We start from the raw sequence: 119,151 nt of genomic DNA on the forward strand, positions 1-119,151 counted from the left end.
TAATATATAATAAATATAAATATATATTTATTATATATTTAATAAAATAAATATATATTAAACATCTCAATATTTATATATAATATATAATATATAATATTTATATCTATATATTTTATCATATTATAATATATTATAATAAATATATTATATTATATATATAATAAATATATAATACAATATAAATTATAATATATTTATTAACATAAATATATATTAAATATTTAAATATTTAAATATAATATTTTATATTTATAATATTTAATATTTATGTTAAATATTTATATATTTAAATATATATTATAATTATATATTATAATTATAATTATATTTACTCAATTAGGAGCTAAATTTGAGTTTAAAAAAATCGCAAGAATATACATGCATATAGTCCATCAACCATCATTTGATGGTGTCTCTGACATCACGTGATTACTAAAAGACAGTACACTAATGGCCACTGAGCGTGCACAGGCAAATAACGTCTTAGTGTTTTTGGAAAAACAGCTTTGACCAGAACGGACATCACACCCCCCACTCCACTCCAGGTGTCCTGAGATCACACGATCACACTCTGGGAATCCCTGGCCATCTCAAGTCTTCGCATCCCTTAGTGTTAGTGTCTCTTTACTGTTGCCTCTGTATAACTGTAAGGGATTTGATTTAGGTCATACCTGAACGGTTTAGTGGTTTTCCCTACTTTCTTCAATTTAAGTCTGAATTTGGCAATAAGGAGTTCATGATCTGAGCCACAGTCAGCTCCCAGTCTTGTTTTTGCTGATGGTATAGAGCTTCTCCAATAGTTGCAAATATAATCAATCTGATTTCAGTGTTGACCATCTGTTGATGTACATGTATCGTGTCTTCTCCTGTGTTGTTGGAAGAGGGTGTCTGCTATGACCAGTGCAGTCTCTTGGCAAAACTCTGTTAGCCTTTGCCCTGCTTCATTTTGTATTCCAAGGGTAAATTTGCCTGTTACTCCAGGTATCTCTCAACTTCCTACTTTGGCATTCCACTCCCCTATGATGAAAAGGACATCTTTTTTTTGGGGGGGGGGTGTTGGTTCTAGAAGGTCTTGTAGTTCTTCATACGACTTTTCAACTACAGCTTCTTCAGCATTACTGGTTGGGGCTTAGCCTTGGATTACCATGATAATGAATGGTTTGCCTTGGAAATGGACAGAGACCATTCTGTCATTTTTGAGACTGCACCCAAGTACTGCAGCTCTGACCCTTTTGTTGACTATGAGGGCTACTCCATTTCCTCTAAGGGATTCTTGCCCACAGTAGTAGATATAATGGTCATCTGAATTAAATTCGCCCGTTCCAGTCCATTTTAGTTCACTGATTCCTAAAATGTCAGGGTTCACTCTTGCCATCTCCTGTTTGACCACTTCCAATTTGCCTTGATTCATGGACCTAACATTCCAGGTTCCTCAGCAATATTGTTCTTCACAGCATCGGACTTTACTTCCATCACCAGTCACATCAACAACTGGGCATTGTTTTCACTTTGCTTCCGTCTCTTCATTCTTTCTGGAATTATTGCTCCCCTCTTCTCAGTAGCATATTGGGCTCTTACAAACCTGGGGAGTTCATCTTTCAGTGTCCTATCTTTTTGCCTTTTCATACTGTTCATGGGGTTCTCAAGGCAAAAATATTGAAGTGGTTTGCCATTCCCTTCTCCAGTGAACCACATTTTGTCAGAACTCTCCACCATGACCCGTCTGTCTTGGGTGGCCCTACATGGCATAGCTCATAGTTTCATTGAGTTACACAAGGCTGTAGTCCATGATCAGTTTGATTAGTTTTCTGTGATTGTGGTTTTCATTCTGTCTGCCCTCATGGATAAGGACAAGAGGCTTATGGAAGTGACAAATAGATTCAAGGGGTTAGATCTGATAGAGTGCCTGAAGAACTATGGACAGAGGTTCGTGACATTGTACAGGAGGCGGTGATCAAGACCATCCCCAAGAAAAAGAAATGCAAAAAGGCAAAATGGTTGTTTGAAGAGGCCTTACAAATAGTTGAGAAAAGAAGAGAAGCTAAAGGCAAAGGAGAAAAGGAAAGATATGCCCATTTGAATGCAGAGTTACAAAAATAGCACGGGGAGATAAGAAAGTCTTCCTCAATGATCAATGCAAATAAATAGAGGAAACCAATAGAATGGGAAAGACTAGAGATCTCAAGAAAATTAGACGTACCAAAGGAACATTTCATGCAAACATGAGCACAATAATGGACAGAGATGGTATGGACCTAACAGAAGCAGAAGATATTAAGAAGAGGTAGCAAGAATACACAGAACTATACAGAAAAGATCTTTATGACCCAGATAACCACGATGGTGTGATCACTCACCTAGAGCCAGATATCCTGGAATACAAAGTCAAGTGGGCCTTAGGAGGCAGCACAACAAATAAAGCCAGTGGAGGTGATGGAATTCCAGCTGAGCTATTTCAAATCCTAAAAGATGATGCTGTTAAAGCACTATACTCAATATGCCAGCAAATTTGGAAAACCCAGCAGTAGGCAGGACTGGCAAAGGTCAGTTTTCATTCCAATCCCAAAGAAAGGCAATGTCAAAGAATGTTCAAACTGCCACACAATTGCACTCATCTCACACTAGCTGGCAAAGTAATTCTAAAAATTCTCCAAGCCAGGCATCAACAGTACATGAACTGTGAATTTCCAGATGTTCAAGCTGGATTTAGAAAAGGCAGAGGAACCAGAGATCTAATGGCCAACATCTATAGGACCATCGAAAAAGTAAGAGAATTCCAGAAAAACATCTACTTCTGCTTTATTAACTACCCCCAAAGCCTTTGACTGTGTGGAAAATTCTTCAAGAGATGGGAATACCAGACTAACTTACCTGCCTCCTGAGAAATCTGTGTGCAGGTCATGAAGCAACAGTTAGAGCCCGACATGAAAGAACAGACTAGTTCCAAATCTGGAAGGAAGTATGTCAAGGCTGTATATTGTCACTCTGCTTATTTAACTATATGCAGAGTACGGCATGCGAAATGTCGGGCTGGATGAAGCTGAAGCTGGAATCAAGATTGCTGGGAGAAACATCAATAACCTCAGATACGCAGATAACCCCACCCTTATGGCAGAAAGCAAAGAACTAAAGAGCCTCTTGATGAAAGTGAAAGAGGAGGGTGAAAAAGTTGGCTTAAAACTCAACATTCAAAAAACTAAGATCATGGCATCCAGTCCCATCACTTCATGGCAAATAGATGGGGAAACAATGGAAACAGTGAGAGACTATTTTGGGGGGTCCCAATATCACTGCAGATGGTGACTGCAGGCTTGAAATTAAAGGATGCTTTCTCCTTGGAAGAAAAGCTATGATAAGCACAGCATATTAAAAAGCAAAGATATGGAGAAGGAAATGGCAACCCACTCCAGTGTTCTTGCCTGAAGAATCCCAGGGATGGGGGACCCTGGTTGGCTGCTGTCTCTGGGATCGCACAGAGTCGGACACAACTGAAGCGACTTAGCAGTAGTAGCAGCAGCAGCAACCCACTCCAATATTCCGGTCTAGAGAATTCCATGGATTGTGTAGTCCATGGGGTCACAAAGAGTCAAACACTTTTGAGCAACTTTCACTTTTATGTAAATGCAACATTTTTTTGTCTTTTTAAAATTCTGTTTAGCATTTTGTTAAAAAGTAAGAACAATCAAGACTTGCAATTTAGAGAGTTCCCTGGCAGTCCAGTGGTTAGGACTCAGCACTTTCACTGCCACGGCCCAGGCTCAATCCCTGGTCAGGAAACTCAGATCTCATGAACAGAACACTACCAAGCAAAAAAAAAAAGATTTGTAATTTCACGTTAATTTTCCACTTGGGTGGTAATTCCAGTCATCAAATCTGTTGTCCTTATGAATCTCCTAAGATCTTCAAAAGAAGACAGAAGATCTGGAAACTATTTTCAATACTTGTGAAAGCCTGTCCTGTCAGAAGTCATACCTATATTGAGGCTTCAAAAACTAATAAATATCTTGTTTTTAAATATTCAATACAAACTATAGTAATTAAGGTAATCTAGATAAGTACTAAATTTGCTGATGGAAGAGTTGATTTGCAATTGTCTGCTTTGTCTAAATCCACTAAAAGGACCAATAATAAAAATGATGGATGGTAAAAGAACTGGGGGAAAAAAAAAAAAAGCAAAGATATTACTTGTCAACAAAGGTCCATCTAGCCAAAGTTATGGTTTTTCCAGTAGTCATGTATGGATGTGAGAGTTGGACTATAAAGAAAGCTGAGCCCAAAGAACTGATGCTTTTGAACTGTGGTATTGGAGAAGACTCTTGAGAGTCCCTTGGACTGCAAGGAGATCAAACCAGTCCATACTAAAGGAGATCACTCCGGACTATTCATTGGAAGGACTGATACTGAAACTGAAACTCCAATAGTTCGGCCACCTAAGGTGAAGAACTGACTCATTAGAAACGACCCTGATGCTGGGAAAGATTGAATGCAGGAGGAGAAGAGGACGACAGAGGATGAGATGGCTGGATGGCATCACCCACTCGATGGACATGAGTTTGAGCAAGCTCTGGGAGTGGGTTATACACAGGGAAGCCTGGCCTGCTGCAGTCCATGGAGTCGCAGAGTAGGACACGACAGAGCGACTGAACTGAACTGAGTGCTGCCTCACCCCTGCCCCTCCTGCTCCCCTCCCTCTCGCCCCTCCTCCCTCGGTCCGCTGCTAGGAGACACAAGCCACTTTCAAGACTTGGCACGCGACCGTCGCAGACTGTAAACCTGCGCGCGCACCTAGCTTCCGACTTCCCGGCGTGCCCCGCGCCTGCGGCGTAAATGCGCGCCGGCGCAGCGACCCACCTGACCCGCGGCGTAGCCAAGGCGGGAGTCTGTGAGTGCATGGGTCTCGGGCTCCCTGGTCCTGGGGGTTCTGCCCGCGTGTGTCTTGGGCAGCCCCGGGCTGGCCCCCACCCCCGCTCTCGTCCTGCAGCAGGGAAGAAAGCCAGTGTGGGAGGGACGGTCCCAGCCCGAGCCTTCCGAGACGCTGGAGTCCTTACGACCCGTTCTTGCTGTGCTCCGGCCTCGCTGCTAAACTTTGGTGGGCCCCGGGATCTAGACCCCAGCTGTTGAGAAAAGAAACGTTTGCAAACATGTCCCGGATCGAAAAGATGAGCATTCAGGGCGTGCGGAGTTTTGGAATAGAGGATAAAGATAAACAAATTATCACTTTCTTCAGTCCCCTTACAATTTTGGTTGGACCCAATGGGGCGGGGAAAACGGTAAGTCCTCTGAGGAGCCGCCTTCAGTTTATGGGTCGCCACGTGTTACAGATCTGGAGTAGAGTGTCTGCAGAGTTCGGAACTCTAGTTTAGGGTGAGAGGAGTCAGTATGACTCAGCTCCTGAGGCCCCAGGGTACACCTGGGTCGTCAGCTGACTTCCGTGCCCAGGAGCGTGGCTTGGTGTGGACTGCTGCCCAGTGGACAGGGTTTTCTTGAGAATCCCGAGAGGCCGGGAGCTAACTGCGTGAGCTTACGGAGCTCACAGCCCCACAGGAATTTTTTTTTTTTTGCCTGTATTCATGTTTTCTTAATTCTCTTTATTCTCATGGCATAGCATTCATTTCCTGGTAGTTGTCCCCGTTCGGGATTTTTGTTGTTGTTGCTGTTATAAAATGTAAATGTGTGACTTTAAGAAAACTGACTATCCCGACTAAGCATAATGACTAACTAAATAACAGTTTTAAAATGAAACCTCCATTGGGGCTTGGTTAAATTGGGAAACTGTTTTGCTGTTGGGATGCTCTTACCTAGTTCAAATAAAGGTTAGAGCACAGCATATATACTGTGACTTTTTAAAACCCTGGAAATATTTAGAAATTTGAATTGAGCCCTGGAATAGTATGCAATTTTGAAAGAAGTGTAGCCAAGAGGCTCTCTGGTCTGAAAGGGTGGTTTGAGAAAAACAAGGTGATATCATAGTAACAGGGAGAAGAGGAAGTGAAAAGCATAGAGAAAGACAAGGTTTGGTGTTGAGAGTTGAATGCCAAACTCTTGTCTGTTTGTTTATGTAAGAATATTATTTACAGATGCTTTTTTATGTACCTAAGCACTATATTAAGTGTTACTGATAGGTTACTTTAGTGTTTATGAGCCCTAGCTGCTTGAATACACTTTTTTTTTTTTTTTTTGCTTCCCCATTTATTAGTTGTGTGACTGGGCAAAAGTGACCTAAATGTTCTTTGCCTTAGTTTTCTCATTTATAAAATAGATGTTAAAAATAGTTTCTATCGCCTAGGGTTAATGTGAGAATTAAATGCTTAATGTATGTAAAAGTGGTTAGTACAGTACCTGTCACATAATAAGGTTGATACTAGCCATTTGTTTCAGCTTAAAAAAAAAATTCAGCCTTATTGGAGTATAATGGCATATACATTGTAGGCTATTTAAAGTATACATCATGGTGATTTGACAAACATGTGTTCCCCAAAAGGTTTCTCTTATTCTAGTTAACACATCTATCACCTTGAACCAGAAAGCTCAGCTTCTCTGTACAACGTTGCCAAGTTAAATCCCGGAGACAGTTTTGGGTGACATAGAAAAGGGTAGCTTTATTGCTTTGCCACGGAAAGGGGGACACAGTGGGCTTCATGCCCTCCAAACCATGTGTCCCCAACTGGGGAATATAGTGACAGGTTTTATAGTAACAGCCTGATTAGCTCGTGGCCGTTCTAATGATGGTGAGGTAAGTAGGAGTCGACATCATCAACCCTCAGGTGTAATTACTCTGGGGTCTGCAGGTCCTGGGCAGCATCCCACCTGGAGGGGGTTTCGGTGTCTGCAGAGTAGCTCAAAGATATTGTGATATTGTGTGTATCTGTTGTTAGGGAAACAGGACCTTGCCCCAAGGCTGCTCTTGACTGTCTCTTTCTGGTCTCATCCCCTCCCTCCCCTAAATAACTTTATTGCTTGAATCTGCCCTTTGGAACTCAGGGAAGGTCTTGGAGGGTGAATGAAGGCTGCTTCCTATAATCAAAGAAATGGGGAACACAGAAAGTCCTTGTGCCCAGGAGCCACACAGGGCCCTGCAGGATATCAGCCTCACATATTTACCCTTTGGGTGTGTGTGTGTGTGTGTGTGTGTGTGTGTGTGTGTGTACATTTAAGTTTCACTCTCAATAAATTTCATTTATACAATATAGTGTAATCAGCTATGGTGAGCTGTTTAAGCCATTGTTATTAAAAACTTAGTTTCATTTTAATTAGAAATAGAAAATTTTCCTTCCAAAATAATAATAATTATTATTCAGTATACCTTCTTAATTATATAGCTTTTCTATATTTATATGTCAGGTTTTATAATATCAAAATTTATCTAATCATATATTTTATAGTCGTTTATCTTTTACAAATATTTATAATGAATTAACATTTTATGGTTAAATTCTGCAGTTTTCTAATAAGTAAATAATATAATTTTCTATTTCTTTAGACCATCATTGAATGTCTAAAATATATTTGTACTGGAGATTTTCCTCCTGGAACTAAAGGAAATACATTTGTTCATGACCCCAAGGTAATGATGCCAGTGAAACATTTTTTTTCTTTTGTTTTTTAATTTTATTGACATATAGTTGATTGTGTTAATTTGTGTTAATTGTGTGAATTTCGGCATAGCAAAGTGATTCAGTTATATATATTCTTTTTCATATTCTTTTCCATCATGGTTTATTACAGGATATTGAATATAGCTCTCTGTGCTATAGAGTTGGACCTTGTACTGTATCCATTCTAAATGTAATAATTTGCATCTGCTAACTCCGAACTCCCAGTCCACCCCTCCTCCTCCCCTCGTCTCCTTGACAACCGCAAGTCTGTTCTCTGTGTCTGTGAGTCTGTTTCTGTTTTGTATGTGTGTGCTCAGTTACATTCAACTCTTTGCAACCCCCTGGACTGCAGCTTCCCAGGCTCCTCTGTCCATGGGATTTTCCAGGCAAAACTACTGGAGTGGGTTGCCATTTCCTACTCCAGAAACTTTTTTTTTAAATAAAATTTTTATAATGATAAAAGTGATAGCTCATTGTAGAAAACTTGGCAGTGGAAAAATCTGAGATATGGAAGTCACTCACGTACAGTCAGTGAGTGATAGCCATTGTTGACATTTTCATGTGTTTCTTCTCCTTTTCGTACTGTCTTAAGTAGCTGAAGTCATACTCTTAATTTTGTATTCTGAGCTTTTTTCCCATCTAACATTATCATCAAGTCCTGTGTTATTAAAAACTATATTAAATTCTTAGTCTGGGTGTTTGGTACATGGGTACTTTTAATTTTATTAATTTATTTACTTTCAGTTCAGTTCGGTTCAGTCGCTCAGTCGTGTCCGACTCTTTGCGACCCCATGAATCGCAGCACGCCAGGCCTCCCTGTCCATCACCAACTCCCAGAGTTCACTCAGACTCACGTCCATCGAGTCCGTGATGCCATCCAGCCATCTCATCCTCTGTCGTCCTCTTCTCCTCCTGCCCCCAATCCCTCCCAGCATCAGAGTCTTTTCCAATGAGTCAACTCTTCGCATGAGGTGGCCAAAGTACTGGAGTTTCAGCTTTAGCATCATTCCTTCCAAAGAAATCCCAGGGCTGATCTTCAGAATGGACTGGTTGGATCTCCTTGCAATTACTTTACAATACTGTAGTGGTTTTTGCCATACATTGACATAAGTCAGCCATGGCTGCACATGTGTTCCCCATCCAGAACCCCTCGCCCACCTCCCTCCCAATCCCATCCCTGAGAGTCATCCTAGTGAACCAGCCCTGAGTGCCCTGTCTTATGCATTGAACCTGGACCGGTGATCTGCTTCACATTTCAACACTGCTCCCTCGAATCATCCCACCCTCGCCTTCTCCCACAGAGTCCAAAAGACTGTTCTTTACATCTGTGTCTCTCTTGCTGTCTTGTATATAGGGTCATCATTACCATCTTTCTAAATTCCATATATATGGGTTAGTATACTATATTGGTGTTTTTCTTTCTGACTTACTTCACTTGGTGTAATAGGTTCCAGTTTCATCCACCTCTTTAGAACTGATTCAAATGCATTCTTCCAGCAAATTTGGAAAACTCAGCAGTGGCCGTAGGACTGGGAAAGGTCGGTTTTCATTCCAATTCCAAAGAAAGGAAATGCCAAAGAATGCTCAAACTACCGCACAGTTGCACTCATCTCACATGCTAATAAAGTAATGCTCAAAATTCTCCAAGCCAGGCTTCAGCAATACGTGAACCATGAACTCCCTGATGTTCAAGCTGGTTTTAGAAAAGGCAGAGGAACCAGAGATCAAATTGCCAACATCCACTGGATCATGGAAAAAGCAAGAGAATTCCAGAAAGACATCTATTTCTGCTTTATTGACTATGCCAAAGCCTTTGACTGTGTGGATCACAATAAACTGTGGAAAATTCTGAAAGAGATGGGAATACCAGACCACCTAACCTGCCTCTTGAGAAATCTGTATGCAGGCCATGAAGCAACAGTTAGAACTGGACATGGAACAACAGACTGGTTCCAAATAGGAAAAGGAGTACGTCAAGGCTATATATTGTCACCCTGCTTATTTAACTTATATGCAGAGTACATCATGAGAAACACTGGACTGGAAGAGACACAAGCTGGAATCAAGATTGCTGGGAGAAATATCAATAACCTGAGATATGCAGATGACACCACTCTTATGGCAGAAAGTGAAGAGGAGCTAAAAAGCCTCTTGATGAAAGTGAAAGAGGAGAGTGAAAAAGTTGGCTTAAAGCTCAACATTCAGAAAACAAAGATTATGGCATCTGGTCCCATCACTTCATGGGAAATAGATGGCGAAACAGTGGAAACAGTGTCAGACTTTATTTTTTGGGGCTCCAAAATCACTGCAGATGTTGATTGCAGCCTTGAAATTAAAAGACGCTTACTCCTTGGAAGGAAAGTTAGGACCAACCTAGATAGTATATTCAAAAGCAGAGACATTACTTTGCCGACTAAGGTCCATCTAGTCAAGGCTGTGGTTTTTCCTGTGGTCATGTATGGATGTGAGAGTTGGACTGTGAAGAAGGCTGAGTGCTGAAGAATTGATGCTTTTGAACTGTGGTGTTGGAGAAGACTCTTGAGAATCCCTTGGAGTGCAAGGAGATCCAATCAGTCCATTCTGAAGGAGATCAACCCTGGGATTTCTTTGGAAGGAATGATGCTAAAGTTGAAACTCCAGTACTTTGGTCACCTCATGCGAAGAGTTGACTCATTGGAAAAGACTCTGATGCTGGGAGGGATTGGGGGCAGGAGGAGAAGGCGACGACAGAGGATGAGATGGCTGGATGGCATCACCGACTCGATGGACGTGAGTCTGAGTGAACTCTGGGAGATGGTGATGGACAGGGAGGCCTGGCGTGCTGCGATTCATGGGGTCGCAAAGAGCTGAACACGACTGAGCGACTGAACTGAACTGCATAGTCTATTGTGTAGAGGTACATGGTGCTTTTTTAATCTTTGTACTTCTTTGTCTGAAATATTTTCTACTTAAAACATTTTATGAGCATTTTTAATGATTGCATCATTTTCTTATATTTAGCCTTGCTTTAATTTTTTATTAAAATGTACCATGATGAAAGTCTGTGTATGAATCTTTGAATTATGGTGTTTATGTGTGTGTTTAGGACATAGACTTTTCTATATACATTTTGGTTTATAGTTTTTCCTTTTTTATATTGCAGTATAGTTGATTCACAATATTGCATTAGTTTTAGGTATGCAGAAAAGTGATTCAGTTATATGCATATATTTTTTAAGATTATTTTCCATTATAGGTTATTACAAGATATAGAATATTGTTGCCTGTGTTAAATCACTCTTGCTTATCTTATATATATTACTGTGTATCTGCTAATCCCAAACTCCTGATTTATCTCTCTTCCTGAAGTAAGTTTTACTTTGGTGTATGTGTAGTGAGGTCCTGTGCCTCTCATTACCCCTACTTCCCAAGAGTTTGTTGTGTATTTCTTCCAGGCTTTTTTGTGTGTTTATGGAAAAAAACCCTCTGTGTGTATATAAATATACTCACATAAATATTTTAATAAATCAATAGAATTTTATTTTGACTATTCTACAAATCAAGTGTTTATTTTGTGATATTTTTGTTGCTGTTTTTTTAGTTGCTAAGTCATGTCCACCTCTTGTGGCCCCATGAACTGTAGCCCTCCAGGCTCCTCTGTCCATGGGATTTCCCAGACAAGAATACTGGTGTGGGTTGCCTTCTCCCAGGGATCTTCCCAGCCCAGGAAACAAACCAGTGTCTCTTGCATCGGCAGATGGATTCTTTACCACTGCGCCACCTGAAGATATGTTAAGATATATATACTTTTGTTCATTATTTTTAATTACTTAATAGTATTCCATTGAGTTTATATTCTCTAGCTTATTTAACTGATGCACTGTTGATAGTCTTTTAAATTGTTTCCACTTTTATATGGCTAAAGATAACTCTGATTATGAAAGTGATCTTGGGCAGTCTTGGCCTGCAGTGGCTTGAAGCAGGATTTTGGCTCCCTGGCCAGAGACTGAAGTCAGGCTGCGATAGAGCACCGAATCCTAGACTCTAGACCATCAGGGCCAGTGGGCAGTGACAAGGCCCTGGCCCACTGGTTTTGTAGAAATGAATTTCCAGAGACAGAAAGTAGTGAAACATGTAAAGTGTTTATTCGAAAGAAAAAGTATGTATTAATAGACTCACATGAGCAGACTCAGAGAGAATCATGCCCTGGAGGTAGTTTGAGTCACTTACATGGGGCATTTCTTCCAGGTTTCCTCTGTCCAGTCATATTACTTTGCCTCATTCTGCGCCTGTATTAGATTTAACTCAAGGTCCTCCCCTGTGTGAGCGCACATTTCTCAGCCAAGGTGGATTCTAGTGAAGAGGCCTGTGGGCAGGCTGACATCATCTACCATGGGGTGGTTCCCCCCTTTTCATTGGTCCCTTAGGAGCCTTTCTGTGCACATGTTGTTGGGAACGTCTCCTTGACCTCAAGAATGAGAAATATGTGGTCTCTATCTGGGCAAGGCTCAGGTCCTCCTCACTTCTGCTATTATTTTCATCTTGGAGTATCTGTCCACAGGGGACAAACTCCAGCTGCTCAGCCTGGGGCCCACCTGTCTCCTGTCTCAAATCCCCCCTGAGAGACGTGAACCCCAAGAAATCTTTATTGGGAGGATAAAGGGCTTTTGGGCTGGCATGGGGCTTGTAAGCCTACCTAGTTGGGGTCACAGAGCTCGCACCCTGTCTCATTAAGGGCCCAGGATGACCTCTGTTGTTACACCAGCAGGATCTGTTCTGAGGAGTGGCTGGCATCTCCGCATCGCCATTATCTTGATATGAAACTAGTGTAATCTGGAAGAGACAAACTTAACAAGTAGATTAAAAAGGCAGGGGCCAAAAACCAGTAAGTGAACTATTATAACCAGGGGCCCACGCAGGAGTAAGAACCAGGTTATATATGGTAGCAGTTTTGATCCTGGTCCATGTAGAGTCAGTACTGGGGTTACCCTGTCAGAAGGGATGGAGCCATTTGGTGTGATCGTACATATTTTTGATGTCTGCTTCTGTTAGCCCAGTGTGATTTGATGTGGGTGTTATAGACTCAGTTGGTTGGACAACCTGACATAAATAGACAAAATAGATCTCATTTATTCTCAGGAAAATAAGCCTGAAACCTAGTTTGGACCTAGTGCTTTGGGGAGACTTGTAGCCAGGTAGCCAGTTGTCTAGTTTAATCTAACTAGGTTTTAACCTTTGATGTGATATTAACATAAATAATATAAGCTGTTGATCATCATACATGTCTCTTCTTTTTGTTATTTTGTAAAGTAATTGTAATATCTAAAAATGTAATAGTTACAAGAGGAGACTTTTAAAAAGTAAGGTTGTAGTTGCCAGCTGTTAGCAGACACTGTTTTGAGAATGGCTGGTGGCATCTCAAGACTGATACTGCTCAGAAAACTTAAGTTCTCAACAATATAAGGACTTATCTGAAATCACACCTCGTACTAAGTATCACTTAGTATTCCCTTGGATGTCTGAAGCATAGTTACTCCATTTTGACTTTTAATTGTGGTTTTCTCCTTAATAGCCAAAGCAAATGCTGCCATTAATGATGTTAGTACCTCTTGAGGTATGAGAAGATGCAAGAATTTGGGCTCCTAAAATCTCCTGAAAATATCTAACTATCTGAAGACCTGTTTTGTCAGTTTTTCCCAGAGCACAGAGTGAGTGCCTCATTACTGATCTCCACCCTCAACCTCTTTTAGGGGGTGTTAAAGGTCAGCAGCTGCAGCGGCTCATGATTTAATCCTTGCTGCCAACCTACAGCGGTAGGTGGCAAGTGCCAGTCTCCAGTTGTTAGGGCCCGTTTATGGTCATAAATTTTATGGTCATAAAAAGGGCTCTTTCATAACCATTTCATCCCATGGTGCTCAGAATACTCATTCATGGGTCTGGTGAAATTTTGTTGCTAGGCTGCTCAATGGGCTATTATTGGACTAGGCCTTATTAACAGTAGCCATAAATCTCTATACCACCTGTATTAATTACTAGGCTCTTACGATCTAGGAAAAGATTCCCTCTTGTAGCTTCTTCTCATGTAAGAGTTCCACTGTTCTAGTCGTTGACCTCGTATAGAACTATATATTTTTGCCGGAGACTCAGTCACACAATGATAAATGCAAGAAATAACAATCTTGTAAAACAGGCTATGTAAAAAAATGACAGCTAGCAGTATTATTAAGATCATGAGTAAGAACTTAAGAATTTGTATTAGATACAACCCAGTATATCCCAGATTGTCTGACTTTGTTTTGTACCAATCCTTATCTTTAAGGGAAATTATTATCCACAAGGGACTCAGCTCGATTTCCTAGTGGTGGTGTTCAGTCACTCAGTCATGTCCGACTCTTTGTGACCCCATGAACTGCAGCATGCCAGGCTTCCCTGTCCTTCACCATCTCCCAGAGCTTGCTCAAACTCATGTCCATTGAGTCGGTGATGCCATCCAACCATCTTATCCTCTGTCGTCCCCTTCTCCTGCCTTCAGTCTTGCCCAGCATCAGAGTCTTTTCCAGTGAGTCAGTTCTTTGCATCAGGTGGCCAAAGTATTGGAGCTTCAGTATCAGTCCTTCCAATGAATATTCAGGGCTAATTTCCTCTAGGATTGACTAGTTTGATCTCCTTGCAGTCCAAGGGACTCTCAAGAGTCTTCTCCAACACCACAGTTCAAAAGCATCAATTCTTCAGCATTTAGCTTTCTTTATGGTCCAGCTCTCACATCCGTACGTGATTACTGGAAAAACCATGACTTTGACTATACAGACCTTTGTTGGCAAAGTAATATCTCTGCTTTTTAGTATGCTGAGTTTGTCATAGCTTTTCTTCCAAGGAGCAAGCATCTTTTAATTTCATGGCTGCAGTCACCATCTGCAGTGATTTTGGAGCCCAGGAAAATGAAGTCTGTCACTGTTTCCATTGTTTCCCCATCTGTTTGCCATGAAGTGATGGGGCCAGATGCCATGATCTTAGTTTTTTGAATGCTGAGTTTTAAACCAGCTTTTTCACTCTCCTCTTCTGCTTTCATCAAGAGGTTCTTTAGTTCCTCTTCGCTTTCTGCCATAATGGTGGTGTCATCTGCATATCTCAAGTTATTGATATTTCTCCTGGGAATCTTGATTCCAGCTTGTGTTTCATCCAGGCCTGCATTTCACATGATATACTCTGCATATAAGTTAAATAAGCAGAGTGACAACATACAGCCTTGACCTACTCTTTTCCCAGTTTTGAACCAGTTCATTGTTCCATGTCTGGTTCTAACTGTTGTTTCTTGATCTGCATACAGGTCTCTCAGGAGGCAGGTAAGGTGGTCTGGTATTCCCATTTCTTTAAGGAATTTTCCAGTTTGTTGTGATCCACACAAAGGCTTTAGTGTAGTCAGTGAAGCAGAAGTAGATGTTTTTCTGGAATTCTCTTGCTTTTTCTATGATCCAGCAGATGTTGGCAGTTTGTCTCTGGTTCCTCTGCCTTTTCTAAGTCCAGCTTGAACATCTAGAAGTTCTTGGTTCATATACTGTGGAAGCCTATCTTGGAGAATCTTGAGCGTTACTTTGCTAGCGTGTGAAATGAGTGCAGTTGTGCCGCATGTTGAACACTCTTTGGCATTGCCCTTCTTTGGGATTGGAATGAAAACTGACCTTTTCCAGTCCTGTGGCCACTGCTGAGTTTTCAAAATTTGCTGGCATATTGAATGCAGCACTTTCACAGCATCATCTTTTAGAATCTGAAATAGCTCAGCTGGAATTCCATCACCTCCACTAGCTTTGTTTGTAGTGATGCTTCCTACAGCCCACTTGACTTTGCACTCCAGGATGTCTGGCTCTAGGTGAATGATCACACCATTGTGGTTATCCAGGTCATTAAGATCTTTTCTATGTACTACTTTTGTGTATTCCTAGTATTACTGATTATCCTTAGTAATTGTTCCAAACAAAGGAATTAATTTTTCTTTAGAAATAGTAAATCATTTACTATATTTACTGAACCTTTTCTACAATGACTGTTTCACACCTTCTCTTAAACTTTAGATGTACTCTCTTCAATTGATGGATGATCTTGCCTTGTGTTTTCTTGAGAAAATAGAAGGAATCATTAAATCTACCGAACTACCCTGCATATATATCTGTACTGTTTCCACCTTTGTAATAAGGGTAAATTGTTTATCATTTGTTTTAAGGTCGATTAAGTCCTCTTGGAACCTAGATCCAATATCAGTCACTTTTGTCAAGTCAGGCATTTTGCCTTCCAGCTGCCTTTGGTCCTGCATTCAGTTTCTCCTTCTTTAGGGTATCATTTATGTCAGCAGATAAACATGTTCTGGTTGCTCCCGTCCACAGACAGACAAACTCTCCCTCTTCTCCAGTTCAGCCTCTGGCTACTACTCTCTGTTGTATTTATACCAAAATTCTTAAGAGTTATGTGTGCTCATTGTTTTCACTTGATTGCTTCCCCTTTTCTCCCCAGCCTACTCTGTTTAGATTTTCTTTTTTGCCCCTCACTAAAACTGCTCTGGTAAGGTCACCAGTAATCTTTATATTGCCAGATAACTTATAAAAAAAAATTTGTTTAGCTGTGCCACGCCTTCGTGGTGGCACTTGGGGTCTTTGATCCTGTGGCATGTGGGATCTTCTCTTTTTTTGGTTGTGACATGCAGAATCTTTGTCTCTATGTCTTTATATCTTGCAGCATGTGGGTTCTAGCTTCCTGGCCAGGGTCCCCTGTGTTGGGAGGGCAGAGTCTTAGCCACTGGACCACCAGGAAAGTCTCAGAATGGTTATTTTCTAGTTCTCAATACTTTCTCTGCAGATTTGATGTATTAATAATTGGTTTTCCTCTTTTTTTAAAACATTGCTCTCTTGGCTTTCATGACACCATAATCTCATACCTCTTTTTTGCTAGGCCATACTTTAGTCTCCGTTAATGAGTCTTCTTTTGCTTGACTCTTCTTGGATGATATTCACTCTCACAGCTTTAAGTATTGGTTGTGTTGCAAGAAGAGCGACCTCTTTCAGGGCCCAAGAGTGGGCTCTTGTCTAACACTCAGAAACGAATTGTTTGAGGAGACATGTGCTGAAAAAGCAAGAGACTTCATTGGGAAGGGGTACTCTGGCAAAGAGCAGCAGAGGAAGGGAACTCAGGAGAACTGCTCTGCCGTGTGACTTGTGGTCTCAGGTCTTATGGTAATACGGTCACTTTCCAGGTTGTCCCTGGCCAGTCATTCTGACTCAGGGTCCTTCCTGGTGCTGTTCTCATTGCTCATCCAGGATAGGTTCCAGTGAGAAGGATTCTGGGAGGTTGGTAGGACGTATGGATTAATGTCTCCTGTCTCCTTTTGATGTTTCGCAAATTCTGGTTGATGGTAGCTTGTTAGTTCCACATTCTTTACCAAGAACTCCTGTTGTAAGATAACCCATGAAGATGGTTACTATAGGGCCTGGCCTTGACAGGCAGTTTGGGTCAGTGGTTCTCTGTACAGTTACATGCTGATGAATTCCCAAATATTATATTTAGTCCTAACTTCTTTCCTAAACTATAGATATATATGTCCAGCTGTTTAAGTATTTAATGGGGATCTCCAGTTTAACATACTGAAAATAGAACTCTTGGTTCCCTGTTCCCCCATTCCTCTCGCATTCTCAAGCCTGTTACTGCCTCAGCAACCTGCAGTTTGATAAATGGTATCATCTGCACATTTGCTTGAAATGTGCAGAAACCTGTTTGTCATTCTTTTAATGATTCCTTTATCTCATCTTGTTTCTAATTCATAAGCAATTCTTCCCTACTCTTCTACAGTATGTGCAGAATATGTCCCTTCATTTCATCTCTGCTGTTTCCCTGGTCCAAGCCACCATCCTTTTCCCTTTGAACTATTCTGATAGTCTGCAAACTTGTTTTCCTGCCTCATTCTTTTCTTTTTCTGGCTATGTCATGTGGGACCTTAGTTCCCCAACCTGGGATTGAACCCATTCCTCCTGCAGTGGACACGTGAAGTCTTAACCACTAGACTCAGAGAAGGCAGTGGCACCCCACTCCAGTACTCTTGCCTGGAAAATCCCATGGACGGAGGAGCCTGGTGGGCTACAGTCCATGGGGTCGCTAAGAGTCAACACTACTGAGCGACTTCACTTTCACTTTTCACTTTCATGCATTGGAGAAGGAAATGGCAACCCACCCCAGTGTTCTTGCCTGGAGAATCCCAGGGACGGGGGAGCCTGGTGGGCTGCCGTCTACGGGGTCGCACAGAGTCGGACACGACTGAAGCGACTTAGCAGCAGCAGCAACCACTAGACTACCAGGGAAGGCCCTCCTGCTTCATTATTGAAATTCTTTTTTATAGAAAAGAAGAATCTCTTTTCTAATAGCAACAAATTATCTCTAAATATTTATTCATTCATTTAACAGGGAGTGGGTCTTTTAAAGTCTGGGGAAAGAAGACTCCAATCAGTGTTAATACTAAGTGCAGAGTCCTTGAGGTAGGATCGTATTTGATGTGTTCAAGGAATCGCAAGGGGAGGAGCAAAATAATCAGGGGAAGACTAGTAGAAAATTAAGTTAGAATAGTTGAAGGGTCTAGATCCTGTAGGATTTGGGGTTCTAATTTAAATAGGAATCCATTAGAAGATTTAAGTAGGAAGAGGACATGATTTGTATTTTAAAGTGATCAGTCTAGCTGCTGAGAGGACTGACTGTAAATGGCGAGGGTAGAAGGGTGAAGACTGATAAAGGGCATTTTGTGGTAATCCAGGTGAGGAATATTGGTGGCTTAATTAAGTGGTAATGGTAGAAATGACATATGACAAATGCTTGGATTTGGGATGTTTTAAAGGTAGAACCAGCCGATTAGCTATTGATTTGGGTAATGGTGTATGAGAAACATAGAAGCATCAAGCAGAACTACAAGTTTTTTGACTTTAGCAAATAGATAAAATAGTAGTAATGAGGAAACTCTGGAAAAGGAGGTTTGAGGGCCTCTGGTTTAAATGTATAAATCGGGATGGGAATTCCTAGGCAGCCCAGTGGTTAGGACTTGGTGCTTTCATTGCTAGGGCCCACCACCCCGCTCCTCCCCTGCCCCGAGTTCAGTCCCTGGTCAGGGAATTAAGATCCTGCAAACCGAGTGGTGCAGTTAAAAAAGAGAGAAAAAAAAAAAAAACCCCACATGTAAATTGGGGATGTTTGTTAGATATCGAAAGGAGATGTCCAGTAGGTAAATAGAAGTATGTCTGAGGGGAGGTTTGAGTTAAAATTAGGAATCATTGATGCATACACTCACATATGTATGGAGTTAGTTTTAAAGCCTGATGGGATCTCCTAGGAAGTGAATATAGAGAAGATCTGAGCCTAGAGCATATTAGCATTTAGAAATAAGAAAGAGGAGGAGCCAGTGAAAGATGCCAAAAAAAAATCAACTAGTAAAGCAGGGAAAATAGAGAATGGTGTCTTAGAAGACAAAAGAATAGGGTCACAAGAAAGAGGAGTCATCAGCTGTGTCAGATATGTGGATAGCTCAGTCAAGAAGCAGATTTGACTATGTGAAGGTCAGTGGTGATCTTGACAAAACCAGTTTTAGTAATCTGAGAAAACAGGAGGTAAGGAAGTAAAACACCTAGAATTGTTTTATGAGTTTTTCTCTAAGTGGAAAGAGATGGGGCAATCACTGAAAAGGTTTGCAGGATCAAGAAGAGTTTTTTTGGCTTCTGTTCCTGTTTTTTCCACATATGTGTGTATTTTCTGGATGTTTCCATGTTGATTGATGCTCTGGTATCTCTGCCAGTCTCATCTGTCACCCACCCCCTTTCCAATTGCTTTCATCTTTCTAGAGCTGTTTTTCTCAGCTATCTGCTTCTGTCCTCTCTGTGGTTCTTCTGGCTGTGGTGGTTTAGCTCTCTTCACTTGCTACCCGCTTTTCGGCTGCTCTCATTTTCCAGTTCTGAGCTCCCACCCACACTTGTTCATCAACCTTTCTCTCCTGAGTCACTCACACCTCCTACTGTGGGTGGAGCCATTCCCCTCACCTGAATTGCCCACATCCCCTCAGTTTTCCCAATATGCTATGTTCTTCTCAACATTTCAGTTTCTCTCACCCTCTTATATCTTCAGCTTCTCTTCTCTTTCTATTTCCCTGTTTTAATTTGACCCTGCACCTAATATTGTTTATCTTAAACAAATGCCTGGGTTTTTCTGGTTTTTCTCAGTAATTTTTCTTACCTGTGTTCAGTTGTTTCTATCTTTTTAGGTACTTTGATTTCCATGTTGCTCTATTTGCCTAACTTCACACCTTTCTCTTCTACTTCTTTCAAACTTTCAGCTACGTGAGTACATCCATTCTTCTTCTACCTAATTTGCATCTCTTCAGTTGACCTGGACCGTCAGAAGCTCAGTGCTCTGTTGTCTGCATCTCATCAAGTTTGTTTTGCTTCTGGCTGATACTGTAAATTTTCTGGATGCTTATTTCCTCAGCAGTTTCTTTATCCCATTTTGTGGCCATATATTGTGTTCCTAAAAGTGGGAGATACTAGAACATTTATAAATTGATATGAATGACACTGGAGAGAGGGGGAAATTGATCTAAGGGAGGGGACAATTATGGAGCAAAATCCTTGAGTAGGCAAGAAGAGATACAATCCATTGCTCAACTGAAGGAGTTACCAAGCGTGCACGTTGTTATCCTTTGTAAAAGGATGGCAGGCAGAGTATACATGGTAACTTTAGTAGTGAGAGAATGAATCGATCCTCTTTTGGTTGTTTCTATAGTCTCAGTGGAAAAAAGAAGTGAAATCATTAGCTGAGAGTGGGAGAGGGAGATGATTGAGGCTAGCAAAATAAAAGGTAGTTTTTATTTCAGAGTAATTTGACTAGGGAAGTGTTAAAGGGTTACGTGACGGTGTCAAGGGGTCACTTGAGGTTTGTGGGTGAAAATTTATAGGGAGAGCAATCATTATGTTTGTGTTTTTTCACTTTTCTTCAGCTGCTCAGTGGCAGACACTGAATGAGTTGGAAAGTTGGATTTAATCAAGGTTGAATGTTTGCCTGGTAAATAAAATGAAGGGAGTAAGAGGCAAGGAATTTACTATATTCTTTTTTTTTCTTTCAACTATGTTCTCAATAGGTTTACTTATTTGATCAGTCCCCTTATATGTAATGAATCTCCTGTTGGTACACCAGAACTCTAACACTCCATACTGGACCAACTCTACCCGCTGTGTACAAAACCTCTTCATCCTGCTTGGCCTGTAATTCCTCATGCTGGCCCCCTCATGTGGATGTTTTCCCATTCCACTTGGGCTCTGACTTTCCATGCTAGGCTACCTCCCATTTTCTTCCCATGAACACCTTGCTTACCTTTCTCAGCCACAAATACTCTTTACCACGAGGCCTCTTGTAGGGTTGCCATCTCTAATCTGGCATCTGAATCGTCCCTGCAGGCTTCCCCCTGCCCATGTGGATTCCCTCCTCAGTGTTGTCAGGCTCTGCATCCCCACATTATGCCTTCCCCTAGGACAGACATCATCGTCCTCCTGAGCTTGGTCATCCCTACTCACAGATGCCCTTTTAGCTTGCTTAAATTGACACCTTTGGACTTTGGAAACCCTGGGCCAAGCTGTCTGTCCATGTGCGTACCCTTGTCAGCCTGCTCAAGCTCATTCAGCCTGCTCCATGCTGAGCTACCATGTTCCCCCACCTCCAGGTAGCATGCGTGTGTACCTTCTTCTGCCCTATCTAATGGTTTTACAACTAGACTGTTTGGAAAGAAAAGGGCTTATTATATTTTTTTCTTTTGGATAGAAATTCTTCTAAAGTGTAATATATGTTTCTCCACCTTAATAAATTCCTGTTTTACTGAGGGAGAGCCACCAGGGAAGCCCCTACTCTTTGAAGAGCGTCAACAACAGCATTGTGCTTGAAATGCTACGAAATACTCCCTCTTTAAATTGTTAATACATTTACTATTTTGATTCTTAACAGGTAGGTGCCAGGAGAAAAAATATGTATTTGGCTAACCAGTCTATTTGTAACTAACCAGGCATATTGTAAACAAGTTAACTCGTTTTCTGGTATGTAGATGTGAAAAATCCTTTAACTGCCATGGATTAAAATCTCAGTAGTTATCCTTGGCTTCCCTCATAACTCAGTAAAGAATCCGCCTGCAGTGCAGGAGACCCAGGTTCGATCCCTGGGTCAGGAAGATCCTGGAGAAGGAAATGGCAACCCACTCCAGTATTCTTGCCTGGAGAATCCCAGGGACAAAGAAACCTAGCAGGTTATAGTCCATGGGGTTGCAAAGAGTCGGACGCAAGTTAGTGACTAAAATAGCTACTTTCCTTGGGATGAAATGATAGGAACAAGTCCCTGGGCAAAGCTGAATATTAATCTTTTGCTACCTCCTCACTAAGATGTCTGTATCTAAATTTCTCCTGGATTACTCTCAGCTTCGTATCTTGCCTCAGTCCAGTCTGTTTACCCTGAAGACAAAATGATTCTACAATGCATTATCTACTGCATGATTTTCCTTTAAAATCATTAAACTCTTTAATGATTTTCCATTGCTTTAAGTCCAAAACTCTTTTAACATGTTTCAGAAAGCTTTTAATTAGTGAAACCGTCTTCTGTCTCTACTTTCCTTTTCTCTTCTTTCTGCAGAAAACTTTCTGAAATTACTTTAGCCATTTAGTGTCTCAGATCTTTTCATCTGCTTACTCCTGCTTAGCTCTGTCAGGTTTCTATTTAAATATTCATTTCCTTTAGAAAACTTTCCCAGTCCTCTCCTAGATAAGTTAGATGCCTCTACTTTGTGCTCTCAGAGCATCTTGTACTTCTCTTATGATGATGCTTAACATTCCTTTTTCTATCCTTTTGTTTAACCCCTCTGTCTTCCATGCACCAAAGGAAAAAACTGTCATTTTTGAACCAAAACAACACATGAAAGCTAATGAATGCCTAATAAATATTTGTTAAGCAATTGATGAATATGAAAGTTAAATTTATTCTAAAAAGTCATTGAAGTATCAACAAAAGTTACTTACGATTTTTTAAAAAAGGCAAACCCTGGGGCTTGTGATTTTGGTTGCAATAGAATAATGAGTATCATACTTGTGCTCCCAAGATGAACAACTTTAAAACTGGAAAAAATACTTGAATCAACTCTTTCAGGCATTGGACAACAGATGCTGGGTTGTAATATCTGAGAAAAGAAAAACATATGTGGTGACTACAAATTTATTCTAGCCTTCTACCTAGGGACACTGCAAACTTCATTGTATAGAATTAGAATCCAACAGAGAGCAGTAGTCACTTGGCAGATGAGACAAAGAAGTTTGGGTTTGCTGAGGTGGTTGTAAATGTGAGGCAAGGTTCAGGGGTGCAATTGCTCTCTAGAGATGGGACCCCAGAAATCTTCATAAGGAACCCATGAGTCTTTTGCCAGATCCTAAGCTGCATGTGTTTTAGAATGAGATTCAGTGAGGACTAGCAGAGAATAGCTACTGGGGTAGAGAAGTGGGATTGTGAACTGAGTAGAGATTCTAGCTTTCCTTCCAAGGAGCAAGTATCTTAATTTCATGGCTGCAGGCACCTTCCATAGTGATGTTGGAGCTCAAGAAAATAAAATCTGTCACTACTTGAACTTTTCCCCCCTTCTGTTTGCCATGAAGTGATGGGACCAGAAGCCATGATCTTAATTTTTTGAATGTTAAGTTTTAAGCCAGCTTTTTCACTCCCCTCTTTGACTTTCATCAAGAGGCTCTTTAGTTCTTCTTTGTTTTCTGCCATTAGAGTGTTATCCTGTGTGTATCTGAGATTGTTGATATTTCTCCTGGCAATCTTGATTCCAGCCTGTGATTCATCCAGCCTGGCATTTTGCATGATGTACTCTGCATATAAGTTAAATAAGCAAGGTAACAATATACAGCCTTGACATACTCTTTTCCCAATTTTGAACCAGTCTGTTCTTCCATGTTTAGTTCTGACTGTTGCTTCTTGACCCGCATAGGTTTCTAAGGAGGCAGGTAAGGTGGTCTGGTATTACCATCTCTTTAAGGAATTTTCCACAGTTTGTTGTGATCCACACAAATACTTTAGCATAGTCAGTGAAACAGAAGTAAATGTTTCTCTGGCATTCCCTTACAAAAAGACCCCAATAAAGAAAAAGGAATACCAGTAGGTTTTTTTTTTTTTCCTCAAGTATAGTTGATTGACATTTTTGTGTTACTTTCAGGTGTACAATGTAGCGATTCAGTACTTTTGCAGATTATACTGCCTTATAGGTTTTTACAAGAAAATGGGTATAACTCCTTGTGCATTCTTGTTGCTCACCTATTTGTATGTAGTGTCTTGTATCTGTTAATCCTTTATCCAGATTTATTCCTTCCCCTCCTCTTTGGTATCCACACGTTTGTTTTCTATATGTCTATTTCTATTTTGCATATACATTCATTTGTATTATTTTTTAGAGGGAACTATTTTTGAATATAATAATACAGATAAATTAAACATAAAAGGATGGAAAATGTACTAAAATATGCCAGCTAATAAAAAGAAAGTTGAATTGGCTATATTAACATCAGACAGTATACTTTAGAACTAGTAATGCTATTGGGGTACGAAGTGATGTTTTATGATGATAGAAGAATCAGTTCATCAAGAGGATATAACAACTCTAGATTTAGAGCTTTGATATGAAAGAGGCAAAAAAAATCTATGGAACTAAAGGAGATACAGAAAAACCTACAATTATAGTTGGAGATCTCAATGCCCCTCTCTGTATAGAAACAGAAAAAGTAGACAAAATAGCCGAAAGCCGTGGAGAACTTTAACACTGTTAGTCAAATTAACCTAATTGACTTTATAGTCCATTCGAACAGTGAATGGTGGAATACACATTCTTTTCTTTATTTTTTTTATTGAAGGATAATTGCTTTATAAAATTTTGTTTTCTGTCAAACCTCAACATGAGTCAGCCATAGGTATACATATATCCCCTCCCTTTTCAACCTCCCTCCCGTCTCCCTCCCCATCCCATCCCTCTAGGTTGATACAGAACCCCTGTTTGAGTTTCCTGAGCCATACAGCAAATTCCTGTTGGCTATCTGTTTTACATATGGTAATGTAAGTTTCCATGTTACTGTTTCATACATCTCACCCTCTCCTCCCCTCTCCCCATGTCCATAAGTCTGTTCTCTATGTCTGTTTCTCCACTGCTGCTGCTGCTAAGTCACTTCAGTCGTGTCCGACTCTGTGCGACCCCATAGACGGCAGCCCACCAGGCTCCCCCGTCCCTGGGATTCTCCAGGCAAGAACACTGGAGTGGGTTGCCATTTCCTTCTCCAATGCATGAAACTGAAAAATGAAAGTGAAGTCACTCAGTCGTGTCCGACTAGTAGCAACCCCATGGACTGCAGCCTACCAGGCTCCTCCGTCCATGGGATTCTCCAGGCAAGAGTACTGGAGTGGGGTGCCATTGCCTTCTCCTGCTGCCCTGTAAATAAATTCTTCAGTACCATTTTTCTCGATTCCGTATATGTGTATTAGAATATGATATTTATCTTTCTCTTTCTGACTCACTTCACTCTGTATAATAGATTCTTGGTTCATCCACCTCATCAGAACTGACTCAGATGTGTTCCTTTTATGGCTGAGTAATATTCCATTGTGAATAGGTACCACACCTTCTTTATCCATTCATCTGTTGATGGACATCTAGGTTGCTTCCATGTTCTAGCTGTTGTAAATAGTGCTACAATGAACATGTGTCTTTTTCAACCCTGGTTTCCTCAGGGTATATGCCTAGGAGTGGGATTGCTGGGTCATACAGTGGTTTTATTCCTAGATTTTAAGAAATCTCCATGCCATCTTCCATAGTGGCTGTATCAATTTACACTCCCACCAACAGTTCAAAAGCATTCCCTTTTCTCCACACCCTCTCCAGCATTTATTGTTTGTAGACTTTTCGGTGATGGCCATTCTGACTGGTGTCAGGTGATATCTCACTGTGGTTTTGATTTGCATTTTTCTGTTGAGTGATATTGTGCATCTTTTCATGTGTTTATTAGCCATCTGTATGTCTTCTTTGGAGAAATGTCTGTTTAGGTCTTTTCCTCACTTTTTAATTGGGTTGTTTGTCTTTCTAGCATTGAGTTGTATGAGCTGCTTGTATATTTTGGAAATTAACCCTTTGTCAGTTGTTTCATGTGTTATTATTTTCTCCCATTCTGAGGATTGTCTTTTCACCTTGCTTATAGTTTCCTTTGCTGTGCAAAAGCTTTTAAGTTTAATCAGATCCCACTTGTTAACTTTTGTTTTTATTTCCCTTACTCTAGGAGGTGGGTCATAGAGGATGTTGCTTTGATTTATGTCAACGAGTGTTCTGCCTATGTTTTCCTCTAAGAGTTTTATAGTTTCTGGTCTTACATTTAGATCTTTAATCCATTTCGAGTTTATCTTTGTGTATGGTGTTAGGAAGTGTTCTAATTTCATTCTTTGACGTGTAGCTGTCCAGTTTTCCCAGCACCATTTATCAAAGGCTGTCTTTGCCCCCTTGTATATTCTTGCCTCCTTTGTCAAGAATAAGGTGCCCATACTTTAGGTGCATGGGTTTATTTCTGGGCTTTCTGTCTTGTTCCATTGGTCTGTATTTCTGTTTTTGTGCCAGTACCATCCTGTCTTGATGACTAGCTTTGTAGTATAATCTGAAGTCAGGAAGGTTGATTCCTCCAGCTCCATTCTTCTTTCTCAAGACTGCTTTGGCTATTTGGAGTCTTTGGTGTTTCCATGTGAATTGTGAAATTTTTTGTTCTAGTTCTGTGAAAAATGCCATTGGTAATTTGAGAGGGATTGCATTGAATCTGTAGATCGCATTTGGCAGTAGAGTCATTTTACAATATTGATTCTTCTACCCAGGAACATGGACTATGTCCATCTGTTTATGTTGTCTTTGATTTCTTTCATCAGTGTCTTATAATCTTCTGTGTACAGTTCTTTTGTCTCCTTAGGTAAGTTTATTCCTACGTATTTAATTCTTTTTGTTGCAGAGGTAAATGGGATTGATTCCTTAATTTATCTTTCTGATTTTTCATTGTTAGTATATAGAAATGCAAGTGCTTTCTGTGTATTGATTTTGTATCCTCAGTTCAGTTCAGTTGCTCAGTCGTGTCCAACTCTTTGTGACCCCATGAATCGCAGTACGCCAGGCCTCCCTGTCCATCACCAACTCCCAGAGTTTACTCAAACTCATGTCCATCGAGTCGGTAATGCCATCCAGCCGTCTCATCCTCTGTCGTCCCCTTCTCCTCCTGCCCCCAGTCCCTCCCAGCATCAGGGTCTTTTCTAATGAGTCAACTCTTTGCATGAGGTGGCCAAAGTACTGGAGTTTCAGCTTTAGCATCAGTCTTTGCAATGAACATCCAGGATTGATCTCCTTTAGAATGGACTGGTTGGATCTCCTTGCAGTCCAAGAGACTCAAGAGTCTTCTTCAGCACCACAGTTCAAAAGCATCAGTTCTTCAGCGCTCAGCTTTCTTCACAGTCCAACTCTCACAACCTTGCTAAATTCTCTGATTAGCTCTAGTATAATTTTCTGATACTATCTTTAAGGTTTTCTATGTACAGTATCATGTCATCTGCACACAGTGAGAGTTTTACTTCTTCTTTTCCAATCTGGATTCCTTTTATTTCTTTTTCTTCTCTGATTGCCGTAGCTAGGACTTCCAGAACTATGTTGAATAATAGTGGCCAAAGTGGACACCCTTGTCTGGTTCCTGATCTTAGGGGAGAGTGCTTTCAGTTTGTCACCATTGAGAATAATGTTTGCTGTAGGCTTATCATATATGGCCTTTACCGTGTTAAGGTAGTTTCCTTCTATGCCCATTTTTTTCCTTCTATGCCCATTTAATCATAAATGAGTGGTGAATTTTGTCAAAGGCTTTTTCTGCATCTATTGAGATTACCGTATGGTTTTTATCTTTTTATTTGTTAATATGGTGTATCACATTGATTGATTTGTGTATATTGAAGAATCCTTGCATTCCTGGAATAAACCCAACTTGATTATGCTGTATGATGTTTTTAATGTGTTGCTGAATTCTGTTTGCTAAAATTTTGTTGAGGATTTTTCATCTATGTTCATCAGTGATATTGGCCTGTAGTTTTCTTTTTGGTGTTGTCTTTGCCTGGTTTTGGTATCAGGGTGATGGTGGCCTTGAAGAATGAGTTCGGAAGTGTTCCTTCTGCAATTTTTTGAAAGAGGTTTAGAAGGATAGGCATTAGCTCTTCTCTAAATGTTCGATAGAATTCTCCTGTGAAGCCGTCTGGTCCCGGGCTTTTGTTTTTTTGGGAGATTTTTTATCACAGCTTCAATTTCAGTGCTTGTAACTGGGTTGTTCATAATTTCTATTTATTCCTGGTTCAGTCTTGAAAGATTGAACTTTTCTAAGAACCTGTCCATTTCTTCCAGGGTATCCATTTTATTGCCATATAATTGTTCTTAATAGTCTCTTATAATCCTTTGTATTTCTGCATTGTCTGTTGTAACCTCTTCTTTTTCATTTCTAATTCTGTTGATTTGATTCTTGTCTTTTTTTCTTGATGAGTCTGGGTAAAGGTTTGTCAATTTTATCTTCTCAAAGAACCAGCTTCTAGTTTTATTAGTCTTTACTATTGTTTCTTTTCTTTTTCATTCATTTCTGCTCAGATCTTTATGATTTCTTTCCTTCTACTAATTTTGGGGGTTTTTTGTTCTTCTTTCTCCAGTTTTAGGTGTAAAGTTAGGTTGTCTATTTGATGTTTTTCTTGTTTCTTGAGGTAGGATTGTATTGCTGTAAACTTCCCTCTTAGGACTGCTTTTGCTGCGTCCCACAGGTTTTCAGTTGTCGTGTTTTCATTGTCATTTGTTTCTAGAAATTTTTTGATTTCCCTTTTGATTTCTTCAGTAACCTGTTGGGTATTTAGAAACACGTTGTTTAATCTCCATGTGTTTGTGTTTCTTACAGTTGTTTTCTTGTAATTGATATCTAGTATCATAGTGTTGTGGTCGGAGAAGATGCTTGATACGATTTCAGTTTTCTTAAATTTACTGAGGTTTGATTTGTGGCCCAAGATCTGGGGTCTATTTGAGAAGAAGGTGTATTTTGCATTTGGATGGAATGTCCTGAAGATATCAATGAGATCCATCTCATCTAATGTATCATTTAAGACTTGTTTCTCCTTATAATTTTCTGTTTTGATGATCTGTCCATTGGTGTGAGTGGGGTGTTAAAGTCTCCTACTATTATTGTGTTACTGTCTATTTCTCCTTTTATGTCTGTTAGTGTTTGTCTTATATATGGAGGTGCTCCTATGTTGGGTGCATAGATATTTACAATTGTTACGTCTTCCTCTTGGATTATTCCCTTGATCGTTATATAGTATCCTTCCTTATCTCTTGTAATCTTTATGTTAAGGTCTATTTTGATATGAGAATTTCTACTCCAGCTTTCTTTTGCTTCCCATCTGCATGGAATATATTTTTCCGTCCTCTTACTTTCAGTATATATATGTCTTTAGGTCTGAAGTGGTTTCTTGTGAAGTGAAGTTGTTCAGCCGTATTCGACTCTTTGCGACTCCATGGACTGTAGCCTACCAGGCTTCTCCATCCATGGAATTTTCCAGGCAAGAGTACTGGAATGGGTTGCCATTTAGACAGTGTATATATGCATCTTGTTTTTGTATCCATTCAGCCAGTTTGTCTTTTCTTTGGAGCATTTAATCTGTTTACATTTAAAGTAATTATTGATATATACATTCCTATTGCCATTATCTTAATTGTTTGGGGTTGATTTTGTAGATCTGTTTTTTAACTCTTGTATTTCTTGACTGTATAAGTCCATTTAACATTTGTTTTAAAGCTGGTTTGGTGGTACTGGATTCTCTTAACTTTCGCTTGTCTGAAAAGCTTCTGATTTCTTCATTAATTTTGTATGAGATCCTTGCCGGGTACAGTAATCTTGGTTGTAGATTTTTCCTTTTCAGTACTTTAAATATATCCTGCCACTCCCTTATCACCTGTTAAGCGTATGAGGTTTCCTTTGTATGTTACTTGTTGGCGTCTCCCTTGTTGTATTTAATATTCTTTGTGTTTAGATTTTGTTAGTTTGATTAGTATGTGTCTTGGGGTGTTTCTCCTTGGGTTTATCCTGTATGGGACTCTTTGTGCCTCTTGGACTTGATTGACTATTTCCTTTTCCATGTTGGGGAAATTTTCAACTATAATCTCTTCAAAAATTTTCTCATACCCTTTCTTCTTCTCTTCTGCTACTGCTACTGCTAAGTCACTTCAGTCGTGTCCGACTCTGTGCGACCCCATAGATGGCAGCCCACCAGGCGTCCCTGTCCCTGGGATTCTCCAAGCAAGAACACTGGAGTGGGTTGCCATTTCTTTCTCCAGTGTATGAAAGTGAAAAGTGAAAGTGAAGTCGCTCAGTTGTGTCCGACTCTTGGTGACCCCATGGACTGCAGCCTACCAGGCTCCTCCATCCATGGGATTTTCCAGGCAAGAGTACTGGAGTGGGGTGTCATTGCTCTTCTTCTGGGACCCCTATAATTAGAATGTTGGTGCATTTGATATTGTCCCAGAGGTCTCTCAGACTATCCTCAATGCTTTTCATTCTTTTTACTTTATTCTGCTCTTCAGGAATTATTTCCAGCATTTTATCTTCCAGGTCACTGATTCATTCTTCTGCTTCAAATATTCTGGTATTGGTTCCTTCTAGAGTTGAGAGTATTTTTAATTTCAGTAATTGTGTTGTCGTTGCATGTTTATTGTTTAATTCTTCTGGGTCTTTGTTAATTGGTTCTTGCATTTTGCTTTCAAGGTTTTTGATCATATTTACTATTATTATTCTGAATTCGTTTTCAGGTAGTTTGCCTGTTTCCTCTTCATTTATTTGGACTTCTGTGTTTCTAGTTTGTTCCTTCATTTATGTAGTATTTCTCTGCCTTTTCATTATTATTATTTTTTAACTTATTGTGCTTGAGGTCTCCTTTTCCCAGGCTTCAAGGTTGAATTCTTTCTTTTGGTTTCTGCCTTCCTAAGGTTGTACCAGTGGTTTGTGTAAGCTTCTTATAGAGTGAGATTTGTGCTGAGTTTTTGTTTGTTTTTCCTCTGATGGGCAAGGCTGAGTGAGGTGGTAATCCTGTCTGCTGATGATTGGGTTTGTATTTTTGTTTTGTTTGTTTAGATGAGGCGTCCTGCACAGGGTGATATTGGTGGTTGGATGATGCTGGGTCTTGTATTCTAGTGGTTTCCTTTATGTGAGTTCTCACTATTTGGGTTTCCCTGTAGCTCAGATGGTAAAGGATCTGCCTGTAATGCAGGAGACCCAGGTTTGATTCCTGGGTCAGGAAGATCCCCTGGAGAAGGGAATGGCAACCCACTCTAGTACTCTTGCCTGGAGAATCCCATGGACAAAGGAGCCTGGCGGGCTACGGTCCACGGAGTCACAAAGGGTCGGACACGACTGAGTGACTGACACTAACACTACTAGGATTAGTTCTCTGGCAGTCTAGGGTCTTAGAGTCAGTGCTCCCACTCCAAAGGCTCAGGGCTTGATCTCTGCCATGTACAGCAGCACTATCCTCACCCACAGCTGATGCTCACAACATCCACTCCTGCTCCTGGTGAGTCTGCAGTGAGTCTACAGGGCTTGCCTAGGGTACACATTATTTTTAATTACTCTAAAACATTCACAAATATTCTGAACTGTAAAACAAGTGTAAATAAGTTGCAAAGGATTGAAGTCATACAGAATGTATTCTCTGACCACTCTAGAATTAAACTAGAAATCAATAAGAAAAAATCTCCAGATACTTGAAAATTAGACAGTACATTTCTCAATAATCCATGGGTCAAAAAAGGAATCATGAAAGTAATTTGAAAAATACTTTAAATAAAATGAAAGCATACCATGTATATATTTGTGGACTGCAGGTGAGTAATGGTTAAAATTTTATAGGATAACATGTTTATATTAGAAAAGAAAAAAATGCCTAGAATTAATGACTTGAGCCTTTATCTTAAGAAACTTGGAAGAGAAGAGCTAATTAAATTCAAAATAAGTGAAAAAGAGAAATTAAATAAAGATAAGAGCAAAATCAGTGATATAGAATACAGAGACAATAGAACCAGTGAAAGCAGAATGTGGTTCTTTTCTTTTTTTAATCAATAGAATGAATAAACCTCTAAGCAAAGTGATAAATAAGACACAAATTACCAATATTAGGAATGAAAGAGACAATATCACTGTGAATCCTACAGACATATAGGTAATAAGGGAGTATTGCTAGGAGGTTTATGCCAGTAAATTCAGCAACTTAGATGAAATGAACAAATTCTTTTAAGAAGATAAACTACCAAAGTTTACTCAAAAAATATACCTACTGAAGAAACTGAAAATCTTCACAACAAGAGTTTCAGGTTCTGATAATTTTACTGGTGAATTGTAAAAATCATTTTAGGAAGAAATAGTGTCAATTCCACACGAACTGTTTTCAGAGAAAAGGCAAAGGAAATATGTCCCAACTCATTTTATGAAGGTGGTTACTGTGTTACCAAAAACTAGACAAAGGCATTACAAGAAAACTAGAGATGAGTAACTCTCACAAATGCAGAGATCCATAACAAAATATTAGCAAGTCAAATTCAGCATTATATACATAAAGATAATATACTATGACAGAGGTCCAGAATTTAGTAATAGGAGGAGAGCATCCACAAACTCCTGATGTGGAGTCAGAGCCCAAGAGAAGAATGTGTTAGTCCATAGTGATATTTTAAAAATGAAAAACAAGGTGGCATTTGCAGGGGGGTGGGTGTGGGGCAGGTGTGAAGGATAAATCCCTTCCTTATAGTAGAATCTTAGCCAATAAATACAGGAGGAATAATGGAGTTAGAAAAGTATTCTTTGAAAGCTATCACAGTAATAATTCATACAAGAAACAATAGAGGTGCTAAAACTGATGAAGGAAAAGCTTGATGAGATATGAGACATTACACAGTCTCAGTGTATCTGTTTCCCAAATATTGACAGCAAAGTAAAAAAATAAATAATATGATGGAGAAGCCTGGCAGATACCACCTGTACCAGGAGATAGAAGGTAACATTCTCTATAATGATACAAATTGAAATAGTGCCCATCTGATCAGATGCAATGTAAGAAATATATCATTACTTCTGTGATACTGCTGTAGAAAAGTGAAGTCGCTGAGTTGTGTCTGACTCTTTGCGACCCCATGGATAGTAGCCCATCAGGCTCCTCAGTCCATGGAATTTTCCTGGCAAGAGTACTGCAGTGGGTTGCCATTTCCTTCTCCAGGGGAACCCAGGTCTCCTGCATTGTGGGCAGATGCTCTACCATCTATCGGAGCCACCAGGGAAGCCCGATATTGCTGTAAAGATGCATAATGTGATTCTAGTCCTGAAGAAATATTAGAAAAATATAAATTTGGGGAGACAGTCTATAAAATAATGTTCAGTAATTTTTAAAATTACCAGTCATGAAAGTCAGGGAAAATCTGAGGAACTGTTCCAGATTGAAAGGAACTAAAGAGACATGATAACGATGTGTAATTTTGAATAATGCATAACATAATGTGTAATTCTGAACTGGATCCTGTTATTGTAAAGGACATATTGGGACAGTTGGCAAAATTAAATGGGAACTGAGGACCATATGGTAATAATGTATTATTCTCAATTTCCTGATTTTTACAGTAAAAAATGCCCTTGTTTTGTAGGAAATACTGGTGTTTGGATGTCAGATCAGCAATTCATTCTCAGGTGGTTTGAGTGGAAAAGTCGTCATATATACTGTATTTCTGTTTTTCTGTAAGCTTGTGATTGTTTTTTAAAATATTAAAAACAAACACTTGGTTCTTAAAAAGATAAAATTCATTTATTTGAAAAATAATGGAGGTAGATAATACAGTTCTGGTAAATTAAACTGTACTTTTCCTCATGCATGTATTTTTTTAATTTACTTAAAATTTTATTCAAATTTATTTATGTGGTTCCGCTGGGTCTTAGTTGTGGCATGCAGGATTTTTTGTTGTGTTGTTGCAACACTCATATTCTTAGCTGTGGCATGTGATCTAGTTCCCTGACCAGGGATCAAACCTGAGCCCCCAGCATTGGGAGTACAGAGTTTTAGCCAGTGGACCAACTAGAGAAGTCCCTTAATTTACTTAAAACATTTTAAATTTCATATTGAGGTATAGTTGATTTCCAATGTTGTGTTAGTTTCAGGTGTATAGCAAAATGATTCTCTTATACAATACATACGCCTTTTTCTTTTTCCCCAGGTTCCTTTCCTGGGTAGATTATTACAGAATATTGATTAGAGGCTCTTATATTACAGTAGGTCCTTGCTGATTGCATATTTTGTATGTGTGTGTGTGTTAGTTGTTCAGTTGTGTCTGACTCTTTGTGACCCCACGAACCTGTAGCCTGCCAGGCTTCTCTGTCCATGGGATTCTCCAGGCAAGAATACTGGAGTGCATTGCCATTCCCTTCTCCAGAGGATCTTCCTGACCTAGGGATCAAACCCTGGTCTCCTGTGTTGCAGGCAAATTCTTTACCATTTGACCTACGGGGAAGTCCTGTATTTTATATATAGTAAGTCTGTTAATCTCAACGTCATAATTATCCCCCACCCCTATCCTTTCCCCATTGGTAACTATAAGTTTGTTTTTGAACTCTGACTCTTTCTGTTTTATAAGTAAGATTTTTTTAGATTTCATATATAAGTGATTCATATTTTTCTGTTTTATAAGTAAGATTTTTTTAGATTTCATATGTGATATCATATTTTTCTGTTTTATAAGTAAGATTTTTTTAGATTTCATATATAAGTGATTCATATTTTTGTTTTATAAGTAAGATTTTTTTAGATTTCATATATAAGTGATTCATATTTTTCTGTTTTATAAGTAAGATTTTTTTAGATTTCATATGTGATATCATATTTTTCTGTTTTATAAGTAAGATTTTTTTAGATTTCATATATGTGATTCATATTTTTGTTTTATAAGTAAGATTTTTTTAGATTTCATATATAAGTGATTCATATTTTTCTGTTTTATAAGTAAGATTTTTTTAGATTTCATATCTAAGTGCCATCGTATTTTTCTTTGTCTCACTTAGCATGATGATCTCTAGGTCCATCCATGTTGCTCCAAATGGCATTATTTCATTCTTTTTTTTTTAATGGCTGATTAATACTCCATTGTGTATATTACCACACCTTCCTTATTGGTTCTGCTGATGGACGTTTAGGTTGCTTCCATGTCATGGCTATTATAAATGGCGCTACAGTGAACACTGGGGTACATGTATCCCTCTGAATCATGGTTTTCTCTGGGTATATGCCCAGGAATGGGATTGGTGTATAATATGGTAGTTCTGTTTTTAGTTTTTTAAGGAACTTCAACACTGCTCTCCATAGTGGCTGTACTAATTTAAATTCCCACCAACAGTGTAGGAGTTTTCCCTTTTCTCTTCACCCTCTCCAGCATTTATTGGTTATAGACTTTTTGATGATGTCCATTCTGACCAGTGTGAGGTGCTACATCCTTGAACTTTTGATTTGCATTTCTCTAATAATTAGCAGTGTTGAGCATCTTTCACATGCCTGTTGGCCATCTGTATGTCTTTTTTGGAGAAATGTCTTTTTAGGTCTTCTGCCCATTTTTTGATGGGGTTGTTTTTCCTGTTGTTGAGTTGTATGAGTTGTTTGTATATTTTGGAAATTAGCCCTTGATCACACTGTTTGCAGATATTTTCTCTCATTCTGTAGGTTGTCTTTTCATTTTGTTTATGGTTTCTTTTGCTATGCAAAAGCTTGTAAGTTTGACTAGGTCCCATTTGTTTTTTTTTTTGCTTTTATTTCTGTTGCCTTGGGAAACTGACCTAAGAAAACATTGGTACGATTTATGTCAGAGAATGTTTTTGCTGATGTTCTCTTCTAGAAGTCTTATGGTGTCATGTCTTATATTTAAGTCTTTAAGCCATTTCGAGTTTATTTTTGTGTATAGTGAGAATGTGTGTTCTAAGTTCATTCCTTTACATGTGCCTCTACAATTTTGCCCACACCACTTGCTGAAGAGATTGTCTTTTTCATGTTGTAAATTCTTGTCTTGTCAATGAATTGACCATAGTTGTGTGGATTTTTCTGTGCTGTCTTATTCCATTCCATTGATCCACGTCTGTTTTTGTGCCAATACCACACTGTTTTGATTATGTAGTTTTGTTGGTGTTGTCTGCTATCTAGGAGGGTTATGCCTCCTGCTTTGTTCTTCAGGATTGCTTTGGCAATACTAGTCTTTAATGGTTCCATATGAATTTTAGAATAACTTATTCTAGTTCTATGAAAAATGTCATGGGTAATTTGATAGGGATTGCCTTAAATCTGTAGATTGCTTTGGGTAGTGTGAACATTTTAATAATAATAGTTCTTCCAGGCCAAGAGCTTGGGGTAGCTTTCCATTTCTCTGCATCATCTTCAGTTTGCCTTTTTTTTTTTCTTAATATATATATTTTATTGAAGTATAGTTGACTTAATGTTTCAGATGCACAGTAAGGTGATTCAGTTATACATATACACAAATGTTAGTTTTGAAATTATTTTCCATTCAGTTCAGTTCAGTCGCTCAGTCGTGTCCGACTCTTTGCGACCCCATGAATTGCAGCATGCCAGGCCTTCCTGTCCATCACCAACTCCCGGAGTTCACTCAGACTCACATCCATCGAGTCGGTGATGCCATCCAGCCATCTCATCCTCTGTCGTCCCCTTCTCCTCCTGCCTCCAATCCCTCCCAGCATCAGTCTTTTCCAATGAGTCAACTCTGCATGAGGTGGCCAAAGTACTGGAGCTTCAGCTTTAGCATCATTCCTTCCAAAGAAATCCCAGGGTTGATCTCCTTCAGAATGGACTGGTTGGATCCCCTTGCAGTCCAAAGGACTCTCAAGAGTCTTCTCCAACACCACAGTTCAAAAGCATCAATTCTTTGGTGCTCAGCCTTCTTCACAGTCCCAACTCTCACATCCATACATGACCACAGGAAAAACCATAGCCTTGACTAGCCGGCCCTTAGTCGGCAAAGTAATGTCTCTGCTTTTGAATATGCTATCTAGGTTGGTCCTAACTTTTCTTCCAAGGAGTAAGCGTCTTTTAATTTCATGGCTGCAGTCACCATCTGCAGTGATTTTGGAGCCCCCCAAAATAAAGTCTGACACTGTTTCCACATCTGTTTCCCATGAAGTGATGGGACTGGATGCCATGATCTTCGTTTTCTGAATGTTATAGGTTATTAAAAAATGTTGACTATAGTGACCTGTGCTATCCACTAAACCTTTGTTGCTTGTTGCATATCTATTTTTTTTTAATTGGAAATCTAGCATTCTATTTGTAAGTCAAACAAGTGGAATAAAAATATCATAAATGTTTTAGTTAGAGAAACAGTCGTAAGTTTTCTAAAATATGTATAATATATATTATTTATATATATACAAAAGCTTTTCTACTATGCTTGATAAAGTTTTGAGAAAGAACATCCAAAAAAAAAAGATGGAGAAATTGGAAAATATAAACTAAATGAGATAGGAGCACTGAATATGTAGTAGAAAAAGTGAAACTAGATAAAAGTAAAAGATCATCATATAGTCCAGTTATGTTTAAATATGGTTGCATATTAGAAATATATCTGGAGCTCTGGCCAAAAAACCCCCAATATCTGGGCATTTGTATTTTTCAAAAAATTCAAAGATGATTCTGATATGCATCTCGATTTTAAAAAGCAATTACAGATTTTTCAACTAAACAGTAGTTTTGATGATACTTAATTCTGTTATTTTTCTGTTGACCAATCACGATGCAGTGGTATTAAGGCAGTAATAGTTACATGATCACAATAGTAAAAGATATTTATCAGTTTTCACAATCAATAGCCAGACCCAAAAAAAAAAAAAAGATAATTACGGTGGCAAGCCATAATGGGAACATGATTAATCAGCAATATAAAATAGTCACATACAGTTTGAGGGGCCACGCAGAGTGGTGTGGTAAGTGGAAGTGCACACATGCACATGTTTCGACCTGCCCAGCCAGTCTGTGTCATTTGGTTGGTGCATTTAATCCATTTACATTTAAGGTAATTATCAATATTATGATCCTTTTACCATTTTCTTAATTGTTTTAGATTTGTTTTCTGTAGGTCTTTTCCTTCTCTTGTTTTCCTGCCTAGAGAAGCTCCTTTTAACTTTTGCTTGTCTGGAAAGACTATAATTTCTCCGTCAAATCTGAATGAGAATCTTGCTGGGTGGAGTATTCTTGGTTGTAGGTTCTTTCCTTTTCATGTCATTCCCTTCTAGCTTGTAGAGTTTCAGTTGAGAGTTCCCTGATGGGAGTTCCCTTGTATGTTATTTGCAGTTTTTTTCCTTACTGCTTTTAATATTTTATTTTTGTCTTTAACTTTTGTCAGTTTGATTACTATGTGCCTTGGTGTGTTCTTCCTTGGGTCTGTCCTGCCTGAGGCTCTGCTTAGGGGACTTGGTTGACTATTTCCTCAGTTTTCAGCTGTTATCTCTTCAAATATTTTCTCAGGTGCTTTCTATCTCTCTTCTTCTGGAACCTCTGTAATGCAAATGTTGATGCACTTAATGTTGTCCCATAGGTCTCTTAGGCTGACTTCATTTCTTTTCGTTCTTTTTTTCCTATATTCTTTTCTGTGGCAGTGACTTCCACCGTTCTGTCCTCTAGGTCATTTGTCTGTTCTTCTGCCTCAGTTATTCTGCTATTGATTCCTTCTAGTATATTATTCATCTCTGTTTGTTCTTTAGTTCTTGTAAGTCATTGGTAAACATTTGCATCTTCTCCATTGTTTTCCCAAGATCCTGGGTCATCTTTACTATCATTCTAAATGCTTTTTCTGGAGGGTTGTCTGTCTCCACTTCATTCAGTTGTTTATCTGGGATTCTATCTTGTCCCTTCATCTGGGACATAACTTTCTGCTTTTTCATCCTGATAAAACTTTCTGTAATGTGGTTTTTGTTTTCACTGTTGTGGGGACTGCGCTTCTTCCTGTTTCTTCTGTCAGTTCTCTGATGGAGGAGGCTGAGAGGCTTGTTTAAGCTTGCTATGGGAGGGACTGGTGGTAGAAAAAAACTGGGTCTTGCCCTGGTGGGCAGGACCTTGCTCAGTAGAGCTTTAATCCACTTGTCTGGTGGGGTTGCACTCAAACCTCCCTCATAGTTGTTTGGCCTGAGGCTACCCAGTCCTGGGGTCTGTGGGCTCTGTGGTAGGGTTAATAGTGGCCTCTAAGAGGGCTTACTCCCAAGGGGGACCTTCTCGGACTGCTGCTGCCAGTGCTCCCTTCCCTACTGTGAGCCCTTGCCTACCCATGCCTCCACAGGAGACCCTCCAACACTAATAGGTAGTTTTGGTTCAGTCTCCTGTGGGGAGACTGTGCTCCTTTCCTCTGGGTCTTGGTGGGCACAAGAGTTTGTGCTCTCCAAGACTGGAGTCTCTGTTTACCCTAGTCCTGTTCAGTTCAGTTCGGTCGCTCAGTCGTGTCTGACTCTGCGACCCCATGAATCGCCACACACCAGGCCTCCCTGTCCATCACCAACTCCCAGAGTTCACTCAGACTCACGTCCATCGAGTCCGTGATGCCATCCAGCCATCTCATCCTCGGTCGTCCCCTTCTTCTCCTGCCCTCAATCCCTCCCAGCATCAGAGTCTTTTCCAATGAGTCAACTCTTCGCATGAGGTGGCCAAAGTACTGGAGTTTCAGCTTTAGCGTCATTCCTTCCAAAGAAATCCCAGGGCTGATCTCCTTTAGAATGGGCTGGTTGGATCTCCTTGCGGTCCAAGGGACTCTCACAAGTCTTCTCCAACACCACAGTTCAAAAGCATCAATTCTTCGGCGCTCAGCCTTCTTCACAGTCCAACTCTCACATCCATACATGACCACAGGAAAAACCATAGCCTTGACTAGACAGCCCTTAGTCGGCAAAGTAATGTCTCTGCTTTTGAATATACTATCTAGGTTGGTCCTAACTTTTCTTCCAAGGAGTAAGCGTCTTTTAATTTCATGGCTGCAGTCACCATCTGCATTGATTTTGGAGCCGAAAAAATAAAGTCTGACACTGTTTCCACTGTTTCCCCATCTGTTTCCCATGAAGTGATGAGACTGGATGCCATGATCTTGGTTTTTTGAATGTTGAGCTTTAAGCCAACTTTTTCACTCTCCGCTTTTCATTTTCATCAAGAGGCTTTTTTAGTTCCTCTTCATTTTCTGCCATAAGGGTGGTGTCATCTGCATATCTGAGGTTATTGATATTTCTCCCGGCAATCTTGATTCCAGCTTGTAGTCCTAGTCCTGTAGGAGTCTAGTAATCAAATTCCACTGGCCTTCAAAGTTAGATTCTCTGGGGATTCCCAGTCCCTTTGTCAGATCCCCAGGCTGTGAAGCCTGATGTGGAGTTCAGAACCTTCACAACAGTGGGAGAACTTCTTTGGTATTATTGTTCTTCAGTTTGTGGGTCACCCACCCAGTAGGTATAGAATTTCATCTTATTGTGATTGCGGCCCTCCTCCTGTCTTCCTGCAGTTTCTTCTTTGTCTTTGGCCGTGGGGTATCCTTTTTTGGTGGGTTCCAGCGACCTCCTGTCAATGGTTATTCAGCAGATAGTTACAGTTTTGCTGCTCTCGAGATGAGCACACGTCCTTCTATTCCACCATCTTGACCAGAACCTCAGTTTTCTTTACTAATTTCCTTTCACTTCTTCAATGAAGCTTATGTCTTAAGTATTTTATTTTTGAGATTGCAATTTTAAAAAGTATTTTCTTTTCCAGTTTTCTTTCTGAGATTTCATTGTTGGTGTAAAGAAATGCAGCCGATTTCTGTCTGTTAATCTTATATCTTGCTGCCTTGCTGGACTCTTTTTCTAGTTCTTCTGTGTGAGTCTTTAGGGTTTTCTATGCTACTGTTATTGCTCAGTCGTATCCAACTCTTTGCAGCCTCATGGAGTGCAGCATGCCAGGCTCCCCTGTCCATCACTATCTCTTGGAGTTTGTTCAGATTCATGGTCACTGAGTTGGTGATGCTATCTAACCATCTCATCCTCTGCCACCCCCTTCTCCTTTGGTCTTCCATCTCTCCCAGCATCAGGGTCTTTTCCAATGAGTCGGCTCTTTGCATCAGGGGACCAAAATATTGGAACCTCAAGCATCAATCCTTCCAATGAATATTCAGGGTTGATTTCCTTCAGGGTTTGATCTCCTTGCATTCCAAGAGAGTCTCAAGAGTCTTCTCCAGCCCCACAATTTGAAAGCATTAATTCTTTAGCACTCAGCCTTCTTTATGGTCCAACTCTCACATCCATACATGATTACTGGAAAAACCATAGCTTTGACTATATGGATCTTTGTCAACAAAGTTATGTCTCTGCTTTTAATACACTGTTTAGGTTTGTTATAGCTTTCCTTCCAAGGATCAAGCCTCTTTTAATTTCATGGGTGCAGTCAACATCCACAGTGATTTTGGAGCCCAGGAATAATAAAATCTGTCATTGCTTCTGCTTTTTCCCCTTCTGTTTGTCATGAAGTGATGGAACCAGATGCCATGATCCTAGTTTTTTGAATGTTGAGTTTTAAGTCCGCTTATCAAGAGGCTCTTTAGTTCTTCTTCACTTTCTGCCATTAGAGTGGTATCATGTGTGTATCTGCGATTGTTGATATATCTCCTGGCAGTCTTGATTCCAGCTTGTGATTCATCCAGCCCTGTATTTCCCATGATGTACTACTCTGCATATGAGTTAAATAAGCAAGGTGACAATATACAGCCTTGTACTCCTTTCCCAATTTTGAACCAGTTCATTGTTCCATGTCTAGTTCTAACTGTTGCTTCTTGACAGGTTTCTCAGGAGTGTACAGGTGTACAGGTTTCTCAGGAGACAGTTAAGGTGGTCTGGTATTCCTATCTCTTTAGGAATTTTCCATAGTTGGTTGTGATCCAGTCAAAAGCTTTAGTGTAGTCAATGAAGTAGGTGTTTTTCTGGAATTCCCTTGCTTTCTCTGTGACCCACTAAATGTTGGTGATCTGATCTCTGGTTTCTCTGCCTTTTCTAAATCCAGTTTGTATATCTGGAAGTTCTCAGTTGATGTACTGAAGAGTCCTAGCTTGAAGGATTTTGAGCATAACCTTTCCAGGATGGGAAAAGGTCAGTTTTCATTCCAGTCCCAGAGAAGGGCAATGCCAAAGTGTTTCCTATATATAATATCATATCATCTGCATACAGTGGCAGTTCTACCTCTTTCCTTCCAATTTGGATACCCCCCTCCCTTTTTCTTGTCTTACTGATAAGCCATGGCTAGGTTTTCCTCTAAGATATTGAATGAAAGAGATGAGAGTGAGCATCCTTGTCTCATTCCAGATGTTAGCAGGAAGACTTTCAGCTTTTCACCACTGAGTATTGTATTAACTGTGGGTTTGTCATGAATAGCTTTTACTGTCTTGAGATGTGTTCCCTCTATATCCAGTCTGGTAAGACTTTTTATCATAAATGGATGTTGCTTTTTGTCAGATGTTTTTCTCTGCATCTATTGAGAAGATCATGTGGTTTTTGTCTTTTCTTTTCTTTGTGTCTTCTATCACGTTGATTGATTTGCTTTTGTTGAACCAACCTTATAAACTTAGGATGAATCCCACTTGATTGTGGTGTGTGCTATTTTTTATGTGTTGTTGGATTCCGTTTGCTAATATTTTGTTGAGAATTTTTGCATCCATATAGACGGCAGCCCACCAGGCTCCCCTGTCCCTGGGATTTTCCAGGCAAGAGTACTGGAGTGGGGTGCCATTGCCTTCTCTGAAACCAAAGATGTTGGTCTGTAATTTTCTTTTTGATGGTGTCTTTGTCTGGTTTCTGTATCAGGGTTGAGAGTGTTTCCTGCTCTTCCATTTGTTGGCAGAGGATCAGTGTAAGTTCTGTATATGTTTGATAGAATTCTCCTGTGAAGCTATCTGTTCCTGGACTTTTGTAGAGTGCTTTTTCGTTTTAAAAATAATTTTATTTATTATTGTTGCTGCTTGGGCTTCTCTCTAGTTGCAGTGAGTGGGGGCTACTCTATGGTTGCAGTGTTGTGGCTCACTAGTTGTGGTGCTCAGCCTTAGTTGCTCCTCAGCGGGTGGCATCTTCCTGGACCAAGGATTGAGCCCGTCTCCTTTATTGGCAGGCAGATTCTTTACCTCTGAGCCACCAAGGAAGCTGTATAGAGTACTTTTTAATAACAGATTCTGTTTTGCTTCTAGTGATTGATCTATTTCTTCTTGATTCAATTTTGGTGGAGTATATGTTCTAGAAACTTGTCCATTTCTTTTAGGTTGTTGAATTTGCCGCCATGTAATTGTTCATAGTATTCCCTTAGGTTTTTTTGTATTTCTGCAGTATCAGTTGTTACATCTCCTTTGTCATTTCTTATTTTGTTGATTTGGATTCTCTATTCTTCCTGATCAGGCTGACCAGAGGTTTGTCAGTCTTGTCTATCCTTTCAAAGAACCAGGTCTTTGTTTTATTGATTTTTTTTTTCCTCATATTTAAAAAAAAATTTGGATTTTACTCTTTTTCTTTCATATCTTTATTATTTCCTTCTTTTGGATGATTTTAGGTTTTCTTTTCCTTTTTTTTCTTCTGATTTCTTAAAGTGGTAGTTTAGGTTGTTTGTTTGAGGTTTTTCTTGGTTTTGAGGAAGGAATGTATCAGTATGGACTTCCCTCTAAGAACCACTTTTGCTGCATTCCAGAGATTTTGCGTGGTTGTGTTTTCATTGTCATTTGTCTCAAGGTATTGTGAAATTTCCTTTTTAATTTCATCATTGACCCATTGGTTTTTTAGTAGCATGCTGTTTAATCTCCAGTAATTGTTTTTTTTTCTCATTTCTTTTTCTGTGGTTGATTCCTAGTCTCATGCTGTTGTGGTCAGAAAAGGTGCTTGAGATGATTTCTGTACTCTTATGTTCTGAAAATATAATTTATGCCTAAATGGTTTATTGTATCATTTAGGATTTTTGTTTCCTTACTGAGTCTGTCTGGAAGATCTGTTCATTGATGAGAGTGTGGTGGATAGTCTCTTATTGTTGTATTCCTGTCAGTTTCTTCCTGTATGTGTGTTAGTATTTGTGTATTTGGATGCTTGTATCTTAGGTGCATATATGTTGTGTGAAATCCTTTTCTTGGATTGACCCTTTTGTCGTTGTATAGTATCTTTCTTTATCTTCTTTATGGCCCCTTTTTAAAAGGAATTGAATCATACGCATTTATTTCTCTTTGGACATGCTGGGTCTTCACTGCTGTGTGGGGGCTTTCTCTGTTTAAGGCGGGCAGCGGCTCCTCTCCAGTTGCGGTGTACTGGCTTCTCATTCAGCGTGAAGAGCCTCTGCTCTAGAGCTGCAGACTCAGCATTTGTAGTGCACATAGGCTTACCTGCCTTGCGGCCTGTGTGGTCTTCCCATTCCAGGGATCAAACCCTTGTCCTCTGCATTGGCGTATGAGTTTTTAACCCGTGGTCTACAAGGCAAGTCCTGCGGCCTTTGTTTTAAATTCTTCTTTGTCTGATACAAGTGTTGTAATCCCTGCTTTTTTGTCATTTCTGTTCACATGAAATATCTTTTTCCATCCTCTCACTTTGAATCTATGTGTGTCCTTTGGCCTGAAGTGGTTATCTTTAGGTATAGTGTAGGCTCTTGTTTTTTTTTTTAATCCAATCTGCCACTCTGTCTTTTGATTAGAGCATTTAGTCCATTGACACTTAAGGTAATTATTGATAGATATGTATTTATTGCCATTTTAAACCGCATTTTCCTCTTGATTTTATGTTTCTTCTTTGTTCCTTTCTTTTTGTTTTTCCTGTTGTGCTTTGATGATTTTTTTTTTTTTATTATACTGATGTTCTTTTGGGGTTTTGTGAATCTATTTTATGTTTTTTGATTTGTGGATACCCTGTTTTTCAAGTATGTCAACCCCTTCCTTATGTATTTCTCTTAGACTGGTAGTCATATAGGCTGAAAGACATTCTAGGAAGAAAACTACATTTTCTCACTTTCCTCCTCCACGTGTTATGATTTTGATGTCCTGTTTGACATCTTCATGTCCATCCTTTTGTTCTTCATTGTGTTATCATCACTTTAATAGAAGTGTTTTTAATTTTTTTATATGTGTAATGATTTAAGTGATTTACATTCCAGTTTTGATTTTCTCTTATAGATTCTTCTTTTCTTTAAAGATTTAGAGAAGATCTTTCAATATTTCTTATAAGATAGGTTTCGTAGTGCTGTGTTCTTTTAGTTTATGCCTGTCTGAGAAATTCTTTATCTCTTCTTCTTTTCTAAATTATAGTCTTGCTGGGTAGAGTATTCTGGGTTGTGAATTTTTCCCTTTCAGGACTTTGAGTATATCTTGCCACTCCCTTCTGGCCTGTAATGTTTCTGTGCAGGGAGGTGATAAACCTGCTGCTGCTGTTGCTGCTAAGTCACTTCAGTCGTGTCCGACTCTGTGTGACCCCAGAGACAGCAGCCTTATGAGGGGTCCTTATAATTAAATCTTTGTTTTTTTCTTTCTGCCTTAAGAATTTTCTCTTTAACTTTTGCCAATTTTATATAATATGTCTTAGTATAGATCTGTTTGGGTTTATCTTATTTGGGACCTCCTGTGCTTCCTGTTGGAGAAGGCAATGGCACCCCACTCCAGTACTCTTGCCTGGAAAATCCCATGGGCGGAGGAGCCTGGAAGGGTGCAGTCCATGGGGTCGTTGAGTCAGACTCGAACAAGTGACTTCACTTTCACTTTTCACTTTCATGCATTGGAGAAGGAAATGGCAACCCACTCCAGTGTTCTTGCCTGGAGAATCCCAGGGACGGGGGAGCCTGGTGGGCTGCCGTCTATGGGGTCGCACAGGGTTGGACACAACTGAAGCGACTTAGCAGCAGCAGCAGTGCTTCCTGTTAGGGCTTCCCAGATGGCTCAGTGGGTAAAGAATCCACCTGCAGTGCAAGAGTCAGAGGAGATGTCAGTTCAGTCTCTGGGTTGGGAAGATCCCCTGGAGGAGAGCATGACAACCCACTCTTGTATTCTTGCCTTGAGAATCCCATGGACAGAGCAGGATATCTGTTTGCTTTTACAGGTTTGGGAAGTTTTCAGCCATGATTACTTCAGATGATTTTAAACCCCCTTCTGGTAGCCATCTTACTGGTGGATTTGCATGCCTTTTACTATCCCACAGGTCTCTTATATTGCTTTCATTTTTTTCATTTGGCTTTCTGTCTGCTGTCCTGATGGAGTGATTTCCATTATTTTATCTTCCAGGTCACTTATTCATTATTCTGCATTGTTTATTATGCTGCTCATTGGTTTTAGCTCAGCTTTCATCTCTGCAAATGAATATTCTAATCGTTCTTGGTTCTTTGTAGTCCTTTATTTCTTTTTAGAGTAGTCTGCATTTCTGTTGATAGCCTTTCTTAATTCCTTCAGTATTTTCATTACCTCCTTTTTGAAGGTGATGTTTATTAAAAGAGGTCTGTTTCATTGTTCTTTTGGGGGATTTCTCTTGGTCTTTTAATTGAGAATGGTTCTTCTGCTTCTTCATTTTACTTACACTTTTCTTACTAAGAGTTTAGGAAAACTAGTTATATACTATGGCCTTGGAGGGCTGTTTATATGTGGGGTTGTCCCTTTGTAGCTTGTCTAGGATTAATACATTTGATATGAGGGCACTTTCTAGTATGGATGCCTAGAGCCTCTTTCTTCAGTGTGTACTGGTTTTTATCCCCTTGATGGGAGTGTGCAGATGCAGGAGCTTATTGCCCAGTCCTGAGGTTCGCAGTGGTGGCCCAGGGGCACCCCTGGGGCATGCGATGGGAACGGAGGTGGCTGTGACTATTCTGGAGTCTGCACAGGCAGCAGCAGGGGGGTGTGACTGCTCTGGGTTCTGGAAGGGAGGTGGTGGGGGATTGTAACCATTCTTGGTGTCTGGAATGGAAGTGGTGGGGGCTGAAGAGCACTAGAAGCCCATGCTGCTGGCAGTGTCCCATCCGCTACTAGTACACACACTGGGGAAAGGGCTGTAATCGGGTCCTACCCCTCTTCTCATTGCACCCCCTAAACAATGGCAGCTAGCCTCTAAGGTCGCCCAGGCTTCCTTTGAGTTGAGCTCAGACTGGCTCACGCTCCAGCCCCACGCTCCCCAGGCTGTTTCTGCAGGGCCAACCGCAGTTCTCTTAGGTTCCGATCTCTGAAGCCCGCCTGTCAGCACTCAGTCCCTTTCCACACCAACAGAAGAGCATCTCAGGCTAGGGAGTGCAGGTTGGCAGCACCGACCATCTGTGCAGTTTTCCCTCTGGCCTGACTGTGCAAACGAGCTGCACATTCTTCTCTGAGACTCAGAAACTCCCCTTATGTCCTGGCCAATCTCCTGCCAGTGAGGGAGGTTCACAGGGTGCAGGAACCTTTCCTCTTTCATGGCTCCCTTCCACAGGTGCAGGTCCCATCCTGATTCCTTTCTTTGTTTCTTTTTGTTCTTTTTTCCTACCCGGGTATGTGGAGATTTTCTTAACCTTTCAGAAGCCTGAGGTCTTCTGCCAGCTTTACAATAGATACTCTGTGAAAATTATTCTACATGTAGATTTATTTTTGATGTTTGTGGGAGAAGGTAAACTTCAAGTCCTACTACTCTTCCATTCTGATCACTCCCCTGTATGTCTTTTTTGGAGAAATGTCTAGTTAGATTTTCTGTCCATTTTCTGATTGGGTGGTTTGTTGATAGTGAGCTATGTGAGCTGTTTGTATATTTTGGAGGTTAATCCCTTGTCAGTCACATTATTTGCAAATATTTTCTCCCATTCTGTGGGATGAATTTTCCTTTTGTTTATGGTTTCCTTTGCTCTGCAAAAGCATCGAAGTTTAATTAGGTTCCATTTGTTTTTGTTTTGATTAGTCTAGGAGGTAGCCCTAAAAACATACTGCTGCGAGTTATGTCAAAGATTGTTCTGCAGCAGTTTTCCTCTAAGAGTATTATAGTATCTGATCATACAGTTAGGTCTTTCCTCCATTTGAGTTCATTTTTGTGCATGGTATTAGAGAATGTTCTAATCTCATTGTTTTACGTGTCACACACCAATTTTCCCAGTACCACTTATTGAAGAGACTGCCTTTTCTCCATCATATATTCTTGCCTCCATTGTTGTAGGTCAATTGACCATTGGTACATGGGTTTATTTCTGATCTTTCTAGCCTGTTCACTTGATCTATAGGTTTGTGTTTGTGTCATTATATACTGTTTTTTTATTACTGTAGCTTTATAGTATAGTCTGAAGTCAGGGAGCTCTGTTTTTCTTTCTCAGTGTTCTTTGGTTATTTGTAGTCCTGCATATAATAATCTCATTTTAAAAAATTTTCGATAAGTAAAATTGCTTGAATATTTTCTTTTCAGAAGTAATATTCTGGTTCTTATTAAGGTAGCATGATTTTCCTCTTTTTACCTTCAAAGGTTGCTCAAGAAACAGATGTTAGAGCCCAGATTCGTCTACAGTTTCGTGATGTCAACGGAGAACTTGTGGCTGTGCAGAGATCTATGCTTTGTACTCAGAAAAGCAAAAAGACAGAATTTAAAACCTTGGAAGGAGTCATTACTAGAACAAAGTAGGTGTTTATTTTATATTTGAATGTCTGATCCTTTTTGTCTTTCGGTCTACAAACCTGTATGTTTTCCTTCTACATTTTAAGTTTATTTTAAGGGAACTTATTAATTATTTTTTTGCTTTTTAAACTATTTCAACACAACTATGCTTACAGAAATACACTCATATAGGTTAATAAAATACACAATTTGGACCAAAAACCTGGTACAAGGTTTGCTTGGGAAAAAAAAAAAAAAAACACCAAAGGATTTGCAGTCTGGTTTTTTAATCTTTTAAAAATGGAACTTATTAATTTTTAAACAGACTTTACCTTTAAACCTGTTTTAGTTTCTTAGCACAACTGAGCAGAAAGTAGAGTTTCATCCTCTACACCTGTACAGCCTTATCACTATCATCATTTAATTTTTTATTTGATACTATTTGTCAGTTAAACAGAGTGATCCCATTAAAGATTTAGTAATAATGGTCCATTCCTTTGAGTAAATTTATGGACAGTTGCTGAATTGAAGGTGCATAATCACTCAAATACAGATTGAATGAGTGAAAAGTGCTAGTAATCATGTCTGTAGGGAAAGATGAGGTAAGCAGATAGGTAGGGAAGCATGTTGTCCCTTTCAGCTGCTGTCATTCTGTTAAGGGCAGGTATCATCTTGAAATGGGTTTGGATGTTGGAATTAGGCTGCCCTGAGTTCAAAGCTTTATCCTTATTGAGCAAATTATTTATCATCTTATCCCTTTCATTTATTAATTTGTTAAACTAATTAAATAATCTGTTAACCAATAATGTGTAGCACCTATTATGTGCTAGAGACGGTGACTTTTAAACACACTCAGGTCTCTCCTGCAAGCTCAGGTTTCATTTCACTTCAGTTACAGTCTGTCTTCATCTTCCCCTTTATGGTCAGTTTTTTCAGAAGAGTTATTGATACTCACTATCTCCATTTCTTCACTTCCTCCTGACTCTTTCTCTTGCCCCATTCTTATATTGAAACAGCCACAACTGTCACAACCTCTGTATTAATTAGAATAATGCTGTTGAGCTTCCCTGGTGGTTCAGAGGGTAAAGAGTCTGCCTGCAATGCAGGAGACCTGGGTTTGATCCCTGGGTCAGGAAGATCCCCTAGAGAAGGAAATGGCAACCCACTCCAGTACTCTTGCCTGGAAAATCCCATGGACAGAGAAACCTGGTAGACTACAGTCCATGGGATCGCAAAGAGTCAGACACGACTCAGGGACTTCACTTCACTTTACCAAATAGACCTTGCAGTGAGTCTCTATTTTTCCGATTTGTAAAATATGGCTTCATTATCACTGTAGATATCTTAGAAAGGTGTTAGGGGTTGAAGTAAAGGACATAAAATGCTTAATGTGTCACTGGGACACATTAGTTTTCTGTGATTGTTACAACAAATCACAAACTTAGTGGCTTAAAACAGTGCAAACTTATCTTATAGTTCTATAGTTTAGAAGTCCAAATCGGATCTCACTGGCTTAAAATCAAAGTGTTGGTAAGGCTTTGTTCCTTTCTGGAAGCCCTAGGGAACATGTGTTTCTTTGCCACTTTCATGTTTCAGGGGCCACCCACATTCCTTGGATCATGAAAGTCTCCAGCAGTGAGCAGAGTTATCGCATCATCCTTATTTCCTCTTCTGCCTCCCTCTCCCACATTTAATCCCCTGTGATTACCTTGGGCCCACCTAGATAATCTCTCTGTTTAAAGTGAGATGGTACAGTGAAATGCTACTAAGCAGTTCAAAAAAAACCAGAATGATCTGTTGATACAGCAGCATGGAAAATCTCAAAGAAATCAGACAAAATAGAATACATACTTATTCCATTTATATAAAACTCTTGAAAATGTAAATCTGTAGTGTTTAAAAAGATCAGTCATTGGCTGAGAGTAGGGGTTGGGGTAGAGGAAGGTCAGAATTATACAGGGACATGAATATGTTGCAGATGATAAATATGTTAATTGTCTTTACGGTTTGTCACGATTATATGCATACTTCAAAAGTAAAAGCCATTGTACAGTTTTAATATGTGAAGTTTATTATGTGTAATTTGAAAATATTTTAAAATGTTGGAAATTGTAATCGAATACACTTAACATCAATTTCCAAAAATAAAGTCAGATGAGGAGCTGTCCACTTAGCCATGTAAACTAATGTATTTACAAATTCCAGGAATTAGAATATAACTGTCCTGGAGGGTCTGTGTACAACTCAGTAAATGGTAGCTGTTAATCACTTCTTGAAAATTTTTTTCTAGACTTCCATTTTATAACACAATATTTTTGCCTCTTTCTCTCCCTTACTCACATCCTACCCAGTCAGTTGTTTGGAGTTCCATAGGCTCTGTCTTGGATCCTCTCCTGTTTTTGCTCTACATTCTCATTCTTTTTCATTTGTATTTGTACATACTTGTCAGGTGAGTGTATGCCACCGCCATTTTGGACTTCTGTTTCCTATTCTGACTACCTAACATATTCATATGTATTTGCAGGTGACTCATACATGAATGTCTCTAGAGTAGACCTCTGTTTCCAGACCCATGTACTGAGCTGTCTCTTTCATTTTCTCCCAGTTCTTCCAAAGAAACCTCAGTTTCAACATATTCAAAACCAAGCTCATGATCCTTTCCCCCTTGGCTCCCCGTTAGAAAGCCTCCTACAACGTCCTGATGTGTCTTTGTCCATTCTGTCCCCCTACAAAACATTTTCAGTACATTCAGTGTAACATTTTCAGAATACATACAAAAATGACAGTAAAGACAGACGTTACCTCTACTGACTGTATACAAGACAGAAGGTTTGAAGGAAAAAGGTCAGTTTACCCTTCTGAAGAAAGGTACTGAGAAATCACTTGGAATCCAAGGCTAGGGATGCTCCTGGCCCCAGGTGTAATGAAATAGGGAACTTATTTAAAAGGCCCTGAGGCAATTCTGTTTTGATTGTTTTGTCATTGTGACCCTAGAACTTAGGTCTGTTGATTAAGAATCTTCCTAGGATTTATTTGGATGGGCATCACTAAGGTTTGCCTTTACAATCCTTTTATTGTGTCTTTTACTAAACAGTCCCTTATCTAATCGACACAGTGTCAATATTTTTTTAAGTACCTTTGCCTGTCAGCTGTGTATCATCATGCTTTATTCTTTTGATCTCTTTTTTTCTGTATTTTAAAATTTTGAGGATGGAAGATAGTTTATTTTCCTTTATGTACTGCCTATAAATGTTTTCCAGCTACATAAAAAAACAATTCTAGCACCTGTTCCCTACCACCCTGTTTTACATACTTTTTCATTTCACTTTTACATACTGAAACATTTGAGAGTTGTACTTTTTAGTATTAGAAGGCCATCCACTGGGGATGGATGAGGGGGATTTTTTTGGCTTTTTTGTAAGTACGGGCACAAAGAATTAATTAAGTAACAGACTAGATACAATTGAATGCCATTTTACATAAATTCTTGATTATCCTTTTCTGCAGGCATGGTGAAAAGGTCAGTCTCAGCTCCAAGTGTGCAGAAATTGACCGAGAGATGATAAGTTCTCTTGGGGTTTCCAAATCTGTGCTAAATAATGTCATTTTCTGTCACCAAGAAGACTCGAATTGGCCTTTAAGTGAAGGAAAGGCTTTGAAGCAAAAGTTTGATGAGATTTTTTCAGCAACAAGGTTTGTAACCTATAATTAGATTTTGTAGTCCATTAAGTTATTGAGCCAGAATTGCAATTTGGATGCTTCTTTTTCTAAACAGAAAGTCAGCAATTATACCACTTATCCATTGGAAACCAGTGGGCATATTTCCTTTCAGTTTTCTTTCTTTGCATCTTTATTCATTTGGTTGACAGAATATATGTAACATTTGTACTTACTGTTATGTCATAAGCATTTTCTGAGTGATTAAAAACTCTGTAAATGTTATCTTAATGACTGCGTAATATCCATTGTTTGAATATACTATAGTATGCTTACCAAGAAATTTGATTTTTATTTAATATCTTCAAAGGTACATAAAAGCCTTGGAAACACTTCGGCAGGTACGGCAGACGCAAGGTCAGAAAGTAAAAGAATGTCAAACAGAACTAAAATATCTAAAGCAAAACAAAGAAAAAGCTTGTGAGATTCGTGATCAGATTACTAGTAAGGAAGCCCAGTTAACATCCTCGAGGGAAATTGTCAAATCCTATGAGAATGAACTTGATCCATTGAAGGTAATTTGATCTCTTGTATGCTAAGGAGAAGGTCACCATTTATCTATCTCTTACCCTAAAAGTACTTATTTTTCTGTGAATGGTATGTGTATTTCTTGAAAAAAGGATCAGAGACTATATGTTAGGGTTCTGTCTTAGGTCTGTGTTCAGTCTGAAGATCTTGCATTTGAGAGTAAACAAATTTGTAGTATCATTAAATGAGTCATGTCACTAGTTTTTAACAGTGTAATGACTCCACCTTACAATTCTGTATTCTTAAGATTAATTTTTAATCATTCATTTATTTACGGGTGCGCCGAGTCTTTGTTGCCGCCTGCAGGCTCTCTAGTTGCTGTGAGTGAGGGCTGCTTTTTGTTGCAGTGCACAGGCTTCTCATTGTGGTCGCTTCTCTTGAGCACAGGCTGTAGGTGCATGGGCTTCAGTAGTTGCAGCATGCCGGTTCAGTAGTTCACCAACTATGGGCTCTAGGGCAGGTAGGCTTCAGTAGTTGTGGCTGTGGGCTTAGTAGTTGCAGCTCTCAGGCCCTGGACCACAGGCTCTGTAGTTGTGGTGGGTGGGCTTAGTTGCTCTGTGGCATGTGGGATTTTCCTGGACCAAAGATTGACTGTGTCCCCTGCATTGGCAGGTGAATTCCCAATCACTCTACCCCCAAGGAAGTCCAAAAGAGATTATTTTTAAATTAACAGGTCTTTCTTTGCAGTTTTTATAATTTGTATGATGTTCTTGACATTGTGCAAAATTTGAAATTGATGTGTAGCATGTTGATATATTTACAAATGAGTGAGATTTCTGAATTCTGTGATTTGTAAGCAAGACTTTAACAGAATCCTATTCATTCATTTCATAAGCATGCATTAAGTGTTTCCAGTGTGTCAGGGTATATACTATGTTTGGAGCTACAGGTGCAGAGAACGACAGTAGTGTCCTTTCCATTTAAGGTATTACTGGTCTAAAAAAACATTTTTTTCAATGGCTTTTTAAAGTAGCAGAGGAAAGTTTAAAATTTTTTAAATTATTGATTTGGTTTTTTTAAAACTCTCTTATAAATACTAGTATAGATATTTGAATTGTAATCTAAAAATAGCTTGGTTTTCTGTCCCAGTGCCTGTTGACATGAATGCATCCTTTAGTGAGTATTTATTGTTTTGTGCGTAGCACTGTGCTAGGTACTCTTGAGGATTGTTGTTGTTGATCAGTCGCTAAGTCATGTCCAACTCTTTTGACCCCATAAACTGCAGCATGCCAGGCTTCTCTGTCCATCACTATCTCCCTAAGTTTGCTCAAGCTCATGTCCGTTGAGTCAGTGATACCATCCAACCATCTCATCCTCTGTCACCCCCTTCTTCTCTTGTCCTCAATTTTTCCCAGCGTCGGGGCTTTTTTTTTCCCATGAGTCAGATCTTTGCATCAGGTGGCCAAAGTATTGGAGTTTCAGTTTCAGCATCAGTCCTTCCAGTGAATATTCAGGGTTGATTTCCTTTAGGATTGACTGATTTAATCTTCGTGACGTTCAAAGGACTCTGAAGAGTCTTCTCCAGCACCACAGTTCGAAAGCATTCATTCTTCAGTGCTTAGCCTTCTTTACAGACCAACTCTCACATGCATACGTGACTACTGGAAAAACTATAGCTTTGACTATACAGACCTTTGTTGGCAAAGTGATGTCTCTGCTTTAAAACACTATCTAGGTTTGGTATAGCTATTCTTCCAAGGAGCAAGTGTCTTTTAATTTCGTGGCTGCAGTCACCATCCGCATTGATTTTGGAGCCCTGTTCTCTTGAGGATAGGGAAGCCAGAGACTTAGACTTTGTTTTTAATGATCTAGTAGTCTAGTTGGAGAAATAAAGAATATATTTTGAAAGATAGTTAGGATTACAAAGAAGTAAAATGAAGACCTGTAGCAATGTGAATGATATAGTTTAAACATAGGTTCTTTAAGAGCTTGAAGATGGTGATTGTGGCATAATTGAGAAACGAAAAGAAAATAGATACATTGGACTTCATGAAAACAAAAAACTTTTGTTCAGCAAACTATACCATCAAGAATGCAAAAAGACCACACACAGAATGGGAGAAAATATTTGCAAGTTACATATGTGACAAGTAACTTTTATCTGTAGTATATGAAGAATCCTTGTTGTTGTCTAGTCGTTAGGTTGTGTCCAACTCTTTTGCAGCCCTTTGGACTGTAGCCCACCAAGCTCCTCTGTCCATATTTCCTAGGCGAGAATACTGGAGTGAGTCATTTCCTTTTCCAAAGGATCTTCCTGACCCAGGGATCAAACCCACACCTCCTACATTGGCAGGCAGACTTCACTGAGCCGCTAGGGAAGCCCCAGCCAAGATAATGGTACTGCTGCTACAGCACAGTGAAAACACTGATGGAAGCCGACAAGTTTCTGAGAAGTAGAAACTCCTCGGTTACAGTAACAGAGGTATTCCTGTTTGTTGCCGTTGAGAATTAATCCAGTTCTTTTTGTTAGACTGCTCAATATATTTTCTGAATACAGTTTTTTCCCCACAATTGATATGAATGATCACATTCATGAAGGACTTTCTGTATGCCCAGTCACTGATCAGAATGCTTTAAAACATATTATACAAGCCCCGTGGTAACCCTGTGAAGTTTTTCAGACAAGAAAAACAGGTATTCATACTGGAAGTAAGGGGTAAACCTAGGATTTAATTCCAGGCCTCTCTGATGCCTAAACCCATACTTTTCTCCTTTGGTCAGATTTATCAAAATATAATTTACTTTTAATAAAATCCACACTTTTGAAATTACTATTTGATGAGTTTGGACAAACGAATACAGCAGTATTACTGCTACTAGTACAGTCAATATATGGAAACTTTCCATCACCCCCAAAAGTTCTTTCAAGTCTGTTTGTAGCCAGTCTGCTACCTCCACTCCCAGCCTTTGGTAGTCACTAATTTGTTTTGTGTTTTGGCCTTTTCCAGAATGCTACATCAGTGGAATCTTGCATTATGTAGCCTTTGTGTCTGACTGTTAGCATAATACTTTAAAATCTATCTATGTTGTTGCATGTTTGAGTAGTTCATTCCTTCTTATTGCTGAGGATATTCCATTTTAAGGATACATTGCAGTTTGTTCATCTGTTCTTTGTTGGTGGACGTTAGGTTGTTAAGCTTTTAGCTATTACAAATAAAACTACTATAAACTTCTGTGTAGAGGTCTTTATTTGGAGATGCATTTTCATTTCTTTTGGGTAACTCCCTCAGAGTGGGTTGTTAGGTTAAATATTAAGTGTGTGTTTTACCTTAGATGCCAAACTATTTTTCAGAGTGTCACTTTGGTAGTCTCATAACAGTGTTTTAAGAGTGTAGTTGTGCTTCATCCTTATCAGGGCTTAATGGTACTATTTTTTATTTTAGCAATCAATAAATGTCTGATTGCTGCTGTTGTTGTTCAGTCGCTTAGTCCTGTCCGACTTTTTGCCACCCCACGGACTGCAGGATGACAGGCTTCCCTGTCCTTCACTATCTCCCATAGGTTGCTCACATTCATGTCCATTGAGTTGGTGATGCCATCCAGCCATCTCATCCTCTGTCGCCCTCATCTCCTTTTGCCCTCAGCCTTTCTCAGCATCAGGGTCTTTTCCAGTGAGTCGGCTCTTCTCCAGTGAGTCAGCTCTTCTCAGGTGACCAAAGTATTGGAGCTTTAACTTCAGCATCAGTCCTTCCAGTTGAATATTCAGGGTTGATTTCCTTTAGGAGTGACTGATTTGATCTTGCTGTCCAAAGGACTTCAAGAGTCTTCTCTAGCCCCACAGTTGAAAAGCATCAATTCTTTGGTGCTCACCCTTCTTTATGGTCCAACTCTCAGGTCCATACATGACTGCTGGAAAACCCATAGCTTTGACTATATGGACTTTGTCAGCAAAATGTCTGCTTTTTAATGTGCTGTCTAGGTTGATCATAGCTTTTCTTTCAAGGAGATTTTTACTTCATCAAAATTAACATTTTCTTATAGCTTTTGCTTTTTGTTTCCTATCTAAGAAATCTTTGCCTGACCCAAGGTCATAAAAATTTTCTTCTTGAAGTTTTATAGTCTGAGTTCTTATATTTAAGTATATTTCAGGTTAATTTTTTAATACGGTATGAGGTGAGGTTGAGATTTACTTCTTTACATAGATGTCCAATCATACATAAGACTATATGTCCTATAGTCTTAATTGTTATACCACCTTGCCTCCCAGTGTCATCTCCCATTTTTAAGTATGGGACTCTATACAAGTCCTCTGAGTCTCCTGCTGTACTTCGCATGTACAGGCACACTTTGCTTTATTGTGCTTTGTAGATAACTGATTTTTTTAAATTGATTTTTTTGTAGTGACTCTATGTCAAGCAAGTGTGTTGGTGTCATTTTTCCAAGAGCATTTGCTCATTTTGGAAGACAGCTGTGCTCACCACTGTATCACCAACGCCATTTGCTCACTTTGTGTCTCTGTGTCACATTTGGTAATTCTTGCGATATTTCAAGCTTGCTCATTGTTATATTATTATGGTATTTTGTAATCAATGATCTTTGGTGTTACTACTGTAATTGTTTTGGGGTGCCACAAACCACACCCATATAAGACAGCAAGTTTTACTGTTGTACTTCATTAAATTTCTCTTTTTAAGACAGCACATTTAATCGATAAATGTTGTATGTGTTCTTACTGCTCTACCAACTGTCGATTCCCCTTTCTTCCTCTTCTTCTGAGACACCCATTATTGAAATTAGACCAGTTATTAACCCTGTAAGGGCCTCTCACATCTTTAAGAGACAGGAAGAGTCACACATCTCTTACTTTAAATCAAAAGCTAGAAATGATTAAGGTCAGTGAGGAAGGCATATCAAAAGCCATCACAGGCCAAAAGCTGGGTCTCATATGTCAAGTGGTTAGCCAGCTTGTGAATGCAAAGGAAAAAGTTGTTGAAGGAAATTAAAAGTGTTACTCCAGTGAACTCATAAATGATAAGAAAGTGAAACAGCACTCCAGTGTTCTTGCCTGGAGAATCCCAGGGATGGCGGAGCCTGGTGGGCTGCCGTCTATGGGGTCGCACAGAGTTGGACACAACTGAAGCGACTTAGCAGCAGCCACATAGCATCCATTCTGCAGCTCATGGATCAAGAAGTCATTTTTCATTTTCGTGTCTTTTTAAGAAATACATTTCATAAGGCTATAGTTGCCCATAGATAGTAATTCCAGTGATGGATCTGGGTAAATTGAAAACCTTCTGGAAAGGATTTACCATTCTAGATGCCATTAAGAATATTCATGATTCATGGGAACAGATCAAAATATGAACATTGTTTTCTTTTAAGACGTAATACTATTGCACACTTCTACATGGTAGTGTAAACATTTGTGTGACTTAGCTTTATTGCAATAATCACTTTATTGCAGTGGTCTGGAACTGAACCCACTTTGCCTAGGTGTCATAATGATTAGAGGGAATATATAGCAGCACTTAGTACAGTGTCTGCAGTATAGCAAGTCTTCAATTGCTGATAGCTATGACTGTTATTGATAATTGTTTTATAATCTCTCATTCAGCTAACATACTAAACACTTGTTACATGTGCTGGGGAAGCATTGGTGAACAAAGTGAATGACGTTTCTATGATAACACATTACCTACTAATACATAAATCATAAGATATGGTATCAGTGAAGTGAAAGTCGCTGAGTCATGTCCAACTCTTTTCGACTCCGTGGACTACACAGTCCATGGACTTCTCCAGGCCAGAATACTAGAATACTGGAGTTGGTAGCCATTCCCTTCTCTAGGGGATCTTCCCAACCCAGGGATCGAACCCAGGTCTCCTGCATTGCAGGCAGATTCTTTACCAGCTGAGCCACCTTAGTATAATTTAGTAAATGACATTGAAGTTGAGGATGTGTTTTGGTACAGATATGAAAGCTTACAGTTGATACCCGTAATGTGTTAGTTTAAAAAGTGTCTTAGAAGAGAAATTGGTCAGCCTTAGAATTGTAGAGGAAAACTCCAGAAGAATATCCCCAGCATCATCCAAGGAGGGAATTTTCTGAGCCAGGTCACCCATATTCCTAGGAGGTGAGGCAGCCAGCTGTTGCTAGAAGCAGGCCACTGAGATCATTTGTCACATTTCACTTGTGATGCAGCATGAGCTTCTAGTCCACTTAATAGTTCTAATTTATTTTTTAATAAATAATTAGCCTTTTAAGGATTAAGTTCTTAAAATGTGGTACTTTACATAATGTGACTCCAGTTACCCAGTGAGTGAATGACTTTTGTGAGAGGTGATAAAGGTAGGGGATGGGCTTTGGAGTTAGAAGGGAGTTTATTTCCTTCTTTTCTTTATGAGCTATAAGGAGTTGCATGAGTTACTTAGTGTCTAAAATCCTCAGTTTCTCTGTGCTCCCTTTATAGCAATGTGACTAAGTGACTGGCCCTGGGACATGTTATTTATCTTCAGTTATTTGCAGTGTAAACTGTAGTAAATTTTACTTATGCAGGATGTTTATTTTCAGAATCGTCTAAAAGAAATTGAACAAAATCTCTCTAAAATAATGAGACTCGACAATGAAATTAAAGCTTTGGAAAGCCGAAAGAAGCAAATGGAAAAAGATAATAGTGAACTGGAACAGAAAATGGAAAAGGTTTGTGGTGGTGGAATTTTGTTCTTCAGAATTTTGAGATTATTGTAATGAACCTCATTTGGTCCCATTTTGTCACTCGTTTCCAAACATAGACATCTTGATGTTTGTGTTACTTCCACATTTATGTTAAAAGGAAGGATATTGAATAAGCTCTGATTCATAGTTTGTACCTCAGTGTGATACCTTGTTATACTTTATTTTGGTTCTACACAGGTTTTTCAAGGGTCTGATGAGCAACTAAATGATTTATATCACAATCACCAGAGAACAGTAAGGGAGAAAGAAAGGAGATTGGTAGACTGTCAGCGTGAACTGGAAAAATTAAATAAAGAATCTAGGCTTCTCAATCAAGAAAAATCGGAACTCCTTGTGGAACAGGGTAGGACAGTGTTTACTTGTTTTTTTTCCTGTATTATAATATTATGCATTTTCTGTATGAACGATGAATCTCTAGGGAATTATGCTGTGTGAAAAAAGTCAGTCTCAAAAGATTATAAATCAGATGTTTCCATTTTATGTGACATTTTGAAACACTAAAATTTTAGAAATCTAGAGTAGATTAATGATTGCCAGGGTTACCCAGTAGGAGGAAGAATGGGAGGAGGGTTAGCATGATGGTGGTTTCATAATTATTTATTTATTTTGGCTGTGCTGGGCCCTCAGGGCTGCACAGGCTTTTCTGTAGCTGCAGAGTGGAGACCACTCCCTAGTTGTGGTGCCTGGCTTCTCATTGAGGTGGCTTCTCACTGTAGAGCATAGGCTCTAGGACATGTGGGCTCAATAGTCGCAGTTCCCGGGCTCTAGAGAACTGGCTCACTAGTTGTGGCACACAGGCTTAGTTGCTTCACAGCATGTGGGGGTCTTCCCAGATCAGGGATCAAACCCATGTCTCCTGCACTGGCAGGCTGATTCTCTACCACTGAGTCACTAGGGAAGCCCCGGTTATGGTTTTAAAAGAAGAGGGGTTCTTGTGGTATTTGAACTGTTGATGTCTTGACTGTCATGGTGAATGTAAGAACAACACAGCTGATAAAATCATAGAAAACTTAAACACACAGATACAGTTTAAACTGGGGAAATAAAAGATTGATGGATTGTATTAGTCTCATTATCCTTAATTTGATATACTATAGTTTCACAGGATCACTAAAAGAGAACATTGTTTTTCTACTTAACAGTTCTGACATCAGATGTGTAGGTTTTTCCACACTAAGCAATTTTCAAGTTATCAGTGGACACCAGGTGTCCTGTAATTTCATTCATTTCTGACATTCCTGGTCCGAAATTAGCACAGACCCCACAGATTAAGGCTCAGTCCCATGAAACTGTCCCTCACTTTACTTCAGATGCCACTCCCAAGGCCTAGGTTGTCTAGCACCTGTACTTCTGACCAACTGGCTGTATAAATCAGGGTTTTCCACAACTCCTTTCTCAGGTTCAGTAATTTTCTGTAACTCTTCCTAGAACTCGGGGAAACACTATTACCAGGTTATTAAGAATAGAGCTCAGGAACAAACAGATGGAAAAGATGCATAGGGCAAGATATGGGAGAGGGACATTGAGCTTCCATGCCTTCTCCACATGTGTGACTTGCCCAGCACCTCAATGGAAGCTCTTTTGAGTGTCATTGCTTAGGGTTTTTATAAGTTGCAGTAGGTAGGCCTGATTGATTAAGTCGTTGGCCATTGGTGATTGAACTCAGACTTCAGCCCCTCCTCAGAAATGAGAGGGGTGGATATTGAAACTTCACATAGTTGGTTCCTCTGATGACCAAGTCCTATCCTCCAAGAGTCACCTCATTAGAATAAACTCAGGTAAAGTTGAAAAGGGCTTACAATGAATAACCAAAGATACTCTTCTCACCCCTATCACTGGGAAATTCTAAGAGTCTTTTGGAGCTGGCTCAGATAGTAAAGCATCTGCCTTCAATGCGGGAGACCCGGGCTCGATCCCTGGGTTGGGAAGATATCCTGGAGAAAGAAATGGCAACCCACTCCAGTACTCTTGCCTGGAGAATCCCACAGATGGAGGAGCCTGGTAGGCTACAGTCCATGGGGTCGCAAAGAGTCAGACACGACTGAGCGACTTCACTCACTAACTCACTAGGTTGGGCATAGCTTTCCTTCCTTCTGAAAGAAGCAAGTGTCTTTTAATTTCATGGCTACAGTCACCATCCACAGTGATTCTGGAGCCGAAGAACAGAAAATCTGTCACTGCTTCCATTTTTTCCCAAATATGGATTTCTTACTGTATCTCAATAATATAGTTACCACTGGGGAAACTGAGCGAAGGATAGAAGAGATCTTGTTCTATTATTTTCTTTTACAATTGCATGTAATGTATAATTATTTCAATTTTTAAAAAAAAATCAACTGATAAAAGAATTAATATGATTATGTTTTTTAAAGGCCGTCTACAGCTACAAGCAGATCGTCATCAGGAACATATGCAAGCTAGAGATTCATTAATTCAGTCTTTGGCAACACAGCTAGAATTGGATGGCTTTGAGCTCGGACCATTCAGTGAAAGACAGATAAAAAATTTTCACAAGCTTGTGAGAGAGAGGCAGGAAAAGGAATCAGAAACTGCCAGCCAACTGTTGGTAAATACTGTTATTTTCTTTTGTTTGTATCACATTATCTGGTTGAATTGTTTTAATTTTTGGGTGGATCTTATTTTGTCATATTTTTGGATTAATGTTATTCATTAAAATTAGCCATGAGGTAAAATTAAAACCTTTATGGACGCAAACTCTGTAAACTTTATAATTGTAAAAGTACAAAGGAAATACAGACCTATGTTTCTTATTTGATTTTAGGTAAAAGTTCTTTTTAAAGTTAATTTTGAAGAAGTTTGCTCATAGTTAATCATCTCTGAATGATACTCATTATATTTTTTATGCTTTTCTGTATTTTCCTCAAATTATATTACTTTTGCATCAAAGAAACTTTTCCTTAGTGATATTTTTTGTGAAAAATTAATGCTTATGCTTCTTGCTATGTATTTAGAATGACTTCACACGAAAAGAGGCTCTGAAACAAAAACAAATAGATGAGATAAGGGATAAGAAAACTGGACTGGGAAGAATAATTGAGCTAAAGTCAGAAATCCTAACTAAGAAGCAGAATGAGCTGAAAAATGTGAAGTACGAATTACAGCAGTTGGAAGGCTCTTCAGACAGGATTCTTGAACTGGACCAGGAGCTCACAAAAGCTGTAAGATACTCTGTGTAATCCAGTAATTTTAAGGTGTAAGATATTTGGAAGTAGTTTATCTTTTGCTAGTCCTAAGATTATGGCATTTTAATAAAAATGTCAACCTTGTCTGTCAGTCTCCTGTAAAATGAATTTATTTGACTGTCTTAATCACCCATCTCTAATCCTGAAACCTGGTGTGCTGAAAATGAGAATCATCTAAGGAAGGTTTAAAAAAAATACTTAAGCCTAGATCTTAAACCTTCCAAATAAAAGTCCCTTGAGAGTGGGATGTGGAAATGTGTGTTCAAAACAGAACTGGGTGATTCTTACAAGTACGTTAGTTGAGAACCACTTGTCTCAGCTTAAAAAAAGTAGTATTTTCCCTCTAGGTTCCACACACTGTAGATATTATGATTAAATATTGATTAGATATATGATTATTGCCATGTTACCACTTTTTCTGTGGTAGAAAGTTCCTTAGCCCACTTCTTCCTTTGGTGAATTTCCAAAATTTCTTCTCCATTCCTAATCTGTTCTCTTCCCTCATGTCTCTGTTAGCAAAATAAGCATCCTAAAACTTGGTAAATCCCCCCTTTAGGTCCCATCTTGAAAATTTAAGTTTTTTTTTTTTTGCTCCCAAACTTAACTGATAGCGTACATTTTTGTCAGTTTAACCCTTGATCACAATATTGGTCTGTTGTGATGGAAAGATACTAGATACTGGTCAGGGACCACATCACATTTTCTGTATGCTAGGCAGTGTGTGGTGAGTTACATACTTCCTTGATAAATGCTTAATTATTCACTGAAGAGTCACTGAACTGTATACTTAGGCATATTTTTCTTAATTTTGCACTAATTTTCATTTTCACTCCTGTTTGACTCTTGTAGATTTATTTACTAAGTCTCTACTCTTATAGTAAGGTAACTTTGTAAGATATTTCTTAAAAAGTTTATTCCTTCTGTTTTTCTGTTGTTGAATAAAATCAAACTAATATTTTGACCATTCTGAGGAGTAGCTGATTTCTAATACACTCTGCCATCATTTTAACCCAAAACGTGTAAACCTGTTCATTTGTTTGAATTATCAATAAGGAGCGTGAGCTAAGCAAGGCTGAGAAAAACAGCAATGTAGAAACTCTAAAAACAGAAGTAATAAGCCTTCAAAATGAGAAAGCAGACCTAGACAGGACCCTGCGTAAGTTGGACCAGGAGATGGAGCAGCTAAACCATCACACAGCAGCACGCACCCAGATGGAGATGCTCAACAAAGACAAAGTATGACCTTCTGTTTATTCTAATTATACTCTCTGATGTTTAAAACAGTTTATCTTGCATTCATAGTTGTTATACTATGAAGTATTTAGTTGGTATTGGCTTTATATTTTAAGGGTTAAGTGAGCTTTATGCTCTATAAAATAGACTTTCAGGCTTAAAAACTGTACTCTAATTACAAAAAATAACAGTACAGAAGTGTTTACACAAACACACACATGTACATTTCTATTAATTTTTACCATGTATCATACAGAACTTTTGATCTTCTCAAGTAAAGAATCTGCCTTCCAGTGCAGGAGGCTCAAGAGACTCAGGTTTGATCCCTGGGTCAGGAAGATCCCCTGGAGAAGGGAATGGCAGTCTATTCCAGTGTTCTTCCAGGGAGACTTCCATGGACAGAGGAGCCTGGCAGGCTAAAGTCCATGGGGTCACAAAAAGTCAGACATGGCTGAGAGATTGAGCGTACACGTGCAGAAGTTTTAATTTTTGTGTCATCAGACCTGTTATTCTTTCCTCTGATACTGTAAGAAATTTTCTAGAGCTCCCTGGTGGCCAGGTATTATTGGCAGTTTCACTGCCATGGTCAGGTTCAGTCCTTGGTGAGGCTACTGAGATATCCCACAAGCTGCATAGCACAGCCAAAATTAAAAAAATTTTTTTTTCTTTTTCTCCTTGCATTTTCAGTTTTATTTTTAAGCCTAGAACTGTAATCAATCTAAAATTTGGTTTTATTCTTTATGTAATGTGGAGATACTGAGTTTTATTTTTAAAATATTTTTTTTTCCCTTTAGGCTGACAAAGATGAACAAATCAGAAAAATAAAATACAGGCATAGTGATGAATTAACTTCGTTGTTAGGATATTTTCCCAACAAAAAACAGCTTGAAGACTGGCTTCATAGTAAATCAAAAGAAATTAACCAGACTAGGGACAGACTTGCCAAGTTGAAGTAAGTAGTTATAACACTTGAAGATGTAATAGAAGTCTCTTATGTCTTGCTTTCATTTTTAATTGTTTTGAAATCGTTTATTATCATTAAATGGTATGTCTTATTAATTGAATTTGATTCTCCTGTATTTTACAAATTAAGTAAAATGGCAACAGTGATTTGAGCTTCTTGTTCCTTAAAAGTCTGCAGAACTAAGAGAAAGAATTAAAATATTCCTGTGTAAAAAGTGAGACTTGAAAATACAAAACTCCTAGAAGGTAATGTGGGGAAAAGTTTCGTTATCTTGAAATTGGCAATGATTTCTTGGTTATGACCCCAAAAGTACAGGCAGCAGAAGCAAAGCTAGACAGTTGGGACTAAATCATACTTAAAAACTGCTAGACAACAGAGGGTAAAGGCAATCCACATAATGGGAGAAAACGTTTGCAAATGATGTGTCTGTTTAGGTCTGGAGGCTGTTGTTCAGTCACTGAAGTCATGTTCAACTCTTTGCAGTCTCATGGACTGCAGCATGCCAGGGTTCCCTGTCCTTCACTATCTCCTGGACTTTGCTCAAACTCATGTCCATGGAGTTGGTGATGCCATCCAACCATGTCATCCTCTGTTGCCCCTCCTCCTGCCCTCAGTCTTTCCCTGCATCAGGGTCTTTTCCAGTGAGTTGCTCTTTGCAGCAGGTGGCCAGAGTATTGGAGCTTCAGTTTCAGCATCAGTCCTTCCAGTGAATATTCAAGGTTGATTTCCTTTAGGACTGACTGGTTTGATCTCCTTGCTGTCCAAGGGACTCTCAAGAGTTTTCTCTAGTGCCGCATTTCAAAAGCATCAGTTCTTCAGCACTCATCCTTCTTTATGGTCCAACTCTCACCCATACATGACTGTTGGAAAAATAAAATGAAATGATGAAAGTCAGTCAGTTGTGTCCGAATCTTTGCAACCCCATGGAGTAGCCTGCCAGACTCCTCTGTCCTTGGAATTCTCCAGGCAGGAATACTAGAGTGGGTAGTCATTCCCTTCTCCAGGGGATCTTCTCAACCCATGAATTAAACCTGGATCTCCTGCACTGCAGGCAGATTGTTTACTGTCTGAGCCACCAGGGAAAAACCAGTTTTGACTATATGGACCCTTGTTGGCAAAGTGATGTCACTGCTTTTTAATACATTGTCTAGGTGACCATACCATCATGATTATCTGGATCATTAAGACCTGTTTTTGTAGTTCTTCTGTGTATTCTAGTCACCTCTTCTGCTTCTGTTAGGACCTTGCTGTTTCTGTCCTTTATTATGCCCACCTTTGCCTGAAATGTTCACTTGGTATCTCTGGTTTCCTTAAAGAAGTCTGTTATTTTTCCCATTCTGTTGTTTCCCTTTATTTATTTGCATTGTTCACCTAAGAAGGCTTTCTTATCTCTCCTTGATACTCTCTAGAACTCTGCATTCAGTTGAAAATATCTTTCCCTTTCTCCTTTGCCTTTCATTTTTCTTTTCTCAGCTATATGTAAGGCCTCCTCAGACAACCATTTTGGCTCCTTGCATTTCTTGTTCGCATTTCTTGTTCTCTGGGATAGTTTTGGTAACCGCTAGTGTTACAAACCTCCATCCATAGTTCTTCAGGGACTCTGTCCACCAGATCTAATCTCTTGAATCTATTTGTCATCTCCACTGTATAATCATAATGGATTTGATTTAGGTCATACCTGAATAGTCTAGTGGTTTTCCCTGCTTTCTAGGATTTTGCAATAAGGAGTTCATGATCTGAGTCACAGTCAGCTCCTTGTGTTGTTTTTGCTGACTGTATAGAGCTTCTCCATCTTCACCTGCAAAGGATGTAATCAATCTGACTTTGGTATTGACCATCTGGTGATGTCCATGTGTATAGTCATCTTTTGTGCTGTTGGAAGATGGTGTTTGCTATGACCAGTGTGTTCTTTAGGCAAAACTCCATTATTTTTTGCCCTGCTTCATTTTGTACTCCAAGGCCAAACTTGCTTGTTACTCCAGGTGTCTCCTGACTTCCTAGTTTTGCATTCCAATCCCCTATGAAGAAAAGGACATCTTTTTTGGTTTTAGTTCTAGAAGGTCTTATGGGTCTTCACAGAACTGTATGACTTCAGTTTCTTTGGCATTAGAGGTTGGGGCACAGACTTGGATTATAGTGATCTTGAATGGTTTGCCTTGGAAACCAAGATCATTCTGTTTCTTTTGAGATTGCACCCAAGTACTGCACTGATGCAAAGAGCTGACTCATTGAAAAAGACCCTGATGCTAGGAAAGATTGAGGGCATGAGGAGAAGGGGGCGACAGAGGATGAGATGGTTGGATGGCATCACCGACTCGATGGACATGAGTGTGAGCAAACTCCGGGAGATGGTGAAGGACAGGGAAGCCTGGCATGCTGCAGTCCATGGAGTTGCAAAGAGTCCGATACGACTAAGCAACTGAACACCAACATCAACTGCATTTTGGACTCTCTTGTTGACTATGAGGGCTGCTCCATTTCTTCTAAGGGATTCTTGCCCACAGTAGTAGATATAACAGTCATCTGAGTTAAATTTGCTCATTCCTATCCGTTTTACTTCACTGTTTCCTAACGTGTCGACGTTCACTCTTGCCATCTCCTGCTTGACCACATCCAGTTTACCTTGATTCATGGCCTAACATTCCAGGTTCCTATGCAGTATTGTTCTTTGCTGCATCAGACTTTATTTTACCACGAGTTACATCCACAACTGAGCATCATTTCCACTTTGACCCAGCCTCTTCATTCTTCCTAGAGCTATTTCTTCACTATTTCCCGGTAGCATATTGGACCCCTACCAACCTGGTGGGCTCATCTTCCAGTGTCATATCTTTTTGCCTTTTCCATGAACAATATGAACAATAAATATAACAGTTAGGGGTTAATATCCAGAATATATAAAGAACTCCTACAATTTGGTAATGAAAAAACAAATATCCAGATTAAAAAATGTCAAAGGACTTGAGCAATTTCTCTAATAGATATACAACTAGCCAACAAGCATATAAAAAGATACTCAGAATCGCTAATCATTAAGGAAATGCAAATCAAAACCATGGTGATATATCACTCCATACCGGTTAGGATGACAGTTATCAAAACAATAGGGAGTACAGTAGTGTGCTATAATAACCTAGAATAGAAAATGAAAGAGTGATATGCATATAACAGAATCACTTTGCTGTGCAGCTAACACTAACACACTGCAAATCAACTATACTTCAATTAAATAAAATAAGTTTTTAAAAAACCCAGAAAACAAGTGTTGAGGATGTTGAGAAATTGGAGCTCTGTGCACTGTTCATGGGAATGTAAAATGGTGCAGTTACCGTAGAAAACCTTGGAGGTTCTTCGAAAATTAGGAAAAGAATAACCAGATGATTAGGCAGTTCCACTTGTGGGTATATATTCAAATGAAAACATGATCTCAAGGAAATATTTGTTAGTCCATGTTCACTGCAGCATTATTCACGATAGCCAACAGGTGGAAGCAACCTGAATGCTTATTGATGGATGAATAGATAAATAAAATTTGATAATGTATGATGGAATATTATTTATCTTTGTAAAAGAAGGAAATTCTTCTGTGTGTTGATGAACCTTGAGGATCTTAAGTGAAGTATACTAGTCACAAAAAGTACTACATGGTTCCACTTACATGAAGTATTCAAAGTTGTCAAACTCTTAGATACAGAAAGTATATATATTGGAGGTTCAGAGTAGCCAGAGGATGAGGGCAGGGTGGGGTGGGGTGTGTTGTTCAGTGGGTGTAGAGTTCAGTTTTGTAAGATGAAAAAGCTTTAGAGATCTGTTACACAAAAATGTGCATACAGTTAACACCACCATGCCGTATAATTTTAAATGGCTAAGGTGTTAAATTTTGTTTTTTCCACAGTTTAAAAACAGTGATCAATTTTTTTTGAAATATCACCTTGAGTGGTATTTAGATAGGAGGGTGAAAAATCCTACACATTTTTGAGGAAGATGGTGAATTTGGCCATGTTAAATTTGTATTTCTTATGGAAATGTCTGTTAGGGAATAAAATATTAGAGTTTGAGGTTTAGTAGATTGGAAGTTGTCGCTTTGCAGATGATATTGGCATCAGTAGTACATGTCAACTTGGAGTTATTCAAAGAGAAGAGAGAGAATTGTAGTCAGATTCCTGGAAAACACCACCATTTAAACTGTTGGCAGGCAGGGGAAGAGGAGCAAGAGAACCAAATGCCCAGGGAGCCAGGGTGAGAGCAAGAGGGGAGTGTTGTCTGGTTTGCCTTGAGAAACTATTCTTCCAAGGAGGATCCCAGATGTATGTGCTGCTGTTAAAATAGTGACCTTAATGAGCATGCTCAATGGCTAGGATGGTGAAAGCATCATCTGCATGTTATTTTTTTCCAAATTTTTGCTACAACTCACAATGGAAAGTATCAAGATGAGGCATGTGTGCACTCATGCATATTTATCTGAAACAGATTTCTTAAAATAGTACCAACACTAACTACACTCAGTCCACTCCAATATATTCTACATAATATGTTCAGTTTTTCAAAATATGCTGAATATGATACGTTAAATTGATTACATGACTTACTTAATGTATCAAAACCTGTAAATCAAAAACCCCTGATTTGTATGGGCATGGAGGCTGGCTAGGGTGATATTTAAGAGTTGAAGTGAAAATTAATTGTACTAGTGAGCAAAGTCTTTGATGAATGAGAGGGAATGAGTGATCAGGTTGTAAAAATTAGTTTGGCCAAGATGTTTGTTTGGTTTTTCCTCTAAGGTGGTTCTGGTAGCACTAGTTGTCTTTAACTTCATTCAGAGCAATTTTGTTAGATTGTAGTATGACAGCTGTCCCGTCAGCATGCTTTTTAAAATAAATAAATAAATAAAACATCCCCAAATTGGTGAATTTTGTGTAGCCATTTTAGTATTGAAGATGAAAGAGAAAAGCAACATTTTCACATATTATGCTTTGTTATTCCAAGAAAAGTAAAAATGCAACTGAAACACAAAAAAAGATTTGTGCCATATATAGAGAAGGTACTCTGGTTGAAAACAGTCAGTGTTATGCCATATGGGATGTAGCTGCCATACTCAAAATATCCACATCAAGCTCTGAAAATCATTTGCATCAGCTTGGTTGTGTTAATTGATTTGATGTTTGGCTTCCACATAAATTGAGTGAAAAAAACCTTCTTGACCATATTTCCACATGCATTTCTCTACTTAAACATAACAAAAAGTTCCATTTTTAAAAGAAATTGTGACAGGCAATGAAGAGTGGATACTCTACAATAATGTGGAATGGAAGAGATTGTGGGTCAAGGAAAGTGAACACCACCAACCACATACCGAAGACCAGTCTTCATCCAAAGAAGTTGATATTGTGTATATGGTGGGATTGGAAGTGAGTCCTCTACTATTAACTCTTTGCAAAAAACCAAACAGTTCCAACAAGTACAGCTGCAAATCAGACCAACTGAAATTCTCTTAATGGAAAAAATTTCAGTTCTTTGGAAGACCATAAAAGGCACCTGGAACAACTAGTTCTTTGCTCAAAACAATAAAGTTTTTGGAAGATGGAATTATGAGTTGCCTAGAAAATGGCAGAAGGTAGTGGAACAAAACAGTGAATACATTGTTCAATAAAGTTCTTGGTGAAAATGAAAAATGTCTTTTATTTTTACTTTAAAACCAAAAGAACCTTTTGGCCAACTCATTGGATGACAGCAACAAAGAGGGAACAAAGGAAAAATGTTTTACTGGAGGAATGGAAGTACAGTTTTGAAAGAGTTCACACAGAGTTAAGTGAATGCTCTCCTTTTTTCTAATCTCCCTCCAGTAGATCTGTGAACATATTCTCCTTGCTAAGGTTCTTAATGCAAGCAGACCAAGCAGAATTCAGTCTTTTCACATTTTTCTGGGAGCAGGTGTCTGGCCAGAGTGAGTCGGTGTACTATAGGAGGAGAGTGCAGGCAGCAGTGGACTGTTGCCGTGACTTCTAAAAAAGAAAAGGCGCCTGGTCACAGCAGACTTTTGTCGTATTTTCTGGCAGAGTTTGTCTTGTATCTGCCTTCACACTTTGAATTCATTTCTCATATTTTAAAATTGTAATCTATTTTCTTATTTTAGCAAGGAACTAGCTTCAGCTGAGCAAAATAAAAACCATATAAATATTGAGCTAAAAAGGAAGGAAGAGCAGTTGTCCAGCTATGAAGATAAACTGTTTGATGTCTGTGGCAGCCAGGATTTTGAAAGTGACTTGGACAGACTTAAAGAAGAAATTGAAAAATCGTCGAAACAACGAGGTAAGTTACCGTCTTTATGTTATCAGGGCATTTTCATGTTTTTGAATTTTTGTTCACAGGTAGCTATTAAGGATGGGAGATTTAAAAACTTGGTGCTGGAGCCCGGTGGCTCAAGTTTCAGTTCTGGTTCTACAACCTACTTGGTTTATAACTTTGGACAGATTATTGAAACTTTTTATACTTCAGATTCATTACCTGAGGACATAATTGCCTCAGGATGTTGGGAAGGAGTAAATGAGATTATAGTGTCTGGCACGTAACAAGCTCTATAAAGTTTTGTTATACTTTTTGTGTTAACCAGAAAATATATAAATCTGAATGTATTGTGCCCTTGAGAAGATTTAAATGTCAGAATTTTTATTTCTTTCATAGTGTGTTTATAAAGCAAGAAGAGTATCATGTATTTACAGAAAAGGATAGAAATATATTAACAAAACCATATTTTATATGCATCTCACTGAGAATATATATATATATATATATCTGTTTTTTAAATAGCCATGTTGGCTGGAGCTACGGCAGTTTATTCCCAGTTCATTACTCAGTTGACGGATGAAAACCAGTCATGTTGCCCTGTCTGTCAGAGAGGTTTTCAGACAGAAGCTGAATTACAAGAAGTCATCAGTGATTTGCAGTCCAAGCTGAGGCTTGCTCCAGATAAGCTCAAGTCGACAGAATCAGAGTTAAAGAAAAAAGAAAAGCGGCGTGATGAAATGCTGGGACTAGTGCCCATGAGGTGAGAATAGCAGTTTCCCGTTACCGTGCCTGCACAGCAGCACTGTAAGAGATACCTGTCTACCTCCTAGCATAGGTTGGGTATTCAGTAAGCAAGAGTTGAATGAATAAAGGTTAAAGTCAGAAATCTAAGCCAGTATGTTCCTCTCCTGTTAATTTATGTGATAAGAAAGAATTGTTTTGTTTCAAAATAAGTTTGTTTCTTAAACTACTCACAGGATGGATACATTTTTTACTCTGTGTGAGTGTGTGTGTGTTTCATTCCTGAGACTTGGGTTGAGGGCAGAAATTTTTAAATCTAAATTTTCAGACTGTTTGCTGATGCGTCACTTTCTAAACGCAGCAGAAGAATTAAAGTACTGGAAAGCCCCCCCTTAAGAGACAAATCTTCAGCTATACTTATGTTTTTCTCATTTCTGGAAAGAATGAATTACAGATGATTTCTATTGTTTATTTTTCCCTCTCTTCTATAAGAAATCCAGATGATGGTCTATTTATACATAAAATCAAGTCAGAGAGTGTGTGAAGATTGCCTTGGTATTTCCCAGAACACAGAGCAAAAAATGGTCACAGAGACCAATAAGACATGACCTTCATGGAGCTGATGATCTTTGTAAGAAAAAAAGCGCTCATAATTAGATGTAGAAAGCTAGACTTGATAAAGAACTTAATTGGTTCAAACAAATGTATTAGTTAGGAAGAAAGAAGCCAGTGGACTACAGAATGAGTAGAATTTTGAGGGAAGGAGGAGGAATGTAAAGCACAGAAAAGTTGGTTTGACTCATTTAAGAGAAGGAAAGGGAAGAGGGAAATTAGACCAGCGTATATAAAGGACGGGGAAGAGTGAGACACGTGCTGCAGTAGAAACATTATCTGGAGTTTGAGAACCTACTTGTAGTGACTGATTCCCATAAGTAGGGAAGACAGAGCTGCATTATGTTCATTCCTAGTTACAGTCTTTTAGGTGATGGGGAGCCATCCTCAGGGATTTATTGAAAAATGTGTTTTAGGAAAATTAATCTAATGTTCAGTTCAGTTCAGTCGCCCAGTCATGTCCGACTCTTTGCGACCCCATGAATCGCAGCACGCCAGGCCTCCCTGTCCGTCACCAACTCCCGGAGTTCACTCAAACTCATGTCCATTGAGTCGGTGATGCCATCCAGCCATCTCATCCTCTGTCGTCCCCTTTTCCTGCCCCCAATCCCTTCCAGCATCAGAGTCTTTTCCAATGAGTCAACTCTTCTCATGAGGTGGCCAAAGTACTGGAGTTTCAGCTTTAGCATCATTCCTTCCAAAGAAATCCCAGGGCTGATCTCCTTCAGAATGGACTGGTTGGATCTCCTTGCAGTCCAAGGGACTCTCAAGAGTCTTCTCCAACACCACAGTTCAAAAGCATCAATTCTTCAGTGTTCAGCTTTCTTCACAGTCCAACTCTCACATCCATACATGACCACTGGAAAAACCATAGCCTTGACTAGACAGACCTTTGTTGGCAAAGTAACGTCTCTGCTTTTGAATGTGCTGTCTAGGTTGGTCATAACTTTCCTTCCAAGGAGTAAGCATCTTTTAATTTCATGGCTGCATTCACCATCTACAATGATTTTGGAGCCCTCAAAAATAAAGTCTGACACTGTTTCCACTGTTTCCCCATCTATTTCCCATAAGTGATGGGACCAGATGCCATGATCTTAGTTTTCTGCATGTTCAGCTTTAAGCCAACTTTTTCACTCTCTTTCACTTTCATCAAGAGGCTTTTTAGTTCCTCTTCACTTTCTGCCATAAGGGTGGTGTCATCTGCATATCTGAGGTTATTGATATTTCTCCCGCAGTCTTGGTTCCAGCTTGCGCTTCTTCCAGCCCAGCGTTTCTCATGACGTACTCTGCATATAAGTTAAATAAGCAGGGTGACAATAGACAGCCTTGATGTACTCCTTTTCCTGTTTGGAACCAGTCCGTTGTTCCATGTCCAGTTCAAACTGTTGCTTCCTGACCTACATATAGGTTTCTCAAGAGGCAGGTCAGGTGTTCTGGTATTCCCATCTCTTTCAGAATTTTCCACAGTTTATTGTGATCCACACAGTCAAAGGCTTTGGCATAGTCAATGAAGCAGAAGTAGATGTTTTTCTGGAACTCTCTTGCTTTGTCGATGATCCAGTGGATGTTGGCAATTTGATCTCTGGTTCCTCTACCTTTTCTAAAACCAGCTTGAACATCTGGAAGTTGTTCACGTAATGCTGAAGCCTAGATTGGAGAATTTGAGCATCACTTTACTAGCGTGTGAGATGAGTGCAATTGTGCGGTAGTTTGAGCATTCTTTGGTATTGCCTTTATTTGGGATTGGAATGAAAACCGACCTTTTCCAGTCCTGTGGCCACTGCTGAGTTTTCCAAATATGCTGGCATATTGAGTGCAGCACTTTCACAGCATCATCTTTCAGGATTTGAAACAGCTCAACTGGAATTCCATCACCTCCACTAGCTTTGTTCATAGTGATGCTTCCTAAGGCCCACTTGACTTCACATTCCAGGATGTCTGGCTCTAGGTGAGTGATCACACCATCATGATTATCTTGGTCATGAAGATCTTTTTGTACAGTTCTTCTGTGTATTCTTGCCACCTGTTCTTAATATCTTCTGCTTTTGTTTGGTCCATACCATTTGTGTCCTTTATTGAGCCCATCTTTGCATGAAATGTTCTCTTGGTATCTCTGATTTTCTTGAAGAGATCTCTAGTCTTTCCCATTCTGTTGTTTTCCTCTATTTCTTTGCATTGATCGCTGAGGAAGGCTTTCTTATCTCTCCTTGCTATTCTTGGGAACTCTGCATTCAGATGCTTGTATCTTTTCTTTTCTCCTTTGCTTTTCAATTCTCTTCTTTTCACAGCTATTTGTAAGGCCTACATTGAATAGATGAAAGTGAGAAAAACTCTAAAAGCGAAAAATGAGGAGGGTATGTTGACTTGGAAAACTGAAGAGGAGTGTGAGGAAAAGGGGAAGGAAAGATGCAGGAAGATGTGCTTTGTGGTAGCCAGCCTGTGAGATGGTCCCCAGCAACCCTTGCCTCCTGGTATTCACATTCTTGCATAGCTGTCCCTCATGTTCCGGGATGGGTTCCAGGATGTGTAACCAGTAGAATACAACAGAAGTGATCACATGTTCCTTCGAGGATCAGATTATAGAAGACACTATAGCTTTCTGCTCTCCTTTTCTTTCTCTTGGATCTGGGGGAAGCCAGCTGCTGTGTTGTGAGCAGCCCTGTGGAGGGACCCACTTGGTGAGGACCTGAGGCTTTCGAACAACCACATGAGTGAGTGTACCATTTGGAAGCAGATTCTCCAGCAGTAATACCTTCAGATGACTGCAGCTCACAGCTTGACCACACCTTCAGTAACACACCCTGAGTCAAAAATACCCAGATAATAGTTAATCCTCCTATCTGTGGTATTAAATAAGTGCTATTGTGTTTTAAGCTGCTAAGTTTTAGGGTGTTGTGTTTTGTAGTGATAGATAATTAATATGATCATCAAGAATAAAAACCAGATCATTAGGGGCTACAGAGAGCATGTCATATGGAGACAAAAGCAATAATTTGAGAATGAAAAGGAATAAGGCAGGATCTTAAAGACATCAAGTGAAAGATAACATTAGAAGTTGGTAGAAAGTACATGTAGTTCTGTGTCAAACTGATAAATTATGAAGAGCAGAAATCAACACTGTATTAATATTTTAGGACCCTTGCCAACACAGCTCCCTTTGTCCGAGTAAGGTACATATCTTAATCATTGTTGTGGCTCCATTATTCTTTGTGTTTTGTAATTTTGGTAACTATCTGCTGAATGAATGAGAACTTTAGTAACTGTAGTTCCATGTGTTTATTGCTGCATAAACAAACCCGCCTCAAAACTTGGTACCTCACAACAGTAATTTATTACGATCTTCCATGGTTCTGTGGGATAATTGAGCTTAAAACTAAGTAGTTCTTATTTGGGGTATTTCATGCAATTGCAGTCACATGTTGGCTGCAGTCATTTCAAGGCTCTGTGGGCCTGGACATGCAATATAGTTCACTCGTATGGCCGGTGATGATGCTGACTGTTGGCTGGGAGCTCATCTGAGGCTCTGCTGGCTTGGGCATTCAGATGGTTCACTCATGTGGTTGGCGATGATGCTGACTGTTGGCCACGGGCTTGCCTGTGCCGTCACACAGACCGCCTTCATGTGGCTTCCACCTGTGTCTTGGGCTTTTGGCAGCATAGTGGCTAGATTACCCCAGGAAGTATTCTAAGAGCAAATGTGTTAAGGCCTGGGCCCAGAAACTGTCATAGTGTTACTTCTGCTGTTTTTTATTGGTCATAGTGTTACTGCTATTTTTTTACAGAGACCACGTCTATGTGTGTGTATGCAAATGTAAAAATGGGGTTAAAATTTAATGGATGCCTGTAGTTCTCCACAAAGATGACCCAGTCAAGTGAATGCTTGATTGTCATTAGGCTATTGTAACTTTGTCACTTTTTAGGTAGCGGGCACATAACTTCTGGTCCATAACATCAGGAAGTAATGTGAGCATGAATTATTCGTAATCTGAATACGTTAATGTTTATTCGGGAAAGTTTTCCATTGCTCTGGTGTAAAAGATTACAGGTCTTTTGTCGCCACAAATTGGTTGGTTGGCATTTCTTGGTCATAGTGTGGACTTTTAAAAAATCATTAAGTAAAAACAGTGTAAAGCTAATTCTTGAGGTTCTAGTTTATTATAAGATTCTCATTAGAAATCAGTTTAATTTATCATACTAATTTGATTTTGATTAAGAATTTAAAGCTTTTCTGAAATAAGCTTAATAGCTTTTTATTTTTCAGATTAAATACAAGTTTTGTTGTTTCCGAGGTATTAACAAAAACAGGTTTGGGGCCAGTACCTGCCACAGGGGTGATAACTCATTAGCTAGAGTAGCAGTGGTAAAGTGGGTTCAACAGCTTTTGTACCATAAACCCATGTAGCATTTGACTGAATGGTTTCCTTCCTTCCTTCCTCTTTTCTTCCATCCTTCATTTTTTTAATGTTTAAAGTTTTTATTTTAAAAGTTTTAAACTTTTAAAACTTTTTATTTTGTAAATTTACACTTAAAGAAAATTTACAAAGATAGTACAGAGAGTTCACATATATCCTTCACCCTGTTTCTCCTGATGTTCACAATTTATGTTACCATAATATGGCTATCAAAGTCAAGAAATTAACTTTGGTATAATTCTATTAAACTACAAACGACATTTGAATTTTAGCAGTCTTTCTGTTAATATCCCTTTTCGATTTCAGGATCCAACTTAGGATCTCCACATTATATGTATTATCCTTGTTATTAATATTTATCCTTAGGCTCCTGTGTGGTCTACCATAGTTCTTCTTTGTCTTTCATAATCTTGACACTTCTGATGAGTATGGTCTGGTAATTTGTAAAATATCCTTCAGTTTGGCAGACAGCATGGTAAAATTGTTGCTATGAAGATCTCTCAGTAGGTACTAAAATCAGTGGACAAAGGTTTGAGGAAAAACAGAATGTTTACATTGTCTTCAGTGCATTTCTCCTAGGTATTTATTGATTACACAGAGAAAAATAGTAACTTTACAGTGGATAAATCTGGCTGACACTGTCTTTACTAAGTAAGAGTAACATGCTGACATCATGTGCCTGTAGAAGGATACAACATCACTTCTATGGTATTCTTAGCAAAAAATATGTAACCTCCATCTCCTTATGAAGAAACATTACATTGCTTATTTTTAATTGTGTTTTCTGTGAAGGCAAAGCATAATTGATTTGAAGGAGAAGGAAATACCAGAATTAAGAAACAAACTGCAGAGTGTGAACAGAGACATACAGCGCCTCAAGAATGACATAGAAGAACAGGAAACACTCTTGGGTGCAATTATACCTGAAGAAGAAAGTGCTAAAGTGTGTCTGACAGATGTTACAATTATGGAGAGGCTCCAGGTACAGTTACTGCAGTTTTACGCAGAATAAAACTTGTTTCATGGTGGTTTGAAAATGACGTGTGAGTGTTTCAGTAGCTAGTTTTCTGGTACAAATTGTGTTTAGAGTTACCTATTCTGAATTTCAGGTAGTTTCAGGGAGTAACTGCTTAACTTACACTTCTGAGTTTAGTTCTTTTTATCCATAAGTTAGGAGAATTATGTTTATTTTTCTTTTTTAGTCTGCTTCCTTTAATTTGCGTCCTCAGTTGGGTCTGACTCATTGTGGCCCCATGGACTGTAGCGCACCAGTTTCCTCTCTCCATGGGAATGTTTTCAGGCAAGAATACTGGAGTGGATTGCCATTTCCTTCTCGACAGGTCTCCTCGACCCAGGGATCAGACCCACGTCTCTTGTGTTTCCTGCATTGGCAGGCAGATTCGTTACCACTGAGCCACCTGGGAAGGTGCCTTTTATTTTCATCATTTAAATTAACTTAAGCATAAAATTAAGAAACAAGAGAGCTCTTCAAGAAAATTAGAGATACCAAGGGAACATTTCATGCAAAGATGGGCACAATAATGGACAGAAATGGTGTGGACCTAACAGAAGCAAAAGATATTAAGAAGACGTGTCAAGAATACACAGAAGAAGTATACAAAAAAGATCTTCGTGACCCAGATAATGAAAATGGTGTAATCACTCACCTAGAGCCAGACATCCTGGAATGTGAAGTCAAGTGGGCCTTAGGAAGCTTCACTAGGAACAAAGCTAGTGGAGGTGATGGAATTCCAGTTGAGCTGTTTCAAATCCTGAAAGATGATGCTGTGAAAGTGCTGCACTCAATATGCGAACAAATTGGGAAAACTCAGCAGTGGCCACAGGACTGTGAAAGGTCAGTTTTCATTCCAGTCCGAAGTAAAGGCAATACCAAAGAATGTTCAAACTGCTGCACAGTTGCACTCATCTCACATGCTAGCAAAGTAATGCTCAAGATTCTCCAAGCCAGGCTTCAACAGTACATGAACTGTGAACTTCCAGATGTTCAAGCTGGATTTAGAAAAGGCAAAGGAAACAGAGATCAAATTGCCAATATCCACTGGATCATCAAAAAAGCAAGAGAGTTCCAGAAAAACATCTACTTCTGCATTATTGATTACACCAAAGCCTATGACTGTGTGGATCACAACAAACTGTGGAAAATTCTGAAAGAGATGGGAATACCAGAACATCTTACCTGCCTTCTGAGAAATCTGTATGCAGGTCAAGAAGCAACAGTTAGAATTGGCCATGGAACAATGGACTGGTTCCAAATTGGGAAAGGAGTACGTCAAGGTTGTATTCTGTCACCCTGTTATTTAACTTAAATGCAGAGTACATCATGTGAAATTCCGGGCTCTATGAAGCACAAGCTGGAATCAAGATTGCCGGGAGAAATATCAATAACCTTAGATAAGCATATGACACCACCCTTATGGCAGAAAGTGAAGAAGAACTAAAGAGCCCCTTGATGAAAGTGAAAGAGGAGAGTGAAAAAGCTGGCTTAAAACTCAACATACAAAAAACCAAGATCGTGGCATCCAGTCTCATCACTTCATGGCTAATAGATGGAAAAGCAGTGAGAGGACTGCAGCCTAAAATAAAAAGACGCTTGCTGCTTGGAAGAAAAGCTATGACCAACCTAGACAGCATATTAAAAAGCAGAGACGTTACATTGCTGACAAAGGTCTGTATAGTCAAAGCTGTGGTTTTTCCAGTAATCATGTATGAATGCGAGAGTTGGACTACAAAGAAAGCTGAGTGCTGAAGAATTGATGGTTTTGAACTGAGGTGTTGGAAAAGACTCTTGAGAGTCCCTTGGACTGCAAGGAGCTCAAACCAGTCAGTCTTAAAGGAAGTCAGTCCTAAATATTCATTGGAAGGACTAATGCTGAAGCCGAAACTCCAGTACTTTGGCCACTTGATGTGAAGAACTGATTCATTGGAAAAGATCCTGATGCTGGGAAAGACTGAAGGCAGGAGGAGAAGGGGACGACAGAGGATGAGATGATTGGATGGCATCACCGACTCAATGGACATGAGTTTGAGCAAGCTCCAGGTATTAGTGATGTACAGGGAAGCCTGGCGTGCTGCAGTCCAGGGAGTCACAAAGAGTTAGATATGACTGAGCAACTGAACTGACTGACTGAAGCATAAAAATTTCATTTTTATCATATTAAAATTTGTTAAAATTATATCTGAGAACAGTTACAAATTAGATTTTTAAAAGTAATTAAAAGCAGTTAATTTGTAAAGATTTTGAATAATGATAATGCCATAAATTTCCTAAAGGAAATAACTTTGATTTATTCTTAAGATGGAACTAAAAGATGTTGAAAGAAAAATTGCACAGCAAGCAGCTAAACTCCAAGGACTAGATTTGGATCGAAGCGTTCAGCAAGTAAACCAGGAAAAACAAGAAAAACAACACAAATTAGATACAGGTAATAGAGTGTGTTTCCTTATAAAGGCTTTAACATTCCAAGCATATGGTTTTTACCATTAATTTGATAACTGTTATGTGGACAAGGAACAGTCTTCCAGTCCACGGTATAGTCACTTTTCTCAAAAGCATCACTTCTCAGTTTCCTTTCTTTACAGAACAGACTTTGAATAATAGGAACTTTTGAATGATTAGTAATAGATGGAAAGTGAAAGTCGCTGAGTCATGTACATCTCTTTGTGACCACGTGGACTATAGAGTCCATGGATTTCTCCAGGCCAGAATACTGGAGTGGGTAGCCTTTCCCTTCTCCAGGGGATCTTCCCAACCCGGGGATTGAACCCAGGTCTCCTGCATTGCAGGCGGATTCTTTTACCAGCTGAGCCACAAGCATAGCCCAAATAATAGATAAGCTTTTCTCTTTCTCAGTCATACATGCCCTGTGAGCTCACCCCTGGCTCTTGGGAGAGCAGACGGGTTTGGGAGCTGGGGAGATTGTTCTGGCATTTTTCTTGCAGTTTGTGGGACCCACAGAAACTCAGCCATTGTGAATGCCACAGACCTGTAAACTGGAAAGATGTTACTTAGAGTATTTTCTGTGCCCTTCCATTAATCACTGTATGGATGTGTTCTCATGCAGTTTCTAGTAAGATAGAATTGAACCGTAAGCTTATACAGGACCAGCAGGAACAGATTCAACACCTAAAAAGCACAGCAAATGAACTTAAATCAGAAAAACTTCAGATATCCACTAATTTACAACGTCGGCAGCAGCTAGAGGAACAGACTGTGGAATTATCCACTGAAGTTCAGTCCTTATACAGAGAAATAAAGGTAAAAACATTCATATGTATTTGTTATTTATAATTAGTTCAGATATATGAAGTGCTCTTTTTGGGACAATGGCCAGAATATGGTTATTGTGAGAATCAAATCAAAATGGTATACAGAACTTGTACTAATAGGAAAAGACTTCTGGGAGGTTTACTGGCCATAAGAAGAAAGAACTGGCTGCCTGGTTAAGTAGTAAACTTCCTATTACTGGGGGTGGTCTGGTGGTGGCTGCTAACTCCGTATAAGGATTCCTACCTATATTGGAGATTTGTCTTATCTAAAAATCCTACATGGATGGCAGACACTGCCTCTCAGATATAGCACTCTTCTTTGATTCCGGATGTAATTTCAGCGTACTTCCCACTACAATCAGCAGGCGCTGAGTTGACACATGGAATGGAAGCTAATTGGCATCCCTCATCTAGTTTAATCAGACCTAAGTAAAAAGTGAAAGTGAGAGTCCGACTCTTGGCGACCCCATGGACTATATGGAATTCTCCAGGCCACAATACTGGAGTGGGTAGCTGTTCCCTTCCCCAGGGGATCTTCCCAACCCCGGGATCGAAGCCAGGTCTCCTGTGTTGCAGGCAGATTCTTTACCAGCTGAACCACCAGGGAAGCCCCAAATCAAACCTAAGACTCAGCCAATTAAATTTTTGAACAGTTTTATAAAAAATAGTCTTATCTAGGTTTATAACTGTGCACATTCAGTAAGAACTAAGTATATTACTGAATCTGTTGTTACTATAAATGTTTCTTAAGTAGTTTTAGATTACAGAATATCAGAGGCTTAGAGTATAAATAGTAGTACTACCTTTTTTATTTTTTTACTGCTTATAAAACACTGTGACATTGAAACTATTGTATCTCATTTTGCATTCAGTGTATCATTTTGATAAATGTGACAAAATTTCCTTGTTATAGAAAAAGAAGTTGAGACTTCCAGATATCCCATGATTTGTCCAAGTTCATACAGTTAGTAGGAGACAGAGTTAATTTGCTGGTATATATCTTATGATATGTAAGACATCTGACTTCCTACCATACCTAACCACTTCCTAATATAAAATATACTGACACTGAACTAATTCTGAATAATTGTTTCTACCTTTATGAATTCACTAGGTACTTTAGGATCTTGTGAGGATCAGGGTTTTGAACAACAGTTATTATGCTATAGAGATGTTGCAAGGCCAAATGATGTGGACTTCTGATTAAAATAGTTTTTTGAAAACCCCTTTCTTTCCAAAATAAGTCAGGACACACCTACATCAGTGTACTAGTGTGGTTTAATTACCATAAAATATCTACTTAGCTTCAGCAAGCTAAGCTTAATGTCAAAAGTTCCTTTATGATCATATTTCCATCTGTGGAAGAAAGAACTGAACTGAAAGCTTTCCTGTTCTTCAGCTACACAGAGCTGATATGGACCCCTACAAACTCAGGGAAATTTACCTAAAGCCACATGTTCATGTAATTGGAAGCACATGGCATAGATTAAGAATCAAGTCAGTGGTCTAAAAAGAACTGATACAAAGGAACTTACAAAGCAGAAGGGGACTCACAGACCCAGAGAAAGAGCTCATGGTCGCCGGGTTGGGGGCGGATGAAGGAAAGGGATGATTAGAGAGTTTGGGGTATGCATGTACACACTACTATATTTAAAATGGATAACCAGCAAGGACCTACTGTGTAGCACAGAGAACTCTGCTCAATGTTATATGGCAGCCTGGATAGGAGAGGAGTTTGGGGGAGAATGGATACAGGTATATGTATGGCTCAGCCCCTTCCCTGTTCATCTGAAACTGTCACAACATTGTTAAGACAAAATTAAAATTTTGAAAAGAAAAAAAGAATCAAATCAGTATAGCATATATGCTTGCTGGACACAGTATAGCTCAGTGGCTAAAGAGTGACTCTGGAGTTGAATGAGATTTGAATCCTGGCTCCTTCGTTTACTGGTTATGGGGACCCTGGACAAATCATTTCTGTGCTCATCTGAAATTTAGCATGAAAATAATGGTACTTTCCTCATAGGGTTGTTGAAAGGAGCAAATGAATGATTTAATCATTTAAAGTATTTTTAAAGCCTGGTACATAGAAAGTGGTTTTATTATGACTATGAAGTCTGAAATAAGATAATGTAATGCTATTATATGAGGTCTTATATATTTTATATCTTTAGGATGCTAAAGAGCAGCTAAGCCCTTTGGAAACAACACTGGAAAAATTTCAGCAGGAGAAAGAAGAATTAATCAACAAAAAAAATACAAGCCACAAAATAGCACAAGATAAAGTAAGATTTCATTTATTATATATTTACCAAAAACACTTTTTTAATTATTATATTAAAAGCACCAAGTTGGACACTGATATTTCACATGAAATTAAAAGCATGATAAAATAACATTTGTGACATAATATTTGTGACATAATCTTTTTAAAATAAGGATTAATTATAAATTATTTTGCTTTTTTTGTATTATTTTGCTTCTTGATTTAAACTATTAATAGAAGTTTGAGAATTGAGAGCTTTTAATCTAATCCCATAGCTAATAAAGGGAGGTCATAAAATTTGATTTGAGATAAAATGTGTCAGTGATGGAAACTGGAACCAGCATTTCTAACTTCCAAGCCCATGTTTCACTGTATGCTACTGTTAAGTTTTTGTTACCTTAATATAAGATATTCCTTGGAAATAAATCTTCCTAAATGCCTACTCCCAATATTTAATAAACATTTTTCTACAGATAAATGAGATCAAAGAGAAGGTTAAAAATATTCACAGTTACATGAAAGACATTGAGAATTATATTCAAGATGGAAAAGATGACTATAAGAAGGTAAGTAAAACTACTTAATTGAATATAATTTAAAATGATTTGTTTATATTTTTATTTTTTGTGCTTAAGAAATTTTCTTTTTTGTAGCAAAAAGAAACTGAACTTAATAAAGTAATAGCTCAAATAAGTGAATGTGAGAAACACAAAGAAAAGATTAATAAGGAAATGGGAATCATGAGACAAGATATTGATACACAGAAGGTAGGTTCTTTTTCTGCTGATGATTTATGGTGGTATTTATACCAGTAACATTCTTACCTTTTTTATTTTTTACTCTTCAATACTTGCATTGAGTAGATATGAAAACAGTAGGGAAAAGCAATTCTTGTGTATATATTTATATAAAAAGTATGTTTCTCTTTTACGTCATTGAGAGACAAAGCAAATTTTCCTGTGGTACTATAAAAAGAGACATATTTTCATTTGTAAAATGCAATTTTAAAAAAGTACACTTGGAAAAAAAATACACTTGGTGTAACGTAAGTTATTGTGATTCTTTTGATCATAACATTTTTTTTCTGATTTTTTTTTTTTATTGAAGTATGGTTGGATTACAATGTTGTGTCAGTTACTGCTGTACAGCAGAGTGACTCAGTTATGTATTATATATACACTCATTTTCACACTCTTTTCCATTATGGTTTATCACAGGATATTGATATAGTTCCCTGTGCTATACAGTAGGACTTTGTTGTCTGTCCATTCTATATACACCAGTTGCATCTGCTAATCCCAACTCCCAGTCCCCAACCTCTCTCACATCCCTCCCCCTTGGCAAACACTAGTCTTCTTTCTGTGTCCATGATTCTGTTTCATGTGTGTGCATGCATGCTCAATTGTGTCTGACTCTTTGTGACCCCATGGAATGTAGCCCACCAGGCTCCTCTGTCCATGGGATTTCTCAGGCAAGAATACTGGAGTGGGTTACCATTTCCTTCTCCAGGGGATTTTCCTGACCCAGGGATTGAACCCGCGTCTCTTGCATCTCCTGCAGTGGCAGGCGGATTCTTTACCACCGTGCCACCATAGGTTCGTTTGTGTCATATTTTAGATTCTCCATATAAATGATACCGTATGGTATTTGTCTTTGTTTTTCTGACTTCATGTAGTGTAATCTTGAGTGGCATCCATGTTGCTGCAAATAGAGTTATTTCGTTCTCTTTAATGGCTGAGTAATACTCCATATGTATGTGCCACAGCTTTATTCATTTGTCAGTGGACATTTAGGTTACTTCCATGTCTTGGCTGTTGTGAATAGTGCTGCTGTGATTGTGGGGACTGCATGTATCTTTTTGAATTATAATTTCATCTGGATGTATGCCCAGGAGTGGAGTTGCTGGTTCATATGGTAATTGTTTTCAATTTTCTGAGGAACTTCCATACTATTTTTCCACAGTGGCTGCACCAATTTATATTCCCACCAACAGTGTAGGAGGGTTCCCTGAGAAAAGCAATTCTAATAACATTGTGATTTCTTCTTTCCTTTTTTGTTTTCAGTAAGAGACTTCCTTGGTAAAAATTTAAACATAAAAACATAAAATTAAAAGTCTCCCTCCCCTGCTGACAATTGTCAGTCTACTTCTCTATATTATTCTTAAATGTTGTAAGTAGACTATACATTGTTTTTCATTTGATTCCTTTATTTGCTTTCTCTATTAAAGAAATTAATTTCTACCGTATAATTAAAATCACATTGAGAAAATAATTTTCAACATGTCTTATATGAACATGATGGTTAATATCTTTAAAAACTATACCGTTTCTCTGTTCTTGCTGTTTTGAACAAAATTTAATGTTTGAATGCTTTAAACACTTGGTTATAAATAATGGTTAAAATCTCTTTAAAGATTAGCCATATCTTAAATATGAGTATCAGTTCAGTTCAGTCGCTCAGTTGTGTCCGACTCTTTGTGACCCAATGAACCGCAGCACGCCAGGCCTCCCTGTCCATTACCAACTCCCAGAGTTTACCCAAACTCATGTTCATTGAGTCAGTGATGCCATCCAACCATCTCATCCTCTGTCGTCCCCTTCTCCTCCTGCCCTCAATCTTTCCCAGCATCAGGGTCTTTTCAAATGAGTCAGCCCTTCGCATCAGGTAGCCAAAGTATTAGAGTTTCAGCTTCAACATCAGTCCTTCCCATATGAGTATCAGTCAGAGGTCAATCGAATCTCTGCCATCTAATAAAGGCTATATAAATTTATGATGCATATATAATAGTTACCATTAGCTTATTATGTGTGTTTTCTATTTAACATCACAATCTGTAAATAAAGTCCATACAAATATACAGAGATAGTTAAGATAATACCAGTCTGTGACCCTTTTCAAGTTGATGGTCTAAATTTAGTAGATCTGACTACATTAGTTTACTTTTATAACCTACCTTGTTCTAGAAGTTGTTTACTAATTATCTACATACAGCAATGCTAAGTAATGAATTAATGAGAAAATGAAACCGTGTAGAAATAAGGATGAGAAGGAGGACAGTGAAGCAGGAGAGTCCTAAGGATATAAAATGTAGGCCGCGAAATCTTACATGCTTGCTGAAGATCTCAGTAGTCTCATGAAAAGAGAAAGTCATAATTAAGATTCCCATTGTTTCAAAACTGAAAACAACCCAGTTTCCTGGACTGAGACCAGAGAAAAATGTCTCTGTAGGCATTCATGAAATTCTTGCCTAGAGAATCCCAGGGACCGGGGGAGCCTCGCGGGCTGCCGTCTATGGGGTCACACAGAGTCAGACACGACTGAAGCGACTTAGTAGTAGTAGTAGTAGGCATTCATGGAAAGAGAGGAAGACACTGTATAGATTAATAGAAACCAGGTCTTCAACAAACTTCATGGGGCTTTTTTTTTTCTGAGGCCTTTTTTTTTTGCAGTGTGTTTCTGTACCTTTATTATCCCTTGAGGAAGGTTCTGTAGAAGGTGGTATGCTTGGAGCCTAAAATAAATGTTAGAGTGTTTTGAGAGCAAAAGTTAGCTATAGGCACCTATCAAAATCACATGGGTTTTTCCCACTCCTAAGTATATAACCAAGAACTTAAAATATATATTTGCATGATGCTGCCACTGCTGCTAAGTCACTTCAGTCATGTCCGACTCTATGCGACCCCATAGACAACACCCCACCAGGCTCCCCCGTCCCTGGGATTCTCCCGGCAAGAACACTGGAGTGGGTTGCCATTTCCTTCTCCAGTGCCTGAAAGGAAAAGTAAAAGTGAAGTCGCTCAGTTGTGTCTGACTCTTAGCAACCCCATGGACTGCAGCCTACCAGGCTCCTCGTCCATGGGATTTTCCAGGCAAGAGTACTAGAGTGGGTTGCCATAGCCCTCTCAAATATATTTGCAGAAAATATGGAAATCAGCCCAAATTGTTATCACCTGATGAATGGATGAACAGAATGTGGTATATTCATATATATTTGCCAGGAGTCTCCAGAGAAACAGAACCAATAAGAGACTGATAAATACAGATAAAGATATAGACAAAGATAGTTATCGTAAGGAATTAACTCAAGTGATTGTGGAGGCTGAGAATTCCCAAGATTTGTGGTTGGCAAGCTGGAGACCCAGGAGAGCTGATGGTGTAGTTCTGGCCTGAGAACTAGGAGAGTTAAAATATTCTCTTGATCCAAGAAGAGCCAAGGTTTCACCTTAAATATGAAGACAAGAAAAAAAGCCACCATCCCAGCTCATACAGTCAGGCAGGATGATTACCCCTTAATCAGCCTTTTTTGCGCTGTTCAGGTCTTTAGTTGACTGGATATGGCCCATCCACATTAGGAAGGGCAGTCTGCTTTATTCCGTCTACCAATTTAAATTTTAATCTCACCCAGAAACACTGTCATAGACAACATAGTGTTTGACCAGTGTCTAGGCACCCTGTGGCGTCAAGCTGACACATAAAATCAACTGTCACAGAATATTAGTGAAGTCATTCAGTCATGTCCGACTCTGTGACCCCATGGATGGTAGCCTACCAGGCTCCTCTGTCCATGGGATTTTCCAGGCAGTCGTACTGGAGTGGGTTGCCATTTCCTTCTCCAGGGGATCTTCCCAACCCAGGGATCGAAACCAGGTCTCCCACCTTGTAGATAGACGCTTTACCGTCTGAGCCACCAGGGAAGTCCTCACGGAATATTACTCAACCATTAAAAGTAAGGAAATAATAGATGCTATAATCTGGACAAACCTTGAAAGCATTATGCTTAAATGAAAGAAGTCAGTCACAAAAGACCATATTGTATGATTCTATTAACATGAAATGTATAGAATAGGCAAATCATAGAGACAGCAGATTAGTGTTGCTTGGGATAAGGGGGAGGGAGAGAAAAGGGAATAGAGAGTGACTACTAATGGGTGTGGAGTTTGGCGGGCAATAAAATGTGCTGGAATTAGCACTTTATGAATACACTGAAACCACTGAATTGAAAAAAGTGGCAAATTTTGTGGTATATGAGTTACATCTCAATTAAAAAGAATAAATCACCTGGGTTATTGAAAATACACATCTGTCTCCATTCCAGATCAATAAATCAGAACCTCTGGGGCATGGGCAGAGGCATGTATATTTTGTTAAAGGTCCTCAGGGGTTCCGATGTGTCAGTTACTGAGTCAGAGCACTGTATAGCTTTCAGGAAATTGCTCTATAAATGGCATTTTCCCCAACTAGACTTTTGGTGAATTTTGGAATGTAGTTTATTCAGCATATTACTCCATCACAAATACCTATAATGCAGCTAATTTTCATGTTTCCTTTAGGTGGCAAACCACATGCATTAACTACTCTCTGAACTGAGTGATTGGGATTACTATCAAACAGTTGAAGAACCTAACAGCATATTTATGTACTTAAGCCCTATTAAATTTACTCCACAGAATTAAAAAATTTGGAAGTTTAATAATCTTCCTCATTTTTCAGATGAAGGAAACTGGAGGTAACCTGACTTGCCAAAGGTCATAAAAGTAATGAGTCAAACCTGACCCTACATTGTCAAATTGCTAGTATAATGGAAAAACAGTTTTATGACTGCATCTCGTTTTCTCTGACACTTTATCTCTTCTTCCTCTGATACTTTATATTTTGAAGACTGTAACTGGAATTTTTACTGCTTAAGAGTACTGGAGTGGGTTGCCATTTCCTTCTCCAGGAGATCTTCCCAACCCAGGGATCGAACCTGGGTCTCCTGCATTGCAGGCAGACGCTTTACCATCTGAGCCACCAGGGAAGACTCAAAGTACAAGGACAGATTTGACCCAAAAAAATTTCACTAGCTTATTGAGCTAAGCATTGTATTTAGTACTTTTTATATATAATAACTATTTTAACATTAAAGTAGTTCTCTTGACAGGTGGTATTATTGTCCCTATGTTACAAGTAAACTGAGGCTCAGAGAATTTAAACTAGTTTGCCCGAAGTCATCCTGTTTGAAAGTTGCAGTGCTGAGATTTGAGCCTAGGTATTTCTGACTTCAAAGCCTTTAACTACTGTGCCGAATACTGTCTTCCTGAATGAAAAAGCAATTAGAAGCTGACCTGGAAGAAATGTCTAGCTTTCTGGTGACCGTGCAGGCTAACAGACCAGGAATGTTATTTCATGCAAAAAATCAGTCTCACCTAAGAATGTGATAGCCCTTCAGAGAATCCTTTCAGGTATTCATTGAAGCAAATTCCATTGTTCTGTTAGATAAAAGCAAGCAATGCCACATTCTTTTGTTCCTAATAAGGAAGAAGTACCGGCATAGTCCCTCATGGAAGAATCTTGGGGAATCATAGCAGCTGTGGTGGCACATTAGGTTGCCTTGGCAACAAAAGGTAGTTTACAACTATATCGTTTTTGTCATCTCTAGCTTATTATGATGCCTTTAATAGATATGTATATATTTACATTATTAGTTGTAGGAAACTGAAAGGAGCCTTAATGAAGTTAAAAAAAAAAAAAACAGCAAAACTCAGAATAGTGATTGATAGATGGGCAGGGTTGGATGTGAACATTAAGCATGTGAGAGAAGTGGCTTCTCTTCTGATCTCCCACTTCCCAAAACCATGGTGACTCTGGTGTCATTACTTTGGCAACAAAACGTTATTATCAAAGATCTACCTCCTCCCCTCAGCCCCACTTCCCTCCACTCTGAGTTTTTCTCAGGTTGCTGTAGAAGGGTCTTCTTTGAAAAGGCCTGACTCCAAACTTAAGGTAAATTTTTTATATTCAGGCTCTTTGGGGCCAAACCACCATTGTTTTGCAGGAAGACTTTTTCTCTCTAAGTTGCAAAGAGTCAACTTATAAATTGTATTCTGTTTGTCTCTTGACAACATAGTCCATTATAATCACCAGGAAAACTACTGAAATAATTGTGTGGTGCTGCTGCCACCAAATGATTTAATGGTTGCTTTTTAAGGACAAAACTACTCAACAAGAACAGCTAAATTTAAAGTTTTTCAGTTCAATTCAGTGGCCAGAAAAAAAGTCATCAAGTATATAGACATACTATTTTTGTGAAACTTCTTACTGCCTTGTCCGCTTGAAGGTGAAGATCTTATCTGACATACCGTATATAATGGTCTTGGCACATGTTAGTAGACAAATACAACTGGGGAAAAAGTGGGGGAGACTTTGATAGTAGTCTTGCTCTCTTGTATCTCTTAGATCAGTGGGCTCCATTGTGAGGTTCTTAGGAAAGATGACCCTATGGAGCCTAGGTATCAAATACTGAAAATCTAGCTGTGCGTTTTCTCTCATCATTTAAATGTCTGTTTTGTGTGTATATGGGCCTTCCAGATTGTCTAGGACTGGCTTCTCCCTCTGCTGAGTTACACATGAGTCTAAGGCAGAATTGGTACTGCCTGTTGCCAGTTACCTGCTATGAATCACATGTTGGTAACTTGATTATTTTTGTTAATGAATTTAATATTTACATTTAGATACAAGAAAGGTGGCTACAGGATAACCTTACTTTAAGAAAAAGAAATGAAGAGCTAAAAGAAGTTGAAGAAGAAAGAAAACAACATTTGAAGGAAATGGGTCAAATGCAGGTTTTACAAATGAAAAAGTGCGTTTTTAAAAATAGTCTTTAGTTTAAATAAAGGTCCATATTATTGACATGTGAAATACATTCAATGCTTTTTTTTTTTTTTTTAAAGAATTTAAACCTGTGCCCAGAGTGTCCTTTCAAACTTGAAAGAAGGTGGGCACTTGCATACAAATACATTTAATGGCTTTATAAACCAAATTACTGAAGAAGTAGTAACACAGAATTTATAGTCACATTGTAACTGTGCAGTGATAGCCAGTATTAAACATATCTAATTCACAGACTTTAGCAAGCCTGCTTCACAAGTTAATGGTAGAAAGAATATCTGGCCTCTGAACCCTGCCTGGGTCAGTGCTTATGCTTTCTGTAATTGCTAGCGGAGTTACAGCCAGTTCTTTGTCCTTGGTGACCCATTGTACATGGTCCCAGGTATAATTATGTGCCAGCCAAAGCATTTGATTAATTAGATTCTTCTTTCATCTGGTTTTATTGATGCTTACTATAGTTGCTGTCTTCCTGCTACAGCAGAAAATACTTTATTCTTGGTTTCTTTGCCTTATGAATTCTGTAAGAAGCTGGTTGATGCTGAGGCACTAGTCTGGTGTTAAAGATTGTACTAGCCAAACAGTTTTTGGTCCCACCTCAGCTGGTTAGATATACTCATTCATTCAGCCATTCCTTATGGAATTTTCATTTTTCTTCTTGACTTCACAAAGAAATCTGGATCAAAGAATGCTTAGGTTTTTCTGAAAGATATAATAAGTTGAAATTTAATTTAGTTATTAAAACCTAACAAAAAGTTACTCCTGTGTTATTGTAAGTTCTCTTGGTTTGGTCATTTTCAATCTCATATATCAAGGAACTAAGACTTAACTAGAAGAGCTCTTTATCTTTCAGCCTGTTTGTTTTTTATGCGTTAGGACACTGAGACCCAGAAAAAAGGATAATAGGAAATTAGAATGAAAGCCAGGAACAAGACCCAGATATCCTAGCTTCCAAGCTGTACTCTTTAACATTGTAATGTTGGTGCTCTTGGTGCCAAGAGGGGGGAAGCTTATAGAAAAAGCCTTTAAATGAAACCGTATATTCCTTGCTACTAAAGACCAAAATCAGATATTTTTATAATTCCTTCTGTAATTGGCACATAACAGTGCATTTCACATTCATTCAGACTGCTAAGCACAACTGTTCTTTTTCAAACCTTTCTTCAACCAGGACACAACCGCAATGTCAACAAAACAGAAATCAGGCCAGTTCTTTAAGTGTATTCATAAACTTGAGAGGTGTGCTTGGCAAATAAGAGGACACTTAATAAGTAATTGTTGAATGAAGATTTTTAAAGCATATGTTAAAATCTGCATTATCTACCAAGTTATGAGAAAAGTTTAAGTATTTTACTTTTATGATCAGTGTGATGCTTTTTATACTTATGTAAGAGAAATTTTGTTTTCATAGAGGAAAATAAACTATTAGTAGTATTACAACATAAATTAATAGTTTGAGGTAAAATTTTATTTTGTCTAACATACTGTGAACAAACTGATAAAACCTGTTAGTAACTTCTCAGAGTTGTACACTTAGATCACAATGAGAAGTTTATAAATTTGTAATATTAATCACCAAAAGTACTTTACTTTGGTTAATGTGTAAACATCAGGAACTTTTTCAGTGTTCACATGTTATGAGAGTACTTTATTCAGCACACACAAATCAGCTGTTTAGAAACCTGGATGCTTCAGAGATTTGGAAAGAAGAAAGTTTTCTTTAGTATTGAAGCCTTAAAGAAAAAGCACTGTATTCTGATTGCAAAGAGAATGATATATTTATCTAGCTGAAGAAATCTGGCTTTTCTACTGTGGGCTGCTAAAATCTAAACATGGTCCTCATTTGTTATTTTCCCTCCTAGTGAACATCAGAAGTTGGAAGAAAAAATAGACAATATAAAAAGAAATCACAGTTTGGCAATAGGACGACAGAAAGGTTATGAGGAAGAAATTATTCATTTTAAGAAAGAACTTCGAGAACCTCAATTTCGGGATGCTGAGGAAAAGTACAGGGAAATGATGATTATTATGAGAACAACAGAGCTTGTGAACAAGGATCTGGACATCTATTATAAGACCCTTGACCAGTAAGTACTGGGGATTTGGTTCCTACTGCAGTCAGTATCAACTAGCATAATTTAGTTTTGCCACTCCCTTTTAACTTTTTTAATGTATTTCATACCTAGCAGAGAATAGAAAAATATATGTATGTATGTCAAGCGTGCTTACTTGAATTACAAAATTAAGTTATAAGGCATATTAATATTAACGAGCATCATGATCCCACTCCCATACCCAATCTGAGAACTCTACCACTATCACTAACTACCATCCACTGAGATGCTCCTCCTCATCTCAGCCACTTGTCATCCCCACTCCCTGTAACTGCTGACACAGATTTTTGCTCTCTCTGCTTTAAAAAAAAATAATTTTGTAAAGTATATCACTTTTTTAGCTTTAAAAAAAAATTATATTCTTTGTACTCTTCTAGAATTTTTTTTTTTTCTGCTTGTTTTGTTTTGCTTTTATTAAGTTGCTTATAGCTGTGGTTGATGCATTTTCAGTGATGTACAGAATTCTGTTGTGGAAATTACCATAATGTATCCATTTTTGGTAGATGGGACGTTTGGGTTGTTTCCAGGCCTTTACTAATCTAACACTTATTGCTAGGAACATTTGTGTCATGTGGAGTAAAAATTTAAGAGATTCTCTGGAGTACACGTGGGAGTAAAATTGCTGGGTTGCAGGGTATGCTGTTTCACAAAATAATGTTAAATTATTTTCCAAAGTAGTTTTAATGATTTATACCACTAACAGAATATAATAGTTACCTTTGATGTATGTTGTGACATTGACTTCGCTGATTTTAGTTTTTGCATTTTAATGGGTTTTAAATGATAAATCATTATGGTCTTCATTTGTAGTCCCTTGATTTAAAAGAAAAAAAGATTTCGGTTTTGCTGGGTCATTGCTGTGGGGAGTGGAGGGCTACTCTCCAGTTGCGGGGTGCGGGCTTCTCTCGTTGCGGGGTCTTCTCTTGTAGAGCACGGGCTTCAGGGTGTGTGGGCCTCAGGAGCTGCCATCCCTGTGCTCCAGAGCACAGGCTGTGATTGTGGCACACAGGCTCTGTAGTCGTGGCAGATGGGCTTTAGTTGCTCTGCTGCTCTGGGATCTTCCTGGACCAGGGATTGAACCTGTGTCTCCTGCACTGGCAGGCGGATTCTTTACCCCTGAGCCACGAGGAAAGCCTTGCAGGCCCTTGATTTCTAATGATGCTGAACATCTCTGTGTTTGATCATGTTTCTTCTTTGAAATATTTGTATTTTGTACCCATTTTTAATGTACTGTTGGTGGTCTTACAGGTTTGCATGTGATCTTTTTACTTTCTTATAGTGTCTTTTAATAAACAGATTTGATTCTTAGGTAGTCATATTTACTCATCTTTTTAGGTTAGCTCTTTTGTGTCTTGTTTAAAAAATCCTTCCCTATTCCTACATTTTCTTCTAAAAGTTCTAAAGTTTTCCTTTCACACTCAAATACATTTAAGTATCTAATTCTAAATTGAATTCTGTGTACAGTGTAAGGTAGGAATCCAATTTCATTTTTTTCCTATGGATACCAGTTGTCTTGGCTAGTATACCGTGTGTGCATGGGTCATTTCTGGGTTTCATTGTTCAATTTGTGCCGTTACCAAGACTGTCTTAATTACCATAACTTTACAGTATATTTTAGTGCATGGGAAAATTTTATTTTTTATTCAGTCTGTCCATCTTTGTCTTTTTTTTTTGGAATATAGTTGCTTTACAGTGTTGTGTTTGCGGTACAACAAAGTGAATCAACTCATCTTTGTCTTTTAACTAGTAAATTTAGTCCATTTATTTGATTGTGATTGATTACTTAGTTGTATTTATTTCTGTTTTTTTTTTTTTCCTACTTCCCTGACTTCTGTAGGATTGATTTATTTTTCTTTATTCATCTTTTCCCCCTTCTTTGGGTTGTAAATAATATGCTTTAGTTATTTGGATGTTCCCCTTTACTTTTTTTAACATTCATATTCGACCTAAAAATCAAGTGTTTTGATTCCCAAAGGGGTCCTAGAGAAACATTACCAGCATCACCTTGGAACTTATTAGAAATGAAAATTCTCAGTCTCCACTCCAGATCTGGTACATTAGAAATGTTAGGGACAAGGCTTAGCGGGCTGCACTTTAACAAGCCTTCCAGGTGATTACAGTGCACATCAAAGTTTAGGAACCATGGCTCTGATATGACTTGCTTTACGTTCTTCCAAAATGTTCATTTCTCCTATCTGCTGTGTTTCTATTGCCTGGTATTTTCATTTAACCTTATTTTTATATGTCAGATTAGAAAATAATTAATGTGGTTCATAGCGCTTATTGATAAACCCACATTTACCAATTTCTTACAAATCTTCCTTCTTTAGGTTCAGTTTCTTTCTTTTTTTGAAGTATATCCTTTAATTTTTTTTTCAGTGAAGAATTGTGAGTAGTAAATTCTTTTTCAGTCTGAAAATTTTTGCTCTCAGTCTTGATACTTTAGGTGAGCATAGAGTTCTAGATTGAAAGGATGTTTTTTTTCTTTCGGTACTTTGAAAATATTAGATTTCTTCCTGATCTCCATGATTGCTGTTGAGAAATCATTCTAATTATTCCTTTGGAAGTAATCTGCCTTTTTCCTCTGGTTCTTTTAAGAGTTTTCCCTTATCTCTTGTATTCTGCATTTTTGGGGAGTGTGTCTAGATGTAGGTTTAGTTTTAGTTCTATTTAAGAATTATGCTTATTGATCTGAGGATTGATACCTTTCATTAATTTTGGAAAGTTCTCACGTATTCTCTCTTCAGATATTATCCTTTCCCCATTTCTTACTATTCTTCCCGCCTTCATTTGTCATTAGACATAAATAAACCTTATCCTTTCCTCCACATTGCTTAATGCCCCTCGCATATACTGGTGATACCCTGGGCAACACCCTGATGAAGACCTTCCAGTGCACAGATTCTTTAGCTGCTGCTTATACTGCCTGTTGAGGTGTCCATTTTTAATCTATTTTTCATTTCAATATTTCAAGATATTTTTCAATTCTGTAAGTTTTATTTTACTCATTTTCAGAAATTCTTATTTTTCTTAATGTATTTTTTTCTTAGTGTTTTGATTCCTTCTTGTATGTCTTTACTCATTTTAAATATAAATTATATTCTTTTTCACAGTCATTTTTTAATTTCACACTTTTAGGAGTCTATTTCTGCTGTATTGTGTGCTGGCTCTAGCTCTAGGGAATTATTTCTTGGGTTTCATGTAGTATTTAATTGTAAACTCATCTTTAGTGAGTTTTTTTTTCCTCTATGAAGCGCCCCTGTGACTTTTTTATGTGGATGTCCTTCCACTTAGTTGTTTTGTTATCTGTTAGACACTCTAGGGCTAACACTGGTCTGAATCTAGTTTTTATGTTAATTTTTCAATTTGGGAGTTCCTGAACTACACTGGTGGTATAATAAAGGACCTTAAACTCTTGGAAGGGATTTGCCCAGGACTTTGAACTCTCAGCTTATTAATTTTCCACTTTTTCACTGAAGTTACTGTTCAAGAGTCTCAGCTTTTATGTTGGGAGTCACTTCTCTTTGCCTCACTTGGGCCCTATACCTCATCTTCTGTCCTAGGTGAGAATACCTAAACCCTGGGTTATGAAAATAATAACTAAATTCAGCTGCAGTTATCATATCACACACTGACCATTCTGGTTTTTAGTTCTCTGTTTCCACCACATAGAGAGTTGCCTTTCTTCTAAACTCAGCTATACTCTAAAATAATTTTTGTTCTAAATCTGTCTAGCATCTCTAAGCATTTTATCAAGAGAAGGATCAGTTACCTTAGATTTTGTTTGTTACTGTTTCCTAAAAAGGAATATATCCTCCTTGAGAGAATCTGTGTTTTAAGGCTTCCTCTGGAAAGAGCCTAGTGAACAGACCAGCCTCAGCATTGGGAATCAGACCACAAGCTCAGGAGGACAGGAAGATCCCACTTTGCAGTATGAGGATTCTTTTAGTTCATGATGATAGCAAGAGTGGCCCCAGAATCACTTAGCTATAACTCTGGCATGTACAGGTTTTAGAGAGTACATAGTCTTTCAAGGTAAGTGAAGACTTGAAGTGAGCCAATTATGTTAGTCATTTTTAAAAATAAATACTAGTAAGGTTTTTGTTGGATTAAGTTTGGCTTCTGTAATGAAGGAACACATCTTTTGTCCTCGTTGTCAGTGAGCAAATAAGCTAACATTACAATGCTCCTTGGGTTCAGAAAGGCTCGTGGATATGTATGTCTGTACCAAGTAGGAACTTTTATTCCCCTTGTTCCTTAATGTCCTCAAATATTGAAATCTCCTCTAGATTTTTAGATCCAGCAGTTGTTGAGATTTCATGTTCTGAAATAAGAGCAAATGCAGGACATTATTAGAGTCTTTGCCTGGTAGACTATTACATATACAACATTTGTCTTTTTAAAAAAAACTTCCATAATTCTTTTTAGTATATCCAGCTATAGGCATATATGCCTTTAGAAGGCTTATTACTTTTTGAATTCTTAAACAGCTGATGCTGTGTATGTGGTAAACGTTCTGAACATTTTTTGAGGGCTAAGGAATAGGAAACCCAATCCTTACTGGCAAGTTTATTTAAAGAGACAAAAACCAAAACAGATTTTTATCAGTAAAAATCTGTACAGAATAGGATAACTTAACTTGGTTTTGATGAAAAAAATTAAGCTGAGTCTTAAATAGCAAGAGCTGTTTGTATAAAAGTTGATAAATTGTACCTTTTTGAGGCCTGAAAAAAAATCCATAATTGTTGTTAAAAGTATTGTCTCTAGTCTCTAGAGACTATCTAAATCTAACTTGACATTTAGCAAGTTATTTAAATACCCTGAGCTTCAGTTTTCTTATCTATAAAACGGAAATTTTTTTTTAAGTCCATTATAGCAGTCATCGTAGAGTCAGAATTCAAAGTCAAACTCACAGGCTGTTTCATCCGGCTCTCCTTGTCATGTTACAGTCTTTAACGTATATTGTTAAATTCTCTCTTTCTTAAGGGCACTAAGGAACTTGACCAAGAAAGCATAGGTGTCTGTTGTTTCTATCTAAACATGCTTTAAGACGAAATTTCTGGGGCAGGGGCTGTGCAGAGGAGATACTAATAGTAATTAAATACTTAATATGTGTTGTTCAGTTGATCAGTCATGTCCGACTCTTTGCGACTGCAGCACGTCAGGCTTCCCTGTCCATCACCAGCTCCCAGAGCCTACTCAAACTCATGTCCATGGAGTTGGTGATGTCATCCAACCATCTCATCCTCTGTCATCCCCTTCTCCTCCTGTCTTCAATCTTTCCCAGGATCAGGGTCTTTTCCAGTTAGTCAGTTCTTCACATCAGGTGGCCAAAGTATTGGAGTTTCAGCTTCAACATCAGTCCTTCCAGTGAATATTCAAGACTGATTTCCTTTAGGATGGACTGGTTGGATCTCCTTGCAGTCCAAAGGACTCTCAAGAGTCTTCTCCAACACCACAGTTCAAAAGCATCAATTCTTCAGCACTGAGCTGTCTTTATAGTCCAACTCTCACATCGATACCTGACTACTGGAAAAATCATAGCTTTGACTCTACAGATCTTTGTCGGCAAAGTAACATCTCTGCTTTTTAATATGTCTGTTACAGCTTTTCTTCCAAGGAGCAAGCGTCTTTTAATTTCATGGCTGCAGTCACCATCTGCAGTGATTTTGGAGCCCAAGAAAAGAGTCTGTCACTGTTTCCATTGTTTGCCCATCTGTTTGCCGTGGAGTGATGGGACCAGATGCCATGATCTTTGTTTTCGGAATGTTGAGTTTTAAGCCAGCTTTTTTACTCTCCTCTTTCACCTTCATCAAGAGGCTCTTTAGTTCCTCTTCACTTTCTACCATATAGGTGGTGTCATCTGTGTTAGCCATAATTTAATTGAATTCCATCTCAACAAACTGTCGAAGATTGTTAAAGAGATGGGAGTACCAGAACACCTTACCTCCTGAGAAATCTGTATGCAGATCAAGAAGCAACAGTTAGAACCGGGCATGGAACAATGGACTGGTTCCAAATTGGGCAAGGAGTATGTCAAGGCTATATATTATCACCCTGCTTATTTAACTTATATGCAGATTACATCATGAGAAATTCCAGCTGGATAAAGCACAAGCTGGAATCAAGATTATCGGGAGAAATATCAATAACCTCAGATATGCAGATGATACCACCCTTATGGCAGAAAGCCATTACTTCATGGCAAGTAGATGGGGAAACAGTGGAAACCCTGACAGCCTTTATTTTCTTGGGCTCTAAAATCACTGCAGATGGTGACTGCAGCCATAAACTTAAAAGACGTTTGCTCCTTGGAAGAAAAGCTATGACCAACCTAGCCAGCATATTATAAAGCAGAGACAATACTTTGCCAACAAAGGTCCGTATAGTCAAAGCTACAGTTTTTCCAGTAGTCAGTTTTGGATGGGAGAGTTGGACCATAAAGAAAGCTGAGCGCCAAAGAATTGATGCTTTTGAACAGTGGTGTTAGAGGAGACTCTTGAGAGTCCCTTGAACTGCAAGGAGATCAAACCAGTCAATCAATCCTAAAGGAAATCAGTCCTGACTATTCATTGGAAGGACTGATGCTGAAGCTGAATGAAGCTCCAGTACTTTGGCCACCTGATGCAGAACTGACTCTTTGGAAAAGACCCTGATGCTGGGAAAGATTGAAGGCAGGAGGAGAAGGGGATGACAGAGGATACGATGGTTGGATTGCATCACCAACTTCTTGGAGTTGGTGATGGACAGGGAAGCCTGGCTTGCTGCAGTCCATGGGGTTGCAAACGTCAGCCACAACTGAGTGACTGAACTACTAGTGTAGACCTGTAAAGAGCAAGTATTCATCAGAGAGATCAAGTAGACTGTCCAGAATTACCCAGCTAAATGGCAGAGATAAAATTAGATCTCAGAACTAAGGCCTTTCTACTCCCACTATGCTGTGCTGCTACCACCATCCGTCACCCCTCTTTTTTAACCTTTAGAAAACAAATATTTATATTAAAAATTTTCCTTTTACTTAACTCATACTTCTTGGTTAAGAGCCACAATAGTCAATTTATATATTTTATACCTCCTCAGCAAACTGTGTATATATGTATGTGCAAAATATATCTTGTCATGTGCATTAGGATTTTGTTCAATTAAGATTTGAGTGCTTGTACATTTGGTACTGTTTAGATATTGTATACTAAGTATGTAGAGATGAAGAAACAAAGTTCAGAAATAAATCCATAAATGGTGAAAATTAACCATGATGATGGGAATAACTGAGGGTCTACTTCAGGCCTTTTCTAAGGCAGGATCTTTTTTGAGAATGTGACATTTAAGCTGGAATGTTACCCATGCAAGATATGCAGAAAGCGGAGATTCAGGCATTCCAGATGGAAAGAGAACTGATGCAGAGGCCCTAAGACCAATACAAACATGAGGTGGTCAAGGAATAGGAAGAAGGCAGGCGTGCCTGGGTACAGTGAGCAGGGGAATCAGGTCAGAGGGGAGTGGGCCCCAGAGCATGCCATGCCTTGCAGCTTTGGTTAGTAATTCAATTTTATTCTAAGTGTGATGAGAAGTCACTGGAGTGTTTGAAGCAGGGAGGTAGTATAGCCCGATTCGTAGTTGGAAGAAATCACACTTGTTGCTGTGTAGAGAATGGATTGTGGAGGCACCCAGGAGAGTGGTGGACTGGACCAGGATGGTAGCCGTGGAAATGGAGAGCAGTAGATGGGCTCAAGTTTTGTTTTGGAAATAGAATTTACAGGCCTTGCTTCTGAACTGAATGTAGGGGAGGAAAGGCGGGGGAGGGGGGGGAGGAAGACTGATCCTACATATTTTTTCATGAGCAATAGGATGTTGGGGGAGCAAATTCCCACTCCCTGAAATGGGCAGGATTGAGGAGGAGAAAGTGTTTTGGACACTTGAAGTTTGAGGTGCACTTTAAGTAGTGATGTAAGGCAGGCAGTTGGATCTATAATTTAGAGTCTACAGTTCAAGGGAAAGCTATACATTTAGGAATTATCAGGACTGATGCTGAAGCTCAAACCCCAGTACTTTGGCCACCTCATGCGAAGAGTTGACTCATCGGAAAAGACCCTGATGCTGGGAGGGATTGGGGGCAGGAGGAGAAGGGGACGACAGAGGATGAGATGGCTGGATGGCATCACCAACTCGATGGACATGAGTTTGGGTGGACTCCGGGAGTTTGTGATGGACAGGGAGGCCTGGCGTGCTGCGATTCATGGGGTCGCAAAGAGTTGGACACGACTGAGCGACTAAACTGAACTGAACCGAACTGAACTGATGTAGTATTTAAAGCCATGGAATGAGATTACGTATGGAATAATTGTGGAAGAGATGGGAAGGGTCCCAAAACTCATGTTTACTAATGGAGTGAAGAAGTAGCTGATGAAGAAGGAAAAAAAAAAATTAGAGGCATAGTAGCTTGAAAACCAAGGAAAGAAACTATTTCAGGAATCTAATGTTATTGAGAGGTCAAATGAGATAAGGACTAAGAAGTGACCCTTGATTTGATAAATGGAGACTGTTCATGACTTTGAGGAACAAACTTAGTGGCATGGTTGGAACTGAAGCCTTAGCGTTGAATGAGGAGACAGTAGGTGGTAAGAAATGAAGACAGTGAGTACAGTAAACTCTTTATTAAAAAAAAAAAAATTCCGTTGTGAAGAGTAGCAGGAAAATGGGGGCTGACTAGAAGGGGCTTGAACACCAAAGTAGGTATGTAGACTGGTTTTATCCTGAATCTTCTATTTTTTTAAATCCTAAATCTTAAGTGTACGTGATTCTGCTATAAAGTAGCTCTTCCTCTTAGTACACTGACTTGCAGACCTGGGGTTTCATAGGTGTTAACTGAATGGAAAACTGTACCTAGAAGCCCTCCAGCTAACCCTGCAAGACCCTGAGAGCACTGACAGCAGGAACAAAAATTCCCTCAGTGGGACACCTGTTCATTTAAAAAAATCCCTGTTCTGTTCTCTCTGGGGAGATAGAAATATACCTTGTTGTTCCTGTAAAGTTGTAACCGCTCAACAGGAGAGACCATGGTAGGTGGTCCACGGTCTGTATTGACCTGGGCCATGAGTAATGAAGGAAGGGCATTTCAGTAGAGAAAAGAGCTTCAATCATAGAGGCATCACGCTAAGCAGAAGGCGGGCATATGTGGGAGCTTGTGGGTTGCGGGGTAGAGCGGTACTTCCCAGCAGTTTAGGCTTGCCTAAGAAACAAAGGCAGGCTGTTTACTGAGTTCTGTTGTCTGGCATTTAGATGGATTCTTCTAAATGAGAAGAAAAGAAGTGGTACAGATTTCCCCAAAATTGAGTGTTTGTGAGCTTGTGCTTGCAACTCTTCTCAAGGTTTATACTAGGAGCCTTAAATCTGCCTTCTCACCTAGAAGAAAGTAAGGACCAAAATTTCCCTCATGTTTCACCTCTTAGAAGAAGCACGCAGTCGTCGTGATTGTTGCATTCATCTATCTATCTAAGATAACACAGGAAATTAACAGTGCATTTTCCAGAAAAGCTGATTACCATCTGTTATTAGTAATCATCTAAAACCATCACTGATTGTCAGCATTACCAATGGTCAGAGACACTCGACAAGGGGAAAACATCCATTATTTAGAATTTACTATCCCTTATCCACTCCCTTAATAGAAGCCATCAATTAAAATTAAGTGATTTTGGAATATATCATTCAAAGTACACAGTTCTGCCGTATTCCCAAAATGTTACACTATTTCCCCCCAAATGTGGGATGTTGAATATTAAGTTATACTTCTTCTGAGACTCAGTGGAAACACGTAAGTTTTATATCCAGGGCAGCCAGGTTTCTCTGAGTCTCTCCAGAACCCGGCTTCTTACACTCGGTGAGGGCTTGATGCTGGGCTCACCTCGTGGCTGTCATTCTCATTCTTATCTTAGATACAGCACAGTTTCACATCAGCCCCCACAGCAGCAAACAAGTAGATTACAAACCCCAATGACAGCTAGTGCCATTTCACAATGACTTGAAGGTTTTTTAACCAAATATTTATCAACCACTATAGCAATAGTGGTTGACCCATTACCTGAATTTTAAAAGCTGATATTTGGGAGTCTGGTCAAAGGAAATTACAGCAGTTCAGTAATTTCAAAGGTTTTAGGAAATTAGTTTAATAGTCTTAAAGGGTTTATCTAGAAAAAGAGGACATTTTTCTTATAAATGTGCAGCTTAAGATTGGCAAGTTAGGGATTTTGAATTGTGGTAAGTAATAAAAATCACTACTAGTTTGGAACACAATACTCAGTAGAATGTGATACTCATCATATCATTTCCCTTACACTAGAGGGCTTCCGCTGACCTATATGTAGGAAGACAGGAAGTTCTCATGGTGGTAACTACAGTAGGAAAGAGTATTCAGTATAATAATGAGCAATAAAATTGACCTTAGCCAGTCTTCTGGCAACCTGTATATCTCAGGAAGTGAAGTGAAGCAAAGTAAAAGTTGCTCAGTTGTGTCCAACTCTTTGCAACTCTGTGAACCGTAACCCACCAGGCTCTTCTGTCCATGGAATTCTCCAGGCAAAAATACAGGAGTGGGGAACTAATGAGTAAAGAAGCATATGAGAAATACATAAAATCTGTTGAGGAGTGGAAATGGAACCCCTAACTAAACTAGTTTGAAACAATTTAGCATAGTTGTCTTAAAATTAGGGGTGGATATGTATTTAAAAAGCAACTTTTAAGAAAAGAAACCACTTGTAACAATGTTTCCTGAAGAAAACACCCCTTAACTTCCTAATGACTTCAACTAAACACTGTGCATCTTTTTGACAGCACCCTATGATTTTTAGGCCAGGCTCCAGTTACAATATTCAAAATTTCTGAAATTATATGTGGTAAAACTAGTTATAAAAATTATGTAATTCAAGGATAACACGGTTATCTTAAGCCTTATATAATTCTGTAACTTGCTTACAGCCATCCCTGCATTTGGGTCAAAATTATCTTCCCCCTAGAAAATAGCTGGCAGGAAAGAAAAGTTTGTTTGTTGTATAGCGTCCAGTAAAGAATATTACTATCTTAATTTTGCAATACACTGTTTTTATACAATGAAGCAACAACCTTGCAGGAGAATAAGAAACAATTTAATAATAAAATATTTCAACTTCTTAATTAAAAATACTGGAGTGGGTTGCCATTTCCTCCTCCATTTGGTACAATTTTATGTGCAAGGATGAGAATAGTATTGGAAAAAGTCTTTGTAAGTATAATCTTTTCTACTGCTTTCATTAGGAAGGCTCGTCTTTGGCCCCTTTAATATTTACTGAAATAGCTTGAGTTATGGGGAAATCCAGTTCAAAATTTGCCATTGTACATGCATTTCTGACTTTGAATAGCAAAATGGTAACTAACGTTCCTCAGTAGTTGGAGCCCTGGAGATGGCTTAAATATGAAAGGTGTAACATTTGAAAAGGTGTTTGTCTGGCAGGTGAGGTTTGAGTCTACTTATTATCTGACCACTCCATTTCATGCATTCAATTCTCTGCTAATGACCAAGTCCTGTGATGATTTTAGAAGTGGCCAGAGAGCAGCAGCAAACTCCTGGGGATGCCTAACATGCTTCACTTGTGACATCAAGCGAGAACCCATGTGTACTTAGAAAGTAGATAACTTCAAGGCTTGCAGAAGCTTTTTATTAAAGGCCTAAGAGTGGAGACAGTTTGACAGCTTAGAACAAAAAGGAACATCATGTAGAAATTGCCGGGGCAGAAGCCATAGTGCAAAGAGGTGCTGACGGACAGGACAGTCAGCTTGGCATTCGAAGGGTTGTGTGTGTGAAGAAGGAAGGGGGGCATGTATGAACACAGCTCTACACACTGTATTAGTTCATACTCCGTTCTCTCTCTGTCTCTCTCAGTAGACTATTTTTTGAGCAGTTTTAGGTTCATAGTAAAATCGAGCAGAAAATACTGAGATTTCCCATATACCTCTGTCTCCACCCTTCCCTGACCATAGCCTATCCCACAGTCACCCCTTACCAGAGTGGTACATTAGATGAACGTCATACTGGCCAAAATCTAAAGTTCCCGTTTGGGTTCACTCATGGTGTTCTACACTCTGTGCAATTAGACAAATGTTTAATGTCATGTAACTAGCCATGTAGCCTGGCGTGCTGCAGTCCACGGGATCGCAAAGAGCCGGACCGACTGAAGAACAACTACTCATATAGCGTCATACGGAATAGTTTCACCTGTGTGGGTCTTTTCGTCTTTTGGCCTCATTGTGCCCCCTTTCAACCAGTAAATATCTTAGGCCTTGGTCATCTCTGAGGATCACATTCTAAGACTTTCATGGATGACTAGAATTTAAATACCACTAAAACCATCCTTTGTCCTCATAAAATGCAATAGATTGTTACTGAGATTTTCAAGACAATCTTTCAGATTACCAAGAATATTTCAATATAAGACTGATTTATAAATCACTGTTTTCTTAGATCTTAGAACTTTTCATTTTATTTTGGGAGATCCTTTTTCACAAAACATACACATAACATGTGTCAGTATTATATGCATTTAACTGAGTGACATGTACACTCCAGACACAGGTGGGGCTGACGCAGCTAGCCCGATGACCATCTACCTCCAATAGTTTCCAGCCCATGAAATGTATATCTTTGCCTAAGCAGAATCATAGTTTACTAGATGTCATGGACCTTCAAGGTCATTCTTAAGTGCTAATTACCTGTAACATACAAGTGCTGTAATTTTTTCTTCCTTTGTATATCATAATATTTTGTACCACTTAACCCATTCAGCCTTGTATTACAGATATTTTTATTTCCTCCGGGAGTTGGTGATGGACAGGGAGGCCTGGTGTGCTGCGATTCATGGGGTCACAAAGAGTCGGCCATGACTGAGTGACTGAACTAAACTGATACCGTTATTCTGCAAATTACAGAACATGGTTCAGATTGGGACTTGAAATTTCCTTGACAGGCTCTGAGATTTATTCAACACTTCAGTAGAATTACACTGATGAGACATTTTCATTTTCTTCACAGTGCTTTTGCATGTATGTACACATTTGCTTTGTGTGAACAGTATCACATTGTAGATACGTTTTGGTTTATTTCACTTTACCATGTGATGAAATTCACATTTGTATAGATAAATACCTCATTATTTTTAATGGCTGCATAATATTCTGCAAGGTGGATGTTACCTACTTTATTTGACCACTGACAGACATATTAGGAAGCCTTTAAGTGTTTGCTACTGCAGATAATGCTACAATGTATGTCTTCTTACACTTGTGCAGATATATCAGAAAGATGGCTACTTAGAAATAGAGCTGCTGAGTCAGAGGGTGTGTACATTTTTAACTTGTTTGTGCCACATTGCCTTCCAAAAGCACAAAGTTTGTTTCTGCCAGTAGTGTATGAAAGTACCTACTTAAATATATGACATTTCTTTATGTCTGCTTTACATATTATCGACTTTTAAAATTTTTGAGTCTTACACATAAAATGTTCTCACTTTACATTTCCCTGTTTAATAGTGAGGTTAGATGTCTTTTCATATGTTGGCTGTTTGTATTTCTTCTCCAGGAATTGTCCAGTCATAGCTCTTTGCCAAGTTTTCTATTAGGTTGTCTTTTTCTAAGTGATCTACATTATGATTTTAAAATAGATTCTGGATATTAATCCTTTGTACACACACCACAAGGAGTTTTTCCTAGTTTGTCATTTGCCATCAGCTTTCTTGATGGTGTTATCTGTGGCTCAGTGTTTAGGTCAGTGAATCTTTGGTCTTTTAATGCTTGACTTCTCAATTACAAGGGCCTTTCCAGTCCTAAGATTACAAAAAATTTTTTTAATAGTCTTATTTATTTTTAATCTTTTATTTGGACTTTATTAGAAATTTGATAAAAGATAGTGATATAATTTTAATTTTTTCCTCTTCCAAGCACTATTAAAACCTTTCCCATTGACTTGAAATGTCAGTTATAAAGTTCTGTATGTAGTTGGTTTAATTTTTATTCTTGTCCTCTACTATGATTTTATTCATTGGCATTATCTCTCATATATGAACTTTAGAGTCATCTTGTGGGTTTTATTTAAAAAATTACTTAATCTTGTTGGAAGTTTTGTTTGGATTGCATTTAATTTACGGGTTACTTGAGGGAAAATGTTTGCAATATTGAATCTCCCATTGGAGTCCTGTAATGAATGTATTCAGGATGGTTTTGTTCTATTGTCAAGTATTATAACTTTTTCACTTCTCCTGGTATTTCTTAGTTTTTATTGCCATCATGAATAGGATCCATTTTTCTATTATATTTCATACTGAATTTTGCTACAGTAATGTATGTTTATTTCTGACCACCTTGTCAGTCTTAATAGCTGTCAGTTGACTTCTTAGGTTTTCTGAGTATATAGTTATATCATCTGCAGAAACAATAGCAAGTTCTTTTTTGTCCCTCTCATTTAGTCTTCATTTCTCTTTATTGTCTTGTTCAGTTGTTAGGGATCTCCAGGACATTATTTTAGAGTAGCAGTAATAAAAGTTCTCTTTCTCTTGCTCTTAGCTTTAAGAGGAACACTTCTGTATATTTTAACAGTAAGTTTGATGCTTGCTGTGGCTATCCAATAGTCATCTTGTCTAATTAAGAAATTTTTCTGTTTCTCTATATTTAGTTTTTATCAAAACTCAGTATTATACTTTCTGACATCTGTTTAAATAATATTTTCTTGCAATCTTTTAATGAAGTGAATTATCTTAATTTTCTGTTGTACCATTCTTGGGTTCTTGAGATAAACACTATTTGGTTGTAATACACTGTTTTTAATATGCTCAGCCCTAAATTTGGTATTATTTAGAATGTTTGTATCTGTATTTGTAAGCAAAATAAGCCTATCCTTTTTTTTCTTACTTATGTTTCTCCTTGCTATGTAGTATTTACATGCTTCAGAACTAGGTGTACCTTGAAGATATGAAAACATTCACTTGTAAAACTATCTGAGCCTGATGGCTTGAAAGATGGCATTTTGACTGCCTGTTCAAATAATTTTGATTATATTCAAGGGCTGTTAATATCCCATTTTTCTCTGATCTTGAGCACATTACTAATTTGATTAAATCTCAGTTTTCTCCCCAGCTTCTGTTTTATTTTATTGAGAAATAGTTAACATACATCACTGTATATGTTTAAGGTGTATGGCATAGTGGTTTGATGTACACATGTTATGAAGATTACTAAAGTAGGTTTAGTTAACATCCATCATCTCATGTAGATAAAAAGGAAAAGAAAATGTTGTGATGAGAACTCTTAGGATCTACTCTCCTAGCTGTCTTTTGTCATACAGCAGTGTTAAGTATAGTTAACATATTGTATATTACATACCTAGTACTCTTGCCTGGAAAATCCCATGGACGGAGGAGCCTGGTAGGCTGCAGTCCACGGGGTCACACAGTCGGACACGACTGAAGCGACTCAGCAGCAGCAGCAGCAGTACATATTTATAAGTGGAAATTAAATTCCACATGTAAGTGAGATCTTACAGTATTTGTCTTTTTCTGACTGACTTCTTTTAACATGCCTTCAAGGTCCATCCAACGTCATTCCGAATGGTAGGACTTCTTTTTTATGGCTGAATAATGTTCCATTATATGTATAAATGTATGTGTGTGTATAGATTTGATATACTGAGATATATATATATGTGTATAGAGATATATATCTCATACCTTCTCTATCTGTTCATTCCATGATGGACATAGGTTGTCTCTGTCTCTTAGCTGTTGTGAACTGTGCTGCTGTGAATGGGGGAGGGGGTGCAGATAGCTTTTCAAGTTAGTGTTTTCCTTTCCTTTGGATATATTCCCCAAAGTGGAATTACTAGATTATATGTTGCTTCTGGTTTTAATTTTTTTAGGGCTCTATACTGTTTCCCACGGTGGCTATAGAGTTTACAGTGTATCCTACCAGCAGTGCACAAGGGTTTTCTTTTCTCCACATCCAGGCCATCATTTGTTACGTTTTGTTGGTGATGGATGTTCTAAGAGGTATGAGGGGTTCTTTCATTGTGGTTTTAATCTGCATTTCCCTAATGACTGTTAGCATCTTTTTCATGGACCTTTTAGCCATTCGTATATGTTCTTTGGGAAAATGTCTGTTAAGGTCCTTTGTCCATTTTTAAATTGAGGTTTTTTTTTTTTTTCCCCAGGTTGTATGAGTTCTTTATATATTTTGGATATTAACTCCTTATCAAACACATGGCTTTCAAATATTTTTCCCACCCCATAGGTTGTCTTTTCACTTTGTTGTTTGTTTCTTGTGCAGAAACTTTTTAGTTAATGTAGACCCCCACTTTGGTGTTATTGTTTGTGCTTTAGCTATGATTTCCAAAAATCATTACCAAGACCCATGACAAGAACTTTCTTCTGGGAGTTTCATACTTTCAGGTTTTACATTTAAGCCTTTGATTCATTTAGAGTTCATTTTATGAGTGATTAAAATAGGGATCCAGTTTCATTCTTTTACATGTGAGTATCCTGTTTTCCCAACACCATACTGAAGACTGTCTTTTCTCCACTGAGAGTTTTTGGTTCCCTTGTCAAATATTAGTTTACTGTATGTGTCTGGGTTAATTTCTGGGCTGTCGATTATGTTCTGTTGATCTATTTGTCTTTTTATGCCAGTGCCATACTAGTTTTTTTTGAAGTCTCTTTTTATATTGAAGTATCAATATAGTTGATTTACAATGTCATGTTTGTTTCAGATGAACAGCACAGTGATTCAGTTACACATATATCTGTATATATTATTTTACAGATTCTTTTTCCTTATAGGTTATTACAAAATATTGAGTATAATTCCCTGTGCCAATACAGTAGGTCCTTAATGGTTATCTGTTTTATTTATAGTAGTGTGTATATGTTCATCCCAACCTCCTAATTTATCCCTCTCCTCCCTTCTTCCCTTTGGTAACTATAAGTGTTTTCTGTGTCTGTGGGTCTATTTCTGTCTTTTAAATAAGTTTATTTTAATCTTTTCTTTAATTCAGACTCCACATATAAACAATATCATATGATCTTTGTCTGTGTCTGGCTTGTTTCACCTTAGCATGAACATCTCTAGGTCATCCACGTTGCTGCAGATGGCATCATTCCGTTCTTTTAATGACTGAGTAACGTTCCATTATATTCATGCACCACATCTTCTTTATCTCTTGATGGATGTTTAGGTTGTTTCTGTGTCTTGGCGATTATACAGTGTGCAGTGAACATCAGGGTGCATATATCTTTTCAAGTTTTGTTTTTCCCTGGATACATGCCCAGGAGTGGGATTGCTGGATCATATGATAGTTCTATTTTTAGTTCCTAAAGGAAATTTCATACTCTTCTCCATAATGGTCATACCACTTTACAGTCCCACCAACAATATAGGAGAGTTTGCTTTTCTCTGCACTCTCTCCTGCATTTATTGTTTGTAGACTTTTTGATGATGGCCATTCTGACTGGTTTGAGGTGATACCTTATTGTAGTTTTGATTTGCATTTCTTTGAGATGTTGAGGATCTTTTCATGTGTGTTTTGATCATCTGTATATCTTTTCAGAAATGTCTATTTAGATCTTCTGCCCATTTATTGATGGGTTGTCTTTTTGGGGGGTTTCTGAGCTGTGTAAGCTGTTGGTATATTTTGGAGATTAATTCCTTGTTGGTTGCTTCTTTTGCAAAGATTTTCTCCCATTCTGTGGGTTGTCTTTTCATTTTATCATTTCCTTTGCTCTGCAAAAGGTTTTTAATTAGGTCCCTTTTGTTTGTTTTTAATTTTCATTACTCTAGGCTATGGATCCAAAAGGATACTGTGCAGTTTATTTTAAAGTGTGTTTTGCCTGTGTTTTTCCTCTAGGAATTATACAGTGTAGTCTTGTCTTTAGGTCTTTAACCTGTTTCGAGTTTACTTTTGTGTGTGGTGTTAGAAAATGTTCTGATTTCATTCTTTTACATGTAGGTGTCCATCTTTCCCAGCACCACTTACTGAAGAGACTCTTTTCTCCATTGTATATTCTTACCTCCTTTGTCATAGATTAATTGTCTATGGTAATACAATACTGTTTTAATTACTATAGCTTTAGTATAACTTAGAATCAGGAAATACAATACCATTGCGTTGTTCTTTTCTCAGGTTTGTTTGGCTATTTGGGGTCTTTTGTAGTTCCATGTAAGTTTCAAAAGTGTTTTCTATTTCTATTAAAAATACCATCGGAATTTTGATAAGAATTGCATTGTATTACATACATGGCTTTGAGAAGTATTAACATCTTAACATAATTAATTCTTCCAATTATGAACATAGGGATACCTTTCCATTCTTTTTTTCATTTTGGCTGTGTCGCCTGGCTTGTGGGATCTTAATTCCCTGACCAGGGATTGAACCCATGTAGTTACTGTAATCACTGCATAGTGGGGCTATAAACTCCTTATCAGCAGAGAGAGAAGATACAAAGTGGGATTCCCATGTGGCTCAGTGGTAAAAGAATCCACCTGTCAATGCAGGAGACGCTGGTTCAATCCCTGAGTTGGGAGAGCCCCTGGAGTAGGAAATGGCAACCCACTCCAGTATCCATGCCTCGTGAATCCCACGGACAAAGGAGCCTAGTGAACTACATACAGTCCATGGAGCCAAAGTCAGCCACGAGTGAGCGACTGAGCATGCATGCAAGATACACAGTGAATGGTCCGGCAGTCGTTGACATCAGTGCTGCCTGCCACACTCCTGGGTGAGCGTAAGGACTAGTTTTTTCTGTCAGCAGACCCACACATGGGTGAGGATGCACCACCTCCGATGTCCCAGGGAGCCATGGTGTAGACTATACGCATGCATCTTGGACATGTGCGCCCCACCTGGAGCTTGTTCTCCACGTTGAGAGTGCTTATTTATGCTAATTATGGACGATTTTTAACTTGATGGAAAGATGACATTTTTTAAAAGTCATTTGAAGAATCAAGATCATAATGTATAAAGCTAAGGATCACATGATTCACCTCAAGAACATTCTCTGAGGTTTTTTGGTTTTAAACAAATACTTAGACGTTGTCTCTCTGTCCTTTTGAAAGAAGTATAAAATCTGAGGTAAATATATAAAAGTAGAAAATAGAGACTTGTTGCATTCTCATCAACAGGCAGAATATGGTTTTTTTCCAGGGTTTATACTTAAAAATCCTTCATCTGATATTTAAAATGTATTTATGTTGAGTCATTTCTTTCTCTTTTGCTGGTAAACCAGAAGATCATGAAATGATTCTGCAGAGGCAGGAGCATTACGTTCAGTTTCTTTTTTTGTATATATCAGATAAGAGACTTGCAAATGGGAGTGTGTCCGCCTCACATCCTTTGTATGGTGATGGCAGTGATGTTTGCCTTTTTGTGACTGTTGCAACATTTATTAATTCATAAACCCACTTCCAAAGAACCTAAGGGCTTTTTGGCGAAAGGTGACTATAGTAAAAACGATGTTAGATTTTGACAGGCTACTTTTGTTTTTACAGATATTTCTTTTCTTTTTCGTATTTCAAAACTACTAGTATTTCAAGAGTGTTGTAGGGGGTAGAGGGGTGCACAAAAGTTAATGCACATATTTGGAGTTAGGATTTCTGAATCTTTAACTAGGAAGAGAAAATAACATTTTGAAGTTCAGGTCAGCTTAAGCCTCTATATCCTCCTCTCTGAACCAGCACTTCTGGTTGGTAAAAAGCTCACAGATCTCAGAGACAAAAGCAGCTTCAGAGGTTGACTTCGGTAAACTGTAATAAAATAGAAGAGGAAAAACAAGGCAGCAGTTCCAGAGACTCACCTATTTTCCCATGGATTAAGGGACCCTGTACACCTTCTCTCCCCTCTTTAACTCACTGTCATCCGTTTAGCAGAGCTTCCTATATAACCAGTTGTTATCAATAGAAACAGCACTTCTGTTAAACCTAAGGAAAAGTCTCATAAAAAACTCTTTTCAGAAGTTTTCACAGTACTTAAGCATTTAAGGGAATGTTTGTCTTACCATGGAGCTTCCCTGGTGACTAAGATGGTTAAGAATTCGCCTGTAATGCAGGAGACCAGGGTTTGATCTAGAGAGTGAAAGTGGAGAAGGATAAGGACCCTGGAGTGCTGGAATTATATATGCCTGACAGTTTGCAATACTAGCCAATAGTAAGGTTTTGGTTCTATTTATTTTTTCTAGCTCTTACTATATTCTACTTTTATTATTAATATGGGGGAAGTTGTCTCACTGTTATGATGTTACTTACTATATATATTATTAAACATTTTGTATATTTTTTAATATATACTGTTAAATATATTGGTCTTCCCTGGTGGCTCAGATGGTAAAGAATCTGCCCCCAATGCAGAAGACCCAGGTTCGATCCCTGGGTTGGGAAGATCCCCTGGAGGAGGAAATGGGCAACCCATTCCAGTTAAATATTATGTTATCTTTACCAGTGGATTCTTTTTCCAGAGCAATAATGAAATTTCACAGTATGAAAATGGAAGAAATCAACAAAATTATTCGTGACCTTTGGCGAAGTACCTATCGTGGACAAGGTAATTAACATGGTGTAACATGAATGCTCTTTCTAAAGCCCTGTGTCAAGCTCTTGCTTCATATGACCTCTCATCATGTCAGTATTACCTCTAGATCCCTTTCTGAACATCTTTCAGATTTTCTAAGAATTCTTATCTTGACAATATCTTGTAGAAAGAAAAAATGCAAAGTTTTCTATTCCAAAGCCTGACAGGACTTACAAATTTGGCTATGGTACAGATTATATTTAGCTGATGACATAATAGGTTCTGTTGAAGTGCAGATAGGGATAAGCTGAAATGAGATAAGAAGAAGAAAACCATTAGGAGGAAATTCTTAATAGGGGAACTAAGAAAAGGGCACAGCTGAGAGCAAGGGTTGGTTGGGTATCTGGTTGCTTCTGACCAGGAATCCTCATAACCAGGGAAAAGTTTCCAAACCACCCAGTGTTTCCCCTGGGAATCTCAGCCTCACATGTTGCTTATAACGTTCTTTGATAAGGTTTGCAAATGACAAAAGGCTGCAGAGTATAGGTTCCTAAAATCTTCTTCTTTCTGTATCAGATATTGAGTACATAGAAATTCGATCAGATGCCGATGAAAATGTATCAGCTTCTGATAAAAGGAGGAATTACAACTACCGAGTGGTGATGCTAAAGGGAGACACAGCCTTGGATATGAGAGGGCGTTGCAGCGCCGGACAAAAGGCAGGTATCTTCATGAACGTAAGGCCACCTGTACACAGAAAATTGACAGAGAAATGATCGTCAGCACAGAGGAAGCAGCCAAGGTGCCCGTGAATGGTGGGAAGCTCCTTATAGCGTCATTGCTGCCACATGAAGTGAGCCAGGCTCACTCACTCTCATTACACTCTCAATTCTAACCAGCATTTCCTGCAACATTGTGTAAAGTAGGCTTTTAGAAGAAGGGCCTGAAGCAGTCTCACAGGATAGCGTAAATGTAGAGCAAAAAGCTGAAAGCCATTCATTGTTTCATGGCATTCCTTATGAGAATAAGGTTATTTGATCATCGGTTATAGACCCACACTAATTTATGTGCTACCAAGAAAGAAAAAATTCAGTAGTAATTCTAAGCTGCATCTTGATTTCAGAGAAGTCAAAGGATAAGGAACGGTATGTTTTAGAATCAGTGACATACAGTATTAGCAAACCAGACCCTAGATTGAGCCAGCTGAGGCATTACAGTAACTAAGAGTCTGATAGAGAAGGCCGCCTCGCCATAGGACTGAGTCCCCACCACCACTCCCCAGCCTAGCCTTGGGGCCTGGGGACCATCTGAAAGCAGGGTCTACCAGAGGCAAAGGCTGTGAAAGCCACAGGTGCCTCTGCCCCGCCGCCACAGGGACTCAGTGCTGGGCCAGGCCACCCAGCTCTGCAGGGAGCTCTGGGAGGAAGCCGAGGCTGGATGTGCAGAGCACAGAGGACTGATACTTCACAAAGTTGGGAAGATAGGACCTGCATCCTTGGGGAACAATGGTGGGTTCTTTCACTGTGTGCTGGTTTGTCCCCAAAATGTTACCGATTTTTTATCTTCTTCCTTTGCAGATTAGAAGAGTATTATCAGTATTACCTCTGGACCGCTGATTCTTAACAAAATTTTATAATTCTGTAAATGGATGCTCACATCATCTGAGTTATTCACATTAAAAAGTTTGCAATTTTTTAAAGACACTCTATGCATATATTTTTGTCATCAACCCAGACAGCTGATACCAATTTATAAGGCATCTGCAGATTATTATCTTAATCAGATTGCAAAAATGACAAATTTGTGATCTATAATCAATATCCCTTGAGTTTGAAACATGTCTGTTTGGATTAAAAATACTTTCTGAACAAAAGCGGATTTCCTGTAGCTACTACAAATTATAAAAATGAGTGCTAGTGTTTCCTTGGTGTTGAGTGACAGAACATACAGATGCTTTGTAGAGGTGGGCCGGGAGCTCCATCCCTGCTCCAGTCTGAATGGGTGCTAGTGGCAGCAGGAGAGGAGGGCTGGCCCATGGCCCTGGCGTCTTCAATCTGCCAGCCTGCCCTGCGCGTCAAAGAAAAGCTCTGAACTGCCCTGAGATCACTCACTCACTCACTTTGCTCACAAATCTGGGGGTGGAGGGGACATTACAGCTCACACACAAAGAAGTGTATACTTCCTAAACTAGTCCTTCCCTCTTAATTCTGTGACCCTGGACCCTCAGATGGCTTCAGTGGCAGTCTCAGTGTTCGGTTTCTGTTATCCACAAAAGCTCCTCATAGTTTTGGTTGCGTGGATTTTCTACAGTCAAGCTTAAATAAAACCATACTTCTGTACTCATAGTTTCCCTCTCCCTCCCTCTCAGAATCATACACACAAACATTTAAGTTTGGATTAGAGCAATGGTGCCACTTTGGTTCCACAGAACAGAGAGATTTAAAGGTGTCTCCAAGAGAAAAGGTGTCTGTGAGGCTCTAGAAAATGTGTTATATCCAAGTTTTCTAACATCATCAGGAAAATAGCCAGATTATGAATTTTTAAGGTTGTTCATCTTATACCACTATTAAAATTGTCAGTAGCATTAGATAGGTGTTAACTGCATTTCTGATGCAGGTCTCTAATTGGAAGCTTTGTTACAGCTGACGTGAGGCGTGGCCTGGCATTTTAATGAGGTGCACCTGAGGTCAGTGAGCCTGTGGCGCTGCCCCACCTGTCCCTTCGGAAGACCTGGTGCCAGTCTGCCTGTTTTCCTCAGGTGAATGAGAAACGTGTGCAATGCTGAGCTCTGGCCCCCTTTTTCCAGGTATTAGCCTCACTCATCATTCGCCTAGCCCTGGCTGAAACATTCTGCTTAAACTGTGGCATCCTTGCTTTGGACGAGCCAACGACAAATCTTGACCGAGAAAACATTGAATCTCTTGCACATGCTCTGGTTGAGTAAGTATCTCAAATTTGAGGCCAAGTTATGACTGTTTTTAAAGGAAGAGTAAGAGAATTCTCTGGTGAAAATTGAATCCTCTGTAGATGTGTCCTCCTTGGGGAACTGGTTCTACCAGATCTTAGGCTTTACCTTGCTAGTAATTTTTCAGATGCTTAAAAAAAGAACTACCTGGTGAACAGATGCCCCAGACACATCCTACATCTCCCCAAGAGTGTTCACATTGAGGGTTTCCTGGCTTGGTTTGGTTTTCCTGTAAACCCACCAGAGGGGCCCATGTGTCTTAGACAGGAGTTAGCTTGCTCCACTAAAGCATTTCTAGGTGGTAATAGTGGGTTTTAAACTCTCCCCAGCTTCTCACATGTGTCAGCGTCTATGAGGAATGACAGCTCTTACTCAAAGAGTGTATTAGTGGTGAAGTAGAATCCAGACTGCAGACACGCTTATCACAGTTCACCGGTGGGGTGGTGCCAGCTCTAGGGGTAGAGAGCCCTTGCTTCTGCACGGTGCCAGCAGAGGCCGGGCAGTCTCCATGAGATGGAGAAGCTCTTCTGGGGGCTCTTCACTCCAGACAGACTTCCTAGCAGAGAGAACGTTTCCTGTGATGGGAGACTTGAGTGGCCCCAGAGCCAGCTGTCTCCGGCCATCTCTCTCAGCAGTCCCATGTGACCCACAAGCAAGGGTTGGTGCTTGTGAAACCTAAGTGCATCCAGCTCCAGGCAAGGGGTAAATAAGCGGTTAGTTAAAAGAAAAAGTCTTAAGTCTCAGACTCATAACTAGTTACCTCAGCATATAGATAACAAGCAAAAATGTTCTCAGTACACCCACTCAGGCCCCCTGTGTGTCATACCAGTGATGCGTCTAGGGACTGGTGGTGGCAGAATTCTAAGTAGACCCAGCTCCTAAGAAGGCAGTGGGGCTCACAGTGTTATTCCCCTTGCCTGTAGTCTTTTTTAATAGTTTTCTTCCAGAGAAAACTAATGTCAGGTCAAGAAAACCCCAGGAATAAGTCAGACTCCTAAAGCTGAGTGGCACAGATTATTAAGGAAAGTGCAATAAAACATGTCTACCTGCTTTAAGAATAAAACTAGTTCATCATGTATTCTCACCAGTCTTTAAACTAGACCTCAGTGAAGAGTCAGGCACACATCCCCACTGTCTGGAGAGGAGAGAGACTGCTACCCGGCTGGCCCGAAGGCCTGGATCCACCCCACCCCTCCCCCCTGCCACTTCCTGCAGGGCTGTCAGAGGCCCTGATACTCACACGACACAGGAAAAGCCTGGTCATCACACACAGCACACACTTTGTGTCTGACAGGGTTCTCAATGGCTTTTGCAAATAAAGGAAAGAGTTATGTATGTTCTTTAGTAATAAAATGTTATATTGTTTCAGGATAATAAAAAGTCGCTCACAACAGCGGAACTTCCAGCTTCTGGTAATCACTCATGATGAAGATTTTGTGGAGCTCCTAGGGCGTTCCGAATATGTGGAGAAATTCTACAGGATTAAGAAGAACATTGAGCAGTGCTCAGAGATTGTGACATGCAGTGTTAGTTCCCTAGGATCTTATGTTCATTAAAAACATTCAAGACTTACATACTTTAGAAACACTGGTCCTCTGGCAACTGCTTATTTCTGGTATTGAGTCAACATGAAAATGTTCTTTCAAATGAGCCTTGTGTCTAGCGTTTTTAATGTCTGAGAGGTTCAAAAATCATTAAAAGTGTTTCACATGAAATTTGGGCTGATTCTCTGAACTCCATTCCTCTCCAGGCAGCATCTGACAAGCCTCAACAGCAGCGAAGATATGCTCAGCCTCCCTGCTTCCCTCCCTGCACTAATGAAGAAGTCTATAGGACCTGAAGCTTCTTACTAAACATTCACTTCTCAAAGCATTAGTGAGAAGTAGTTTCTCTGCCTGGAAACTACAGTTTGGGCATTAAAAATAAAATCAGTGTTAAGATTTACCTTTAAATTTAGTTCATTGGATGTGGTTTTAAAAACTGAGTTATCTGCCAGGAGCCAGTGTGAGGAATCCCGCCCGTGACAAGGTCATGAGGAAGGAAGCTGACATACGCAAGGCGTGCTCAGACTTCAGGGACCCCTCTGGAAATTCCTAAGCATGTACCCCAACAAAAATCTGCCGGCTTTTGTGCTCTGCTTTTCCACTCTTCTGACATTTTCTGGAAAAAGTCAATTCAGGGCTTTAGTCTTCTGCATTTGAAAGAGTGTTTCAATCCAAAAAACCCTCTGATGGCTTTCTAGCCTGCCTGCAGGACTCGTACAGCTGCGCTTGTGATTGTTTGAGGCCTCCTGACCGCAGGAGGCACAGGAAGCTTAAAACATCCTAGGAATGTAGGAGCTTCCGAGGAGTCAAAATCTTTAGAATAAGACTGATTAAAAGTTTCATTTTTTGGGTCAATGCTTGCTGCCAAATTTTCATATCCTTTATTTTTAGATATAGTTGGTATATAGAAAAACAAGTAGTAGACCTGGTATTAGCAACATTAGATCTTTGAGTTAAGTACCTTCTTTGTTATATCCCACTGCACCTTTGTTCTATAGAGATGTAACTTTAATGCTTTAAGGAGATGCAGATTAAAGAAAAACACTTCAGGGGAAACAATTAACATTCATTAAGGAAGAGAGCC

General features: G+C 38.9%; 1 protein-coding gene and 1 non-coding gene across 2 annotated transcripts; one reads left to right on the top strand and one right to left on the bottom strand.

The window, feature by feature from the left end:
• Window positions 4,813-118,238, top strand: RAD50 (RAD50 double strand break repair protein). Its single transcript, XM_005682618.3, has 25 exons — window positions 4,813-5,273; window positions 7,484-7,567; window positions 48,179-48,330; window positions 51,815-52,000; window positions 52,335-52,539; window positions 59,064-59,192; window positions 59,406-59,571; window positions 61,601-61,794; window positions 62,201-62,407; window positions 63,485-63,667; window positions 64,459-64,616; window positions 70,762-70,937; window positions 71,436-71,673; window positions 77,471-77,660; window positions 79,995-80,121; window positions 80,761-80,954; window positions 83,140-83,250; window positions 83,705-83,797; window positions 83,885-83,998; window positions 90,722-90,849; window positions 92,738-92,962; window positions 113,506-113,591; window positions 114,135-114,277; window positions 116,365-116,498; window positions 117,893-118,238. The coding sequence occupies exons 1-25, from the start codon at window positions 5,145-5,147 to the stop codon at window positions 118,077-118,079; spliced, it is 3,939 nt and encodes a 1,312-aa protein (XP_005682675.2). The 5' UTR covers window positions 4,813-5,144; the 3' UTR covers window positions 118,080-118,238.
• On the bottom strand, window positions 88,957-89,028 carry TRNAC-GCA. The gene has a single exon. It is a non-coding gene; the product is annotated as a tRNA-Cys (tRNA).

The sequence above is a fragment of the Capra hircus genome, chromosome 7 (genome assembly GCF_001704415.2).
Source record: "Capra hircus breed San Clemente chromosome 7, ASM170441v1, whole genome shotgun sequence".
Classification (NCBI taxonomy): Eukaryota; Metazoa; Chordata; class Mammalia; order Artiodactyla; family Bovidae; genus Capra; species Capra hircus.

What these genes read in the sequence shown, in the direction of transcription:
- RAD50 (XM_005682618.3), top strand. Translation starts at nt 5,145, where the DNA reads ATGTCCCGGATCGAAAAGATGAGCATTCAGGGCGTGCGGAGTTTTGGA. An exon ending in CTGGGACTAGTGCCCATGAG is followed by an intron (nt 71,674 to 77,470) that starts GTGAGAATAGCA and finishes TTTTCTGTGAAG; the next exon opens with GCAAAGCATAATTGATTTGA. An exon ending in CCTTATACAGAGAAATAAAG is followed by an intron (nt 80,955 to 83,139) that starts GTAAAAACATTC and finishes TTATATCTTTAG; the next exon opens with GATGCTAAAGAGCAGCTAAG.